At 44.9% G+C, this 143,998-nt stretch overlaps 6 protein-coding genes across 13 annotated transcripts; 4 read left to right on the top strand and 2 right to left on the bottom strand.

Moving 5' to 3' along the window:
* Positions 1-5,059: 5,059 nt before the first annotated feature.
* Positions 5,060-14,003, bottom strand: sp4 (sp4 transcription factor). 2 transcript variants are annotated; one of them, XM_048993225.1, is made up of 6 exons: positions 13,466-14,003; positions 13,040-13,125; positions 11,032-12,469; positions 8,645-8,849; positions 7,562-7,758; positions 5,060-7,441 (listed from the first exon to the last, which is right to left on the bottom strand). In XM_048993225.1, the coding sequence occupies exons 1-6, from the start codon at positions 13,470-13,472 to the stop codon at positions 7,194-7,196; spliced, it is 2,181 nt and encodes a 726-aa protein (XP_048849182.1). In that variant the 5' UTR covers positions 13,473-14,003; the 3' UTR covers positions 5,060-7,193. The 2 variants fall into 2 exon arrangements, with proteins under 2 accessions (XP_048849182.1, XP_048849183.1); XM_048993226.1 differs by lacking the exon at positions 13,466-14,003 and adding an exon at positions 13,243-13,432.
* A 57,003-nt stretch (positions 14,004-71,006) lies between these two features.
* On the top strand, positions 71,007-74,294 carry sp8a (sp8 transcription factor a). 3 transcript variants are annotated; one of them, XM_048994399.1, is made up of 3 exons: positions 71,055-71,137; positions 71,439-71,518; positions 71,655-74,294. In XM_048994399.1, the coding sequence occupies exon 3, from the start codon at positions 71,688-71,690 to the stop codon at positions 73,017-73,019; it is 1,332 nt and encodes a 443-aa protein (XP_048850356.1). In that variant the 5' UTR covers positions 71,055-71,137; positions 71,439-71,518; positions 71,655-71,687; the 3' UTR covers positions 73,020-74,294. The 3 variants fall into 3 exon arrangements, with proteins under 3 accessions (XP_048850355.1, XP_048850356.1, XP_048850358.1); XM_048994398.1 differs by lacking the exon at positions 71,439-71,518 and having other exon boundaries at positions 71,007-71,137; XM_048994401.1 differs by lacking the exons at positions 71,055-71,137; positions 71,439-71,518 and adding an exon at positions 71,244-71,438.
* Positions 74,295-79,436: 5,142 nt separating this feature from the next.
* On the bottom strand, positions 79,437-100,455 carry itgb8 (integrin, beta 8). Its single transcript, XM_048993799.1, is given in 17 exon segments — positions 79,437-79,835; positions 80,022-80,176; positions 81,909-82,025; positions 82,138-82,241; positions 82,621-82,843; positions 84,353-84,710; positions 85,897-86,040; positions 86,635-86,661; positions 86,663-86,725; positions 86,828-86,923; positions 87,317-87,475; positions 89,778-89,876; positions 89,878-89,948; positions 91,524-91,766; positions 92,584-92,755; positions 93,458-93,543; positions 94,111-100,455. Coding segments are annotated over 17 exon segments (2,340 nt in total). The 5' UTR covers positions 94,205-100,455; the 3' UTR covers positions 79,437-79,706.
* Positions 93,538-111,852, top strand: LOC125719221 (metastasis-associated in colon cancer protein 1-like). The gene is made up of 5 exons (XM_048993798.1): positions 93,538-93,684; positions 105,805-105,909; positions 106,910-108,963; positions 109,094-109,282; positions 111,226-111,852. The coding sequence occupies exons 1-5, from the start codon at positions 93,657-93,659 to the stop codon at positions 111,436-111,438; spliced, it is 2,589 nt and encodes an 862-aa protein (XP_048849755.1). The 5' UTR covers positions 93,538-93,656; the 3' UTR covers positions 111,439-111,852.
* A 15,707-nt stretch (positions 111,853-127,559) lies between these two features.
* Positions 127,560-135,294, top strand: LOC125719562 (transmembrane protein 196). 4 transcript variants are annotated; one of them, XM_048994461.1, is made up of 6 exons: positions 127,560-127,698; positions 128,384-128,533; positions 131,779-131,835; positions 132,017-132,103; positions 133,358-133,612; positions 134,507-135,288. In XM_048994461.1, exons 1-6 carry the CDS (start codon positions 127,660-127,662, stop codon positions 134,573-134,575), a joined length of 657 nt encoding a protein of 218 aa, XP_048850418.1. In that variant the 5' UTR covers positions 127,560-127,659; the 3' UTR covers positions 134,576-135,288. The 4 variants fall into 4 exon arrangements, with proteins under 4 accessions (XP_048850418.1, XP_048850420.1, XP_048850419.1 ...); XM_048994463.1 differs by lacking the exon at positions 132,017-132,103 and having other exon boundaries at positions 134,507-135,287; XM_048994462.1 differs by lacking the exons at positions 127,560-127,698; positions 128,384-128,533 and adding an exon at positions 128,540-130,523 and having other exon boundaries at positions 134,507-135,294.
* A 3,132-nt stretch (positions 135,295-138,426) lies between these two features.
* On the top strand, positions 138,427-143,453 carry polr1f (RNA polymerase I subunit F). 2 transcript variants are annotated; one of them, XM_048994366.1, is made up of 5 exons: positions 138,427-138,621; positions 139,578-139,862; positions 140,185-140,326; positions 141,069-141,277; positions 142,562-143,453. In XM_048994366.1, the coding sequence occupies exons 1-5, from the start codon at positions 138,566-138,568 to the stop codon at positions 143,031-143,033; spliced, it is 1,164 nt and encodes a 387-aa protein (XP_048850323.1). In that variant the 5' UTR covers positions 138,427-138,565; the 3' UTR covers positions 143,034-143,453. The 2 variants fall into 2 exon arrangements, with proteins under 2 accessions (XP_048850323.1, XP_048850324.1); XM_048994367.1 differs by lacking the exon at positions 138,427-138,621 and having other exon boundaries at positions 139,542-139,862.
* The last annotated feature ends 545 nt before the right edge of the window (positions 143,454-143,998 follow it).

The raw sequence follows: 143,998 nt of genomic DNA, 5'->3' as shown, positions 1-143,998 counted from the left end.
CACGCTGACATTTAACAGCTTTAACTGAGGCTTTTAACTAAAGTGACCTTCAACTCGCATTCATTCGTACAGCCAGATGATATATACGGTCAGGTCCATGAATATTGGGACATCGGCACAATTCTAATCTTTTTGGCTCTATACACCACCACAATGGATTTGAAATGAAATGAACAAGATGTGCTTTAACTGCAGACCTTCAGCTTTAATTTGAGGCTATTTACATCCAAATCAGGTGAACGGTGTAGGAATTACAGCAGTTTGTATATGTGCCACCCACTATCAGCAATTCATGTTTGATGATTTTCTCCAAAGTGCTTGAACCAGAGTCTTCTGGGTCTCTCCTGGGACTCAACCTTCTCTTTAACTACACCTTCTGTACCTCACGGTTGCTTTTTCCTCGATTGCGTTCCCCGGCTCTCCATCAGAGAACACCTACGGAGTTTCTACACCGTTCTTTGGCTAGTTCTTCAGTCCACCGCTGACCTACTGCAAACATTTACTTAGAGTCTGAGGCCAGTCGTCGCTTCCTCTTCACTATCGGTCGGAGAATCCCTTCCAGATGCTTGGTGATGTTTTGTAATTTCAGTCCAGTGATTGAAGACGTCTTGGCCAGGGATACGTAAGCGTTTGACCGTGCCGTGGAGGGTCTGGTAGGTCCCGACACCTGTTTTTCCGATCCTGGCTTTACAGCGGCTCGAACCAGCAACACCAAGCCGCACAGAGGTTGGTGATGGATTCCCCGACGGTAAAAAAAATCATTTCACCCTAATGAGTTATAGATTGCCCATAACACAGCACAGTCAGAAGGGACCTTTTACTTCTCATTTCCAGCGGATGTTCTGAGCTTCAGTGTAAGTCAACTGACTGATTAGCCAAAATGACGTTACTTCCAGGTCATTGGAAGCAAGACATAATCATTTGTCTTTGTTTCGTTAAAGGGCTTTCGTTCCATTTCCAGTCATATTTATTTTGTGGTGTAATAAGCTTAACATTCGAAAATGAAAATAAATGAAGACACACCTGTGATTTTGTCTATATTTTTCACATCCCAAGAGAATGAAAATAGAATAAATCAATGAAAAGGATTATTTTGTCTTTCAGTCCATTAAAAAAAAACTCATTCTATTCAAAGGAGGAAACGTTGGTACATTAAACAAACCATGAAGGAAATCATGCATTATACTGTCAGGTAAATATGAACCAAAAACCCAAATGAGACCCCATAATTCTATTACATAATTATTATTACATAATATTATTAGTGTGGTAATCCATCCATCCATCTTGTAGCCGCTTATCCTGAGCTGGGGTGGGGGGCCGGCTGGGGTTTTAGTGTGAAAACGCAGCTAAAAATATTTGTGAAACTGATGGGCGTTTGAAGCCTCAGTGCAGCTGTACATTCTATTTGCTGTGACTTTTAATAAATATTAGATTTGTGTCACGTGTTTTGCAGTCATAGGGACAACTGCCATGTTCTCATAAGGTGACAGAGCTGTTACCCCCTAAAAGATCAGTATCCCAATGACAACACAGACTGGACCAAAGCAGGTCCTTTATTCAACCATCACTCCTGGATTTGTGGTTATATTGGAACCTTAGGGTTGCCGGTCCAAATTTAATAAATCTCAGGCCCAGCTGTTGTACTCTTGAACGAGGACTTTAATGGGAAATCCACACACACACACACACACACACACACATACACGTCCATCCTCTGTACTGCTTATCCATCGTTATACTTCATCTGAAATGCTCCTAATCACAGGTGCAGCATGCCAGTGATCCCATGCAGATGTGACAGGATTTTATTTGACACTATAAGAGGTTTCAAACATGACAATCTGAATCTTGGAAATTGAAAATTTAAGAATACCTGGAAAAAAACCCCACAACAACATGGGACGAACGTGCAAACTCCACACACATGGAGCCATGGCGGAGACTCGAACCCATGTCCTACCGGCACAAGGGAATAGTGCTAACCACTGTGCCACACCCTGGATATCAACAACTTGAGCTAATTATATTTGAAATCTTCCCAACAAGTGCTGCAATTTCCTTCAAAATTAATTAAGTATATGTGTATCAGCCCATCTACTCCAAATTCTTCTACTTCTTCTGTGACCTGTACCACAAAGCTGGGTTACTAGCTTATCGGGGTAACTTGTCGGATTTAAGGTACCACATTTTAAATGGACTTCGTATTCGTTCACTTATAGTTTGCCCGGACTACCTTAAATCGGACAAGTTACCCCGATAAGCCAGTAACCCCGCTTGGTAGTACAGGCCCCAGGTCGTACAGCAAATTCATGTATTCAGACTTACATGGTGACCGCTGGACTGGTGATGTGACACCCCCGGCTCGGAGCTCGCTCGATCGCTCACATTATGCCAAACGTCCTCCAACTCCCTCACCTCTGCAGCATAAGGCACCATATTCGTCACGGTTATTTATAACACAGTCACGCAGAAACCAGTTTAATTAACGGCAGTATGTTCGGGGCAGACGCTTAATGCAAATGAGCTGTGATGCCCGTCAAAGTAATTAGCAAATACAGGAATATCTGTCACAAACACGGCCACACTGTCGATGAACATTATTAGATGTTTAGCAATAAAGACCTTAAATAATGGCACAGGATGCAGTGCTTGTAAGGTGGTCAAACCTCAGACGTAGTTTTCTATCCAACGCCCTTAGCACCATACAGGCAAGTTTCCCATAAGCCAAAGCTCTGATTGGGTTCTGCTTGGGTCACCAGCTGTCCCAGCCACACGCACCGCTAACTACTACCCCCCATGTCATGTGCCTCCCCTCTGTGCCTGTTCCTGTCCCCACGGGAGCACTTTTACATGCCCTTTGCCCCCCCCCAGCTAGAAGAGGAGTCATCCTGTCGTACGATCGACCAACCTATTTCATCAGCTAAATCACCACGGCCAGTGACACCCACACTGCCAGTGACACTAGCACTGCCAGTGACACCCGCACTGCAGCATGATTGTTGAGCAGCTAGATTCACACAGCTAATTATGAAGAGCCGCTCGATGGTTCTTCTCTTCCAGCTTCAGGATGTCCATTCGAGGTGTAATTAAGGACAAAGGGCAAAAGTGAGGCCTCCAGAGTTTACATGATCAATAGGCAACGGCAAACGCTTAAAGCCCATCCATTTTCAACAATCATTGACTCATTGAAAGTGGTTGTGGTCCGTTTTCGGTCCCAGGGGGGAACAAGGTGCAAAGCAGGTGTCACCCTGACTGCCGCAAGGAAATGACACATTTGGTTGCTAAGGGTAATACATCAGTACAAAGACGCCGTTTGTTCAGACTGTAGGAAAGGGGGGGGGGCTTCAAAACCACAGAGGCACCGGCATGACAATCAATAATTCATTTCACAATATTATAACAAATCTTTGGGGCGGCATGGTGGTGCAGTGGTTAGCACTGTTGCCTCACACCTCTGGGACCCGGGTTCGAGTCTCTGCTTGGGTCACATGTGTATGGAGTTTGCATGTTCTCCCCATGTCGTCGTGGGGTTTCCTCGGGGTACTCTGGTTTCCCCCCACATTCCAAAGACATGCTGAGGCTAATTAGAGTTGCTAAATTGCCCGTAGGAATGTATGTGTGAGTGAATGGTGTGTGAGTGTGCCCTGCAGTGGGCTGGCCCCCCATCCTGGGTTGTTCCTTGCCTCGTGCCCATTGCTTCCGGGATAGGCTCCGGAGCCCCCGCAACCCAGTAGGATAAGCGATTTGGAAAATGGATGGATGGATAAGAAATCTTGAATTTTGAAGGAGAGAAAATGTGTTTTTAAAGGACAAAAAAAGTGATGTTATTTCATAGTTACTTAATTTTCATATTTTGATCTCAAAAACAGAAGAGACACTACCAACTGTACCTCAACGAATCAGCCTCCTGTGATGATACAATACCACTCACAGCCCTGAAATACATGTACAAATATCTCCAGATGCCTGTTAACTGAGTGTAAAATAATGGCTGAAACACAGGGACAAAAGACCAAAAGCTGCCCAAAGCCACTGAATTTGGCTTGTCTTCATTCCATTTACTGCACTGAAACATCAATATTGTTGAATTGGCGGCTTTAGCCGTTAGCCTCTTTTAGCTACACTAAAACTCCTTTTAAACATTAGTTGCAAACGGGCAGAGTTGGGTAATTCAGGCCTAGAGAGTAAAAGTCCAGACCGAGATTTTGTTTCAACCAACTAGCTGAGGACTGTATGACTGACTCTTCATGCTCAACTGGTTGGTTGGAACAAAATCCCGGTCTGGACTTTTACTCTCTAAACCTGAATTACCCAAATCTGCAAACAGGTATCGCTTTCATTGTGCTTTGTTTGCCGACTTGTTCGTTTCCCAGACCTTTTGTTCTATTATGGTGAATGTGAATGAGATAGTAATCATTATATATTACTTTGTGCAGCAGTTGTGGAGTCCGATCCTCTTGGTGGTACATTGAGGAACCCTTGGGGAAGCCCAAGGTGCAAAATCTTACGTGGTTCTCATGTTGCCATGTCTATCTTCAGAACATCCTATAGGTGCTACAGCTGCAATCAATTGGATTGCAAAATGACCTTTGCAGGCAAATACTAATTTCGTAAGACTGATTATCCGAAGAACAATCCTCCATAGTCCACTACATTTTGCTGTTAGCAGTTTGGCTTTTTAATAATCACAAAGGTAAAGACCTTCCAGATTTCATCAGGCTATCTGCCGTAAAGAGACTTCAAAGTGGAACATTCATCAAAAGCTTTCGGGTTTAAACATAAGGTGAACTTCTGCCCTAAAAATGGCCTTTTCAAACCTGCAATTTTCAGTCTACATTTAAAGGCGTCTGGGGGCCTCTGCAAAGAATAAATTATGGATGATATCGATCTTCAAAACTTTTAAGACAAATGAAGAGCACATTGCAGCTCCCTGTGGACCAAGCTTGTACAAGCTAGGATGCAACTCCTTGCCAGTAACACGATATTTACGTTCCCTTTAAAAGATATAAAGTTCTGTCAGATTTATTCACTTACTTGCGAGTGTTATTGAGGCAAATTTTTTTTTTATTTATTTTGTTCATAAATCATCTTTGTACAAACCTCCTGCTTTAAAAATATTGAGAAACTGAAGTTTTTGAGGGTAACCTGGCAAACAAAATCATTATCAAACATCATGGTGACAAATATTTTAGAAAAAGATTTACAAAGGAAATGTCCCTAGAAAATGTAAAAATAATAATAATAATTAATAGTCCCACAAAATATTACGAAAAAACATCTAAATCGTTTGGTATCAGTTATGTTGCTTTAAACAATATTTAATTTTTTTTTTAACAGGAAAAGCTTGTTAAATAAACTGTTATGTTTCCACATATAAAAGCACAATACAGTTATAATTCAGCAATTACTATAAGCAGAAATAAAACATGCTGTACATAATCTCAGAATTTGATTATAATACACTTTTTCAAGCAATATGCAATGGAGAATGGTAAAACCACCGAAAATAAATTAGCCAAATGCAGTTACTAATATACAGTGACAGGACAAATGAGGCTTGGTGGGTGGGATTATTGTAGGCTGTCAATCACCTGCTTAGCCATTTCCCATTGGTTAATTTGTTTGTTGCTGTGGGGCTCAACCCAGCTGTAATTGACAGCTCGCGATAATCTCACCGTGGCTTTCACAGCCGCATTTCTCCTGTCAGCGGTAATAAATGCGCGAAACTGAGGAGAACGGGACTGATTGCGAAATATCTAGAACACCTTGAGAAACACGTCTCATACACCAACACTGCCAAACAGGTGAAATTCTTGGGGAAACCATGACATACGGCACGAGGACGACAACGTGGACACATAATGGGACACGCAAGAAGAAAAACAAAAGACAAATAAAGATTAACTTCAACACAGTTCCACATGGGGGGGCCTGGGATTATTGCACATCAGGGCCTAGTTTCGGCGTGTAATTATACACGTCCTTCTGAGCACCAGCTAAGTGTTCGAGGGGGCCGGTATACAATAACCACCTGTTCAAACCCTGCTCACTGAACCAGGGTTTTAGTCATATTACTTTCTGTGATTTATACCAATGGGTCCAGATCGTCTCCATGGAAACCCCCGGACATTCCATACAGCTCAGATCCGTCCACCGCCAACTAACCGAACTAATTAACTAGCGGTGGAATGGAACAAATATCCAGAAGGGGGGGGGGGGGGGGGGGGGGGGGGTTGCAAGGAAAAGTTCCAGACTCCCGGTTTATGCTAAGGCAAAGTAGCATGATCATACGACGTATAACATTTCAGGTTAATAAACATCAAGAAAATTTTCTGCTTTTTCATTATATATATATATAACAATATGATTTGTAATTTACATTAATGTAAACATGGTCTCAAAAAGATTGTCTCAATTGTATCACTCACCAAATGTATCGAGAAGAAAGCTTGATTGTTTTCCTGTAGAAACGGGGGGTTCATTCTCACAGCGGTTTGAAAGGTAGCTATCACTCGCTTATTCACGTGTGCTTCTGTACATAAAAAGGTATTCGTTTGTTTCTTCCTTAAACAAAAGGAAATTAAGCTTGCAGCCAACTCTTCAATAAAAGAGAACCATTTAAATGGAGTCTGCGTGCCTCGTCACCGAGAAGTACGCTGGATCAGAACTTTTTCAAAAAGCTTCCGAACCAAAGAAACCAGAACAGCACACGGTGTCCTGAATGTCAATCAAACGGACGCCGATGACTTAAAATAAAGAGCAATCCTCCCGTGCCTACCCACCGAGATCCACCGCACGCTCCCATCGCCGTTTTCGAGCTCACAAAGTTAAACCGGCTCGAAACTTCGGTTCTGTACTACATGAAAATGTACCACTCCACGTGTATAAAAATCCACCTGCTCAAATACCGCAATTTGCACTGTAATGACTGTGAACCCCAAGCAGAAACGGGTATTTTGTGCATAGAAGCGAATATTGTATTTTTATGCAAGATATTTTACAGCGACCTGGGGCCCTGTCTACCCATATTTGTGCTTAATTCAGTCATATAGAAATATTCTTTTTGCAATAGCTCTTTCTAAAATGTCTACTTCACTGAACATTCGTTTAGAAAACCCCAACAGCCTCGAACATCGTTTTACGCAGACCTGAAACAAAAAAAAAGGACCTCGTTAAGTTCGGAGGCGGAGCTAAAACTCCTCTTCCATGCTGCTGGACGCAGTAGGCGTGGCTGGGTTGGAGTCCTGTGATAGGGATGCCACGGTGACGATCCTGGGCGAAGCCAGCACGTCGTCGACGGTGTCCTCCATGTCCTCCGTGGTGACGATAGCTAGCGCTGCTCCACCCTTCTTGTTCTGGTGGGTCTTTATGTGCTTAGATAAGTGGTCGCTCCGCATGAACCGCTTGGAGCACTCGGGACACTCGAACCGCTTCTCTCCTGCCGGGGTACAGATGCAGGGGTATTTACGAGTGTCAGCACCCACGCAGCTCCGTGCAGCTTCAGGTGTCTGCGCATATGTGTGCATGGGCGTCCCTGTGGTCGCATACGCCCACTCACCCGTGTGCGTCCGCCGGTGACGCTGCAGCTCGTCGCTCCTGGTGAACCTCTTCCCGCAGAAGATCCAGTTGCAGACGAAGGGCCGCTCGCCCGTGTGCCAGCGCAGATGCGCCCGCAGGTGCGACGTCTTGCCGTACACCTTCCCGCAGCCTTCCATGTGGCACACGTGCTGCTTCTTCTTCCCCGGATCGCTGTTCCTGGGAGACGGTCACCGGCTGAGTGAGTGGGCCGTGTCCGTGGGCTGAAGGGCGGTGTTAAGCAGTAGCCACGGTGACCTCTGTCGCCGCCCCACATCAATAAATCTGGCCGACTGATCCACCGGCACCGTTACCCCCGCATTGTTTTATTACCACCCTAAACCCCCCAGCTGGAAGGTTTCACCCCTGGCTACACCAACAAACATAGCTGCCCGCTGAAGGACACCCAATCAAATTCTTCTGCAAGCACTGTAAGTGAGGTCTCAGTCCGAAAAAATACCAAACTCTTGTGCCCTGAAGCACATCTAACGGAGACGTCTCAGTTCTGGATTTATCATGATAATTAACATTCAAACTGATATATAAATATTAATTACATTGCCGGTATGCAATATAATTCTTTAATTACACACAAGTTAGCAATTTATGCCACTATTAGCTACTTAAACACACTAGCTGTTTGAGTTAAAACTGTGTTTGCAGTTTTAATTAAAAAAAATATATAATTTAATTCAAAACAAATTCTGTTTCCCTGCTATACCAAACTCTGAACCTATAAGCAAGAATTTTATGTTCTGCTGCAATCTCAGATTTTCTACACTGTGTGAAGTTTTTGATTACAACTCTGACTTTAAAAATACCTCCTGATGTTCTTTAATTCAAGTATTTGCATTTTTGGCTCAATAATTGCGCAGTAGATTGTTTTGTCACATGATTAATCAATTATCAAAATATCCCTTTTTTGCAACCCTAGTTCAATCGTACCACGACAGCATTTTTAACCTCAGCCTAACCCAATTTCACGAGTTCCCCATATGATAGCATTAGCTTAGCATTAGCTTAGCATTTCCCCCGCCTGCCCTGAGGTCCAGCGAGCCACGCTTGCCTGCTCTCGCCATCACGGCAGTTGGGACAGGAACACGCCACCCGCCGCAGCCGCTTGGTGGGCTGCCCCTCTTCAGCTGGACTCTGGACGCGCGAGGTCTGGTCAGGGCTAACGGCGCTCAGGGCTGCCGCACTGGCGATGCTGCCGACGGTAACTGTCACTGGAGTTGGCTGTACCTTCACCCCACCCTGACCCTGCTGCTGCCCTGCAGGGAGGAGGAATAGATTTACCAGCCGGAACAGTCGTTCGCAGACTCGTCATTTTCGTCACGCGTTTAACTTGAATCCCTGAATGTTATCCTCAGACCTCAAGTTTATTGTCAGCTTTTAGTGACTCTGGCTCCTCAATTTGCGCATCCTGGTTAAGGAAGTTGGTAAGAAAGTTCCTACGAAATTGTGCATTTTTAAGCCTGTAACAATCTGCTAAAAAAGAAGCTCAAAGAGAATCTACTTGGAGAATCACTCAAAATGAAGGTTTTCCACAATTAAGCTCTTTAACAGACAGCTGTCTGTGGTGGGAAAAAAGACAAAAACTAAATGGACTCCAACATTCTAGAAGGTTCTTGTTGGCACTGCATAGTAGGAGAAGGCCTGAAGCTGAACTTAAGCCCCCAACAACTAAACCCATGAATGGGCTGCTGCGGTTCCCGGCTGCTGTGGTTCCCGGTGGCACAGACACACCGCCATCCCCGGGGGGGAGAACTTGATGCTAAGTGTCGAAGTGTAACAGAGTTTCAGTTCTTACAACAGTGTCAACCAACGTTTTGATGTCGCCTGACTTTGACATAATTAATAAAAAGAGCGAAAGAGAAGATTTTCTGTATGAGATCAACCCTGTCAGCATGATTAAGTAAAAAAAAAATAAAAAATAAAGAAATGAATACATCAATAGCGAAAGTAAAATGCCTGAAAAGTCATGTGAGATCATAAACAGACATCACAACATTTCCAGTTTTGCAGGAAACATGTTACTGGTAATTTTGCTTCTCTTACTCTGTGGGGTGTGTGTGTGTGTGAGACAGAGAGAGAGAGAGAGAGAGAGAGAGAGAGAGAGAGAGAGAGAGAGAGAGAGAGAGAGAGGAAACAAAAGGAAGATGCATGATCACACTCACTAACTTAATGTGTGGTCTAGACAACTCTATCCGCATAAATTAGACAAACTGCACTATTAGAAAAAATTGTAACATCCACGGCCATTTCTGCTCTGTCCACCTTCTGTAACTTTCTGTAGGACACATTTATTTCCCTGGCTGCATTCGCGGTGTATCACCCATCCAGATTCTACCAAAAGGCCGCCAAGACTGTCCCGATGCTAGCAGACCAGACAGCCAATGCGTGTGCAGAAGACTGCGGTAGACAGAGGGGTCCATGGAATCCATGTGACGAGAAGTCCCACATCCCTGAAGATACCACAGCGTGCCAGCCTGTCATGCGAGCATATGGGGTAAATTCACCATCAACCATGGAAATTTGTTTGGCAGAGTGAAGACATGATGTTGTGTGTGACCATCACCATGAAGAAAGATGCAACCTTAATAACTGCAGAAAACACCGACAAATACACAAGGTAAAATAAGCCTGCATTTTGCTTACACTTTACTAGAGACACTAAACTACAATAAAGTTTCTGCAAACTAATTTCACCAGAGGCCCGATAAACCACAAAATTGTCAAAAACATTGTATTATAGAGGAACTTCACCAAATTATCTTTCATAAGCCAAGGCATGTATACAAACACTCATCCCTATTAGAAGTTTAATTTAAAAACGTCTCAGTCTGACCATAAAGGGATCAATTGCTAGAGCCCCTGCAGAACTTGGATACCAGAGGGAGCCCCCTAATCACCCAGCCAGCTGGAAGACTCCTCCTCCACCGGCAGAACCCTGGTCATGCTCACCAACCACGTGTCCTCATGGATACACAAAAGACCCAAAGAGAATTTCACAACAAGCATTTCAGGCCACAGACTGCCCCAGCTGGAAATGTAACATCCAATTCTGTGCACTTTACCTTTGTTATTGGCTGTCTAGGTCAGGACTCTTTTACAAAATACATCTTAAATCTCACTGGGATTTACCAGGTTAAGCGCCAGTCAATGAATGGACGTCAATAATAATTAAATCCTATGACTTACAGCTTAGTTGTTGTATATACTGTTAAAAGGCCATGAATAAAGTAGGTCTAATGGTGTAGCGAATATAACGCATATAATGCAATGAATGCAAAAAATGTCACTTATAATTATGAACTATACATTTTCCTTAAAGTAAAATCGCACAAAATACCTGAAAAATGAAGTGCAAATTAAATTAAGCAGGTATCTATCTATTCATCACTTGAATGATAGGCTACCCAATGAGGTTATTTAGTGAGAATAGCACCTTACCCTGCACCCCCGTGATGGCGACGGGCACCCCTTGCATTTGCACCCCTGCTCCAAGGCTGGCAATGTTCAGGGTCTGGATGTTGGGTCCGGGGCTGAGCTGCGCCGCGTTCAGTGTGATCGGCGTCCCGCTCAAGGTGATGGGGGCGATCTGCGCAAAGGCGGCCCCGCCGGCGTTTGAGGTGACCGGGGCCAGCGCCAGCTGCTGGGGGACCCCGGCGCCCTGCACCTGCACGTTCGGTATGTTCTGGACCTGCACCGTCTGCCAACTTAGCTGCCCGGAAGGGGTTAAGGTCGGGGCTCGAATGAGCACCTGCGCCGGGCTCTGCAGAGCCTGCAGCTGCGGGAGTGTTTGTATGGTCTGGCCCGGCTGCAACTGGATCGCTTGTGGCTGCAGACCCTGGACGAGCTGCTGCTGGGGCGGGTGGACCTGGATCTGCTGCAGCACGGGCTGCCCCACGATCTGGACCTGCTGGATTTGAGCCGGCTGGTCTTGCGCCGCCTGGATCCCGTTCGTCTGAATTTGACCCGGACCATCCGCGTCGGCGGGGTGGCCTTTCTGCACCACAGCGCCCGAACCAGAAAGGGCTGTATTGAAATCCGACGTATCGCTGCTGGGAGTCCCGGCACAGGTGGTCGTAGTAGATTCTGCCGCCGTGCTACCAGCGCCCGAGATGGGCGTGGACACCAGCTGAATACCGTTGGAAACCCCGCCGTCTGTAGGCTGAGCCAACTGGACGGACCCTCCCCCTGCCGCCACCGCGTTGATCACGGGCAGTGCCAGCGTGACTCCGCCTATGTTGATAGGCAGCGTGGTCACCATCTGAGGCTGAGCGCCCTGAATCGCCTGCAGCTGCAGAGGGAAAGACACCCCCGGCCGAATCTGAAGGGGAACAGCCGCGTTAGCCGCATTTTGAGCGACGATGTTAGTGGCCGTGGCGCCCCGGTTCGGAGCTGCGAGGATCACTTGGTTATTTCCCGCGGGGATGAGCTGAATCTGATCGGGCTGCACGTTCACCGCAGCTGCGTTTGCCGTGTTTATCTGGATCTGCTGGCCATCTGCGGTCTGAATGTGCGGTATTACTTGATACTGAATACTGCCTGTGGGACTGGACATGTTCTGAACTTGGAAGATTTGGTACTGCTGTTGTCCTCCCGGCGCATTGCTCAAGCCGGCCGCTTTAACTCTCTTGCCCGGGGTCCCGTCGCTGCCGCTCTGTGCAGCGTTATCCTTAGACCCGGAGGGCGGCGTGGCCACTATCTGCCAACCGCTGCCCGCAAGCTGCGCGGAGACGAGTTCGAGCTGCTGCGGGTGGTTCTGGAGCTGGACGAGCCCCTGGTTCGGGTCGATGATGAACTGCTGCTGCCCCGCAAGCTGCCCCTCGCCGCCGATCTTGCTGCATGTGGCAGCGAGCAGCGCAAGGGGAGACGGCTGTGCATCCTATCGACACGGAAAAATAAAACAGAAAAGAAAGAAACACACACACAGCAAAATGTGGGCGGGCTCACAGGAAGAGAGTGGGTGTGTGAATTACATGTTCTGCAAAGAATAAAAAAGCTTTGACTTAAAATAATGTAGCTGGCAGATATCTAGCAAGCTGTTAAATCCGTAAGAATGCATTTGTATCTCGCAACAGATTCCACCCAGCACAGATTCTCTAACTGGGTTATATTGAACAGAAATAAGATTGTTTAGGTAATCGTTATTTGTTGTTGCAACATGTCCACAAACGCCTCCCTGCTTCATCTCAACTCTCCGATTGCTGTATTTCCATTGTTACAACAATAAGCGGGGGGGCTGTTTGCGCTCGCATTCTGCTCTAAACTTCACTGTGGAGCAACGCACGAATTCAGCCAGCAAATCGGGCGATAGTTAAAACTACCTGCAAATTTAGTTCGAAGGCTGACACGTCGCGTTATTTCGTGCATTTAAAAACGGGGGGGTCTTGATGGCGAAAGGGGGTGGGGGGCGATCGACGTCAAGTTAGCAGCGATGACAGTCTGGGTTTACCTGTGAACCTGAAGTTTTGCCTTTATTGCCATAATCACCGCCAGTCGCCTTCCCCTCATCTGTCGCCATCGCTTCCTTCTTTTTATCTGAAATGAAAAATAAAAGTTTCAAAACGACATTAATGAATATTATGCAGCCTTCGGGAAGAACTATAGACTGGGAAGTGAATATCAGTCATTTTGTCGCTTGACATTGTAACCTACATAACAAAACATATGAAAACGCGTGGTTGCAAAGCCGATCCAATGGATACGAAGTAAAGGTTAACACCCCAAAAGAGGCTGTCTCTTTCACATATTGCCCAAATACCAGATCAAATAAAAAATAGTAAAGAAATGGAAATAGTATTTAAAAAAATCTTTCGAGGGGTTAGCTAAGTGGCAGAAAGAAGGAGGGGTGGAGACGGATGGGAGGGGGGTAACGTACCACTCATCCTGCATTAATAAGATCGGAGAGGAGTTGTTTAAGAAAAAAGGCCGGACGGTATGGAATCAGAGGCTGGCTGAAGCCCGAAGAAGGACGGCCTATTTTTTTCCACGAATGGCTACTGCTAGGCTGTGGCGTAGCTCCTCCGACCGCTAAGGTTTCTCTCCCTGACTAGGGGATCCTCCCGTCAGGAAGGGCGGTGCCAAATCCGAGCGCGATCAACCCCCTAGAATAACGGTGCAAAGAAGACATATCCGGCCTCTTCAGCCTCGGAGTGCGCTGCTGCTATAGTTCCGTTCATCGTATTTTGTTCCTGTATGCGAACATTGCTAATTTGTATCCAATCGAAGTTACAAAAAAACTGTCCCCGTCTGAAGACCAACCCATTCATATTTAAACATCTGACGAAAATCAACGCCTATTCACGCCCCCTTTGGAAACCTTGCAGCCACACGGCACCTTAACCTGCTATTTGTTGCAATTCTCTCTCTAGTACCGCGTTGATATTTTTTCTTATATATAAAGCTGACTGTAAAATCATTCAAACCCGATGAATTGATCATATTTTTATTTTGTAGGCGGGTTTACCTCCCTTTGCTTTTGCACGGGGTAGAAGAGCCCTCTATATCGAGGGTTGATATGGGAATTGTATTTGGTGAGCGGTCCTTTTCAAAAACCCATTAAATCGCCAAGGACTACAGTTCCCAGATTACAGGGCGGCAGATACGCTCGGCCTGGTAGTCATGCTTGGTTGCGGAGAAAAGCAAAGGGCGGTAACTCGTTTCATGTGGGGGCAGGGCGAGTGGAAACAGGAGTGGGCAGTGTGATGAGCAGCTCCCCCCCCGTAAACTCGCGGTTTTGGTGAATTTTCCGCGGAATGAAATACAGGGCAATTAATTTTCCGATAAAGATTAGGACACGTCCGCTGATTCTGTGCAGAATTACGAGGTTTGAGGCGCTGTTTTGTTACCTTAGTCTAGACTCTTCTTGAAGTGAATCGGTTGGTTGACCCTAAAATTAATGCATGATATATCTTAAGCAAATTTTATGTATGCATTTAAATGCCAAAATATTTGTGAGCACTCATAAGACGTGCAACATAAAAACAGTTGAAAATATATAGTTACATCAAGTGTTTTAGTAACACAGGAAGTCATGGGTATGAGAATCAAGCGATCGAAGATGAACGGGGTTACTGACAGCCGGTGTCATATAGGTAATCTATAAATGAGGTCTGAACGTAGCTAGGGGTGATACCGGGGTTACCTACTGCTGTTACGAAGGTGCAGCATCTTACAAACCTTGTAAATCATGTCATTAATGTTGACATGATATATATATATATATATATATATATATATATATATATATATATATATATATATATATATATATATATATATATATATGTGTGTGTGTGTGTGTGTGTGTGTGTGTGTGTGTGTGTGTGTGTGTGTCAAATGGTTAAAAATGCATGGTTAATCAGGCGCCATGGCAACACTGAACCGTACCCGGTGAATGCAATTTGTTGCCAAAATGGGAGTCCACCTATGTGATAACCATTTGCTAAGAAACTCTGATTTAAAGTTTTCGCTCTGTGGGGTGGCACCCTCGCCTTTCATTTAGAAAGTACGGGGGTTTGTCTCTATGAGGAACGAGTCCTAATTTTGGGAGCGGTTTATGCGAAGCCCTTTGATGAAGAGGGCTGGACAAATGAAACATTTGTGGTTTATAAAAGAAGTCCAAATTAATATTAACGAACCAGGTGCTGTAGGGAGGTTTTTTTTTTTTTTTTTTAATTGCCCCTTTCAAATGTCTATCGATATGAAAATACATCACAGTGGTGGCTTCTTAGATTACAGAGGACTCAAAATTACGGGAAATCGGTGAAAAGTAGTCTTGGCACTAACTAGGTTCCTATCCTAATTGTTTGTTATTGTAGCAAACAAACAAAACTGACAGCACCGTCAAATTGGTGATGAAATTTCAGAATGTGTGTCTGTTGTCTTTTTAAGCTACTTTTCCCACTATTTGCTACCATCCGTACATTTAATGTAACCCTCCTTCAATATTTAGCAAAGGACACCCTGTTTAGTCTATTTTTTTGTCAGTATGCATTGTGAAATCCAAAACCAAAGCCGAATTATCTCATGTATTGACTGGAGTTTACACTTGTTTATTTAACAAATGCTTTTATCCAAAGGTAAGCCTGGGGTCAGAGTGCACAGTAGGCCAGCATCCAGTGCTTCTGAAGTAGTAGGGGTTCAGAACCTGCATATTCGCATGATTACTCTGCTAGACAAGGGATTGGAGCCTAACAGCTTCTGGAAATAGGTTTGGATCCCTAACCAGCAGCAAATCGTGATATGTGTGTTATTTTATCCACTTAGTATGTAATATCTATTAAATGTTGAAATGTAATCATCAATTGTGCTTAAATAGGCCTACATTAATGTTGCCAAACCCTGGGATGATACCTAATCCAGTGCGTGAATTTTTAGTACCAGTAACAAATCAGTTGGATTTCAATGTTCTGTCCAACACCCGCGACTTTGTTGCAGTCTGAGACACGACGGTTAAACGACTCAAGTGTCACGTGAGTGGAAGTTTTAATTATGCGGTTTCAGAAGACGAACTAGTGGGAAGCGCGGCCAAGTAAAAAGAGAAGCTGGAAAAAATAGCTCAAGAAAGAAAGGAAAGGGGGTAAACGCAAATTAAATTAGTAATAAAATCTCCCAGCAGGATCCATTGATTCATCAAATTTAAAAATATATGAACGGAAGCGTCTTGTGCTGTAATTTTGTATAGATACAACAATGTACATGCGACATGTTTCGAACCGCCTTCGAAAGACAATTACATGATGAAATACTATGGCTCCGGCACTATCGCCCAAGAAATAAAACCTTACGAAAGCCCTGCTCCCATACGAACCTGTAGGACTGGACTGGAGAGCAATGTGCGCATCCATATAATTAGAAACTACTACCCGCCCCCCCCCGGTCTCTGATCAGAGGTTGTTGCTAAGCAACAAAGAAGAACTGCGGTTACACTCGGAGTTAGACTCTCGATCTAGTGGAATGAAAAGTTTAAGCAAATAAATAATTGAGTCGGATTGATTAGTTAGCAATAGCTTACGCTGCCCTACCCTGTTTATGGACACACCGATGCAATCTGAGCTTCAACAGAATTATTTTTTTTTTACCGATTTGTTTTATATCATAATTAAAAAACATTAAGAGGAGATTCCCACACACAAATAATAATAATAAAATGAAGAATGATGGAATAAGGAAATAAACGTAGCAAAAAATAGCATTTCTTATCGCGTTATTCTTAATTAATAAACTGCAAATAACCAGGTATAGATGGACAAAAAATAATACGGACTTATAGTTTATTAGAAACTGATTTATAAATTAACCAAAGGAATGGACAACAGATACTGGGGGGGGGGGGGGGAGACTATCGCTCATAAAGGGCGTTTATGAGTAAAATTTACGAGTAAATTATTTTCACTACAAATCTTTATACGCTCCACAACAACGCCCCCATGCGGCCAGAAAAAGACGAGCATGTTACTTGGTGATTAGTACGATACAGACACCTAGTTAAATGAGTCGGCCTACATCTGCTGCAAGACCGAATTTAATCGCCGTTACAATTAACACTGTTTGGCATTGGATAGTTATTGTGTTTAAACGCGGCAAATTATTAAAATGTATTGTACAGTGATCACATATTGGGATAGACTTTAAGGAAACGATTTCTGTTTGAATTAACATGTTTAGGATAAGTAACAGGAATACGCAGATCTTATAATGTTTATGGAACGAGTCTTCCAATCATTCTTTGATACTGCCTTCCGTTGCATTCATAGTCAACTATGCAGAGTCTGACTGAAGTGAAACACCGTCAGAAAAGTTACAACCGACAAATACATTCATGTATTTCAATGCTACGTTTCTTGGATTTGTAGATAATACAATATATTGATGAATTATTTAATACGATTTGAGATTAAGGCTTTAAAATGTATTGCAGTGTTTCTAAAATTAGTAGGCATAATACCTTTGACCACCTGAGGAGGGCGCTCCGCTGTCTCTTTAATTGAGTGAAAATAGCTCACTCGCTCAAGACAGGCTATTTAACTGCAATTTAAATACAATCTAAGGACACGTGGAGCCGTTCATTGATATGTCGTAATGGTCAGGTTTTCCGATATAGTAATACAAAGTGTCTAAATGTTCTGAATATCTGGCAGACAGTTTAAGTGTAAATATGCACGTTAATAGCTATCAAAATTGTCTGAAGTTCAAAATCGTGAAAATGCAGACCAATTTCAACTAGTTTAAATGCAAAATCTATGATTATGATGGTTCGTATTGGAAGTTAACGGCACGCAGGGATCCTGTTTAAAAATATCTAAAACTGAGGGTAAGTGATTTTCCGTTAGTCACCCGCATAATATACATATTGAAATCTGCACCTGTTGTGTCCTTGCAGATGTTTAAAGCTTATGGGCATCATTATGAAGTAAAAGTACACAAAATAATAAAATGCTTGTGTAAAAAAATATATAAATACAAATAAAGCCGCTAACTGCGTGGTTTTTGCTCGCACCTCTGACCCGAGTTTTGCTTGATGTACGAGGTAATTTTCGCAAGGGGGTCTGATCGTTTCCAAATAAATGAAATGTCTACAACTACAAGAAACTTGCGCTATATAGAGGTGAGGTGACGTGTGACCGCGTAACGGCAAAGGAAGGAAACAAATCGATACATTCATGATAAGTAATGTATCTGAAAGATTCTAGCTATTGGCCTACTTTTTATCCAAGGTGTTAATGGATTCTTGTACAACAGATAAAAAACTGCTTTTCTGTGATTTGGCAGTTGATATCGACGTGGAATTCTGATTATGGTGCAGTAAACATTCAGGTGAAGAGACTTAACTTGTGCAGCCCCTTTTTTGTAAGCGTGAAGATCTTGTACAATACATGAGTTTTTCTTGAGATAATAGGTTAAAATATAAACGCTGACTCAGAGGAACGACGTGGGCCTAGATAAATCCGTATAACGAAAACATTTTTAAAAGGCTAATTTGTCACGTCATGCATTTTATTGTTAAAAAGATTGTCAGTAGGTGGCCGTTGGATTAAATTCCCAGGCGTGTTGCGACTGGAACAGATATGCAGCTGAAGAATATATCGTGTAACACGTAACGGACGCTAATTAAAATGTTTGAATGAAAAAGACACCTGGAAATCGAAATAGGCCTATGTCTCGATGAATTTAATGGGCATTTGTGTTAAAATAGCGAACGCCTGCTTAGAGTACGAAGGGTGACGCGACAATCACACTATATGGCAGAATGCACCGTCCGCGTGCTCAGGGGACCGTCCGCGTGCTCATGTTGATATTCTGCATCTCTGTAACCTATCAGACAGTAAACCTACGGTACCGGAAATATTTTCATTTTTTTGGGGGTGGGTGGGTATGTGGGAAACCGAAGAATCAGAAACACTGAGATGACTGTTTGTGCACTTTTGGTGGTGGTGGGGGGGGGGGGGGGGGTGAAGCCCTCAGGACTCCAAAGGAAGCCCTCTGGGTTGGCTGGCCACTTGTGTCTGAAGAGCAGTTTAATCCCACTTATTAACCCTCAGCTGCGACTGGTAGTGCCCTTGTGGCCATAACACCGTGGTAAAATGATAGTTTAAGGAATAGTTTCTTAAGCATTTTGTAATTCCGTTACCTGGACAATTTCAAAATAGTTTTTTTAAATTCCGCGGATGGAATCCCACCAACGCAACAAAAAACTGTCGCACCTCTTTGTTTTATATTATTATTCCGTACTTCCAAGAGCCATTAGAATGACACAGACCAAACACAGCACCGAGTGTGAAACAAACATTACACAGCACTATATGTGGGTCTGTTAGTCTGCCTACTCTTTCTCATCATTTTAGCGTCAGCTTTAAGGTTGACCTGCGTGAGTTGCCATTCGACCTCGGCTGACAGTTGTTAGCCAGTCACCGTTTTAAAGCACACCACATTACGCAAGTACGATCAAAGTTTCTTTGATAATTTTGTGGTGACATGTAGCCCATACTAATATTGTCCGTCACCTGAATTATAAACTAATCAGTGTCAGGTTTCTGAATTCTAAACTAAATACCGCTTCGGGACTGAAACAGATTATAGTATTGGTTTTAGAAATTGTAGAGAAAGAGTATGCATGACTACTATATACGGAAATTTTCCATTTCGGCACCAGCTTAATTATACGATTTTCCAGAATACCAGTACAGTTCTTAAAAACGAATAAACTTTTGATGCACTAGCCGAAGCTATGTGCTAATATAAAACTGTAGACACTGTGCTATTTCATCGCAGAACACACACTCATATACATTAAGAGCAATTCAAAGTCACCAGTTCAGCTAACTGACCAACAGGTCTTCGTGCTGTGGCAGAAAAACGGTGAACCTGGTGTCATCCCACGCAAACGCTGGTGGTGTAAGGCTACCGCTTAGCCAACGATATGTGCTCGAGAAAAATGACAATTTTATTTATTGTAAAAACGAAGTAAAGGTAATTTCTTTATGGTTATTTACGTCGCGTGTGTCTTCGTAGGTTGAATTAAAACGCAGAAACAAAGTGCGCTAAAAGAAAGACCAAATCATGCTGGGAATGACTGCAGTCAGCGGGGAACGCAAAAGTGACTCCTAAAACTGATGAATCAGTGTTTATTTTACATGGAAACGTGACATTGTACTTATGGCAAATGCCCATCTGAGCCAAGAAATGTAACCATAACAGTGTCTGAATTACTTTGTTTGCATTATAGCTTCTAGGTGAAATAAGCACTTTACTACGTTTCTTCATTGTAAAATAAAACGCACAGCCTCTGCCTCTTCTGGGTTGAATGATTAAAAAAGAACGTCCGTAATTGCGGATGAGTAACTTGGCAGAGCGCACCGTTACTGAGAAGTGTATGTCGACAGGAAGACACGGGCATTGTGCTTTATTAATCTAGGAGGGGGGGTATGTTATTCACGTATGGCGGATTAAACCGTGATCGAAATTATGCACTTAAGATTTGTGTCTTTGCGTTGAAGTTTCGGGTTTCTGATGTAAGTGCTGTTGCGGTTGCGCTGACCTCAGACGTACCGTTGGGTATTAAAATGAGCGCTGTGACTTGGCCAGTGGCCACGATTATGATGCCGGGAGGGTTCATCCCAGCTTCTTGCCTTTTGTCAAAGTCTGGCTTATCTTTTTAAATGCTAAAACAGGAGCGCTGCCTGGGTGTGACCTTTTGGCTGCAGTGAAGGCTGTTATGTAACAGGCGTCAGCCTCCCTTCCAGTGTCTCGCCGAGCACCATCTAGAGCTAGATTAGAACTTTCTCTGTACGATTTTATTTATTTATATTTATCTGGCAACGTTTTACATTAACTGTATTTTAATGAAGCCTTTATAAACATTCGTAGGAAACTCGTACGCAGCCTGGCTGTACACCCAAATATCCTAACATACAATAACAGCCTTAATATGCATTAATAACGAACATTATACTATTATATTGTTTGTTATTGTCGTATAGCCTAACGTTTGTTATTAATGTAGACCTATATTAGAGCTGTAAAGTATGCTATGTTAGGATTTTAGGGTATACTTACATACTGCTTAAGAATGTTCTATGCATGCCTTATGAAGGTGCACTGAATGTTCTATGAATGCACTATAATGACTAGGCCTACATTATGTAGATGCAATTAATGCAAAGCGCTACCATTTATTTCATTAGTTATTTGATTAGTCATTTTATCATTTTACATTTGTGGAAATGTCGCGGTTGTGGAGAGGTGCATTGATTAAGGTCTGCTATAGCCGTGCTTTATTGAGAAGAACAGCGCCGCGTCACGCGGTTATTTAGTGTCGAATAATTCGGGAAATTTCGAGTGACAGGATCTGAATGTGCGCATTTTTTTAGAAGAACTTGTACATTAAGCGGCCCTGTCATTTTTGGAGATGCGCAGGATAGGCCGTGATGATCCAGTTTGTTTTAACAGAAATCGTCTAATTTCTAAATGAAAACAGGAAAAACTGTAGGATACCTGGCGTTGTGTTTATGGGAGAGGCGAGCGCGCCGAGAGTCATACGTAAGATTTATGGGAACTTCAAGTACTCCAGAGTCAGTGCGCGCTACTGTATAAACAGCCTAAGTTTATTCTTACTGGTCTTAAAATACTGGCCGTTACACACGGCTCATGACTATAGGTAGAGATAGGGATATAAATTACACGGTAAACCATGATACACGTTATAGGCTGCGTAACACATTTTTGAAGGGTCTAAACAAATAGGCTCTGAAATACCTAGAATAATAATTAGGCTATATGACCACGGGCTGTTTTTGACGTTCCAATACGCTTAATAACCAGGAACCACTAGAAGTATTTAAAGCATCACAGGTGTGTCGCTGTTATAGCGCGCCGACAGTAGATAAGATCAGACCCAGTGCAGGGACGATTTTTTTATTTATTTTTTTGCTGGGGCGACAGTGAGCGTTGCGTCTGGCTGACGTAAAGCGCTGGAAATGTCTGCAGCTTTGTTGCTCGCCGGCATGTTTCCATTCCTGAATAAGAGTCACTGTCGGACATGGTTGAAGGTTAAATTACAGCGCTTTCATTTTCCCATTATGTCACGAGTGCTGTCTTAAACAGGGGAGCCGAATCGGGACAACATCGCCGTAATTGCAATTACGTTGCGCTCTTAATTCAATTTGCCTAGTGAAAATTAAATGAGTACTAAACTTCCCCATTAAACTTAATTGCTATCCATTCATTTCCATAAGCCTGGGTGCCACCAGGGGGAATGCCTGATCATAAATTTGGCTCAGTTAATAGGAGATCCAGTCAAGGTGCGAGTCGGTGCCGTTCATTAAAGGGACGCGCTGTGGATGGACATGCTGATGGAGAAGTTGCCGCGTGTCTATGATCTCTCTGAGAACTAAAAGAAAGAAATTAGGTCTATTAAAAGAAAGTAAAAGAAACGCCTATCTGAGTCTGCTAGGACCTACGTACATCGTCTATATGGCGACAGTTATGGAAAATGGAGAAATAGACTCAGGTCTCGAAATGGTAAGTGACGGCATAGAGCGCATTATACGTTAGATCTCACTCGATCAACATTTTTAACTAAAAATGTCCCCCAGATAGTAGTTTGTTGGCAGTTTTCTGCAGGTCGAAGTGGACACAGATTATCCTTAGATGAATATTTCAAATGATTAAACCAAGCAATATGAGGATGTGGTAGAATAAAGGCTGGGGGAGGGGATTTCACAGAGATTTAAAGGAAACCTCAGCCTTCAGAGTCACAAAGCACCGTGTAAAGAAACCAAGTCGGACTTCGCAGTCTTATCGCGCTGCCCCAATTACTCCCGCGGTGAGATCATTAAGTCAATTAGTTTAAGATCAAACGGCCTCAGGCCACAATGAATCCCTGTGTAGAGGAAAGGCTTCAAAAGCAAACCCTGCCCCCCCACTTCAGGTCCCACTTCTCCCCCCAAAATAATAGCTCAACGGGGCAGCTCAGGTGGGGGTTTGTCCATTAGACACCTTTTAGCTGCAGGCTAAGGTAAGGTTAGCTAATTGTGGCTGGGAACAAAACTCACCCACGGTCAGGATCAGACTTGCTCGAGGACTTAAGACGCTGTGAGTTTAAATGTAGCGCCGAGGTACAGGAGAAGTGGTTTTGAAAAACACATAAAAGGAAATTCATGGGAATACGAGGACGGACGCAAGGCTAAGACTCGGCAAGGGAGATTAAAAACGGTTTGGCAGGTGGTCCGCAGAGTCACTCGCCCGGCGCTGGGCTCATGGGCACAGCAGCAGCTTCCTGACTGCTGGTAAGTTTCCTTAAAAGGTCCAGTTGGTAACTTTCATGGTTAAAACCATTCAGGGGCCTGGTTCCCACTATGTGAGTCGCTAATGTTGTTAACAAGTTATCTTTTGGCAAATGTGCCCCAGCTTGTGAATTTGGAGCTTCTCAGTTACAACTGGAAAATAAACCCAGTTCTCCCAGTCAAATGAGTTTAAGGCAGATGTTGGGATATCCACAAAACCCTGTTTGAGAATAAATACATTAAGGATAAAGGCGGCGGGGGGACAAGTGGGACTGAGTAACAGGTCTAAAAAAATTTGGAACATAATTGGATTGGTCTGGGTTGGGGGCCCAGGATTATATACCTTCATGGGGCCCAGAAAATCTAGCAGCCCCCTGGATAAAGACATTCCTCTCCTGTGACCCTACATGAAGTGGAGAGGGGGTGTCTGCAAGGTGAGGAATGAATTCTAGCCATTGTCAGCATCATGGGAGGCTTTCAGGGTACATACCTCTCAAAACGAGACATTGTGGCCCCCCCCGACCCCCAAAATAGCACCCACCAAGTTCACCATATTTTTTTATTTACATTTTTTAAATAAAGGTGTTCATCCTAACACAAATAAACATCTTGAATATGTAATGTTAAGGATTAAAGTTTTTCAATACCGCGCCCACCCCCCCCAGCGCTCAGCATTTAATGCCACTACCTGCCAGTCCCATTTAATACGAGACCATCCCACATAGCCGACCCCCCCCCCCATAACCCCCTCTTCTTTGAAGAGCCCCAGTGTCACATGGTTTTAGCGTGTCCGTCCATTGAAGGTTTAGATAAACAAGTGCTGTTTTCAAAGATTCCTAGCAAATACCACAACCTCCCCCACCCCACCTGACATCTGCTTTCGGGGGACATCTTCAAAGTATCGGTAAGGTCAGTAGGACCTCTGTTCTCCCAGGATGACAGCCTCTCCGACCAATCAGAAGACACATCTTCGCAGCGGTGAACTTAGGTGCCTTTTCATACCTTTAATCACTGAGTTAAAACATTAAGAATTAACTGCAGTTAGCAAGAATGATCAAACAATGAAATATTACTGCCTGAATAACAGCGTTTAGGTAACGCAATTCACAAAGAACATCAAAACACTACACAATCCTCAGTATCCACCACTAATAACAAAGGACACATTAAATCCTGACGCTAATCAATCAGTGGACCGATGTACAAATAAACTTTCAAAATAATAAAAGTGAATATAAAAGTATGGGTCCTATATTGGTGACATAGAAGCAAATTTGAAACCTTTGGACATCCAAATAATCATCCTGAAAGATAAGACAGAAAGCATGATAGTTTAGAAATAAATCTCTGTATGCTGTATTCCATGCTAAGCTGTCAATGAAGGTATTCAGCTTTTAGCTTGGCTGAAAATATTACATATTAATAGTTACTAAGTGTATGGCTGCATAAACACGCTTTAAGCTAAAATCCCAATATAATCACCGATGTTGTGCCTCTGAATGTGTTCTCCCAGCTACACAAACACCCAGATACCAGATTGCCAAAAACCTTCGCGGCAGATTAAAGCGTTTTCTTTTACCAAAGTTTATTTCATTCCCATCCAATTCCTTTACCAAGCAGAGTAGAAGCAAAACAGCGATGGATCCAGCAGGTGAGCAGGACGTCCTGCAGGGATGGCTTTCAACCTTCTGCCACATTCTCAGAGCCTCCTGGAAACCCATCGAAATAACAATGAGAGAAGCGATGCACAGCAAAGCAGAGCCCCCACCCCCCCCAAACCTGCTCCAATTAGCACCTGATTTCCTCTTCAATGAGAGACTTAACTGATGTGAGGAGTTTGGGATCTGAGCAGCAGGAGAAAACAATGAGGCCTTTCAAAGTTAAGTGCCTATTCAGATGTAAAAAAAATAAAAAAGGCATAATTATATAGCATTCACACGACACTTAAAGGTCTTTCATCTGAATCACCGAAATGCAAAATAAATAAATAAATAGCTAACGTAAAACCAGCCTTATCTCTTATTTGTTTCTCAGTGGTCAACTGGGTCCGGCACACAATCAATCGTGAGGCAGTAGGATAGATGAAAACCTCATCCTCATTCAGTGTCCGCTACTGGGGGAAGAGGTGGCGACCTCTGTTTCCATCCGTCGGCAAACAGGAGACGGATGCATTTCGGGGCATGGTCTGTCAGCCGGGCCGCCATGGCGACGTCGCACTCGTGAGGGTGGGAGTTCCGCTTTGGCCTTTAGCCCCCCCGTAACAATATGCACACAGGTGCTGCTGTGTAATACAAACAGATGTTGCATTTCAACCACAAGAAACCTCTGGAAGCGATGGCGTAAGAGATTACTTGATATCGTAGGGATACTTAATAATTTAAATGTGAAGTTCTTTTTATTTCGTGAGAGATGAATGAAAAAAAATAAAATTTAGGGTATCTTAATAAAGCCATGTCCGCATGAAACATGCTTAACGGGGTTTCTCCTTACAGAGGCCCAGTCAAACAGCATCGTCAGCCATCCTGTTTGCCCATCCTTCTTTCAAAAGGATCACAGTGCTACTATGATCAAAAGAATTATATAGAGACTCTTTTAAATTGCAATAGCGTCATAACTTTGTAACTTTGTAAGTCCAGAAAAGTGCAGAAATGGTAGGCGTTCCGCAGCAAACCTGTCAGGAAAAAAAGTACATTAGGCTTTAATATTTCAAAATAGCTGTACAGACAGACCCCAAGACTCCTAAAGGAATCCCATGGGAATTTCATCAGTGCAAAAACTGATATAGCTAGATTGTTAAAAATGTCAACGAAACTAAACAGGAACCAAAATCCCTTCCTGACAAATCTGAGACAAAAGGGCGTGTGCAAATTTTGAATCATTTTTTCCAGAAAGCTCCACCCACCAGACCCCGCCCCTTCCATTTCTCTCCTCCTTAAACTCCACCCACAATCACCAGAGATAGTAATCAGGTCAGGTATCACGGTAAACCAGGCAAGGGGGCAGCCTAATGAAATATTGCAGGTCAGGAAAACTTTGGATGCTCTCAAACAAAATCTCACAACTTAATTTTAACCACAGTCAATGTTGTTTGTAACCCACTCGCAACACCGGGAAACTTAACAATTATTAATTATAATTAATTGTAAGTCTAGATACAAACTCAGGTCAGAGGTTCCTCAGTTCCTCAAGGCAGACTAATTGCATGCAATATGTTAACATTGCAAACATGATTCATATGTAACTGAATGTATTATTGCCAAAAACAAAGAGCTCTAGACCGGGGGTCTCCAACTCCGGGTCATTTGGATAAACTCTTCATACCAGGGGTCTCCAACTCCGTCCAGTAAATACCAGGAACAGGTGTGACTCATCAGAACCCAGGTAGGACAGAAAACCTACTGGATAGTAGCTCTGCAAGACCGGAGTCGGAGACCCCTGATCTAGAGCAACAAAAAAAAATGGAAGCATATTAAAGAGATTTGGTTGTTGCATAACTGATATCATTTTGATTGTCGACAGTGGAATATGTGCAGATAAATCTATGTCTTTGGCCTAGTTTGGTCTGTCATTCGTGTACATTTTTTAAGCGGACATTTTACATGGTGACAGTGAGGTCAGGAATGGGATTTTCTGGAATGTGAGTACAAAGGAGAAAAAAAAATGGTTCGGTCTAAATGTTCTGAACTCAGAACACTTCAAAGTGAATGACAAGGGTGCAATCTCCGAGAATCCCGTTGCCTATAAGTCATGTCACCGCCCGGTCCGCCATCTTTACTAGCCAATGTCGGCTTCCTTAATCAATCAGGCAGCGTTTTTTTTTTTTTTTTTTTTTAATCTGAATGTTTGACCTTGGTTCCTCGTCTGTGCATGTGTGGTCCTCATCTCAGGATGGGCACAGGACATCTGGCAGGGAAGAAGATCTAGCAGCAGCAGCAGAGAAGGAATAATCATCATTATACTAAATTTGTATTTTTGTGGGCAGTCAACAAGCTGAGATGTGTGGAACATGTGATATCCTGGCCTTGCAGTACAATTTACACCCGCCCTTCAGCGATGGACAGTGTAAGGTTAGCATTAGCAGCATTAGCGTCAGGTGCACCCAATGTTACCCGTAGCTTCTTTTTACAGCCACCCCCACCCCCACCCCCGGCCCCATACCCCACCCCACTTGTCTGACAGGCAGAAGATAAAGACCAAAAGCAGCAGTGATGTAGCCTCGCGGCCAGAGGTGCATTACCTGAGTGTGCCTTATTGATAATTATCACATGTAATTTGTCTCTCAAAGGCTTCCAAACAGACGTCCACCTTTGGAGTTTCCTTCAGATCAGATAAGAGTGTTTGAAGGGGAGGTCAGGCACAGTTCAGGACTGGGGGGAATCTGCCGGCCTGCTTGCGGAAAGTGTCTCACACAACCTCTGTGTGTCCTGGACACAGCATGTTCATACCTGTGAATGAACGACCAAATGCAAAATCAGGAGGTTTCTGTTTCATATTTGTGTCATTCCCTGCATCATACTCCAAGTGATCAGTGATTATGGTGATACATTAAATTACACAGTGAACTGCCTTATCACTGGATACATAATTAGTCTGCATATTATTGCACAAATATTCTGTGTTTGCAGAATGTTTGATGTTTATTGTTAACTGTGTTTTCCTCATGAGATTATGTTTCCAGATGTTTCCCAATTTGTTGACCAAACTCTGAATCTGGCACGTTTTTAAAAAAAACTGTGTAACACAACGCAATTGTTGTGTTAAAAATGCAGATTGACAAATGAAATTAATTACAAAAGCCAGTGCTGCTGTGCCAAATGAGCATCAAACATGCAGCGTTAAGCACTAACCAGTAAATAACTGGCAGTAGGGAAAGTGTGGCAGGTACCCGACACTGCGGTAGGGACAGTGTGGCAGGTACCCGACACTGCAGTAGGGACAGTGTGGTAGGTACCCGACATTGTAGTAGGGAAAGTGTGGCAGGTACCCGACACTGCGGTAGGGACAGTGTGGCAGGTACCCGACATTGCGGTAGGGACAGTGTGGCAGGTACCCGACATTGCGGTAGGAACAGTGTGGTAGGTACCCGACATTGCAGTAGGAATAGTGTGGCAGGTACCTGACATTGCAGTAGGGAAAATGTGGCAGGTACCCGACACTGCAGTAGGGACAGTGTGGTAGGTACCCGACATTGCAGTAGGGAAAGTGTGGCAGGTACCAGACATTGCGGTAGGGACAGTGTGGCAGGTACCCGACACTGCGGTAGGGACAGTGTGGCAAGTACCTGACATTGCGGTAGGGACAGTGTGGTAGGTACCCGACACTGCAGTAGGAACAGTGTGGCAGGTACCCGACATTGCGGTAGGGACAGTGTGGTAGGTACCCGACATTGTAGTAGGGACAGTGTGGCAGGTACCCGACATTGCGGTAGGGACAGTGTGGCAGGTACCCGACATTGCAGGTGTCCATCACTTCTTCCATTCCCCCAGGGAAAAGCTCATCACGGCTGGAGTTTGAGGATCTCTGTCAAAGGTTAAAGTTACCAAGCCCAGGAAGGGCTTCTCATCACACCAAGCGACTGCTTGCTTACACTTAGCATTGCAGCTGGTTATTTCACTGGATTGATGAACTTTGCTTAATGGAACTAAAGCAGGCCCCACCCTCTCTGGGACTTGAACCTGCAACCTGAAGGTCGAAGCTATGCAGGCTTGACCTCTGCACCACCTGCTTCCTTAGGTTGTGTGCAAATAAAATCACGAATGGCCGTAAATCACACGTGGATTGTTTTCAGTTTTGGGAGACACTCAAATCACTTGTTAGCCTTAGAAAACAGTGTCAGGCTCCTGTCTTCTCGCCATAATCACTTTCTTCCATTATACACTATTTTCCCTCTAACTGTGCTGAGGACATATGTGCCAATCATTGGAGGAAGATTATGTGGGACAGCCTCTGATTGGCTTCAATCAACAGAGCAGCCCTGGTTTCAGGTCTCCTCTAAACCACTGCTGATTGGTCTGATTGATTGGACAACGTGCCATACTAAATATTGACAAAGAGTCCTGTCAAAGTGAGAGCTGACCACTGAGGAGCTCACAGGAAAGCCTACTTCAGAGACATTTAGGGTGTTTGATTCTTGGAGACCGAGGTAACAAGTTTCATAAAATTCAGTTAATGTTCAAATAGATTTTTATAAATCATTGAATCCATTTGATTTCAATGAGCCAGTAAACCTTGAATGATCTTGAATTATCAGCATCTTAAATACAGGTTATCAAGTTGGCTGGTTGGTTAATTCTGCAAAATGAAAGAAGCCTCTTTAATATTGTAATCACAAAAAAAATCTCAAGTATTGTTACAAACTGCTTTCATTATTCTAAAATGTGCTCGCGTTTATATCCACACATGCAATTTGAAAAAGCTAGTCGACGAGACACACTTTCCCGACCATTATGTCTGAGACTTCGACCGCCCCCCCCCCCCCCCCCCCCCAACCATAATGAAAAGGCACCAGAGGGACATGAAACCAGGAAATAAACAGGGGCCTTAATGTGCCGGTTTGTCTAACCGGGGCTTTGAAGACGGTGCTGACGGGGGGAGACTCACGTAGTTCCCAGAAACACAGGAAGGTCGATTTACAAGGCCCTAAGTGGTAGGTAGCTTACATCATAAACATCACCAGAGATGAAAAAAAAAGATGAAAAGATGAAGAGGAACCTGTTGCTAAGTGGCCCACAAGACTTGACTTGCCCTGTAGGGCTTAGAAAAGAACATTTCTGACGCCAGTTCCTCCTCTGTCTGTCTGCATGCAAACTCATACTTTAGTCTCTAGCCAAGGGCTAGTGGTGCTTAATCGTGCGCTGAGGCTTTTCACATCTGATGGTAAGGCGTACAAAATGATTGGTGACGAGCTGCTTTCCCATTCCACGCGGCACGCTCACGCAACGTGCCGCTTCTCGGGGCCTTACAGACAAAGTGCAAAGTGCATTACAGTCTGTGCATTTGGCTTCGTGAGACGCATCGTCCAGATCGGTGAGGGATGAACACCTGTTCCGGTTCCGGGGCCCCCTTGATGGCTTGACTCATCGCCGTTGACATGCCCGGCCGTTATGGGGCTTCGCACGATAGCCCACAGCAAGCTGCTCTTCCCAGGGAGTTCCAATTTGAAGAGTTAATTTCAACTCTGATAAAAAAAAAAAAAAAAAAAACATACAGTGATATTATAACACGGAGGTGCGTTAATTAATTGCTCCCACAGGGGGAAAAAAAAAGCTAATTATTGAAGCGCTATTACAGCAAAAGTTCTGGCTTATTATACACAGCTAATTTATGTACAAAATTATTAATGTAGTAAAGTTAATTACAGGAGGAGAAAGATCCTTTCATCACTGAGAATGGAAGCAATGAATACGGTAAGATTAAAATTAACAATGAATAAATGTGAGCATTCTAACAATACTAATTAAAAAAAAAAAACATGCATACTTTTAAAATTCCCTTATTGGACACAGGGATGCTCTCTGAAACTGTGCATGACTCAGCGTGACCTTTTGCAGGCAAATTTCGAAATCCAGTAGCGTCAGATAGTCGCCTTGACTGACTGAAATGAGCAACATGGAAGCATATTCATGGAGACTAGATAACCGGTAGGACAAGTAGACAGCGTTTGGCTCTGGACTGAGAACGGGACAGAGAACAGGAGCAGATTTGGTAACCCCCCTTCAAACAGAAACATTTTGCATTTCCAAGCTTGATTTCCACATAAGATTAATGTATAATGATCTCAATCATTTATAACTTAAGAAAATTGTAAAAATAAACCACTGGCTTCTTTATGGAGGGAAAAACCAGGAGGTTGGTGTCACTCAGGGGTTTTGGGGAGACCCCCTCAGTCAGGGGGGTCTCTGACGGCCAACACCAGGCAGACGCTCCCTGCAGCTGCTCAGGGGCCTGTCTGCAGACAGATGATCATAGGAAAAGGCGGCTGAGTGAATTAGCGCCCACCCCCCCCCCACCCCAAATGCCTCATTCCACACTTCAAATGCGGGTCGCACAGTAAATCAGGTGGCTTTTATGGCAGAGGTCTGACCTCTTCTTTCCCACCCGCTCCTTGGTCTGTGCAGGTTCACCCACTTTGTGTGTGTGTGTGTGTGTGTGTGTGTGTGTGTGTGGGCTTGCGCACGTCTCCACATTTGCAATTTTGTAATTGCTACATTGTGGGGACCGGATGTCCTCACAATGTAATAAAAACCTGTAACTTTTTACCTTGTGGGGACATTTTTTTTCCATCCCCACAAGGATAACCTCAATTTTATAAAATAAAATAAAATAAAAATAAATTAATCTGTGACTGCAATTGAAAAACTAAAAATGCCAAAATACTTGTGTTTTGTTTGGTTTCTAATGGTTCAGGTTAGGGCTGGTGGGGGGGGGGTAAGGCTGTCATTGTTGGGATTGGGGTTTTTCCCATGGGAATTAATGAACAAACCCCAGAAAGACACAAATACATGCTTGTGTGTGCGTGCAGTGGAGGTTTACCCAGGTACAGCCCAGCTTACTTGGCCTGTCAAAGCACTTGACCTGCGCATTCAAAATGACCAAAGGGGGCCAACATTATCAGCAGGAGATGAAACACAGGGACATCTGCATGGGCTTAAAAGGACACTGTCAGCGCGTTAGATTCACCCATTTATGTCTGGCAATACCAGCTATAACTATACTGCAGAACGTCAGCAGTGCAACATTCGGTCTATTCACATGTGCTGCGTGTGTTTCACAATTTTTTTTGGCTGTGTGGCGAACTCACCTGTCCCTATATGGGTCCCGTCCGGTACCCATCACTGATCATTCGGAGTTCTCAGTTTTGGGCTCGATGCCAGCTGGCAGGTTGGAGTTACTCAAACTATACCAATGGGAGATGTTCCTGGAATCAATTAGGTGGTATTAAAGCAGAAGAAAAATAAATACGATAAAGTTAATATTCCTCTAAGACGTTCGTTTTGACAGGAAAGATCCTGTCAAATACATTTTACATATTGCTTTCGCTAAACGGGTGTGCCTGCGAGATACACAGGGATCAATTAACGCAGTCGTCATTAACGCCACCGTGCCGTGCAGATCCTGATTAGCACAGTGTCGCGTGAAAATACCTTGCTTAAGTCTTTGATTGAATCAATTGAAAATGTAAAGATCTTCACGTCGTTTTTATATGAAATTAGACACAAGAATCGACCGAGTGAATCTCCACTAATTGCCGGTAACAACCAGACTCGGTGCAGCTTATGCGCCCGATTCCGCTGCATGCTCTAAAGGCGCAAATCAATGGGGCATACTTTTACAACAATTAAAAAAAGGTTTCGCACCTATGACACCGCTGTGGGCTGCCCCCCAGTCCTGGGTTGTTCCCTGCCTCGTGCCCATTGCTTCCGGGATAGGCTCCGGACCCCCCGCGACCCAGTAGGACAAGCGGTTTGGAAAATTGATGGATGGATGGACACCGCCGTGCATCTTTCCCAGGAAGGAGACTTTATACACATAGGCCTATTATAAGGCGAACAAACGTAAAATTGATAGGGACATCTTATACTTCAAGCAAATAGTTAAGTAAGAGAGTCCGCAAACTGTGATGCGACAGTTTGCGTTTGTGGAGCGCAGCGTAAACGCTGGGGTGATTTCCTTTTTTTTTTTTAAACCCAACTCTGGCGTGTAACACAAATTAAAAACACCTCCAGTCGGTAAAAGAGCCATTCATAAAGGTGGAGGAATGGGGGAAACGGTGATGACAGGTCGCGCCAGTGAAAAATCAGCGTTGACCCGGCGGCCCTCTCACTCATCCATCTCCAGCCACTGGCCACCGATGACTCGGCGCTCCCCTGATTTATGGCAGGAAAAATGTCACAGTGGAATGGGCTTTTGATGAAATTGTTCAGGGGATCCTGTGTAATAAATCCTGATCTTTATATCCAGGTCGCGGGCTACTTTATATTCTCGCGCCATCAATAAGATGCGGGGATCACGACAACAATCCATTCGCTTTACAATTTTACAATGTTGCCGGCGGTTTGAGGCCAAGCGCTAACGTTTTTATTTAACGGGGGGAGACAGAGTGGGCTTTTCATCGGGTCAGATGCATGCCTAAAATCACTCGACTCTAACCCGGCAGGAAAATAAGTCACTTGGCATTTATACCTTGGCATCTACCAGGCTCAACACGAATTGGCAGGGAAATATTTCTCTGTGGGACTTCCCCGGAGAGGGTTTCCACCCGGACGGCGGCCGTCCAGCTGAGTGCCCAGCTCGATTTCGCTGGGAAACAGCACCTCCTTCCTTCTTTCTGATTGCGTGCAAAATAATTCACATAAATTAAAACATATTCGGGACGACAATTTAAAATAAACATTAGTATACTTTTAAATGGGGGGCCAACACAATACTACAGTTAAGAAGAAATAATATCGCCCTATCCCCAAACAGAATATGCCTAAGTCTTTATTATTATCAAGTTTTAAATCTAGTTCTCTAGAGACGTTTGGTCCAAATACCCTACTATTATTAAATCCTGGTACAATTACATTTTATTATTAAAGTCTGCTTTCTAAATGTTATTATTAAAGTCATGCTTTCTGTCTTGGTGCCTGAGAATAGAATAACAAAACAGAACGATGATGACATTCGTTTGTTTGATATTATGCACATGGACCCGTTGGGTGCTGTGCCCCCCGTGCTATTAGAACGTGGATTAAATTATAGCAGCGACGATGATTAACATCTGGATCCTCCAGTCTGACGTGTCACATGACCGACGTGTCTGGTATAAGAGGCAGGCGGTTGTCAGCAGAGTTGCTGGCGCCACGGTGCTGAGTGATTCAGGAAGCCTTTTCTCTCCGACTTCCCAAAAAAAAAACTTTACGAGTTCCACAGAACAAAAAACCTGCACAGGTGTTTTTTTTCCCCCTTCATAAAGGGTTGGACTTGTAAAAACAGGTATATTTCCACACAGGCGGAGAGCTTTGCACATGAGTTTTCAGAAACCACCAGAAACCTGGCGAGCTCTTCAGCACTGTGAAACGCCGGTGGTGACAGAGATCCCCCCCTCCCACCGCGCCCCGCAGAAAGTGGGGGGCCTGGAAAATCATACACGAAAGCCAGAGCGGCAAATCACTGACAGCACAGAGGAGCGTTTGTCACCAAAAATCGGAGACGCGGCAGAACTAAAAAAAAAAAAACTGTTTATGTTCAACCCAAACGAGGCAGCGACAGACGAAGCCGCTTTCATCTCTTAAAAAAGTGATTTCAAAGAACTTTCCAAAAACTGAATCCCATACAAGTCGATGCCCATAAAATACAAAACATGACTCCAACAAAGAAAATATTAAACCTACCATATGCCACGTAAGAAAAGCAACCAAATATCAGGGAACGTAACTACGGGACAGATTTCAAGAGAAAAGAAGCATAAAGAGTCAGGAATGGCTCACTGCTCCCTGGCAACTACTTCAGATCCATTCTCACTGCGAGCTGATTTCTTTCTTTTGCAAAGTAAATATGAGATTAAACAAACATATTCATTGCTGTGCAATGCCTCTGGTAAAGAGGTGGGAAATCCCCAGGGTGGGGATGGGATATTTTGGGCCATCTTTCTCAGGCCTGGCAGCTTTTTAAACCTATATTCCCACACCCTGAACGTTTTCTTTGCCATTTTACACTAATTGTTCAGCCAGTGTTTTCTATTCAAAGTTACTTACGATTGCTACCCATTTTAGATTCGGATATTGTACTCATTGCCTCATCCCGGGTTATTCCCTGCCTTGCGCCCATAACTTCCAGGATAATGTAAGGCCCCACGCGACCCTGCATAGGAAAAGCAGGTATAGAAAATGGATGTAAGGATATTTTAATTATTATTAAAATAATATGTTGGCTAAAGAAGCACATCCTATCCTGCGACTGAAACAGCAATTTGTGGGCTAAAGAGTTCACGTCAACAAACATCTCGTTACCTGTAATCAGAATGCAAAGCACTTTCCTTTTTGTTATTAATACTCAAAATATATTAAATCTGTTACAAGGCAGCAAGTAGGCTAAAGTCATGACTGTGAGAGCTGGGAGGGAGTTTGGGCAGGCCTGCCATCCATCCCAGTCGCGTGAGTCAGTTGACCGTCTTTGTTTACATTGATACGTCCCACCTATTCTTCATTCCTTGTGTGTGTACATGCTGTACATTGGTGTGATTTGTTCCTGGTTTTAAACACAAACCCGAGGATTGCTTCAGGTATGGATGTCCAAGCCAGGAAGCGCTTGCGGGGGCGCAGTGTTGGTTATTCATTCCCTCATTCCTTCCGGTCAGAATTAGCCTTCGCCTTTAGCATTGCGCACGCCGCTAACGTGTGGATAGATGTACCACAGGACGCCTCGTCCACTAATTTAATCTTCTTTGGCCGGACAGCGAGCGCTAAGCAGCAGCGTGAAAACGGCTGTCTTCATCTGTGTAATCACGGTGGGGGCCGCGCTGGGGGGCAGGGGCCATGCATCCTGGAGTTTCGTCTCACGGCTAATCTTTCATTCCAATCCAATCGGCCCCCTTATCAAAACCCGCGGCGGTGGAGCCATCTGCGAGCGGGGATTTGTAACGGGGAAAATCAGGTGTCAGAGTCCATTAAAGATTACAGCCTGCCGCTATCATAATCAGCGGTCTAATGGCTTCAGCTCCTGGGATTTGTGCCCCTGTTCCAGTGTTTGGGTGGTGGTGGGGGGGGGTTCCCAGCCTCCTCCCCCTGTCATGACATTTTTGCAAAAAAGTTGCTTGCGGACCAGTGACTCACAGGTGTCACCAGCCTCGCAGAAAATCTGTCAGACAGACAGGCAGCATCTTTCGAAGGCTGCTTGTGCTATTTACTCTCATTGCTATTGGTCTTCAGTCTAGGTCTCTCATAATTAACACCCCCCCCCACAAGAATGCTGGGACTCAACCACACCAATATCACATGACATCAGCCTTAGCTGGATAGACTTGGGAAAAAAAAATAGCACTGAAAGGGAGGGATTTTAATATTTATGTTACTAATCTATGCAAAGCACAGAATTACAGAAGACTTATAATAACACTGCATTGCCTACGAGGACATCACTTGTCTATTATTTCACTTTGGTTTCTTGTCATCACATCATTATAACTTTTCAATCATATATTTGGAGACACACCCGCTAAACACACCTATAAATGACGGCCTGTCGCGGCTCCCCCAACACCCAGGTGCTGCAGTTCGGCATGTGAGCAGAATCTCGCATTTTTTCCCCTGCATCAGCCGAGGTAGAACCCCAGCTGCAGTCGCGCACCTCAGAATGGCGTCCCCCTTTCCCATGTCCCCACAGGCCAATGGTTCCCAGGAACCCTTTCCTTTCAGGGTGTTAGCAAACGATCCTGTTGCCTGACCATTATACATAGGTGGATAGTTCAGGTCCGGAAAGTCAAAAAATCCAGACCTAGATTTTGTTCCAGCCACCCAGTTGAGTATGAAGAGTCACAGTCACAGATACTCAACTGGCTGGTTGAAACAAAATCTTGGTCTGGATTTTTTTTACTCTCTGGACCTGAATTATCCACCTCCGCCTTTATATATGGGTGGTAAACGACACCTCATGCTAATTCTTTTGTTTTGTGCAGCTTTGTCTCTTCTTGCCAGTCCTGGGGCAGAGTGCTGGGTTCTTGCCCCCCCCCCCCCTCACACACACACACACACACACTACTCCCAGACCAATCCCTACTCCCCATGTGGGTGACCCCAGCTCTATTTTACGCATCCCTCACACCCCAGAGGGTGACAGTGACCTGCCTTCTTCTCAGGAGAAAGGGGGTCCGGCAGGGAGGTTCAGTAGCCATTAACCCCAACCAGCTGTTCCAACGGGGGGCTTTCTCTGCTTCAATGCTCACCCCCAAGGGAGCCCTCACATCCACTAATCTAGCCTTTGTGGGCCTGGAATGCTGACAGAATAAAGGAGATTTTCCTTCTACCCATGCAAGCGTGTGTATCCATGTGTGAGAGCAGAGAAACGCCAGGCTAATTTCTATAGTCAGCCCGCAGAAGCGGGGGACCGTGGCAAATTCTCCGTTTAGTGGCTTGACAAAATTCTTTTGCTTGGAAAATGCGCGTCAATTGTCGGGCCAAGACTGGGTCTTCCCCCCCCCCCCATGCTTTCTGAACTTTTGAATCAGTCGCTCCTGCGCTAGATTTCATTTAATTCTTGTAGCATAACAGCTATTGCAGAGTTCACTGTGCTAAATTTAGCAGATAATTAGATGATACATTTACAGAGGGGTCCACAGCACCAGGCGCATCTGGGCCACTTTCAGTACCTTTGGAAAGCTGAGATCTTCTGAATATCACAATCCCAGAAGCTTTCAACAGGTGAAAGTTAATCAAATTAAGCACAACTGAACTCCTTTACATGCTCTTAAAAGAGGGACTTAAATACATGGGATGTTATGTTGTTTTCATCAAACTACACAAAACAGGTCTTAAAATTCATTTTTAAAAATGAAAAGTGAGGGAAAATTCAACTCATTAAAAACGACTTCCTAATTTTATTTTGGAACTTTGCTTTCTCGAATATATTAACAATTTGTCCATTTAGATTAACATAGAAATTAAAACAGCATTTTCCAGTCAATTTAACAGAGACAGCGAGTCGGCCATTAGCATGAATGCAATCCTGCATGGATAGTGCTTATATATAGGGTACTGTCCATAAAAAGACTGGGTTACTTGAAAGAAAACACACAATTTAGTTTCAGACAGTTTTCATTACATCCAGCACATATAAGGTGTAAATTCTATTTAAGCTTTGCTGTATGGTGCGACATTATGTATGAATAATTTCGAGGATTAAAGTGGTATTTTATTTCGCTATGACAGGCGGTCAGACGTGCCACACCCATAAACAACTTTCAAAAGCTCCTGGGTTTGACTTTTTGGGTGTTTCTTTTATTTTCAGATTTAGTTTATAACATGTTTGTCCGGTACGCATAACACAATTAGTTTAGACGCAACGGGACTTTACGCGAGCGGGGCTCACGAGATCCGGCTAAACTCGCGCTCGCACGTGCTGGCGCGCGGTTGTGTAACCGGTAGCGTGCGAGACGAAACACTGCAGGGCGAACTTGTCAACCGGCAGGAGACACTTTCAGAGGGACGAATAAAAGCGCATATATCTAAAGTCTGTCACAAGACGCGTAACCGAGGTCCTCTATGAGTTACAAATCGAGGCCCGGGAGTCCATGAAAGAGCACCTCGCAGTGACTAAAAAATCCGATATCCGTCCGTTAATTCAATTAGCTAGACTCCGTATTGGCACCTCTCACTCTCTCTCGCTGTCTTTTTATTCCATTGAATGAGGGCTGGATAGTAGTAACAGTGTTAATAAGCACAGAAAAGGAAGATAGACTGAAGAATCCTCAGGCAGAGTGAAACAGCGCACATTGCTGCTTTGGAAGGCACAAGAGAGGCTATTCTCAGAAGCAGACCACCACCTCAAAGGACTCTGGCGGCCAAACGGTGGAGCGTGCGACATGAGGGACAGGGATGATGGGGGGGGGGGGGGGGGGGGGGGTGTGCGTGTGTGTGGATATCCGTGCCAGTCATTTATCTCCCAGGGTAGACTCTTGTCCTAATAAGCTCCAGCATTGGCTAACCCCCACCCTAACCCCCACCCTACCCCAGCCGTCACTCCACCCGATGCACGGAGAAAAAAAGCTCGTTTTCACTTCTTGCAGAACTAATTCAGGAGCACAAAAGTGGAAGGGCCACAGCAGCAGCCCCTTTTACAATGCATCCCCCCCCCGCCCCCCGCCATGCCCAATGCCCAACGCCAGTGCGGGCGACCCAGGCCCCGGCTGCTCCGGCCCCACCCCAAGGCCTGCCATTAACACACATATCCATATGAAAAACTGGGGCGAGTCGTCAGTGCCTGTCCAGAATAGCGCATTGGGAACCCCCCCCCCCCTGAACGCAGACAGAAGCCTTTGGCCTCTTTTGGCAGTGATATACCTAACCATTTACCCAGCTTTTCAGAGCCCGCCAGCCTGACAGCGCCATAATGCCACATTCAAAAGGGTGCCGTTGGCCCTTGGTGCTTGCTACAGTTTCTTGCTGCATTCAGCCAAGTCAACGGACGGATCCGGGCTGCATACAATGTGAATTCTAACCATCTTTTCAAGGAAGAAAGGCATGAATAATAATTTCAAGCTATTGATCGCCTATCTTTGAAACGCTATTTATTTTAAATGCTTTCTTCATTGGTTAGGATGTCTTGTGAATATTGATTGTCTGAGGAGAACCTGTGGTCTGGGATGTGGGGGGGGGGGGGGGGGGGGGGCGCTGGTGACGGTGTTTGTTTGTAGGTTGGTTAATGCTGGCACACAGGATATTTTTGTATAAACTCTTTCTCCCGTTCTTAAAAAAGAAATATCAGATGCCATTTAAAATGCCATTATAAAAGATCTGGAGTGATTTCTTCAGAGGCTCAAACAGGTGAAGAGTCTCATTCACTGAACTGATCCTTCTTCCTGGATACACATCTAGGCTAAAGATGTTCTTGTTCATTCAACTCTTAATCGTAGCTTCATCATACCAGTTCTGCTAAGCGTGACATTTGCGTAGCACGACCAGAGGTGACATCACTGCTTGTATGCCGATAACCACAAATCCATTACGCCGAAATCATGGAAAATAGCACAATGTACACAAAGAAAATTAAACTGAGAGGCAGCAGTTTCCTTGCCTTAAATTGATCCTTGCAGTCTTATTTTGTGAATTTTAAACTGTTAAGTGGAAAACATATTTCATGTGATGCAAGCTCCCTCTTTGAATGTGTTGCTCCCCATCCACACCCCCCATCATTTCAGACCCTCCTCCTTAGAGAAGGAAGCTGAGGAGAAAGCTGGCCCCAGATCTAATAAATAAGAAAAGCCCTTAGTCAAAAGGAGCCTGGTTTGTATCTTGGTGGGTTGCTTTTAATTCCGCTTTAGAAATGGGAGGGTCTGATTGATAAACCCTTCCCCGCCCCAAGCTCCCCCCCCCAACCACCTCTCCACAGCCCCCCCCCTTGCCCCCCCACTTGGGGTCCGTGACCCCCAAGTCATAGCTCACAAAGCGGTGCTCCTCAACTTTCTAAATCTCTGCATGAAAAACAGGACGACAGAATTTGTGTCCTTTATGGGGTCTTTCAACGCACTTTTACCAGGGTTATTATAGTGAGCCAAAAGCCCAGTGGGTTACCAGCCTCTGACGGCTGTAAGTTTTTATTCCTCAATTGACACCCCCCCCATCTCCCCCAACCCCACTCATGCATCAACGGCTCATGGAGAATCCAAAACTTCTCCCTAATCCTACTTGTTGCTTCCTCTCCCAACCCGCTCAGTGCCGCGAGGCAACGGAAGCACCTTTCCACACATCGGTAACCCATGTCTTTCTACTTTCTCTCTCCTCCCTCTCTTTTCTCAGAAGAAGAGGCACCTTATTTGTTATGCAGCCCTGTTTGTTGTCTGTACAGTGTTCCAGCTTTCATTAAAAGAGGAAAAGGGGGAGAGATGGCAGGGTTCGGGGGATGACTTCTTAAACACATTTTCTCCACTTTTCGTGCAATTAAACAAAGTGGAGCTTCGATTAGCGCTCCGAGGGGGCGACGGCAAGGCAGAATCGGAACTGGGGGAGGACCTGGCCGGGTGCCTTTGTGCTGCCATGCTGTGGGGTTTTACAACTGCGGCTGTTTCTTCCCCCAGCGCTGCAAACCATGGGAACTCCAGTCAGGTGGAACGTTCCTCTACCCAAGTGCCTCCTCCGGGGTCTGCTTCACTCACTCCCTCGCCTGCTCTTTTCCTCTCTCTCGCCTTCTAGCAGGACAAAAGCCTCGAAATCACCTCACGCCGCCCGCCCCCCCTCGGCGTCCTTGTGTAACTGAGACGTTTAAGATGAAAAACTCTGAGCAGATTTTGTCCCCCCCATCTCTGCACGTGCTTACACTTGTTCGGCATTGTTAGAATACAGTCAGCGATGAGCTTCCTGTGGCTGACAGCGAGCCCTTCTGTCATGTCGCTTCGCTTCAGGCATAGAAACTGCTGCCTCTCGGGCCCCTGGGGGCCTTCAGGGGCTGCCGCTTAGCCCCATACGCACCACACATAATGAAAACAATTTTATGCTACGCAGGGATGTATTGGGCAATTACGGATGTGACAACCACCTGCAGAAATCACCCACTCTGCCTCCTTGACTCATTCCCTCGCTCCCCCAGGCGGTTTCATGAATATTCGCTGGTAGGATGTGGTGGGATTGGGTGTGTGGTGGTGGGGGGGGGGGGTGTGGGTTAAGAGTGATGTTGCACAAGCACCCAGCCACTCCTGTGGTGGACTTTATAGCCACCCCGCCATGGGGCGCTGACCCCGCAGGTCGTGCCTAGACAGATGGATCCTTCCTCGGACCTCCTGTTAGATCATTTTACCCATGACACCTACACTGAAAGCCAGGGCAGTTGGCCAGTAAGGACCAAGGAATAATTCAATAACCCGGCCCACAATGGGAATTCTATAACCGATCCTCTCAAAGGGACTTCAGTAACTTTGGCTTTCAATGGCAATTAAATGAATGTTTTGTTTACAAATTTGACAAATGTCCCCCTCCCCCCACCCAGGTCCCTTCAAAAGACTCACTTCTGAACAGCTGACTGTCCCTAATTCAGAGTTTGACATGTGAATTCATTAATCCTATTAGGGTCACACGTGTTTCATACTAACAGCCGTAGAAATCAATCACTTTCACTTTTAGAAATGGATATCAATGGGATGACAGGTAATTCCAGGCCCTTATAACCTTGGCTTTGGTCAAACATACTGTATTTCGTATTTTTAGAATTTTCATAATAGTATTTTCAAAAGGCAGAAAACAAAAAAAAAATCACTTATACATAAGCTGTGGTAGACAAAAAAACCTGATAGTCTCATTCATTTTACTATAGTGTAATGTGTGAGAAAATGACATGATCAGCACCTTCGGAGGGGGGAGTAACGCCTTAGTGTAAATAGCATGGTCTTCTTTTCGATGAGGGTGCATGTCGATCAGTATTTTATAATTAAACTTTTACATTGATTCAAATGAAGAGAAATTGAACATAAATAGATTGCAGATTTGTTGGAAGGCAAGAGATACAAGCCACTGTGGAACAGCATCTTGGGAAATCGCGTGAAACTAAGAAGTGAGTCGCAGGGCATTCTGGGTATTGGAATTAAGTAGCATGGTGGTGAAGCATGTGATCCAGAATGTTGCCCAATGAGATACCAGGCAACACCCTGCTATTGTACTTTTGAGATGTTTGTGTAACCTGAATTGCCCCATGATATAATTGCTCCACAATTAATGAAATAATTTAAATTCTTTTATTTTTCTTGGTTATCATCTTTTTTTATGGTATGGATTGTATTATGTAGCCCTGTAACACGCAAACAATTTCACTGTTACTTGGACTGTTTATTTGTTCTTTAAAGAATCAAAATAAAGCAGCGAATTGATGGAACAGCAAATGCACCACAGGGTTATATGACCAGACATGCAACACTACTGTGGTTAAACTAAACAAGGGAACCGAAGACCAATAGCAGCTCGCTGACCCCCCCCCGTTTGTCGAAATCATTCTCAGGCAAGAGCAGACAGCCCTGTGAAGATTAAAAAAAAAAAAAACCCAGCTTGTGCTGTTGTCCACTGCCAGCTTTGTTGTGAGGTAAATAACTCTTCATCTCCTTTCTTGGTGAGATGCTCAATCAGTCACCTTCAGGGGATTCAGCAGCAGAAATATGGGGATTCGCTCACAGATCAAAAAAAACAACAACTTTAAAAACAGTAACCCCATATTTAGGAAAAGAGGACGGTTCTTATCTGGTTCTCCTTTGGGTTTCAGTTTCCCATGAACCCACGGGACATGAGAAGGTAACACGTACCCTGATGAATACTTATATTGTACAAAACGATCCGCATGCTCATTTTTGCCTGGGATTGGCTCTGGAATAAGGAGGCCCACTGCAAAGACGTGTTTATTTAAAGTGGATTTTGGGTTAATCCTCTTTGGTGGTTGCCAGGTTGTAAAATGAAAACAGGGCGATTAATAATTTCAGAATTACTATAACACCTAAAGGTAGTTTTCGATACAGCCCAAAGCTTTTCAATGGCAATTTATCTTAAGGTATGAGAAGTTGTTTTTCCCCAATCAAACGGCTGTCCGGGACACGGTCCTGACGGGGATGTCAGACCACAAGGTCTCAGCCGCCTCTGCTTTATTCGGGAAGCTCTCTTTGGCCATTCCTACCTCCGTGTGTGCGGCTGTAGGTCGTCATAACCTCAGCGTGATGCTATAGCTGACAGCTTGAATGAACATCTGGTGTGAAAGGTGCAAGTAGTGAAGGCAGGGCCTGCAAAGTCAAAGACAAACGATAGATACCTGAAGAGAAAAGGACAGAGAGTCATACATACCTGTGTGTGTCTGCGCACGTGTGTGTGCGCGTGCGTGAGTGCGCGCACATACCATATTTGAATGCATACATGCCTGCGGATTGTGGCACTACTGTAACACAAATCGAGTCAAACCCAGAAGGACAGATCATGAAAAATCGCGTTCACCGAGTCAAGATTATGCCGCAGTCTTGCTGCCGATCAATCCGACTTGGCCAGGGGGACTGAGTCCGCCAGCACCCAGGAGAGCGCCCATATAATAGATGAGAAGATGAAGGTTAAACAAGAGCGGATAAGTGAAAACAGCACGTCGGTATGTGAACGATATCAAAAGAGACGCGGCAGGCTGAAAACAGAGGAGGTGCGAGATGAAAAAGTGTAAATTAATCTTCCCACAATGCACCGCTGAAAGGAAGAAGGCTCGCCGCTCTTTATCTCTTGTAACAACTCAAGACAAATGAGCAGAGTTGGTGTATTAGGTCTGATGAAGAACATGTACGGAAGGCAACGACTTTCAGTTTCCCAGTTAATCAACCCGCCGACGTGTACTGCTGAAAATAATAAAAGGGATTAATCAGCCATCGGCTTACGGTGGGGGGAAGCGGGGGGCGCGCACACCTGTCATAGGTGCAGATGATGTACGCCCTGCCTAATGAAGGTCTCGCGGGGATGGCCGAGGCGGCTGTGGATGGACCGCCCCTGCAGACACCCCCTCCACCATGTTCGAATCTTCATCCATTCCCTGTCACCAGCTCGTCCGTTACATAGACGAAGCCACGCACGAATTAGGAGCACACTGTGTTTGACTGCCCCCCCCCCCCAATGAGATGGTAATCCCCTGACTTGGTAAAGGAGCATCAGGGGCCTTCAATTTCATATCTCTTTAGTGACAGGGACCCTGAGGTGTGGCATCGATGGCGGAGGGACGGGGCGGATGGTTAGCCCTCCACTGGATTAACGATGCATCCCATGAACCTTCAGTCAGCACCACCCGTTTTGGCCAGTCTGCAGCTTTAAGGTTACCGAGGGGACCAAAAAGAACAGGGAAGTGACCCTACTCCACCCGCCCCCACTTAATATGGAAACGCCATTTGCACTGTTACAGGACTGTCAGTCAGTATGCAGCCCCTCTGGCCATCCAATCAAAAGCCAGGAAGCGTGTAACAGATCATTATGAAAGCTGCCCCCCATAAATTGCAACAAACCATAAATTCTGCTCGAAAACACGTGGCCCCCATCCAAATAAAGCACTACGAAGATCAATAATGAGTTTATCTGTCAAAAAAGCCAACATTTAAAAGGCAATTAATTCAGACATTGTAGTTCGATGGCATGCGTCTGTTCCCATTTATCTGGGAAAAAGGCAGCGCTGATTAATAGCTGTAAATAGCCTCCTTCCGTACGGCTGCTTCTGCAAACGGAGAGGTTTGGAACAGAGGATCCTGAGAAAGTGCCTGTGGTGGCTGGGAGTCGGTTCAGCCTGAGTGTTCCTCTGCTCCGCCCCGGGCTTCGCGTGGTCCATCAGGGCCCAGAGAGCACCAGACACACTGGTAGAGCGAGCCGCTGCCCCTTGGCCCTGCCTTCGATTCTGATTACACGCTCATTCTGTGGGCCCAATTGTGATTCAAGACCTATTTTGCCACTGATTGTAGTCCGGTTTATGCCATTCTGTATAGAATGGGGGCTTTGTTTCGTGTCTTTGTTTCGTAGCACCAGCTGAAGCCTAAGAAGGGGGGGTAGGGTGAGGACAAGTCCTCTTGCTTCTATTCCAGCAATACTTTCAAATCGCTGCGCATTGCAGGGTATGACACAATGTTCTAATCTTCGTGAAATTCATATATCCCTGGATGGGATGCAAGTGCAGTGCAGGGCATGCGCTCACACTGATGCATACTAGGGAAAAGTACTCGATGCTAGTTTTCCTCACTGCTGGCCTTTGCACTGTGGGAAGAAACCGGAATAAACCCGTGTGACTATGAGAGGCTGGGGAATTCCTGCAAACGTAAAGCCAAGGAGAGTGACATTAGTGCCGTGAGGCCAAAGGGATACCGAAGGAGCCACCACTTTATGAATGAATATTAAAGAAACCAAACTGGCTGTTCCAGCCGCGATGCACTGAGTGAGAATGAAACCCTCGTGGAGAACGGGAGGTATGTGCAGCAGTGTGTCATTTTCATGATTATTGGCCTCTCCTGAGTGCAAGTTAGCACTTTGCTGCCGTCACCTTTTGAACCTGACATTTGTATGCCCTTCCTTTTGCATGACAAGACGTGCAGCAGCTTCTCAGACTTGCCGCACGCACGCATGTGAAGCGCCGTGCTTTACACTTTTGCCGTGTCTTTTTCCCACCTTGCTGTTCGCACATGCTGCGGCCAGCTCACGCTGCACGTCTTGTGCCTTCGTAGGTTCTCGTCCATGTGTGCGTCTCAGGGGTCTGCCTCTGCCCGATGGAACCCCATTGTGATCCACCCCTTGTATTTTTTGTCCTGTTACATGTCCCAAAAAGGGGGGGGGGGCAGGATAGAGGGATGATCTTACAAAAGGAAGAATGGATTTAAAAATTTTAACTGTGATGGAGCAGAGAGACGGCAGCACGCAGTGGGTGCTCATTGGATAGGCCTCTCCCCGCCAATAATAATATGTACCTTTACAGGAGGACAAAGGAGTGATTAATAGACCGAGTGACATTAAGATTAATTACAAGTGGTAAAGTGCCTCAAAGCATGTCAAATGGTCAGTTTCAAAGGAGGCCCCAAAACAAGTGAGGAACCTTCCAGAACAGACAGCTCTCTAATTATATTATATTAGAATTTAAACCGGGAATGCCACAAAAAAAGGTTGGAAAACGTGACATCAAGCCACATGACAGGGGACAGGACCTACCCTTTCAACCGAGGACTAAAGAGTCTTCTTTTTCTGATTGGCCGATTAAGCCTAATGAGTCTCACTGTGACAGTCTGTGTGGGACAGAAACTCCGGTAACAGGTAGGCACTAACAAATATGCCTCACGCAAGCGCTCGGAATACCACAGGATAAAAAAGAGGCGGGTCTTTTGGGAGCTTTTATCCATGGCCAGTCAGACGGAGCTGGAGGCAGCGATGCCTTGAACCGCTGCAAGAGGCTGCTGCGTTTTCAGCTCGGAAACAGTAAAAACAGGAAAGACTTTTGAATCGTGTCAAGTTTAGAGACTCGCACGACTCAAATAAACATCTGTACGGTTTGTAAATCCAAGTTTAGTTTTTAATGCAGTGTATTTTAGCATAAAATGTATATTCGGTACTGTGATATGATAGTATAACCACACCTGTGGTAGGGTGTAACGTCCGTTTCTAATTTAGATGATTCTGGGTTCAAAAGCGATGCAGAATTCTTCCTTGTGTCTCTTTGTGTTTTTATTGGGTTCAGGGGAGGACTGGCAACAAAAAGCAGCCCAGGAATTTGTCGTCAAGCAGCCCCAACTTGATATCGGGCAGCATCCCCCTCATATTTCGCCCTATCGCGATCATATAGGTATGTTATGCCAGCGTTAGGGAAGGCAGACCAGCCTTCACAAGACGGGCCCACTGGGAAAATTCCAGAGCTTCTCGATGGCCAGTCCACGCCTGAATGGGTTCCCTTGTTCCTGTTCTCTTGGTCACATGATTCATTTGAATCTGTAACAGTAACCTGCTCCAAGTGTAACGTGTGTAAGTAGTGTGTTAGTAGTGTGTTAGTAGTGTGTCAGCAGTGTGTTAGTAGTGTGTCAGCAGTGTGTCAGTAGTGTGTCAGTAGTGCAGTGTGTTAGTAGTGTGTCAGCAGTGTGTCAGTAGTGTGTCAGTAGTGTGTCAGCAGTGTGTTAGTAGTGTGTCAGCAGTGTGTCAGTAGTGTGTCAGCAGTGTGTTAGTAGTGTGTTGGCAGTGTGTCAGTGACTTGGAATGGACAGTTTTTTTATGGGATCAGTCATATCCTATTTAAATAACTGGTTTCAGACGTAGGGAACAAAACACTATAGTGTTCAAACTTCGCTCTGTTTCTTGGGATTCAGGAAGACTGAGCATAACTAAAACGTGGTGAATATGAAAATACTGACAGTCTAATTCAGTGCAATTATTAACACACACTTCGTGCCACTTGCGCTTGATGCGCTGACAAAATGTTTCCCGTCCGATGTGTAATAAGTCCCTAACATTAGCAAAGACACATTACGCTGATGATGATGACAGTCACAGGCAGGTAGTGACCCCAGTTGCCCTAAAAAAAAACAACATCGCACCACAAAATGACACTTTTTTATCTAATAATTCTGAAAAAAAGGCAATTGGGAGCATAAAGTTCATTTACAAAGAACTAGCAGCGGAAATCGTAGCAATAATGTAGTGGCAAAGAGAAAAAGGGTAATTGGTCTGGTAAAGATCGCTTCCCCCCACATTATGAAGTACCACACAATAGAAAGGTCGCCAATTAAGCAGTCATGAATACCAAGTGTTGAAGCTGATGAAAATAGGCCAATGGTTTAAACAAATTTGCAAGCAATTTACCTTTTCACAATGTTGGCAATCTGATGCAATTTGCTCGCAATTTCGCCGGCTTTCAGTAGCACTCCGAGCTGACATTACACAGACCAAATGGCAAAGAGGAGAGAGCAGGAAATGTAAAAGTATTTTGGCTGCTTTGAGGTACCAGGATGGTGCTTCATCTGAGAAAATTACAACAATTAGCATAAGTGCTGAAAAAAAAAAAAATCAACACTTTAAATGTCAGCAGTGGCGGTCTGGCCATGGGGGGAAGGAGGGAAGCATGCGAGGGGCTCGCAGTGGGGCGAGCCGGCGCCACTGGAGGGGCTGCTGATCGGCCACCGTCCGCGGCCACCGAGGGCTCTGCAATCGCAGTGACATTCTCTAAGTGCCACAGAGGCCTGTCACTCCACCATCAGATTCTGCACTATCACCACGACAACTGGAAATCTTCCGTGGACCCATCACCTTCCCCCCCGCCCCCCCCCCCCCCCCCCCAATGCCACGCCTGACTCTACAGTTGTATTGTCAGAGATGCAATTTTGTGTTTCTTTGAATGTGACCTAGTCCCGCATAAGGCTTTTTTTTTTTGGGGGGGGCGGGCATGCTTAAAGAACATGCAACAGGTAACCCCCCCCCTCCCCAAGTATCCCTAAATATAGTCTCCAGATAATAATGCTGAAGAGGAAAATATTACACTGGAGAAATGAGATAAAATCACTGGCAAGTGAGGCGGAATGTTAACATTAAAGACAAATCCGCAAAAACGTTTTGGATTAGGATTGTCAAGAAACAAAAACCTATGACATGTAGGAATATCTAGTTAAGCACATGCCTTAGCAGTTACAGCCTCTGTCATCTCTCCACGGCTCTTTAAAATGGAGCCTAAAGAATCGCATCTTATTTGCACCCTTAGGGCAGCCATTTGAGAACAAAATAGAATAACGAAAAAGGAAGATTGAAATCCTTTGTCTTCTGGCGGCGTGACAACTGAGCATACAGTCAATCTAGCAAATTATAAATCTATAACCCGAGTAATAAACAGAAAACAAACAAAGTAACCGATACATTAATTAATTAAAAGCTTCCCCCCAGCATCTCTTCACGATGGACCCCCTGAGGAGCCCCATATTTCACCGACCCTCACCAACAGTCAATAAAAGATAACACCACGACCTGATAGGTCTCCTCAGCTGATAGGCTTGCTTAACATTTACTGGGGATAGAACCTTATTAAAGGCAGACGATTCGCCCAGGGCCCCTGGAGGCTGTGTCCTGTCCCAGGGGGCGGCTGACAGGGTGGGAGGGGAGGTGAGAGAGTCCAAATGATTCCGTTTTGGAGACCAAGGTGCAGCTGGGGTGGGCGGTGAACCGGGCAAAGGTTGTAGCCGTCTTTACCCCGAACGACAGTGACGTTGACGAGCATCCGCGCGTAAGGATGACAGGCTGATGCAAGCCAGTGGCCCCGAGATTCTGCCCGTTCCTTGATTACAGCTGATAATTTGGGGGTGTGGGGAAACAGGTGAGGGGACAGAGAGAGGAACCTACGGCGTGCCGTCGAACTACCAGTGCGTACATCTGCCTGACAGCTAATTAGAAAAGATACAGATTTGTCCCGATGGAACAGATGTTGCCTAATCAGGCCAGCTTTGAGAAGCCTCACGCCAGCAACATTTCATGCGCAATTTAACTATCTAAAAGGAATAAAACACTTAATGCATTGTAAGGCCCACACAGCTGTTTCTCTCTTCAGAAGACTCGCTGTCAAAAATGTTATTTTGTTCTCTCTTTAAAATGACATGCTTTATGTAACTCAAGCAGGGTGGCTATAATACATTAATTGATGTAAAAAAAAAGCTGTCACGTAGCTGCCAAAATTGCCGTTATGTTTATGCTGATGGCACAGAAGATTGACCACGTACTCGATTATTTCCAGCTCGGATCGCTTCCCCTGTCCCAAGTTACAGCTCAAGTACTGCCTGACAGGATTTCACACAAAATTGTGCTGGAAGGCATGGACAATAATGTAATTCAGACAAGTTTGTTGAGAAAGTACCTGGGCGATGGCTCCTCGCTTTACTTTCGAAAAGTGAAAATGCTAAACAATACAAAGCAGAAATGTCTTTCAGACTAGGGATATAGAACAATTAAATGCACTCATAGATAACATAACGAAGATGAAAGCATTTCCAAAAAATGGTTGTATAATATTTATTTAAGTATTATGGGTGTTAAATGATCCTTCACACAAAATGTCTGCTAAAGGGTGGGTTTACATAGAGCTGTTTTCAGGAAAGTCTGGTCAACACGGTCTCCTCTATCCCTACCTGCATGCCAAGCCTTCCAGTCCAGCCCCCCCCCCACCACACCCCCAGCACCAGTAAATAGCAGATAATGACAGTTCATCTACCATTTCCATTTTTTTTGCATCGCATTTGAAAAGTTTTGAGCCCTCTGTGGCACCATGACAACAGCCCACGTCATTCCATCACCTTCTCAACAATCTCTGCTGCTATGACAACCAGACAACATTCAGCTGTCAATTTTTAAAGTGACACAGACGTGGACAAAAAACCTAGTGGATTCTTATTCATTAAAAATGTTTTTTATATGTGACGAATATTTAATTACACTTACACACAAATCATTCGAATACGAGTCACACGTTAAGATTGAATTTGTTCTTTTTCCTAAACACAAGTTCTGACTTTCTATAAGTTAAAACTATACTATGCCTCAGCTTTTCGAAATGCCAAAGTTAATAAGCATATGGGTGGGACTCAGAACAGCAATCATTTGCTAAATTTCCAAATGACTGTTGAACGTACATTTTCCATATACAAAAAAAAATGGTATTTCTACTTTAGTCACAAGGGAAGTTTAGAAAGAAAAATAATCATTCCATCTTATAATTCACACAATTATCCATCCATTTTCCACTACTTATTCCGTGTAAGATTGTGAGGACCCTGCTGTCCATCCCAGAATGCAAAGGTCACTAGGCGAGTAACCTTCCCGGATAGGGTGTTAAGAGAATTATAGGGAGCAAATTCCAGAAGAGAAGAGTGATACTTTATTATTCCCCGTGGAGAAATTTTAGGGACACCGATCCAGATAAACTGCATGTCTTCGGACTCTTTCAGGAAAGCAAAGAACCTGGAAGCGCCCCCCATACATACAGAGAAAGCATGCAAACTCAGAGACTCAGAACTCAGGTGGGAGTGAAGCCCAGTGCCCTGGTGGCACAAAGCCATTCTGCAGTCCACTGGCACACCTAGGCATGAAAAGCAATAACGTCTCAGCTAATAGGAGGGTCACTTAAAGGTGAGGACGGCATTTTGAATCTGCTAATCCTGGTGTCGATTGACTGAGGAACACATTTACTTTCATGTCTAATGGAAATTTGTAGAAAGAATTATAACTTGTAAGGAATTGCTTTGGTTTGTATTGTTGATCAAAGGATTAACCGCAGAAGCTGGTCTTGGAATGTAGAAGATAAATATTAACAAAAACCAGCGTAATTGTGAAGGTAGGATCCTCAAGTGTAGCAACCTCCTGGTCTCATTTATCATCAGCACAAGTAACTGTGCTTCTGTTTCACTTGTGCTCTGCTCTGACTCCCCCTCTCGGGCCCGCGGCCCTGGCAGTGCCCCCAGCAACCAAGGCGATTTCTTCCGATCCGCCCTTTGACAAGTAATCTAGCTGAAAGCTTCAGAATTTGTGCACTCGCAGGGGGAGATAGAAAGCGAGAGAGTGAGCGAGAGAGAGAGAGAGAGAGCAGCAGCTGATGAAATCTGAGCAGTTATCATGCTAACCATTACCTGTCAGGTCCCCACGCTTCAATTTAAGGGTGCATCAATTTTCTGAAGAGGAAATCAAGGGCGAGGGAGAAGAGGCGCGCGGATAAACATTGACAAAAGCCTCCTTTCTCCTCCCTTTATTTATAACGGGCTGCTGCATTGCCTGGCCGCTGAGGGCTCTATCAAAAGGTTGGGCACACTGCTGACGTTTGAAGTGCCTTCCGTTACCTGGCAAGACGGCTGCTCTCCCATTTCTGTTTAAGGCCCCCAGCCAGGCCTTCCCTCTCCCAGCCATGTGTGTGTGTGAGTGTGTTTACAGGGCAAACAGGACTGGTTAAGACAGGAAGACAGAACATTCCTCACCGGGAAATGTGTGCCAGGCCAATCAGGGTGGCACACCAGCGACTGGCAGCTGCTTCCGGGATTATTTCAAGAGTCTCCACGCCTTCACCCCTTCCTTCCTCAAACCTGTCATCCGCCCACCTCAGCCTCTCTGGGCTGGAAGCCCACTCCCCACGCCAGGTGTGCAACCCTGCAGCCACACACCTGTCACAGAGAAGCTGAGGTTCTACGGTCTGTCATTGGAACCCCCTTAAACCAGCACCCTGTGTTAATTACAAACCCTCAAATACGGGGGTGTTAACGACCTCGGCCTGGGTCAAGCCGAAGATGCGTCTGCCAAAGAGCGAACTCTTCGTCGGGTCGCTTAGCCGGGTCATCATCAGCGATTAGATGCGAGGTTAGATTCGGCTCTGCGGCCGGAGACCGGATCACAGCGTCAGTATTCCTCAGTATTCCCAGTGTTTACTGAAGCAAAAAGCTATTTGCAGCTTAGGTGAAGATAATTACTAGCTGTCCTGTGGTATAGCTTTGCAGATTGAGGCCTGTCATACGTGCAAATGAATTGTGTAACGTGAGCGGACGCTACGAAGAGTTTTACTACGACATAGATTTCTTTCGATGGTTAATGCTTCTCTGAGCGTTTTAAAGAGAATCTAGGTCGACACAGAAAGATGCGTGAGCTACACATGGAGTGTAAAATCATAAAATGCTACTGTACATGAACAAATATAGACTGGTTTTCACAGTAACTTGTCTTTCCCTCGTTCAAGGAATTTAGATTCCACCATACTATGATTAAAATAGTCAATCACTGTTTGTTTTCCATTTTCACGCAATCAAGACAATTATGCCCACACAGAACAAGTTACGACGCCATTACCAGCTTTCATTCCAAGCCAGTTGTTATTGACAATAGTCTGGCATTTTAATTGGTCAGTTACTGCTGTTGTCATCTGATATCCTTATTCACCGTGTTTTTTTGTAGCTGCCGTTCTGTTCACTAGAACATGGCTGTTTCCACACCAGGAAACACAAAACACAAAACATACAGTCTCACGGGCAAAGAAATCATCTATTCGTCTTGTTAAAACAAATTGGTACGTACATCAGGGACAAAGCTTATAAAAATTCGATCCATCTTCAAACCGCTTACCCTGTTCAGGCAACACAGGGCAGGCCCTGGTTGAGATGCTAGTCCATTACTGGGTACACACACTCACAATTATACCATATGGGCAATTTAGGGATGTTAATTAGCCTAACTGCACATCTTTGGATGATGGGAGGAAGCTGGAGTGCCCAGAGGAATCAATCCCACGCAATACAGACAGAAACTCCACATACACAAAGTAGAGGCAGGATCCAAACCCCAAGCCACTGGGAGACCCACTGATCAATAATTACCGATCCTTTAGTAAATATATTTGAAGCTGTTCACATGCAATAATCAAATTAATTCATTCAGTTGAAAAAGTCGTACGATGAAATGTATCACTTGTGATAAATTTGACAAAATGCCTGTGACAACAGCACGCGTTGAGCGATTTCACCTGCCATTCTGTCAAACACACAAACGTATTACTATGAGTTGATAAGGAAACGTAATTATTGGTAATTATTTTGTTCCACATTGCGATGTTTGCCTCCACCAAAACAAAATAAGAATAACATCTTATTTCACGAAGTAACCTGTCAGATAGTCAGACTTGGTACATGGCTATATGTGTACGTCTAGCTGCCATCAGACGCCCACAGGCTGCTGGAGGTCCATGTAATGGGATGTGACCTGCAACTTAACCCTTTTAACCTCTACTACAGGCCCCGCTGGGAGCCTCTTAAACACCAGCCACAGGTCCCACTGAGAATCCTGCTTAACACAAGCCAAGTGCTTAGTGGGGGTCCGACTTAGCACAGATACAGGTCTCAATAGGAGCCTCTGCACCGCTACGTTTAATGTTTGAATCCCACCTGACTCACGTGGATGGGAACTTTGGATAACTGGCTGTGACAGATTCCATAGCCCCGAAGCCCCACGAGGTTAGCCAATGTCTGCCTCTCTCCGGCTAATAAACACCGCAATTTCCTTTCTGGACGTCTCCCCCTGTTGGGAGAGCCTAGCGATTTTACGCCCCTCTCCCAGAGCGGCAGTCCGTTAACAAGCTGAGTTAGGGCAGCCTCTCGCCGGGGTCTCTGTGCAGGACTGCCCTACACGTGTTCCTGGGCCGGCCGAAAGGAAGCGTCCTGCCGAGCGTGTGAAAGGCGCAGAGCGACACAATGGCCCGGCCCGGATTCCTCGATGCCTCGGCCCGGCTCTCGGCAGCCGGCCCGCGCATGACAAAGGGGGCGGGAAGGCATGAAGTTCCTGCCTATGCAGGATATTATGTAGGGGCCCTGCGACAGGGCACGGTGGGGGTGACCAGCCCCACAAAGAAGCTGGGGGGGGCAGGCGGACAAAGGGGGATAATGCAGGGGATTCCTGGGGTCAGCAATGCATTACAGCAGCCTGGCCTGCGCCGGCGTATCTATACGGAGGGACACGGAGCAAAGGGCGGGCGGAGGCAGAGATGGAGCAACCTTAGCATGGATCGGGTGGACCCAGAACCAGACACTCTCCGAAGTGCTCACCTCTGCAAGCAGGTCCATTTGTAAGGGGTAGTATTCTACAAGTCATCTAGGCAGCTAGTTAACAGCAAGTCTTGGTTATAATCCATTCGTGGAGTTAAAACTGCTGCTACATCCTGACGTAAAAGCCACTTTTATCCTCCGGTGATGAATGTAAGGGCACTGGACTCCGGCAGGTAAGAACGAGAAGGAAGAAAAAAAACTGATAAGCTGTAGCTGCCGTTTGCGGCCTGTTGACATTGTTGTCATTGACAAAAGCCTTCAGCTGAGAGAGACATGCCAAAATGCTGCTCTGCGGCCAGTACACACTGATCCCTGTCAGAACACAGGGAAGGGATTAGCAACAATGGGAACTAATTGCCGGGTATCGAGTGGCACATGTTCGTGCCTTAGAGTGAGGAGTGGTCACATGAGCAGTGGCGGTTGCCAGATTTCGCTGCCTCCCACCGGATTGGTGTTTTCTGCACCCCCATGCTTAAGCCATTCACACGTCTTTGTTCTCAAGGTTTTTATTTAATGAAAACATTTTTCAGGTTTTTACTGATGAAAGAAAAAAGTGGAAAATCTGCAATAACTGTACAAATTTAAATCTATGAGAACAACAATTTGGTTGCAACTACACACACACACACATAACAGCTCCGCTTTTATTAGTTCCAACTTTTTAAAAATATACATATTTTTTGATCGGAGGCTTTCTAAAATCACTACTGCTTTAAAAAGCCAGTTAACTGCTTCCCAGTTAGTCTCCAAACAGATTTTTACCCTAGTACAATGTTTTCCAACCCGGCTCATGAGGACCCACAGACGGTCCACGTTTTTGCTCCCTCCCAGCTCCCTGCAAGGCAGCCCACATTTTTGCTAGGGAGCAAAAACGTGGACGGTCTGCAGGTTCCCGAGGACCGGACTGGGAAACACTGTCCTAATACACACAAGGGGGCACCCAGGAAATCAGCATCACAGCAAGCGATTGAAAAGTCACCCATCTGGAACAGAAAACGAGAGCTGACAGCTTTCAGTAGTAGACCCCTCCCACCCCCCAGGGCAGGAGGAAAACCCTTCAGGCATGGGCCGACTGTACCTGGCCACAGAGGGCGCCATGCCCCGTTCATGTCAGAGGCTTGGGACTAGTCTGGATGTAGAAGCAGTTTTGGGGTTTGTCTTTGCGTATCTGCCTCAGTTCATTACTCTATAGCTGAGAACAGACACAGCCTTCAACTTGATAAGGTCCCTTTCCAACTCACAAACAAGAGGTCACATGTCAGCACCTTCCATGGATACAGGAAGACACCGGCAAAAATTCACAACACCTCCGAATGCTCCGTACTTGGGGTCATATCTGTGGTGCTTGTGTGTTGACAGCTCGCACAATGCAAAGTGTAGCCACTGTGCCTCCGTTTCATGAGATTACTTACAATTAACACACACCACTTTAAGGCCCGGAAGCACTTCTGCATGGCATCTCACTCTCTGCTCTCCGGCAATCACACCGTCCGCCCAAGCTGACCCTATCAAGCGGGTCAAAGTAATTTCCTTCAATATGTAGATGGGAAGGGGTGGTCTCCACCCAATAGTGCCCGCAAATGGTGGGAAAGCTCACAGCACAAGGTAATGAAAGTTTGCATCAAAGTGACAAAAATGGGCCTGAACTATTGCTGCTTCCAATCAATGGGGACTGGAGTAAATAAATAAAAAAAAGAATGGCCGTGTGTAGAAGATTCACAGGCATTGATCGCGGCCCAACACGAGCGGCAGGACCGTCTGCAGCCCCACTTTGCTAATGCTAGTCCCCCGCGAAGATCAATGAAACTCATCCTTTCAGTGGCATCCAATTACCAGCAGCGGGTAAAGGAGCCTCCGCGTGATAAATCAGCAGAGTCCGTCCAAAAATGGGCGCAGCCTAGATAAAAGTTTATCGAAACACAAATACCGCTTGAAGCAGCAGTGGCCGGTCGCTGAGGAAAATGTTATTCAAGTAACATCTGACTGTACTGTCAGCGGTGGGAGTGATCGCTTCTGTTATGGCATTTGTGCCATGAAACAAGAAAGACATCATTCATTTACTGCTTTAACGTCGCTACGTATTTTCATTTGCGTTTGGGTTTTGAATGAAACGAGGTGGGAGGAAGCTTATGGTTGATAATTAAAATGGTGAGTCCACCACATTTGCTGATATGTTGAATACTAAATGCTGAATGAGGTTGCACCGGATGTTTCCCTGGTTTGGTGGGTTCAGTTTGTCCTATTGATTCATTTCCAATCCCGCAATGAGGGGAATTACCTTCACCAAATGGATATTCTTCAGAGAATTTTTAGTGCTATTAAATTTTTTCTCCATATTAAGAAAGTAATGAGTCAGCGATGAGTAAAAGCACAGAAAAATGGCACTGCGGTCAGCGAAGTGAAGATGGATAGAATTACCCAGGAATCAGCTGCACTAAATGTTCTCTCAAACTGCACCAACTCCATTCATTTTCCAAACTGCTTATCCTATTGGGTCACAGGGGGTCTGGAGCCTATCCCGAAAGCAATGGGCACAAGGCAGCAAACAACCCAGGACAGGGGGCCAGCCCATCGCAGGGCACACTCACACACCAGAAACGCACACATACGGGCAATTTAACAACTCCAATTAGCCTCAGCATGTTTTTGGACTGTGGGGGGAAACCGGAGTACCTGGAGGAAACCCCACGACGATATGGGGAGAACATGCAAACTCCACACACATGTGACCCAGGCAGAGATTCGAACCCAGGTCCCAGAGGTGTGAGGCAACAGTGCTAACCACTGCACCACCATGCCACCTCAACTGTGCCAACTCTTTCCAGCAAAATCACGTATTAATGGCGTATGTCTTATTAATTGCGAAACCTTCCATAAGAAAACACCGCTATAGTTATTTTTAACTGCCGACAAAACAAGCAAATTCGTGCTCGATTCACCAATGGCACTCGGTCTGTTGATTATCTTGCTTGAAAATTCAACACCGAGCATGAAATACACATAGAATTCTAACACAAGATATTATCTTTAATTATCCCTCCATCAATCAAACAGAATGGTGTGAAATATGGGGCAAGAATTATGCCATTCAAAGCTGATATTTTTTCCACACTGAAATTTTTCAGTAAGTTGCAGTTATTCATAATGCAATTTTTTTCAGATCCATATTGACTTTTAAATGGATTCCTAATGCATCCATTATTCCAAGGCTTCTCCCACAGATGTGTCCGGTATGGGCTTGATAAATAGGTCTATCAAGAGCACTCTGAAGCAACACCGCTTCTTTTAAGGAGCCACGCAGCATTTCGCATCGGTATAAAATATAGATACTTTTACAGGGAGCAACGTGTCGCTTCGATTTGGTGGCGCGTCCTGATGTTGCCAGAGGTTTACACTCAGGTGGGTGGATGTAGGTCTTAAACCCACGACCTTCCTGCCGCAAACCAAGACCTCTGTGGGCCCCAGAGCTACCATGCTTGCGGTGTCTTTAGGCTTCAATCAGGTCCGCTGGATTCCAGTTCTGGCAAAATCCAGTTTTTTTTTAAAAAGTCACTCCAAGACTCCCCCTCCCTTTTTTCCTTCCAGTGAGTTTTTCCTCACCACTGTCACCTCTGACTTGCTCACTGGGGGCTTTGGGTGGGGATGCTGTAAAGCGCTTTGAGACAGTGTAATGCTATGAAAATGTGCTATACTAATAAAACTGAATTGAACTGAAAAATAGCATGGGTCTGGAGGGTGGAACGGGAGTTTTCAATGCAAATAAAATAGACTTTGGGCCTGAGGATGGCCAGCAATAAGCTCTGGATGTGTGGAGTAAGGTTAAAAGTCGAAACAGAAATCCGTTTTTAAAGATCAGTCATGAGGCACCGGTGAATCGATGGGGCAGAACGTCCATTTCGCTTCATTATACAATTTGGTGCAATGAGGTTATGACACTCGAGCAACACATTACAGCAAAACAACCCGCCGGAGTAACAGAATCTTTAACTCAGCAATGAAAACCCTTCTCAGGGTTTTCCAACACGTTGTGGGAAAACATAACTGCCTTTGTTGCATAAAATAGCTGGAAAACTGCGAGGATCAAGTGGGTAAACAGGGAGAGTGGACAGGAAGAGGAGATACACCACAGTAAGGTGCCGCCAGCGTTTACTTATTCTCCTGCAGTCATTAATTACTGGTGTTGCTGGTGTTAATTTAAACACTGATGTGTTTAATTGTCATTAAGGGTGTTGATAAAAGAGGTGTGTGCCTGTGTGAGCGAATGGTGTGTGAGTGTGCCCTGCGATAGGTTGATGCCCAATCCTGGGTTGTTCCCTGCCTTGTGCCTGTAGCCTCTGAGATGCCATGTGACCCTGAATAGAACGAGCGGTGTCAGATAATGGATGGATGGATAAAGGATTTAATTTTTGGTGTTGCAACGTGCAGTGTAGCAGAGTTCTGTGTCCAGTTAATGTGTAGAAATACTTCTGCCTAATTTGTAACCTACTGTAACCTACCCAGCAAGCAGTGCACCTTCAGCTGCTGTCCTGGGTTTATTTCTGAAAGAGATCTAAATATACATATTCGGGTGTGTGTGTACGTGTGTGTATTGATCATCGTTTGTGTACTTTGACACAAATCCCGGGGTAAATCAAGCCAACCGTTGCACCCCATCAGTTAAAATTCTTCTCTCAGGGGGGCGGGAGGGCATTACCGTGTTAATTTATGGGGTGCACCCAGGGACCGATAAATCAGCAGCCTTAAAGAAGCCGGGGCTGCCTGCAGCCAGGACGAGACGGGCGAGCGCAGGTGAAGCAGACAGAGGGGCGTGGGTGGCGCTGAGAGGAGATTCATTGAGGTTTTGCAATAGGAGTTATTTTCATATTTCTTGTCAGAAGCATCTGGGAGAGCACCAGATTACCAAAGTCATTACTGTAGGCCAGCTTTGCAATAGAAAACAGATGATTATTATTGTTTTTATGATTTTAATAACTCCACGAAACCTTACCTGGATAAATGGTTAGAAACTGGATGATTTCAGTAATGTTTGAAATATAATATTTTGAGCTATAATACTGCGATTTTGTGGTTAGTCTGTCCAGTACAGATATATAAATATATATCCAGCGTTTTCCGCATGAATGTCTGATTTCACTTCCTCACTTAAGTACAAATACGTCATGTGACCTGTGGCCTTGTTTCTACGGTGACTAACAGCTTGCCTGTCAGTTTCCCAGTGTCCTTTGCTCCACTCTGTCACTGTCTGGTCACAGATGGCCGAGGGGCAGTACTGTCTGCCACGATGTATACTGATGGAGCACAAGTGGGCAAAGTCCAAAGGGTGTGTTCCAAAATTGCAAGACCCCCCCCCCTCCCCCAACCCCATCTTGCTTTGTTGTCATTCACAAGTACATTGTGATGTGTCGTATGTGTGTGAATGTGTCAGAGCATGCGAGTGTGTGTGTGTGTCGGGGCGGGGGGGGGGGGGGGTCATCAGATTAAACAATTAGTGTCAATTAGCCTGGGCAAAATCATTCTGCAAACAATTGGTCTCCAGTGCCCCGTTTAATTATGGGAGCCTCTAGGAGCCTCTCAGCGCGTGACCGGCGGCCTGTGATTCATGTCCAGCTCATACTCTGTCCCTCAGGCTCCATTAATTATCCGACAGTAAACAAATCCGTGATAATAAATGGTGCTCCAGTGCCGGGCCCCATTAACATGCCTTATATTATGCAGGTCTGCTGCGGGGAAAAAAAAACTATCCGGCATCAACGAACCTGTATGATTAAAGGCGCTGGGTGGGGAAAGCAGAAAGGATGGTGGGGGGGGGGGCAAAAATCAATTAGGGATGCCCAGAGCAAGGTTAAAACATGGGAAGCCATTTTCAGACAGGCAGACACACAGGGCACCCTAATCTCCTCCACTCCACTAGATCCCAGTTAAGTTAACAGGTGGGAGAAAAGAGTGCCCAGCTCCATCAGGGACGCCGGGCGTGAATGTGTGAGCGCACACATGCCTGCGAATGCCACACCTCCTGCCTTGTACTTGGAACATTACAGGACATCAAATTAAGATAGAATAATTTGCCTTATTAATGCAATGGTACATAGCAGAAATTAAACGCAGAAAAATGAGCACATGGTCAAGAAAGAGACAGGGTGGAGGTGTGAGAAAGCGGTCCTGACCCTAAAGACGACGCCCTGAACTTCTGAGCTACCGCGGGACGTGTTTACGGGACGCAGTTCTCTCTTCACACACCATATTTCGGATTTAGATCTGCGCCTGCTGTGGAGAAGGACTGCATAGCACACACACACACACACACGCAGAAAGAGATGCAGGTGAGGCGCGTTCAGCGTGCCGGGGCTGCGAGGCGGGAGGCTGCGAGGCTGCGAGGCGGCAGGCACGGTGACATGGTAAATTACCCCCGTGATGTATGGCTTAATGAACCTCTGGTGTTGATGGCGGCCTGCATGCATCAGCGATTGAGGGCAGATCCCTCCGCTTTTCTCACTGCCTCCCTGATAAACTGCAATTTCATTTAACCTTGGACGGCCACTTTAATAGCCTCCACAGGACAACTGTCAATACTTTCTGGGATGTGCGGTGATTAAATTGCACTGAGGCTGGAAAGAAATCCTCGTCTTCCCGCGCCCAGTCCCCAAGGCCCCCCTGCCACCCCCCACCCCGACCCTGGAGTCATACCCCAAAGACCCCCTAACCCATTTTTGGAGTATTAATGAGACTACCGACTTTGCATTCCAAACAGAGAGGGTGACCCCCACCGCCCCCACGTCGGCGCCAGTTACACCCTCGTGTGCGCCTGATGAACGCGGCTCTCGTGAGTCAGCACCTTTTTCTCCCCTTAAATCATGTTTTTCTCTGCCTTTGAAACCCGACTGACACTCTGAGGAATGCGGACTTCAGAGATGCGGCTCCACTTTCACAGCGCATTCCGCCGGCCGGGTTGCCGTTTGCAGTAACCCCAGGCCCTTCCTGACGTGCGCAGGAGAAGGAACGCATCGCGTGGTCACGGAATTCGAGGCCTGACGACAGTGCCCGCCCCCCCAAGCAACCTATGTCACACTGCAGTGGTATCCCGGGATGCCCACCGACTCTCCCTGTCAGGTAAACACGAATTATCACAGGAGAGAAGAATCATATTAGAATGAAACCGATCATCAGACAAGATTGATCTGCTTAATCTATAACAAAACTAATCCTTTTGGGAAAGGGAGGCTTGAGTTCAAATTAAGCTGTTGTGTTTTAGATGTGGGACCCAATGACGAGAGACGAGCCGGAGAAGCAGTCCGGTGTTTTGGTTTGAGTTGCGAAGAGATGCTCCTGTTCGTTCCGCGGCGTGAGAATGGGCCTGGACCTTCTCTACAAAAGTGACAGAACCGGATCCTTTGCTGTCAAACAGGCGATGACATATTAACACCGCATGAACGAGGATGCCTCGAATTCTGACGTGCCAGAGTGATCGTGCTGGTTATTAGCGGGTGGAACAACAGGGTAAGCAGCAGTTGTTTTATTCAGAGGTTTTTAAAGACATTTCCCTTAAAAGTATAAATATAAATCTTTCTGAGATGCCCTGCATACATGCATGAGATATATACAAAATATTTTTTCATTCGCAGATTTTTTTTTTATTATTATATGGTGGCATAGTCGTCACAGATAAACAGGAACTCGAAGATCATCCTTTACAGTAGACAGTATGCATGCATCATGCCTTCGATTTGGCAGAACCAGAAACCTGTTCCTGTAGAACTAATTTCTAGACTCTAGATCTCTTCAGAAATTAGTCGCAGTTAGACGTCCAACTGAGGAACAGATGTGCGCAGGCTCCGGGAGCAGAGACAGGAGGGAGGGACTCCCTTGTGCCCACGTGCAGACCGCATGACGAGGCAGAGCAGGCACCATCGCTCACGCGCCTCCGTCACGCTCTCCCCGCCCACACTTGAGTTCTGAGAGACAGACACAAACTTCCGCCTTTATCCCCCAGGCCCTGAAAGGATAATTATAGGAAGTCCGGGCGGCAGGGCTAGCGCCGAGTACTTCACATTGTGCGTCGGCTTGACTTGTTTGTCTCTGAGGCTGCCAGCTTTGCTGACAGAGGGCATATCTTTGTTCTGAGGGAGCATCAATAAAAAACGGATGCAATGCCTGGGCGGGGGAGGGGTGTGAAAGAGAGGCAAAGGGAGATGTTTGCTTTGAGAATTAACTTTCTCCGTTCTCTTGCCAGGCTGGGGGGGGGGGACTCCTCTGATCACTGAGCAGACGGAACGTGGCTCCGCTGGTGTCCAGGAGCCCGGAGCATCCCAGGAAAAATCAACAGCAGCAAAGAGTGACTTACAGGCCCATTTTTGTGGAGTGAATCACCGTGTTGACTGGTGTTTCGTACGGTACCGGATATATTTTTTCATTGCCTTACAGGGGGGTGAATCAGTTTAAAAGCTGTTTCACTAAACTACCAAGAGCTCTGTAATTGTTTCTTCCTGTATTAAAGAGTAATTCATAACTATTTCTAATTGCCATAAGTAGCTGGAGACAGGAGACTGACACGTTCTGATTTAACGAGTGCAGTATGATCAGGACATACGGTGACTGAGTTTTGACTTTCAGTTGGGTAGAAACACAGTGACAGGACCCAACTATTCAAGTTCGAGTACAGTAATGGCCAAAATGCAGATCAAGGTCTCCACGAGTATTAGAAAGGGAGAGTCATTTGGAGCTTCCAGCGATTTTCCTGCCAGTGGTCCTGAAGGACTCTGATGGTGCCAGATCGTTGTGGTGGCAGCTGGCCGGTCACGCCACAGCGGTAGCCCGGTGGTTGGGCGGTGAAAGGGGCCTTAGCTGGCGGTTTCAGCCGCCACATTTACGTCGTTCTTTACGCCCCGGCGCTCCTGCTCAATGCGGGTCGCGCACAGCACCTGTGCCTGGCTTATCTGGGCGAGTGGCGACGGAAGTGTAAACAGCCGAGCGCTCCGATAGCGTTCGCCCCCCCACCACCCGCCACGCACCCCCATTGCTCTTTGCATCACACGTACTCGGCACTGACAAGGCGGTCAAGGCGGTAAGTGGCGTCTGTGGTTTTTTAACACCTATGAAACACGCCCCATTAGGCCAGCTAAAGGTACCGCTAAACAAACAGGCGCCGTACAGCAGACGCTGAAAGCCGAGGCACTCAAGTGTGTGTGAGACCTGCGACTGCGGCAGAATCCTCTCCTGCTGCCCTGAAGCTGTCCTCCCCGGCTGATACCAAGGCCAGTCGCGTTACTGCACATATCAGGAATGCCATAAACTTTAAAATCAATATTTACAAATGCTTTTCATATGAGGAAACTGGCCCAGCATGTGGCGATGTCACTAAGGAAGGTGGGGATCACTGACCAACTCAACTGCCTTCACAGCTGACTGGCACCTAAAGAGCGGCACGGGCGGATTCAGGGGCTACATACGGCCCCCGCGTATACAGCGTCATCAGAAAGAGGGACGGGGGAATTCAGCCCTGACCTCATTATTCTCCCCCCCCCCATGTCTCCTGCCAGAAATCTGCTATGACAGGCAGCTTGGTCATTACACCAGACACATCAGCTGTCTTTCCCTGACCCCCAGCCACACACACACGTGCGCGCTCACACTCACACACGCACACCATTTAACTAGGCTGGAAGGACGCCCACATAAGTGTTTGGCATTTCGTAATGAAAGGGTTAAGCTCAGCTTCCCCAGCGATGTCAGCACTGTGCTTGTTTTCGCCTGTTGCTGCAGCCAGCTCCGTCTGGTTGTGAAACATACACACTGTCAAGAATTTACTGGCTCTCGCTGCCACGGCGCGCGAACCGTACTCGCCCTACGACCTTCAGCCGTCCAGAAGGTTTCCAGAATGAAAAGCGTCACCAGCCAAACCCAGGGAAGTCAGGCCTTTCTGAACATGTACGCAAGCGGAAAGCGCCTGCTGGCCTTCAGGAGCTAACGTGAAAAGAATGCGGGCCTGGTAAATTTCAGAGATGATATAAGGTAAACACCATGGACGCAGCAGAGCATCACTACGGCCACTGCTAAACAGATACACAACAATTAAGGATCATTCTCCAGCCAATCAGCATTTATTCATATGTAACAGAACAAAGCCACTGCATACACAAGTATCAGAGTTATTAGAACAAGGTGTGGGGCCGAGTAACGCGTAAACAATTCATATAAAACAGTGACACTGTAATACGCAACACGCACATGTCCCAAGTGTCAGAAAACACCTATAATTACACAGGCCTGCCTTCATAAAGAGCAATGTGATACATTTTTATTTTATTTTTTTTACAGAAGAGTACAGCCTCAGTCTGCACAGCGTTATGCAGGACAGGTACGATAGTGGCTGGATTGAGACAAGGTGATTTATAACTTTCACACTTCAGACGTAAAAATTCCTCGCATTTGATAACATTTCAATAAACAAGACATATGCCAATGTAAATAACATTGGAGCACCTGCATGTTTTTTTTTTTTATTATTAACATATAAAACCATGGCAAGAGTTCGCGTTGAGCCCATACACTTTAAAACCTTGAGTTACCCGGAGACAGGTGTATACACAGAAACGGCACCAAGCCACCCGGGTCATGCGATACGTGCGCGCTGTCTGAGCGCTGTCTCAGCGCGCTACTTCAGCGCCCTTCCTGGGTATTTAATTTCATTCCCTCCCGAGTGTTACTCGGCATCCTTGCGGGGAATTAACAACGAGAAAATACTATAGGACAATTACTATGTGCAGGCTGACCAGAAAGCCGCTGCCCCTGGGCGGCACGTGACATCTGTTACCTAGTAATGGTACACGATGCTTTAAAAAGTCTCAAGGAAATGACGGCCGTTTAAAACAACTTGCAAATGCGGCGAAGTATTAGCAATAGTAATTGTCTGCATAAACGTTTTACGGTAACTTCGATAAATTTATTTGGACAATATTCGTTTTGTTGAAGAAACAAAATCAAAGCCTAAGACTATAGTTTAATTGAATTACAGCGACTGGCCAGGCAGTTTTTTGATACAAAATTAGCCTTTAGTCAATACTCACCGTAACTTATACGGGTGACGACATGACCTCGATTGGCCTGTCAACAGAGGCGATGAAAGGCTGCAAAGTATAAAAAAAATGAATGGCAACGTTCACAACCTTAACCTGTGATTTCTATAGAACTCGGTAAATTCATAAACGGTCTTTCAAATATAAAGTCGTGCGTCAGCACATAAAACGTCTGTTCCCGTTAACTGACACGTATCATTTTTATCTTAAAGCATTATTTTCTATTCTGCGTGAATTATTACACTTCCATTCGCGAAAATCAATACAGATGAACATATGGAAGACAATTAGTGGACATGAACAGGCAAACAAGTTTAATATTAACCTATGAAAAACAATAGCTTATAAAACTTATAAAACTAAATAGGCTACATAACGACTGTTATACTTCATTTAAAACGTTTTGTCATAATGAAGCTGGCTCAGATAATTATGTTAATAACGGGATTCTGACTCATAAATTGCGCTAATAGCGATAAAGATACAGGCTGCAATATAAACTGCTTCGACACGAGCGGAAATCGCTGTTACACAGTAATTATTCAAGATGAGTTGCAATGCACATCCAAACAATTCGTCGGTGGATGCACGACATTTAATATTGCATTAAAATGTAGAAAAACTAGTGGTTTCTAATATAGCATTCCTTCTGTATATAACGGCGCGTGCATTCGTGTCTATGATAGATAGATAGCTTGCGGTTTTGATACTAAGACATTTAACAATATAACGGCGTTAGCGGGACATACATATATATATATATATATATATATATATATATATATATATATATATATATATATATATATATATATGTGTGTGTATGTGTGTGTGTGTGTGTGTGTGTGTGTGTGCGGATAAAATCAGGGAAATAGATTATTTTTTAGTCTGTAACTGACTGTGCACTGTGGTAAGGACTTTAGGCGTCTAAATAAAGTTTTATCACAAATGTGTAGTTATTCAAGATAATCACTAGAAAGCACAACAGCTCAAAATCAAATCCCTGTCGCTTGTTTTTCCTTTCAACGATTGTGGCCACCTTGGGCTTCGGTTCCGATAATTAACCTAAACTTTCCCCCTTGCTCAAAAGAAGTGTTGTTTATTCGTGGGGAGAAAAAGAGAGGTCTTGCTTTTCATTCTCCTTACAAAATTATTCGCATTACCTTATGCTACACTGCACGATCTAATTTCTCCATGATCGCTAATTGCGGTGGCAGGTAATTGCAGCAGTTTACGTTGCAGAGGGCAGTATACGTGTCCCTCAGATTATTGAGTTGCTTTGTGAATTACCATACTGAAAAAATCTCGCCATTTTCCGGTGTTAGAGCCCAGTTGCTTTTCTTTTCTCTGTCCAGAATCGTTGGAAAGCACGCGATATTAAACACGTTTTGTTCGTGTCCACTGGTCCATGCTAACGCGGTCATTATAGCGGCGAATGGAACAGGTTTTAAGATGGATTTCATGACGGCAATATACACCGTACATGTGGGAAAAGAATGCTTTAAATAGGGACATCTGTTCTGTTTTGGCTTGTGCTGGGCTTACAGTTAGGTCAGATGCATGGATAAAAGAAACCTTTGCGCCGCCCTTTGAACTGGCAAAAAATTCGAGCTTCGAATTTTGATTGAATGATTGTGGAGGTCGAATCCGTGTTGGAAAAAAAGAAACGATGGAAAAACGCCGTTTTGTGATTCATATGTTGATTTTACAAAAGTAGTTCTGAATGATAAAACGAATTAATACACCAGCGACATTATAAACAACTGTAACATAGCCATTTATGTGTTTATTCACACAGAACTGGATTTTTAAAACGAGAATTAATCCTTCTACAAGTTACTTTATTACCTTAATTTCATAGGAGAGCGATCATACAATTAAATCCTTATTAACTCCAAAACAAATCCACCGACCCCGTGCTCACTTAATGCTGCCCAAACGCTCTCTTGTAGAAATACAGAAACACATGTTTAGGTTACAGTGCAGTAGCAGAGCCGCTCCATGCTTTTTGGTAATTAAACTGAACTCCGCGACTAACTAACGCTCACCTTGCAGGAGCCGCTTTTGCAGACGTAACCTTGTGGAGGAGATGCTGTTCAGTCGATGCATCGCCTTGCGTTATGGCTCGCCACGGCGGAGCCCCATCCAAAATGCTGGGAAACATGGTATGTATCATCATTGACATTAGTGCAGAATAGCTGCATACAAGACGGTTTAAAATTAATCTGTTAAAAATTGTACAGAATTGCTACATTTCGACACACGTTCAAGATAACTCCTGCGTGTGAATATCTGCGTTTTTTTTTATTACTTACCTTTATCTTTGGCTACATTTTCAGTGGTACGTTATGACATAAACTTAGGCCTAATATGTATCCTTGCGCTTATAATTCGCATTTTGTTTATATATTTAATTTAATTTAATTCGCCTAACGCTAGATAGGCGGTCATTGTAAAAGATGACAGCGTACTGCAGTCATAACTAAATATTGTACAATTCACTGTCCTGTGAAACATTTTTAAACCATACTTTTACTTTAACAATATATGATATTACGATTTCCACACGGGTAGAAAAACTAATACCGGTTGCTCTTATTCTATAGCTTTACACACTTTCAGTTACATATATAGGCCTACACAGAAACATCACAATTATACATTTGTTTGTAGATCAGGGAAAGTAAACAATTAAAAACGAGTGGAAATAGGCAACGCAGTTCCGAACTATTCCTGAAGATAGGTTGTAATTTATATGTAAGAAAAGCGTATTTTACTGTACAACACTAGGCTTTAAATATATGCATCTCTGTCTCTAATATAGGATGACTTTGGTCTTACTTGGTCCTCTATGTGCAAGCTTTATATGGTTTCCGTACTTAATACTTAATACGGTGTAAATTACAATTAAAGGAAAGAAGGAAAACAGTTGTCCAACACGCAAAAACAGTGAAATTAATCTGGTTGCTCATCCATCATCGCGCATAATAAAGCAGGAGACACGTATGTAGCAGGTGACGTGGTGCGGAATTCGGAGGCGTTTTAATTAACTTTTGTCCCCTCCGCTGTCCTGTAATGATCGAGCTGGTCAACAGGCCCGGTCAATAAGCATGTTAATATCAAACAAATAAAACGGCGCCTGATTAAAACCTCCACGTTTTATTAAATTTGAAATTCAAATGAAATGCATGTTGTCAGCACACACTGCATGCTAATGCAGTCTGTCGAAGGAACAGATGCTCCATCTTACACATACATACACAACTTTTACACATACACCACAGATTACAAGCATGTTGGCATCACTGAAAACAGATCGAAATAATCAGATGTTCAATATCAGTATGCTTTTTGGCCAAGCTTAATAAAGATTGCTTTAAACTTTTGAACATTATCGAATACTCTTAAACTTTGCATTGTGTTATAGAGACAAGCTTATTTCAGAAGGTATGCAAGAAATTAAATTGTCAGAATTATCACTGAAAATCCGTAAGGACTGAGTGACACCTGGGCGGTGTGTGTCACTCAAGAGATATTTTACTTCAATAAACAGACAATATTAGACGCAATCATAAGTGACTTTACGGACATCTTAAAATCAAGCTCTCGCAAGAAAATGCCGTCATGAACACGGGGCTCCAATTTTTCAGCAGCTTATACGCCGCATTAAACAAACATTTACGTTCGCTGTGAATGAAAATAAACTAGAGGGACACAAGCAAAGAAGTTAATTTCTTTTTATCTGTTAAGAACCTCTTCCTCCTCGTCCCCACCCCCTCCTCCTACAGGGCGGACGGTCACGCCTTCCCAACATTCCCAACGGCGCGCGCGAATAAACACTACATTCATTTACCGAAACGCAAGCATCATATTGACAGCAAGTCAGTCATTGGCCTAACGCTCAGCGCAAGCTAGGAAGAGAAGTATCTTCGGACAGAAAATTTGCGTGTTGCATGTAGTTTGGCAGACTTTCACGCACACAGCTTTTTGAACTAAATAAATCTTCTGTGACAGTAATTAATTTCGTCTTCCGAAACCAACTATATTGTAAGAAATAAAGAAAAATAGAATATGCTCTGTCGTTAATGAAAGCCACAAGGAACTTAATTGAATAAAATTACTGTAAAATGCGCTTAACACAGGCTAATACGAGCTTAGTTCTTAGAACAATACACTCCATTGTGTGCCGTCTAATTGTTGTTTTATGAACTCCTTAAAGAAAAAAGTAGCCATTTAATGTTGAAGATGAAAAAAAGCATACTGTAGAGGAAAAATGTTCGCAATATTTGAGTCGACAGCACCTTAGGGGTAGCATCGAAACTAGTGCACTATGACCCATCAATTACAAACTAGGCCGCGCTTCCCTGTTAACCGATGACATGTATTTTGATTAATTAAATAAGTCAAACAGTGTGGTCGGTCGATAAATTTAATAACATATTTATGTGTCAATAAAACTGAAACAGAACAATGACATTTTGCTAAGTTAAATACGACTTTGTAGTTTTTTTTACATTTACTTAAAATTTGCGTGTCATGGGCGTATAGTTTTTTAAAAGACTGATTCCAGCGCTACTGCCGATGATCATCTAAATAAAGAGCAAGACATATCATCGCTATAAACTTTGTTGTTGTTTTTCGCTTAAAAATGTTCTAAGTTTACCTTCTCCCCTTTCTCCGAGGAAGGGACCAGTGGAGGGGGAGGGAAGCTTGTCTGAAGCGGTCTATTGATGACCTCACGCTAGAATGTGTCATATAGTAGAGATGCTGACATTCTGATTGGTCGCCCGTGTCCCAGCGGTACTTCAAAGCTGAAGAGGACCTACAATTGTGGCGGAATGGGCGGAACAGATCATTGTATAGCAGACCTCTAAAAAAGAGTGCTCCCATTTATAAATATAAAAAGATCTTCAAAAGAGGGCACTTTTGTGATGGCAACTTCACTTCTAGGGGTGAGTCTAAGGCTTTTCTTGCTAGTTTAATTAGTTCTTTTATTGTTCGCGCGGAGGGGATTAAAATGCCTTCACCCAGAGCAGGGAAGTCAGTTTGTTGATAATGTTTAAGCAAGTTGGTCAAATAGAACGAGTCTAAGTTTGCAACTTTTAAGGTGAAGGAACGGGAGTGATTTTTTCCCTTCCTCTGTACACCAGTCTGCCCTAGTCCGTCGATATGCTTAATGTTAGGTTTTTTTTAGGATTTTAAGTATTCGTCTTGTTTTTATGCTCGTGATTTCCTGCTCATCTCGATCTACAGGTATGTTACCTATATGACTGTTGCAAAGCGAGACGACTGCATTTACTTACGAAACAAAACGACGAAGCACGACGACTCACGTAAATCTGCGCTTAGTTACACTTAGACATTGGCATATGTATGACACTGTTGTTTAACCGTAACCATTAAACGCTTATAAATGAAGCCTTCTTATCTGTTTATTCAGTTCTTCTGTTTCGTTTTACTTCCGTCTAGGAAGAGCCAAGGTTGGGATCGACCCCTTTAGCCATGTTAGCTGCTACCTGTAACAAGATTGGGAGTCCAAGCCCTTCGCCTACTTCGATTTCGGACAGTTCCGCGTCTTTTGGGAAAGGTTTTCATCCGTGGAAAAGAGCAGCGTCCAGCAGCTGTAATCTTGGATCCAGCCTCTCAACTTTTGGCGTGTCTGGGACTTCCAGGAACGGAGCCGGGCTGGGAGACTCGTTCAGTGGGAACAGCTCGACTGGATCCAGTGCATTTTCGCTGACCTCCAGTAACTCTTCAAATTCGCCCTTTGGGAACGAATATTCAGTTTTTCCAGCGTCTGTCTCAAACACCTCTCAAGAACCGAGTCACCAGCCGGTGTTTATCTCGAAGGTGCACACATCTGTCGACAGTCTGCAGGGTATCTATCCAAGGATGAGCGTTGCGCATCCGTACGAGTCGTGGTTTAAGTCGCCACATCCAGGCATTGCTGCCGGGGATGTCGGCACCAGCGGCGCCTCGGCGTGGTGGGACATGGGTGCCGGGTGGATTGACGTTCAAAATCCCAACGGAGCTGCGCTACAGACGTCTTTGCACTCTGGAGGACTTCAGACGTCCTTGCATTCCCCGTTGGGAGGCTACAGCTCTGACTATTCCGGGTTAAGTCATTCTGCCTTTAGTACTAGCGCTTCGCCCCATTTGTTGACCACCAGTCAGCACCTGATGGATGGATTCAAGCCGGTGCTGCCCGCTTCTTACCCGGACCCCAGTCCATCTCCTTTAACGGGGGCTGGAGGGGCCATGTTGACCGCGGGTCCCAGCGCTCCCCTTGCAGGATCTCCCAGGTCCTCCGCACGGCGATACTCGGGTAGAGCTACCTGCGACTGTCCCAACTGCCAGGAAGCGGAGAGACTCGGACCGGCGGGAGCGAGCCTGCGGAGGAAAGGGCTGCACAGCTGTCACATTCCAGGGTGTGGGAAAGTTTACGGAAAAACATCACACTTAAAGGCGCATTTGCGGTGGCACACTGGAGAGAGACCATTCGTGTGCAACTGGTTGTTCTGTGGGAAAAGATTCACCAGGTCCGACGAGCTTCAGCGACACCTGCGCACTCATACCGGCGAAAAGAGGTTTGCTTGTCCGGTGTGTAATAAGCGCTTCATGCGCAGCGACCACCTCAGTAAACACGTTAAAACTCACACCGCTGGAGGCTCTGCGGAATCGGGTTCTGGGGGCAGCGGAGGGAAAAAGGGCAGCGACACCGACAGCGAGCACAGCGCCCCTGCCAGCCCTTCGTGTCATTCGCCTGACATGATGCATCCTGCAGAGTCTGTTCAAAACGGCGGACTGGGCTGCCCGAGTAATTCTATAGAATGAGAAGTGAAAGAAGACTATAAACTTGTAAAAACAAACGTGTACGTGTGTTTCGTAAAGTAATTATATTTACGTTCAACGTGCTTGGCGAAATTACACGATTTTGTGGGGCAGCTTTTTGAACTGATCAAAACGGCTGGAAAACGTCCATTCTTTTGAATGCTTTAATTCACTGCAAAATGTGAAATCACTATGATGTGTTTTCAGAATTAAACCTGTGGTTTTCACATGGTTTGAAAACCAAGAATATCGTCAACTGGGGCCAACTTCCCATATAGGCCTATGCAAACTTGCCAACACTTACGTCCCAAAAATGTCAATAATGAATATGATACTGGCGTTAATGGCGATTAGGAAACTTCTGGTTGTAACAACAATCACTAGTGTTCTTAATCTGCTGGTTCTTTGCAATTTAGTTTACTTTTAAAAGTACGGTTTCGAGAATTGTAGGCGTGTGTGAGATGAGCGTTTTAAACGGTTAAGTCCGGTACGTCAAAACAGATAGTAAAACACTGTATTTATGATTAATTAGCGTGTTTCTCGGCAGTTCAATTATTTTCACATTTTCCATTTGGTGTCTACCTTTGAAAACCAAACTCTGGCACTTTATTCTCCAGCTCCGCTGTAGGGTAACATTATCGGACTTTGCCTGTGGCGAATTAATCTGAATTTTAAATGAGGTAATCGTTTCAGTTTCTGTAAAGTCTTGGTGTTGCCGCTTAGGCCTAATTTGTAGAATATATGTGCTACGTGTTTTGCTTTTTATAGAGGCAGATATCATATCAACGGGAGGGCGTCTTCTTTTAACAGAACCACCCTAAGACATGTCGTATTTATTATCAGATCATTCCGGCATAATGCACGATGTTGCTGAAGATTTGATAACTGGAAGATATTATTATTATCATTATTATTAAACGTCAATATGTTTAATATGGGTTTGCCCGGGAGACTAATTTTGTACAGTATTTCAGTGTGAATTGATTTTAATATCTGGAAATATATGGGCGAAGTCTACGTCTTACTTTCTTCTTCTGTTGAGAACAAAATGAAATTGTATATTGCTGTCGGAGTTCTATTTATCCACGAGTTGGACTTGTATCTTAAAGTCTATCAGAGTCGCACTTTGAATTTATATTTAAAGATTTTAGATTGGGATTCTTTTAAGTGTTAAATCACGGATTAATTTAATTACGCATGTACGTGTTTCGGATATACCGTTTAGCGAAGAAACTGACTTTCAGATGGAAACCTGGCAATAAAGTCAGAATGAATTGACTCGAACTGTTTTGTTTTTCAAGGTGACACGCGATACTTCTTAAGTAACACTTTTGCCAATTGAGAAACCAGTGAAATCGCGAACGAAATAAACGGTTTATTTATTATTATTGTGAGTAATATTTGAATTGAAACAAAATATCAGATGTAGTAATGTAGTGTGTATCGTCATTATCATAATATTTATTATTTCTGTAGATTATAATAACATATTCAAGCATTCAAATTGTATGTGACGCAAACCTATGATTGTATTGTAGCTGATAATATCAAATATTAAATATTAAATAATAAAGTTTATTTTCACAGACAGCTGGAACGTTAAAGAGTTTTAAAAGAGTAGGGCGATACTCTTAGACTTTTAAAGACGCAAAAATACGTGCTTATGAAGTCAATTCGGCGATGTGCAGTTAATTAAAGTTAAGTGAGCCCATCAAATATGTTAAGAAAAACAAAGTTAAATACATAAACAAAACGTTACCAGCGGGAAAACATTTCTAAAACACTTTTATTTTATTCGGAATAATTTTCCAGCTAAACGGCACATTTTCAGACTACAGTGCAAATTAATCTAATTAGACACCGTGAGACAAAAATCCAAAGCAAAACGAAATTAATCTGTAAAAAGACTGTATATCGGACCCGTTATAGAGAACGATTTAATTGTGAATAAGGCTAAAAGCAAACGCAACCGGCGATTATTTACGTACTACATAAACCTATTATAAAGTATTAATAAATAACATTTGTTATATAGCGCACATTTGTGCACTGTGTGACTACACTATGCGTCTTCATCAAAATACGTGGTAACTAAGTTATAATCAAATTTATACATATTGATAAATCATCACTGCCAACTGAGAAAATGTATTATATGTAGTAATTAAATATTGCTTATATTGCAATTATATACAGTCACTCAAAGAGACGGTCGTGAAATAAGTAAGTCGCATTGATAACTGGCAGTTTTTCTGTTTTGTGGTTATAAACAGGCTGTTTTATATATGGCCGCAGCGTCGAGTTTATTTTATTGGATCAATAATTTAATAACTTTTCTATGGAAATGTAATATCAAGGCCGATAAGTTTGTTGTAATTTTACCCTATAAAGCCGACATTAAATCATATTTTAAACATGTTTTCTGGAAGAAACTAATATAACGGCATGATACAGAATACGAAAAACAGAAAGAACATACGACGAAAAATAGTATTTAATTAAGTCTGGTTTACAGTAAGCCTGTATTAAGTATTAAGTAGGCGGTAATATTCGGAGATTGTCAGGAAACACAGACATAAACCAAAAACACACAAGTCTCAATAAATAAAATGTTACAAGGTAGGCCTATTAAAAACAAAAAAAAGTCAACAGAACATTATTAATTTAGGCATTAAAACGTTACGACTAACAAGGCAACTGCGACATATGTATTCCTGTCTCGTCTGAAATCAGCTTTCATTCTTGCTCAGAATTGCACAATTCCACTTCTTTTAACTAAGAAGTGTCATGCAAACAACCCGGTAAGAGGTATTTTTATTTCTTAATTACTTCACGTAAAATTTCACCAGTTCGACGTAAGTAGGAACAACTCTCGACAGTTTCATTTTCTCAAAGCGATACGTTTAGTTCAGCTCACCCTCACCGGTACCTTTCATTATTGTTAAGGGTGCCGATGCATTTCTCGAACGCCACTCTAACTGCTGTGGTCATTTTCAAATCTCATTTTTGTTCGTGGGTAAAACAACTGTCAGTATCTCGAGAACACCGTCATGACGGTGAGAGCAGAAACTGCAAAACAGCAGGGATCATTGCTGCAAGGCTTTGACGGCTCATCCATGTCTGTGACACACGGCTGTTGGGTCATTGGCCTGTGAACATGTTACGTTGGTAGATTGCGCCCTCTAGTCCCCTAGCAGAGAACGGTCCCATAAAGAATATTCAATAAATCCAAAAACAATGTAATTAAAGCAGCAATTAATACACATATTTAAAACACGGCTCAACTTAATGAATGTAGGCTTCAGCAGTATGATTAATAGGTTAATACACGCTTGACTGCAATTTTCATTAATTGATAATCGATGAGGCCACTGGCTGTATATTCTGGCCAGTTTCCATAATGCAGAAAGATTCAGGGTTGGGCACTCGGCAAGGAAGGTTTCGGCTCCTTCTTATTTGACTTGACGAAATTTAAACTTGGTTACTTGGCTCCCCAAGGCATATTTCAGGATTGGCCTACATGACCGGAGCTCATCTCAGATGTGGGACGAAACCAAAAACGTTTATCTCTGTCAGCATATCGCAGGTTTTTTCCCGTGATGGAAGCGCTAAAATGGATCGACAGGTTTAAAGTAATTTATCCACCATTCAGTTCTAAAGTTTTGAAACACTTCGCTTAGCCGTCGCCTGGGACCTGATCACGAAACCGGATTTCTTGCTTAGCTGAATTGCTTGTTGGATTTAAGTTAGCCTGGAAAGTGAAAGAGGATGAGGTACATTTGAACTGGGGTACCTTAAACATAAAAGCAAGTCCTTCAGCTTCCAGAGAAAAATTGGGGGTTGGTGGCAGGATTGGCACTCTAGCCAACGGGAGAAACTGCACACTGTTCCACTGGACTCAGAATAGGGTGGTGCTTTCGGGTTCGCATCCCTGAGGCGGTTAGTGGTGTGGTGGATGTGTTCTATCAGCGCGCGCTCCTTATCTTACTTCTTACCTTACCTCAAATCCGGCAAGTTATCCAGCTAAGCAAGACATCTGGCCTCGTAATACAGGGCCCTGTTCCCTTGATCCTATAGTGAGTAGCACTGGGGGAGTGTTCCACGAAGCGGATTTCTCGGTTAGCTGGGTAAACTTAAGATAGACGTCATGATAATCCAATAGAAATGCTCCTTACCTAAACTCTTGGCGTCTATCTTAAATTAACCCAGCTAACTGAAAAATCCTGCTTCGTGGATGACCCCGTTTTGCAGCAATGTAAGTTATTTTTAGATATTTCATTTTTGGGCACGGTCGGATCACGGACCAGCATTCCCACAAGCATGACTGAACGTCAGGTGCGTCATGCTGAACAGAGAAGCCCCCGTCCGGTGACTGTGTAGCTCTGTGATTGATTGTTTGATCTTACTTTCTGATACAATCTAAATTTCTTTCAGGGAATTCCAAAAAAGGACAATAACAGGATTGGTCGGGACGCCTCTGGATGTACGTGTTTACTCAATATGGAGATAATACAAATTGAGAGTGCCGTTACTGGTTACTAGTAACTCACTTTGCACGTAGTCGACGGAAAATAACGTTTGCTGGGCGTTTTTTTCGCACGACTGATCGGCCGTGGAGCTGAGCAAAGCTCATGAATATGTCACTGCAAACAAGCGTTAACACGTAAGGAAGACACGAGGACTCGCTCTCAAGACGTCTTTTAAATTCCACGTGAAGAACCGCAATGAGATTCATGGGTACACATAGGCATCCATCAACAATTAAATGAGACAAAAGATATTTCAGCAGAAGCAATACACAAGCACAAAAAACAGGTGAATTTTTGTTTCAATTTTATTCTTGAATGGGTAGGCTTTCTTGTTTAAATTATCCCAAGGATCAAAATCGGATTACTCGCGTGGAAAATTAATAAATTCCACTATAATCTTATAAGCATGTAAAATATAAAGAATAAAACAAGTAGCACAAATGTAAATAAATAAAGCGCAGCTTCACAAAAAGTTGTCACATAATCGCGAAGTCGTAAAAGAAGGAACGTATTATTTCTTAATGTTCGTAATAATACATCTTAAAGTAATTAGAAGCACACAGTGATCGTGATTACTTTCACATAATTCGTATGATACAAATGCCCTGAAGTTTACTCGCAGAAATGCTATTCATAGTGCCTTTCTATTGCATTATGCTTTGAAATTGATTAAGTATGCATTTTGTGTGAATCAATATAACAGTACCATGGAAAGCATACATTAGTATAATTCATTTACAGCTAATAACATTATACCACACAAAAAACAACCAAAAACTAATGAATCAGTAAGAACATTGTTTTAGTACCTACATTTTAAATTATTTTACATATACGATGAGTGAAAATAAATTAAAATATTAGTGTTAAAACGTACAGAGCAGCAACTAGTGTAAACAATTGCTAAAATAAACACAGGAGGCACGGAGTTAACAGGGTGGAGTGACCAGAAAGATCAGTCCATTAAGGTCACCTGGTTCCGTAGCTGATAACCATTTAACAGAGCTGGCAGAAGTATCCAGCGCCAACATTTAATGCCTCCTTCTGGTGAGTCAGGGAATTACACCTCGACGAAACGAACCCTTAAATCAGAGGATGAAACTCATAAACTGTGGTAAGCTAAGTTTACAAATGAATGCCCTAACTTCCTTCTAAGTAGGTAGACACACAAACACACACACACACACACACACACACACACACACACACACATTATTTGACAAGTAATGCCTTGGAATTTGGTTGAATTAACGCCTCCCACACAGATGATGAGTTTGAGGGCCAAGCATTAACTTCTACTCAGTCCAGCTGCGCTCGTTTCATACAGTAGTATCACACATCGTAGCGATGCAAGTGCAAGTTTCCGTTTAAAAAAAATGTGAACAGCCGTACCCATTATTTCCGCTACCATGAAATCGGCATCCTCTCAGTACAAAGCACGTTTGGCCACCGAACTTCAGCTCTGTCTAAATCACTCAACGGATATTCTGTGATCTTTCACAATTTCTGTTTCTCAGGCCATATATATAGATATATATCGAAAGTGAGGTTAGAATTGTATCCAGTTACATTTCACTAGTGATTTGCAGGGAACATTTCGGGACTAGTCACAGTAGATTATTGCTGCTTCATAACCTTTTTGTTCATAGAAATCATGCCCTTGGTGGCCACTAGATGGCAGAAAAGCTCAAAGATAGTCTGTGAAGTTTCACCACCGAAACCTTCTTCTTTTACATCCCCACAAAGCAGCAAGGCTGAAGCTGAACACATCGGTCGCTTCAGCTGTTGTAGTGTTGAGGCCGTTTGATAAAGCATATGTGTTCGAGGACTCAAATCCACACAAGAAAACCATATGGCTGATTATTATCATTCATTCACACATTATCATTATTCACTAATCCACAGTACAAATATTCTGATAAAAGTCTTGTAGAGGAATAGATGCCGTTTGCCAGTTCATAAACCAACTATATTAAGACCGATTCAAAGCTCAGTGAAATTTTCCCTGCAGTCCATTTAGAAACTAGCAGTCGTCTCTTATGATCTCGCCCTGAGTGACTGCTGGAAAGGTTAGTGAATGAGTGGGCTTTTTTGGGGGAGTGTGGGGGGTGGATGTGGGCCACATCTTCATTCACTGTCCTCCTGTTAGGTCAAAGCAACATCAAGCCTTACTGCCAGAGTGCCAGACTTCATGCAAAGGTATCTTCTGAACCTCTGTGGGCATCTCCGCTGGCTCGCCTCGCCTGTAGATTATCGTCTTCTGGGTGGCGGTGGGCATGAAATTCGATTCCTGCACGGGGAAAATCACGTCCGTCACGGTCATAAAGTCGCACTTCCGGGACCCCATCAGCGTACACAAGCATGTCTCTCAGGACTCAAACAAGGTGCCCTTCACACATGCTTTCTTACTCTCCAGCCTGGAAGACTGCACTGCTTAACGACAACAACGAACGCGCAATCAAAGGTCAGTCGTCACCTTTGCTGTGTTGCCGTAAACCGGCACGTCGCCAACACTCGGAATGCTTCGCATCAGTAGGAACTTCACCATGAGGAGAAGGACCAGTCCAAGAAGAACCGTGAGGAGGAAGACGCAGATGAAGGTGGGGTAGTACCTCTGGCTCGCGAGACATTCTAGAACAACAGACAGCAGCGGGACGACTCCGTTACTCCTGAGTTCAGAAATGAGCATTTAGAATTGAGGCTGGCAAGGGAGAGTGGGATGAGAAAGTGGTACAGGGTGGTACTTCTGATGAAATGACTGCAGATCACAAGACACACACACACACACACACACACAGACACACACACACACACACACACACACACACACGTGCGCAAACTTCAGCAGTTCCAGCTCCATCACTGTCTTCGCTTGGTGCAGGTACCTGTAAGTGTCTCTGTAATCAGATTTGCATTCAGTCGATTCTCTTTGGAACGCAGCACCCTTTCAGGGTCTGCGTGTTACCACGCGCAGTCTGGTGGGATTTCCGGTGGAACGGAGAAGGCAGAAGAAGGGGAACCCTATCTGCCAATTTGGGCAACACTGGACCAAATGAAAAATTCCGGGTCCTAAGAATAATTCAGTAAGTGACCAGGCAAGACAAAAAGACTGAATCACAAAAACAGTCAGTAGTTATGGCGGACGGGACGAGTCTTGCTGACACACCGTGGCACTGATAATTCTGTCCTCTGGCCCACAGTCACTCTGCCGCCACCTGGCACTCCGTCAGCCTGGGATTCTATGAAAATCCCGATGAGGCCATCCGGCTCTCCCTACGCAAACCCTACGCATCGGACTGCTAGCAGGAACCGGAGCCGAGGGGCCTGGCTCCGCACCCCCCCAAAAAAACACAAAAAAACAAAGAAACCAAAGTACTGTATTGACATTCTTTGCGGTTGCTATGGAAACCTGGCAGCAAGGCATGGGATGTGCCGTTTTCGAGAGGACAGGCCAGTTGGGGTTGTTTTCAAGAGACACTGTGCTGGGAAGTCAGGGGTGGGGGGGCATTACATATAATGGCTTATGGCATTTTTGAGGACGTGGGTGTTACAAGTGTATTCAGCCAAAGCCTTTACTTGTCGACGATCAAGTAAACATACAGTCAAATGCACACACAAGACATGCTGGTGCAACTGTTAATGTAATCAGTGAGCCTTAAGTGCGAAGGACCGCGACTGAAAAACAGACGGAGAGAGATGAAGAGATTTGGAACCGTTAGGGTTGAAGTTAACCCAAAAAGAGGTGGACGATGCGCCGCGGTCACAACATCCCTGGGTTCCGGTGGCGCGTCAGATGGAACCGATGTTGTGGAACGTGATGCAACAGAACCTTTAGTGTTTCGGTCAGAGCATGGTGGGGACGCCGCGAGTCGCGTAAGAGCAGCGGCTGAGTCACGGCGGTCCGGGACAGGACTGTAATTAAAAAGTGCTGTCTGAACTTGGGGGGGGGGGGGGAACCACATCATGGGAGGTTTAAGCTGCAGGGAGATTTCTGTGGGTGACTTACCAGAGCATTAGCTCAGGCTGCGACTAACGGATGCTGCATGTGTGCGCAATTGGGGTGTGTGTGTGTGTGTGGGGGGGGGTGGTGCAAACAAGGATATCACACATACTGGCACGTCCTGTGTAACCGGTGTACCTACATCTGCACCGGGGAAACAAACAGATGTGTAGTGGTTGAGGTCACACTGTTGGGAACAGGTCTGCCACGGAGTGGGAGGGGGAACGTTCAATGGATCCCCCCCCCCCCCCCATTCAGGAGAATGCACCGAAGGGGCCTAGCATTCTTTGCTACCCCCCTGGTCGGGAGCTGAAATATGTTGCAGTTCAAGATCGGCAAAGGGCTGGAAACTCCGGCCAATACCTGGATATCTGCTGATGTGAATCTGAGGGATCCCCGGCACAGAGTCCATCTGGAACCTGTAGTGGCAGGACTCGCTGCTGGGGTACAGACAGTGCTTCACGGCTTTGCTCATCAGGTCTGCAGAGAGGGGTAGGCAGATACAGCACTCTCACGTCACTCTCAGGTCACTCTCAGGTCACGGGCTTACGGAATAACTGTCCATACAGGTCAGGGCTTGCTGCAGGCCTACCTGGGAATGCATGAACGTAGTCCACCACGGGCGAGCAGGTCCGGTTGCAGTCCTCGGCGTTCCCTTCCAGCAGGCCCTTTGATAGGTGGCAGTCCACGCACTTCCTGGTATGGGAAATGAAAGTGTCGCATGTCAACGAAATGCGATATCGCCATCAAGTCCTGCTATTTCAGGTTGCGCCAGGAGATTCATTCAAAAACATCATATTTATTTACTTTAATCCAAAGCAGCACATGTACTTTTCTTGAGAATACAGGGTCACGCAGCCCCTGGAGCAACTGGGGGTTAGGGTCTCGCTCAAGAGCCCAGCAGTGAAATCGCTCTGCTGACCCTGGGATTTAAACCAGTAACCTTCCGATCACAGGCAGTTTCCCAGCCCACTGAGCTGCACACAGTCACTGATAAAATATGCAACATGCATCTCAAATGATCCAAGCCTCCTTAAGTACCTTAAATGTAATTGAGTAATTGTGCGTAAATTACCAGTGTGACTGACAAGAACTGTCGCATGTGGGGCACGTCTCGCAGAACCTTCCGGAGCTCCATGGGTCGTCGCACTCGCACCGTCCGCAGACGCAGCGTCCCCTGCCGCTGCACAGCTGCCCGTCGGGCGAGAGGCAGGGCTCTGTGGATGTGGGGCACTGACAGCTCTCCCCCGTCCAGCTGCTGTCGCAGTGGCAGGAGGCCGAGACACAGTCACCACGTCCTGCCAGGGACCCACAGGAGCAGCGATATATAAGCAGGGATCATCAACCTGTCTGTACACCGACAAACACGCCTGTGACAAGACCCAAGGTGAAACAAATACCATGCAGGATATGATTTTAAACACGATGTCATTGGTAAATGATTTTTATAAAGATGTCTGTCAGAGTTTACTATGCTGCTGATCACTGTATGTGAGTAATACCCATCCATACTAACTGGGGCGCCAACCTGCAGACAGTTTGATAAGTCCAGTTCAACATAGCTTGTTTTTGGACTGGGGGGGTAAGCTGGAGAAGCTGGGGGGTTAATCACTGCACCAAGGTGCCCCTCATCATGCCAGTAATAAGATGTATAGTAAATAAAATGCTGAAGGTTCAAACAGTTAAGTATGACAAAGCAAATGAAGGTCTTCTTTTGAAAAAGTATGGAACCAGTAGGAAATTGTGTTATATCTGATAATACTGATCATCTGTGTGTGTGTGTGTGTGTGTGACACTGTATGCCTGTGTTTGCATGCGTGCATGAGTCTGTGTGTGTGTCTGTGTGTGTGTGCGAGTGAGTGTGTGTGTGTGTCCGTGTGCGTATAAGTGAGTGTGTGTGTGTGAGTCCGTGTGCGTATAAGTGAGTGTGTGTGTGTCCGTGTGCGTATAAGTGAGCGTGTGTGTGTGTCCGTGTGCGTATAAGTGAGTGTGTGTGTGTCCATGTGTGCATGAGTCTGTGTGTGTATGTGCGAATGAGTGTGTGTTTGTGCGAATGAGTGTGTGTTTGTGCGAATGAGTGTGTGTTTGTGCGAATGAGTGAGTGAGCGTGTGTGTGTGTCCGTGTGCGTATAAGTGAGTGTGTGTGTGTGTCCGTGTGCGTATAAGTGAGTGTGTGTGTGTGTCCGTGTGCGTATAAGTGAGTGTGTGTGTGTCCGTGTGCGTATAAGTGAGTGTGTGTGTGTCCGTGTGCGTATAAGTGAGTGTGTGTGTGTGTCCGTGTGCGTATAAGTGAGCGTGTGTGTGTGTGTCCGTGTGCGTATAAGTGAGTGTGTGTGTGTCCGTGTGCGTATAAGTGAGTGTGTGTGTGTCCGTGTGCGTATAAGTGAGCGTGTGTGTGTGTCCGTGTGCGTATAAGTGAGTGTGTGTGTGTCCGTGTGCGTATAAGTGAGTGTGTGTGTGTGTCCGTGTGCGTATAAGTGAGTGTGTGTGTGTCCGTGTGCGTATAAGTGAGCGTGTGTGTGAGTCCGTGTGCGTATAAGTGAGTGTGTGTGTGAGTCCGTGTGCGTATAAATGAGCGTGTGTGTGTGTCCGTGTGCGTATAAGTGAGCGTGTGTGTGTGTCCGTGTGCGTATAAGTGAGTGTGTGTGTGTCCGTGTGCGTATAAGTGAGCGTGTGTGTGTGTCCGTGTGCGTATAAGTGAGTGTGTGTGTGTGTCCGTGTGCGTATAAGTGAGTGTGTGTGTGTGTCCGTGTGCGTATAAGTGAGTGTGTGTGCCTGTGTGTAGGTGTCCGCCGTGCCACACACACCCCCGCAGATCTGCCCCTGCCAGTACGGGCAGGAGAAGTCATCCAGCTCACAGTGTTTCCCATAGATGGTCCCCAGTCTGGACGCCTCGCAGACGCAGCGCCCGCACACACACTCCCCCCGGCCGCTGCACATGGGGCCCGTCCCATCCAGCCTGCAGCCCGCATCCGAGCTCCCCTCGCTGCACTCTGGCCCCTCCAGCTCATCCTGGCAGCCAGGCTGCCCCCCGCAGCTGCAGCGGCAGGTGGGCTGCACCCGGACCATGCTGGACTCGTTGAAGCCCACCGGTCTGATGAAGATAAGGACATCCTCTGGCGCAGGGGGGTAGTCTTTCATGCCGATGGTGATGTTAAAAAACACCTGGGAAAAGAAACAAAACAGATCTCAGCTCTCTCAGATTGTATCCATCCATCCATCCACCCATCCATCCATCCACCTATCCATCCATCTTCCGTAATCATTTACTCGGTGTTGGATCACAGCGAGCTTGGTGTCCATCTCAGGACAGGATGGGAAAACAAGTAAATTGAGGATGCCGTATGCTATGAATGCTGAGTCAGAATGTCATAGGTTCAAATCCCAGTGTTAGCAGAACAAGTCCAACTTTCCCAAAAAAAAAGTCCATCCCAGGCATAAAAGAATCACCTGAATAAAAATAAACATTACAAATGGATACCAACGTAAATCAGTGCAAGACAGTAAAGGACAAAGAGCAGCAGTCGAATTCTCCTACGCTAACGAGCCTTTCGTTATGAGTGAGTGTTACAAGAACAAAACATGTTTGTACCCCCCCAGTTTCCTGTAAATGATGCGAGCTCACAGCCCCCTCGTATCTCAGGCACGTCACGCGCCCAAGGTCGTCTCACAAAAGCACGACGGCGGGCTTGTCCTAGAGCCAGCTCCCCCCCAGCAATCAGGAACAGTCAGGGGCTCAGAGAAATGGACCCAAGTGAGATCCACACCTTCCTGCTCCCTTCTGCCCTTAGTAGTAGTTTCCCGCCAACCCCCCTACACCCGGCGGGCTGGTACCCAAACACCGCCCTCCCCCCCTTGGTATTTCACATACAAACAAACGCAGAAGGACACTCCCTCTGAGTAATCATTGCAATGTAAATGCTGATGGCACACAGCCTGTGTCATGGATGTCGTCCTGCTTTGAGTAACAGGATTATAAACAACAAAACCAGAAGAAATGCGGAAAAATAAATATCGAATGAGCAAAGCTAACATTTTACCAAGGCAAAACTAAATATGGATGGAATAAACAGAGCGATTCCGGATCCTTACTAAGCAGAAAGTCTGTTTACGGAAATTGGAGGGGATCTGGACAGTAAGGACTTGCTGAAGCTGGTTTTGTTTGACCTTAATTCCGTGTGCTTGCAGGGATCGAATCTCACGGCAACGGAAGGAGCACGATCAAGCCTCACGTTGGGGCGCTAATTAGCGGGTGTTAAGGAGATTTACACAGCTTGAGAAAGCTGCTATGGTGAAAAGTGGGAAAAGGGAAAGAAGTCAAACAAGCAAAATGGGGAGGGGGAGGGCGTACCGTCTGATTGGGCTGCACACCGGAGCACTTATGGAGCCCAGAAGGTTTGGAGCCTCTCGGACAAACGGCGGTGACGTTGACCCAGAACTTATGAGCGTGCTGGTCCTGAACCCCAACCTCCACCTCTACGTCCGAGAGAAGCTTCTAGAAGAGTGATAGAGAGAGAGAGATAGAGAGAGAGTGTGAGAGAGGGAGCGAGAGAGAGAGAGAGAGAGAGAGAGAGCCAGGTGGTTGTCACATAGTGTCAAAATGGATGTATTGTGTCCCGGCATAATCGTTTATGTTAAACTGTGGTCTTTCCGGGGAAAACAGGCAACTAAAAATAGTGTCTTTGTGCAGCCCGGACCGCGGCCAAGGCAGTGGGGCCGCCTCGGTAATAATGCATGTCTCTGTTCGGCACTGTAGGTTTTGCAAATTCACATGAGACCACAATGCATTTCTGTGCTTCTGACGAGATTATGCCCCCAGCACATGCCCACATGCCCCCCCACCCCCCCACACTGCTATTTCGGGACAAACGGGTACTTTCCGCCCTCTTGTCCCGCACAGTGCGCTAATGTAAGTAAGACCTTTTCAATCGATTAAAACTTTTGCTCTGGAAGATATTAACCCCTGTTTGCATATTCATGAGGCCCATGGGTGACCTGAGTGACCCCCCCCCCTCCCCATCTGAGGCGAGTTTTGCTTGACCTGAGTGACCCCCCCCCCCTCCCCATCTGAGGCGAGTTTTGCTGCTACCTTATAGGCCTCCAGCACCAGGTCTTTTTAGGTTCGAGGCCTTTGCTTGCAGCTTGCCCACATAGGCACCCGGCAGGAAGGGGGTCAGATCCTGTGAGAGGCGAGAAGGGAATTTGGGGGTCTTTCCACAGGGCCCCCCCCCCACCGAAGTTCTCTTCATGAGTGTCACTGGCGTGTGGGTGATAGATTTTACCTCATACCACCTATACTGCCCATGCTCCACTGCAAATATGGAGTGGATGCTGTTTTCCAGAAGCTTCTCTGCCAGCTGACCAATGGTGGGGTACTCCTGAGGAGAAAGAGCGACAGTGTCAGTCCCCAGACCAGTAGAAAACCCGCTTTGTGCCAGTAGGCAACTGGGATGCCAGAGCTTCTGGAACCAAGGAACAGAGGGGCTGCTATGGTGAGGTGTGACTCTCAACTATGTCCACAGTGTTGGGAGTGTTGGGCTCCGAATGTGGATGAGATACTGCTGACCCTGTTTTGCTGAAGCATCTGGTATTAAAATAACGAGAAACACATCAATAACCCCGAAGAAGCAGTCATTCACTGTCTCGGATTGTTCGTTTCACCCTCAGGCAAACCAATTTCTGCTGTTCTTTCCCAAACATTCCCCTCGGAGCCTGTGTCCTGCGGCCATGTTCTGATCCCCGGGGGGGGGGGGGGGGGGGGGGGCGCTCACCATGTCTGTGCTGCGGGTGTAGCCGCTGGAGTCCAGGTGGCAGTTCCCGTCGTGGGGCACCACGATTCCCGCCAGCTTGCTGTCCAGCGCGAGGTGAGAGGGCTGGTCTGTCATGACCAGCAGGAGGTGCTTGGCCTCAGGCCGCCAGCCGATGTCCCTCTGCCAAGGGGAACGTGGATTTTCACTCATCTCCTTCACAGCAGTCATGCAGAAAAACAAACACGTACAGCTGGCCCCCCGTCAGGAGTGCTGGGGACACTGCACATCCGCCGCCCCCGAGGAGGTGAAAATTATTCCGGAGCACGCTGGCAGACCTTGAACTCGCTTACGGAAAACAGAAACTTCCCACCCGGGATTTCCATTGCCAGTCCCTTGGGGGGGTGTCGCACGACCAGATGACGAACGGCTTTGCATAGGGGAGGTGTGTGTGGCTCTGGAAAAAGCGGTCGCCGGAGGGGAACCTTCCAGAAAAACAGGGACTAAAGGTGAACCACCTAGCGAAAAGTGCACCAGGAAACAGAACTCGAATGTGACATTCATTTCCATGCCCACCCTACCTGCCTCTGGGCCGACTCTCCCCACAAACACCACACGTCTATCACACACGGGACCTTCCCCAGCTCCCCCATGTCACTGCTATCAGTTACGGAACTTCTGTTGAACCCTAACGTCAAATCTCCCTGTCATCCCAGCACTGAGTCTAAACCTTTCCACTTGAGCACTCTTCTGTATCTCAAAATGTCATAACCTTTTTTTCCCCAGACTCACTGGTGATCCTGTTCTGGTCAAACTAAGTTTATAACACTCTAAAGGGTGAGAAGTGCCCTATACATGCAGACTAGCCAACGTACACTATGCCCATTCTTTGCAGAATTTACTAAACATGGTATTCCTGGATTTCATTCCTTCTCACGTTGTGTTATTTCCCCTTTTCTCCTGGCTGTTCAGTGACACTGCTCAGGATGCTCCTTTCCTAGTCCCTTTGATCACCTCTGAGGTGAATCATGGATGAATAACGTAAACGTGGCCCAGAGAGCGGACCGGAATTAAACACAGCGCCATTAAAATCACAGGACCTTTCAGCCTGACTTTTCACGCGTGATTTACGACCAGAAATGCGGTGCCTCAATCAATCCCCAAACCATTTCATTTCTCCAGCCAGGCCCCATGGGAGATGTTAAACTCTCAAAATTCAAAACCGATCCCACATTCTTCTGTTAAAATATGCGTCATTTTTAATTATGTAGGCAGGAGGTTCAGGGGCAGAACAGCGAAAAGGCCCTCGCATACATCTACGGGGCAAAAACGGGACATTTCATCCTACTCTCCTGTCGACTCCCACATTCTCACCCTGAGACATCAGTATGGCCTTGGATGCGAAAATCAAACAAAGTGCAAGGAATTCAGCTTCATTCATAGAAATCTGTTACCTAACAAGATCTGTTTTTCTGCTTTCGGTTCACAGTTTTACCACCCCCCCAGAATCCCTTCACACCTGGGCCTCTGACCCCCCCCTCCCCCCCACCCCCCTGTTCTCCAGGCTTCTTCTTTGGACTCTGATTTATACTGTCAGTCCCCATAGTGATTATTTTCATACTCCAACGCAATTCTGAGTCATAGCGCTTAAATTAATGCATTGGGGGTGGGGGGGTGGATTCCAGAAAATCATTTAAAATTATGACTTGGGATGCAGCAGAGATTCATAAATCTGCCCCATAAAACAACTTGCTAAATTGTCGTATATCGTGGGACAATTAAGCGTACATAAAGATTAATTAGCTAGCTTGAAAGCATGAGTTGTACCAAAAGTATTGAGTAGTGTCCGGTGGGCCCCAAAGGGAGTATTGTCAATGTAATTAAAATTTATCTTATTTTACTTTAATTAGAATATCTAACCTTTAATGCTTACAAGATGAAGCAGATGACCGGCAGGAAGGTGGATGGACTCAAACGTTACAACAATGAACAAGCCATTAGGAAACCTGCAGGCCTGGACGGGAGACGGAACATTCTAACAAAAATTCAGTCTATATAGACGGCAAGAATAGACTTCAGCGATAATCTTCAACTTTACAACTGAAACTTCAGCGACACTAATAATGTTAAAACCTGGTTTAATCCATGCTTCTGAATCCGAGTATCCTATAAAGAGGTAACGATTTCTTGGCTTTATGTAGAAAACAGCATATGGTATATGTGCACAGATATAAATAAATGCTTGTCTACTCAAAAAATATACTTGAACACCTGCCATTTCAAAACCACATTTTCAAAGCGAACATTCTCTTTATTATTGATGTCAGTGCAATTAGCACGTCATTTATAGATGCTGCCCTAGATCAGCTTTCATTAAAGGTCTGGGATGGGTTAATGCAACCTATTAGGCTTTTTTCGTCCCTTTTCAGCTGGCAATCAAAGTAATTTTTCGGAAGCGGATGGCAGCCACACGTACGGGACCCACCTGGCATACGGCGGCCTGCAGCATGGCATCGAAGCCGCCCTCCGGCGTGTCCATGTTTCCTGAGATGTTCTGCTGGTGGGTGATGCGTGTGAACTCCGTTGGTGTTATCCGTCATGGCGAGCATGTGCATGAATCCGTGCGTGGGTCGGCACTGCAGCTTGAAGTCGCTGCGGAGGCAAGGGAGCGGCCATCCGGATTAGTGGGGTCAATCTCGGCCCCAGACATTTACTTCAAATAAAAGTTTAAACAGACACATCAGCTATGTGGCAGAAGCATCACCCGTCTCCACAAACGCTACATGGTTAGGACTCGTGATCAGAAGCTCGTCAGTTCAAATCCCAGCGCATGCAGACTGAGGCTACCACTGGGCCTCTGATCAAGGCCCTTCACCTCCAGTTCCAGGGGAGCTACATTCCGGCTGACCCTGTGCGGTGACCCCCCCCCCCAAGCTTGCTCTCACCTGCAAACAGCTCTGGAAAAAATTAAGAGACCACAGCAAAATTTTCTGTTTCACTTATTTTTCAATTTATGGGTGCGCATCTGTGTAAAATATAAGTTTTTTTGCAAACTGCAGCTTGGCTCTTTCCTGCTTCTCACTGATGACGAGCTTCTTCCTCGCTTTATGGGCCTTCAGTCCTGCTTCTCGAGCCCATTACGAACTGCCCTATCAGTGCACTTCACACCGCTTAATGCTTCCCATTCCTTTTGAAGGTCACTGCCGGATAAGTAGACGGTCATCTGGCATTAGAATGTTGCTTCTGCCCTTCTACGTTTGGCTATTGCCAGCGACTTGCTTAACCTTGATCTTGTTCACTGCTGTCTTAGAAACTCTGAGCCTGGACTGAGCCTGTCGCCATGTGCCACTTCCTGCCAGCAAAACCAGGATTAAAGCTGCATTTAAAAACTGTACAGTGGTCTCTTAATATTTTCCAGAGCTGCATGTGTCTGTGTGTCTCATGGAGATCAAGATGGGATAGATGATTAGGGAAACTCTCCAGAAGGGATGGTAAGTATCACTATTCAGTCCTGTCCATTCTCCATATTTGCTTATCTTGCACAGGGTCACCGTGAGCCCAAAGCCTGTCTTAGGCGGCACAGCAGGGACAGCCTGGGTAAATTACACACACAGCGGGCAATTCACATCAACCAAATAGCTAAGAGCAAGGGGAAATGCAAGCGAAGATCCGAGTGCAAGATCTGGGGATGAAAGCAGTCCACTTCACAGCCATTGGACCACATTTTAAGCCACTGAGCCACTCTGGTCTGCTATCCTCCAAATAGTGAATAGAAAGTGTTCAAAACAAATAGTGAATAAACGTTTATTATGGGCAGCATGGTGGTGCACCGGCTGGGCACCTCACACCTCCAGGACCTGGGTTTAAGTCTCAACCACGGCTCCATGGGTGGAGCTTGCATGCTCTACTTCTGTCATCGTGGGGTTTCCTTTGGGTACTCCCATCTCGACCCCCCCAGGTCCAAAAACAGTAATGGAGCTGCCAAATAATTGTGCATGCGTGAGTGTGTCCTGCAATGGGTTGGTGCCCCACCCTGGGATGCCCCTTCTTCTGTGCCCATAGGCTGTGGACCCCCTGTGACCCTGCGTAGGACATGTGGTTTCAGAAGATGGATGGATGGATGTTTGTTATTTATTAGTGAACCTATTAACAGGCGGCTCTCGCTTTCAGAAAGCCACTTGTGATGTTGAGATGAATGACATCAGATGCACGGATGGAGGACCTACATGCAAGGGTTGCTGAACTTTCGAGGGGTGAACGTTGATGTAGGGCGAGACGGGCTTGTCCACGAAGGAGCCAAAGCCCACCCTGAAGTCGCTGGAATGGTCCCTCATCCTGTGGAACAGCGCGGTGCCCACCGTCTCCAGACTGGCCAGGTTCGCCTGCATGGACGCAGAGACGTCCACCAGGTAGTACATGTCCACAGGGTACAGCTCCAGCTGCTTCACCTCCACCGTGACGCTGACCTCGGCACCTGCGGGGACACGCACGACCCCGGCTCCCATCATGCACCAACACACACTCAGGGGGGTTATGACTAACTACTTCTACGGAAGAAGCAAAAGCAGACTAATGTTAAAAATGCAGCCTAGCTAAAAATGTGGTGCTATAATTACATATAATGTTTGACATTTGTGACCCATCACCACAAAATGAGTGTTATGGGTGTAATTCCACCAGTGAGACTTAAGACTCATTTTGTGGGTGATCGGTCACATTTTTGTATAGTTTGTCTTCAGTAACCAAGTCCATAGGTGACTGTAGACCATAATCTGGGGGGGGGGGGGGTGTCAATCTGCCTGAAAAATTATTTGCAGGAATCCATCTAGTGTCTTTCTCCCATATTCACGTATACATTTCGTGTAATTTTTTTAGTGGAACACCCCACCCCCTCCGCATTCAGCTAATTTAAACATCAAGAAACCTGGGAAATTAATCATGGTGGACCCCAGTACTGGTCCTACCAATGTGGCAGCCTAGACCAGCATCACTGCCGGTGCCCCCTGTCTGACGCAAAGTGAAATTGGCTGGCAAGTCGGTGCCCCTTCAGAAGTTGGCACCCTGGGCTTATGTTACCAAGCGGACTGAGCAGCCCAGGCGAACCACCTTAGGGCCAAATCCTAGAATCGTTCCTTTCAAAGTCCATGCATGTCTTCTGCTGCCAATAGACGTGGTTTTGCTTTCAGCCCTAAAAGATTCCTGTACGTTCCTCAAGGGCACGGAGGTGGTAAGCAAGCAAGACACAACACCAGGCCACTCCCAGGGTCCCAGAAGGTGACAGGCAGGCATACCTGGCCGCAGCTGGACAGTGACATCTCGCGGTGCCACCTGGCTGCCGGGAGGCGTGGCGTTCACCTTGAGCGTGACAGCGGCCTGCTCCACAAACTCGACAGCGCAGCCTTTCTTCTGCAAGTTTAGAAGCGTGTTGCATCGCTGTGCCCTGGGCAGGCCGTCTAAAAAACCCTGAGAGACAGACCCATTTGAGTCTCGAGCCAGATGCTGCTTTTTAAAGAATGTGAAATTAGTTCAGTACCGAACTGAAAACTGCTATATATATATATAAAAAACCCTAAACACTGGCCCAGAGTTTTGGCTGAAGGGATTTTCTGAGAGGGGAACAGACAACCACTTAACAACCACAACAACTTTATAAATAGGGCGCTTCAATTATTTCACATGTGTGTGCATTTGGTATTAATTGCCCTACTCCAGAACGGACCTGTATATGTCACAATCTGGGAAAGTACCTATTCTGGGTTTTCATTTAGATGATTTCTCTGCTTGCTATTCTTGACATACAATGTAGCAACATGTCATTAGCAGAGAGCCCCCAGAAACCGCTTGAGCAAACGGTGTTTTCGTCTCGCTGTCGTCCCCACAGCCGCTAATTTAATACCCCTTTCAGAAAGCCCCCTAATTAGACGCGAAGTCCTGCACTTCAGCGTAATTCACTTTTTTTTGCAAGCCTTTCAGAATGTGTCCGCGTGCAAGTCCGATTAAAGCGACAGAGGGCAAATAGGACATAAAACTAAATTAGGCCCTACATAAAAGATATCGGTAAAACTAAAGGACATAAATTTCCCCATAGTGGAAATGGACTTTCATTACAGCGAGCCCAGTAATCATAATAACGATCCACGTGATAATATCACTGCAGAAACGTACCTGCTGGAAGCACCAAGCGCACTGAGGTCCACGGCTCAGGCACTCATTACAGGATAATACCCCAGGCAAAGAACAAATGTTTTCATCTGGGAAACAGAGCAGGACATGTTATTAATCAGGGCAGCAGGGAGTCTTTCCGCAAGCGAAGGATGATGAAAAGTCAACAGAAAGGGGAATCCTTGGAAATAACACTGGAATAATGTACCAAACACGGACAGGATTCGCCGGTAAATATCGCCGGGAATTTATAGCCTAATACTTAACATCGTTACACAGAACTGCGAATGTGCAGGATAACAAAACCCAAAACACCGGCGATGCACTGTAATAAGGACGGAGACGAAATTTATTTATAAAGTTAGGCTTTCGTGATACATTTTTTACCCTAATTGAAGATGCAAATTGCACATCACTCGTGTGTCATTTCTAACCCAAAAATGGCACGCAGGATGTTCGGGACGTATGGATTATAATAATAGGTCACATCAGTGTGTATGATATAATCAAACGGCAAGTAAATGTTCGCAGCTGCAGTGGATCGCGCAGTACGAGGCGGGCAGCCGACAATAAAATGTTGCGCTGTTAGACATATTACGGAAAGCGGCCGAGAGGATTAAAAACATCGCAGGCTGAAATGACACGGCGTAACTCACCCGAATGCGAGGTTTGTATCGCGACACAGGCTAACACAGCGAGCAGCAGCCGATGCAGAATGAGGTTACAGTATCTGCGCAGCCAGGAAGTCATAGCAGCATCAGGGACGGGAGAAACTCATGCCAGGGAGTTTCGGATGTCACTGCGGGATCTCCGCGGCAAAGAGGGCGACCTGGCCGGCCACTCTCCCACGAAAGGCAGGCGCGACCGCACGGCACCGCATCGTGACCCGTTTCTGCATTTACCTAAAGGGAAAAAAGAAAGAAAGAAGGAAAAAACCTAATCCTGTCCCGCTTTCACAATCCCCAAATCAGATTAACACGGCAATCCGACGAGGTTCGCCTGTTTTCTTTTTTTCCTTTTGTCCAAACATAATAACAGTTCGCGTAGAAAAGTGGAAACTAGAAGCGCCACCGTCTCTCTCCCTCCGCGCCCCGCATTTACGCCAAGCCTGCAGGTGTAGTCCGTCATTGTGCGCCGATCGCAGCACGGATATACATCTACGAGACAGACATCGGAGCCCCAATCCCGCATTGAACAAATGTGCATGTACACATTGTACCTGGTGTTAGTGATTATTTCTGAGACCGGCTTTTGAATTTGAAAGCGGATTCACGCCCGCTTTTATCCCGTACTACTGAATGAGTCAGCGCCATGGCAACGATGCTGCCCACAGGACTGAGTAGGCGGGAAAAAAATTCAGATTATATTAGTTTGCTACTATTTGGTAATCAGAGCCCTTTTTATTCTTGACTCTGTAATTGGGTGACCCCCCATATGTCTACAGCAAACCGGGGGAGGTATTTTACACTTAATGTCACAGCAAAGTGTCAGTAGTTACCTCATTCTTTGGGAATTCCAGTACATTATGGGTATTCTGTCTGGTTCACAGTCACTTTGCAAGGACAGCGTTCATATCTATCACATCTATGTTTCTAACCTTTCCAATAGCAACTGATTTACTTCTGAAACCTGGTGGTATTATGCTGCTTCCTAATACATTTACTAAATGATGTAACGTCTAGGGAGTTCTGACCACTTCCTAATGTGTGACTTTACCCAGTTTCAAGTCAGTATTAATGCATTTAACTTGGAATAGTGTGTGTGATTTGCATGCCGGTATTCCTAGAAAGAGGAATCAGTGTGCCTTAAGAAAACGCACTCCCCTCTAAGAATATGACTCATCTTTCTGATTGGCCGCTTTAAGCCCCACCTACTTCGAAATGCACATGCACTGTGGCTTTCTCAGACTGGGTTTGGTCATCAGTTTGGGAGGTGAGCAGAGTCTTGAGGTTTGGGGGGTGTTGCTTTGCTTCTCCCAAGTCCTGACACAAAGAAATCTGAATGGGTGCCTGCACTGGTGGGGAGGGGGGCTCAAAATGTGCCTCATAGTCCCTTCGGATGCCTTTGCAGACCTGTGGGACATACAATGGACTAAAAGAACGTAAGGCACTGCGACCCGGGTCATGGGGCCCTTTGACGGCCTGTGTTCACTCCCAAGAATACAGTCAATCAAAGCCAGGCGATGTGGGAATTCCCTACAAAGCTTAACCCTAGCAAAGAATGGGCTGATGTGGAACACAAAGGGAGCATTTTGAAGCCCTGAATCATATAAGCATAGTACAATAGAATCAGAATGTTTCAAAAGTAGAGGACAACAGTTTTGGAATCCAATTGTTTTTAACAGTGCAGTTTAATGCAGGCAAAGATCAGTGAACTAAAAGCAACATTTGTTTTAAACTCATTGAAATAAATACACAGCTGTTCATTAGCTGAACAGCTGCAGAACTTGGCAGTGCATTTATGGTCATGAAAGCTAGATGCATAAATTCAGGAGACTGAGAACTGGAATTTCATATTGTTTTTGAATACTGCTTATTTAGATGCAGAGTTTCTGTTGTGCAACATGTGAAATGAATACACATATTGACACTTGCAATTTGGGAAGAGCAATTACCAACCAATTTAAATTCCGTATGATTTTAAAGCCAACTTATCAATTCCTGGATTCCAGAATAAGAGATATTTACCATAGCATGTGGCATTAAGAGACCACTCTACACTATCACTTAAGGTGGTACTTAAAATCTACAAAACACTTAAAGTGGCATTATATCCCGATAGCGTAGAACATAGAACGTCATAGAACATCCTTTTTTAAAATCAATTTTGTATTTCAGCCATAGCAAGCACATGAAGACATGAGTTTATGTGAAGTGCTTAGTACCTTAGCATAGGAAAATGCACTGCACTTAGTGCAAGAAAATGATTGGGCTTAATTTTTGTGATTTATGTGTTAAAATACTTAGTATACAGGCCACATTCTGAGACAGCTGGCAGGGATTCAGCTGCTCTGTGTATTTTACGGACATTCCTGTACCGTGCACTTTCTCTTGTGTGATGACCTTTGCACCCTAAGACCGATGTTCACTCTGAATGCATTCAAGCATCCGCTGCTCTTTAATAGGGGTCTGCGCCCCGACAGTGAGCCCAAGAAAAGAGGAATACAAGGTATAGCTATAAGATTTTATATTATTGAACGATTCACTGCACTATAGAACATCACTCAACAAATAGACAAAATAGTAATATCTGGAAGCTACCCGCAAGTTCAACTGCAAATTAAAATGCCGTTCTTCAGCCTTCTTACGAAATATGATATCAAAGAACCAGATTTTCCATTAGATGGAAACGAATGTCATGCATGAGGGGAAATTACTTTTTGTAACTTTTTCATTATTATTTTTTTTTTTTTAACTCAGGGCTTGCTTGAAAGGTCAGAGTCCTGTTCTTCCGGAAAGAGAAAATACTGAGTCAAAAAGAGAAAATTCAAAGAGACTGTGTGAGCTTCATGCTATGTAGATCAGACGCACTTTTAGTCATTAAATCTTTCCTACAATTCTTCCCCAGGTTTGTACCATTACTTGCATGGCTAAAATTGGCTAAGTTCCCCTTTATAAATGTCATATATTAAACTTGTGATATTGTGAAACCCCCTCAATGTGAAAATCAACAAGAAATACAATCAAAACACCTCATTGCTCACCATGTGTTCATTTGTGTCTAGTTCTAGCCACTGAAGTCTTATTTCCTTAATCGTAACATACAGCTCGGTGCTTTCTGTGTTCAATGATGGCTGGACAAACATAGTATTTTTCATTTTGCTCATGTGGAGAGTAATACATTGCAGTCGAAATTCACTGAGACACAAGGGAACTGAGCTTGTGCCGAACAGCGATGAAGCAGCCGAGGGCAGATGGGTTCGGCAGTTTAACTGGTGTTGACACATGAAATCTCAGCTTCTCGCAGAAGCCCTCCCACACCGCCTCTCTGACACAGTGATGTATTTGCCCCACCGTGTGTAAAAACACCTGGGGCTTGTATCACAAAGCACGATTCCTCACTAAGCCAGATAGCTCGTTGTATTTAAAACGCCCCCGTTTAAATGGACTTTACCTTCATTCACTTATATTTAGCTCAGACCACCTTAAATCCGACAAGTTATCCGGTTAAGTAACAAATCTGGCTTTGTGATACAGGCAGTTGAGCACACAGATTCCTCGCAAACTTCCTCTTTAAAGGGACACCCCAGCTGCAAGCGATTATTCCCACTCCTGCTGACATGCGTTAGCGTGACTAAGCTACAAAATCAGTTATCAAATCAATCAATTCCAGTTCCTCAGACAAAAGCATGCGAGACTTAAAAAAATGAAAGTAGAAAGTAAATTAGCAATCAAAATTGAAAATTAGCAATCAAAATTGCCATTACCCGTTTCCACGAAGACAAGAGCCGCAAGGTAATGCAGACATTTGCAACCAAAAAAGCTGCTCTGCCAAATCATTCATGGGTCTTGCACACATCAGTCAACAACACTGCAAATTCTGAGATTTAGATGCAATTTTGGCCTATAAAAACATGACCTACACACTTTCTTTCTCTCAGTCAAATCATTTTGCCATCAGCACGAACGTGTGCAGACAGGTTGACGGTTCCTGTTTACACACCACCATATAGAAGATATCAGATGATTTAGATTTTTCTTTTTTGATAAATTATGACTATTGCATCTGTAAGAATGTACCAGGGGTTTTTCCTAACATCTTTTCTAGGTACCTAAAAGTACCAAAGCCATGGATTTTTGAGTACGAGTCAGACAAGTGACTCTCCATATAATCATGGTTATGAATTCCTCTCCAGTCTGATCCAGTGGTAAATACCAAGCTTTGCAGGCACAAAGGAGTCTTTCACGCCGATGTTCTTCTTTCCGACACTTTGAATTTTTAATCTTATGAAGATAATTAATTGTTATCTAATAGCAGTAAAGCAGTTTTTGAAACTACCCTCCAGATCATCTGTTTAACTGCAGGACATGTGCACTGCATCCTGTCATGTCAGATATTTTTCAACCCCCCTGTCCATGTCCATGAGCCTCCTGGATGTTTATCTGACACCCCCTCTTTTCACATTTACTTTGATATTGACTCCGGTACGTACTTACGATATTTTTGTGAAGTGTTGCTGTCCTCGCCCACTCCTCACTCCCAAGTCTTACGCAAACATTGTGGTAAAAAGTTAGCATGCCTAATCTACAAAATCTGTTATTAACAGATTTCCACTGACACTAGTAAGCATAACTAACTCAATTAACTGGTCAATACCAGTTCCGCAGGTACAAGTATGCGTGGCTAATCCAGTCTAGCAACACCCAGTAATCTAAAAACCAGATAAATGTTCTCAGTTTAGCGAGCTATAACGAGAGTAACATGAAAACCACCAATGAAGTGTAGTTTACACATTAAAATGTAACCTGGTTATATATACATACACACACGTATATGTAGGTGTGTATTTGTAACACGAGTTTTCAGACTTTTATTTTGAAACTGGTGCTTTTATTTTGAATGTGGAGCATGGGGGGGGGGGGTGGAGAAAAACTGGGGACCCTTTTTAAGTTTTCATTATAGTCTTGTTTGATGTGACTTAGATGCTTAGATGTAGGTTGGATAATAAGGTTCCTGTTAAATTGGCATGTAGTCCTGTTTAATTTGGTTACTGTAGATTCGCTTCAGAAAAAGAATAATAATAGTGGATTGCAAGATGATAACACAACACCCCCCCCCCCCCATATAAAGGATTACATGTATCTTAGTGCTTATGATGTAGGCCTAGAGGAAATTTTTGTTTTTAAAAATACATACATTACAAATAGGCAGCATTACAGACTGAATTTTAAATAAACACCTGCTTCTTAAAACATACAAAAAAGGCTGTAGTTGTTTGTATTAATTAGCATTATGTAATGTCCCTTTATGCCAGAACCATCCTGGTAACGAATATACAAGACAACGACTTCCTGAATTCCTTGCGCAAAACTCTACCACACTGCATCTGCAGAGACACGGGGCTTCGCCGTCCCGAGCCAGGGCCTTCGTTTCAGGAACATTTCCAGATGCGACTTCCACTTTAATCAACTCAATCCGCAAGATAATCATGAAGCGTAACGGGGGATGACACGTCATAAGCAAAGATGGCCACAGGGTCAGGAAACGCATGAATGGACTTCCAGAAATCTGTGGGGATTTAAGTTAAAACAAATAAATGAAGAAGTTAAATGACGGTGCAAATTTACCACGGGGGAGCGTTCACATGGTAAATCCCTGTGGCAGCGTCATTCGTACAGGAGGGCGGTTAGCCGAAATGACAGCCCCGCGCAGCCGTGCTCGTTACGTCACCAGCTCTGCGCCCACAAACCAGCCCTTGTTCTTCACCCCTACATCCCTTCAAAGACAAATCTGCAGCGCTGACCGCTTCACATGTTTGCCTGCTTTGGGTGAACCGCCCTCCCCCCCTTGTGAGGTATTTGCAGCCCCACTCGCGAAAACACCCAGAACATCAACAATGATATGATACAGTTTTCAGTTTGAAGATGGTCACTGAGTAATATGACTCCTACTTAGTTTCTTGTACTTGTACAATATTGCTTTTCATTACATTGTAGTTAAACTCTATTACTTGTAATAAAATACCCCATTTATATATAAGTCATGACAAGGCGCTTTGGGTGGAATAGAAAGTTTGACTGTTGTGTAATAAATTATTTAGAAGTAAAATCTCTATCACATGAATACTTGTCGTATTCCCAAAGAATTTCCGCAATAATCCAGTAATATTCCTAAAGAATTGGGTAAATCTTTAAGCCCTCTGAACGCCCGGGTTTGGTAAACTTTTAACCAAAAACTCTTAAATAAAATAAACTGCTTTTTTTTTTTATCCAGGATCAGAATGCAGTTCATAATTTACGAACTGTTCAAAAGATACATTTGGTTTCCTCTACTGCAACAGAGAGCAGGGAGGCGCCTTACTGATTTAATGTACCTAAGAAGCAGGAAGGTTTCAGTTTCTATTACAAATGAATCCACAAGGACACAGAGAGAGGTTATTCATGCAGGTGTATCCCCTGGACCGCAAAAGCTTATCTGATTCACGTGGGGGGGTCTTTTAAGGAGTCAATGATGGCATCCATATAACCATATATGTAGAAACATGGAATTTACTTCCACTCCATGACATTTGGATGTGAAGTGGTATTTATCAACTGCCAAGCACTGCCCTCCAATGGTCAATCAAGCCCTGATCGGCAGGACATCCACAAGCCTAAGATACTCACTTGTCAAGTAATAGCACACATGCATGAGTTAAACACTTCAAAATTAAACACGTGGAAAGACCAAAAGTGTTTTCAGATTAAAACAATGTGAGAAATCAGTTATTCTAAGTGTGTTGGCTCATTGCCCTTCCAAGCCACAGCTGTCTGTGGGCGTGTGGATTTAGGACGTTCTCTTCGGGTTCCTTAATTTCTTTCCAGAAAAGGTTGTATCAACGGAAACGACTTTTATTTTATTTTTTTTGCAGAACGATCAGCTATTCTCCTGTGTGAGCAGCGAGCCTTGATGCAAGTCTCTGATGGCTCGATGTTGTATAAGCAAATTCTCTGCGCTCAGATGATTTTTTTAAAATCACATTCAAAGAACAGCGTCATGCAGTCCAGCTGTGGAGTTTTAGGGAATTTCCTCGAACAGGGAGCAGGGCTACAAAAAAAACAAAAGCTATCAGAGGACGCCATGAAACTCTCTTGAAAGTCCTCAGCCGAAACGCAAAAAAAAAGTTTAGCCCATCGATGCTGGTAACTGTTGTCCCAGCGCACTGTTACATAATATCCCAAACAATGGGAGGCCTTTATTGGTGGCCTGGTTTCCGTGACATGTTTCATTCCAAAGTCCAGTGTTTGGGAAGGTGAAAGAAAGTGTTGATGCGACATCCGACGCAAATGGATGCTGACGGAAACAGTTGTGTAGAAGCATTATTGTTACTGCGACGCTGACGGTGGTGCTAAGTGTCATTCATTTGAAATGTAACATACACAGGTGAATGAGAGGAAATTCGTACATTGACGCTGCTTCTTTAAACCGTGCGTGTTTCTCTTATACCTTAAGTTTCACTTTCACTATTAAAGCTCATCGTAAATGATTAACGAGTGATGAATGTCATTAAAGCCACTACATGTCCTAAAATTGGGTTTCATTAATGACCACGCTTCAGAGGGCATACAATTCGTATGCAGGAGTATCATTTCGGGTACGGATGAAACCATGTTTTTAAACAATTTTAAACAAAGGTCATACGTTAAAAAAATAGTTTTACAATATTAAGTACGTACAAACTCTAAACCGCTAAAATCTTCACTCATTCAGGTGAACACGTAAATATAGCACGGCATCATGGGTATTGTAGTCCTGTGCGCTGTGTTGTATTATCATTCATAACGCACATTTTCCAACGATAGAACTATTGTTCCCAGAGAGCTAGCTATACAACGTAAGCAAAGCTGGAATTAGATTATTCTTCTCTAAGGTGTATAATATATGGAACTGCTTAGTAATTATAACTAAATTAGCAGGTCTTTTATATGTCAGCAATAAGTGCTTAATTGAATGCGCTTATAAATCACGTAGTTCATAGAATTTATGTAGAATCCATATAGAATTTATTGATTACAATTTCTTGAAATCCAGTCTGAGATGGTGAGTTTGATTCCTCTTTGAAATGTTCATGTAAGAATTTGTTTACTTAAGATGTGTATTTTTCTTCATAATTTGCCGAAATGCTATATCGCCTGAGCTGATGTATCCCTCTGGGTAATGCTGTATATGTATGTGTAAAATGAAATGCTCTGTATAACTAAATAGTATAAATGTATTATGAAATTTATGAACAGTAGACTAACTTCATAAATTATAAAATGGTTTATGAAATATGATGGAGTTTACGACAACGACAAGGCATAAAACCACGTTCCTTATTTGAGTTCATTGCATTTTTTTCCACACTTGCAAAATGTCAAAAATAGATTATATGTATTCTGAAATTTAATTTCACTAATAATTTTTCCACATTAATGCGAACGCCGTTTTGTGTTCTCCACTCGCCCACTCATTCCTACGAAGCCACGTGGAGAAGTAATTTGGGTTGTACCTGAGAGCCGTTTTACCAACTTTACCAATCTTTCGCGTAATGAATATGTAGCGTCATTTTGTAATGTAAAAAAAAAAACATCCGAGTGGTATTGTTACGCGTAACTAACTATATATTACTAATGTGATATATTATAAGCGTTTTCATTGCCAGAGTTATTTCCCTCAATTTCTTGACCACAGCTTTCTTTATATAAATCAATTAATCTTTTTAGCACTGCTTGCGTATATATAACCAATACGGGCTAGTTGTTAGATTATTTACAGTATAGCGCGATTGTTATTCCATCTGTCATATATGTTACAAACGGTTTGAATTTAATCAGAGCCTTACCATCAGCAAGGGTCAGACCTCGATAATGTTTCGATGGGGCCGCTTATGCCGAGCTCGGCCTTGCTTGTAGATGTAATGGAAATAAAGGGATAGAAACCGTAATATCTTTATTTATCAAACCTGGATCATGTCACTACATATGCTGTAACTGTCTATGCTGGTTATTAATTGATCAGGCCGCTGCTTTATGAATTATGAGCCTGGCAATACTTACCTTGGCATTTCTGAAATCATTTGACCACCTGTGTAATGGTACGGTGCTAAATTATGATCGACATCATTGTCAAAAATGTATTGGTTACTTAGTAGTTCATAGTCAGCAGTTACAGGGGGTAACTAAAATTTTAAAGTTTTTTTGTGTGTTGAGGTGTCACGTCACTTGTAATGTACACACTCATCCCTGTACTAACAACTACTCTGTAACTGCTTCCTTGCAGCTGGTTGCTGCATCTAGATTATAATTTCTCAACAGTCTAAATCTAATCTCATTATTTAGGAGAAAACCAGACTGAGAAGAATAACACAAGAAGTCGTCTTATATGCTTTGTTTTCTAAATTTCAGATGTTCCTGTAAACAACAAGCTCAGGGTAAGAAAGAAGGTCACTCTTTGGTGTTTAGTCTTAGCATTTGCAATACATGCTGATCTTTCCTGACGATTAATCCCATAGTTTATAAGCCCCGTGAGCAGCTATTGCTCTCTGAAAGCTAGATTCTTACAATCAGCACAGCTGATGAACATTGATGGTAAACCAATGAAAATTTCTTTTGCACCAGTAAGTGGTCAGTGAAGGCATTACATCAGTATGGTTAACAACCTCCTTATTTTGTAAATAAAATGTATATATGGAAAAAAGAGAGAGGGTAGAGTTTTGGTTCTAGTCAGGTCATTTATCAGACCTGCTCTTTGGGGTAATACTTCGTATTCAGCAGATATATTTTATATCAGTCTGTCTGTAACACCTTACAAAAGACATTACTTTTTTCTTAGAGAACCTTTCTGTTCAGGAATGTGGCCAGAGGAAAATGTATAAATTGGTGTGTAGCGAAAATACCTTGGCCGTCCCACAATGAATCCATATAATCTCATGGGCTGTTCTTGTTCCTATTTTAAAATATTATTAATCATTGGAGTTATACCATGACAAACCTGTAACGATGCATATACACACACACACACACACACACACACACTCACACACACACACAAACACACACACACACACTCACACACACACACACACACACACACACACACACACAATCAATGTAGAGTCACCATTTCACCTGTTTTGTATCATGGGAGGGAACTTGAAAATCCATATAAACGTTTGATAAATTGGCAAAGTGGGTAAAAAAAATATCTAAAAATATCAATAACGAAAGGTTTCAATACCCCTGCCCAACCCTGACCAATATAAGCAGCTGATCAATAGACTGATGGATGAATGGATATATCAGTGTAAAGGTCAGGCTAACTCCTCTACATTTCTACAAACAAAACCTACTGACATGAATGCATGTCCAGACTGAACAACACCGCAAAGCGGAAACAAAAACACGACACAATTATGTATTTAAAAAACAAGTAACACATTTAAAAAAAAAATGCCGAGAATAAAAATAAATGTCTAAAAACATCCAGGAAGCAAATAAACAAAATCTATTAAAGTAAACGATGTAACCGGAAAGCAGGAGTGTTAGCTGAAAACACATTATTGCAAGTGCACATTTACTCACCTTGAAATGTCTTAATGTTAAAATATTGCGATTAAACGTCGCTGCTACACATGAAATGCATCGTTTGAAATGTGCCTTGTCTACTTTTACTTGCATGACTGGTACTTATTTTACACGCAGCTGTATTCAGCAGTAATGGCAGTTCAGTCCACAGGGACAGAAGCACCGTAACGAATGGTTTGTTTGTTTGCAGGAGGGCAGACCTTGTTATTTGGCTGCTCTGAGTGGAAGGGCCCTAAATATGGCACTTTCTCAGTCCTGTGGGAGGACAGCAGTACACCGATCCAATGTGGTTTCTCTTTGCAAACGACCGTTGTTCCGTGATGATTCAATCTGCATGGGGGGTCCTCTTTGCAGTACTGTACCCTGCTCTCAGATATGACTTCAAGTGCCCTTTAATTCTTTTTCATTTGACTCACCTGTAGGTTTCTGTGTGGGTGTGATTTCCACAGGCCAAGTTTACTTGCTACTTATTTCTGCCTCAATTCTTAGTAGTAGAGCATGGACTCTGACGCCGATGCGACCAAAGCTTGAAAGCCTGACGTTATCATCTGTGTAATCTGTGCGTGCGGTGGTTTGCCATTTCTGTTCTCAAGACCAGGTCGTTGTGTCTGGCACAACTGGGTAATTATTGGCAAAGGCTGCTTGGTTACATTCCCCCCTCCCACATTGTCTGTTGTGGAACGTTTTTGACTAAAGATGAAAGTAGGTTACAGAGCTTGACAGAACACAGTGGCCTATTCAGCAGACGTCTCAGCTCTTTATGTGAAGAAACATATCAAATTCTTCCTGTATAATAACATGTTTTGTAAATATTTGTATTAATGCACCATATTCTGTGGGTCATGTCATCCCATCCCATCCCTATCCTGTGTCCTGAGGCTATAGACTCAGCCCCAGCCTGTACTGCCTAAGTGGTTGTAGTAAATGAATCACAAGGTTGGAGAAAAAAGCTAGACAAGGATTTCAGCCAATATAGACATTGCTAGTTTCAACCCAGTTTGCCTGTGAAATCATAGCTGCTCTTGACTTCAGATACGTCTGATAGGCTCCTCACAGCTGTGTTTGATGCTTGACGCTTGTTTCCAGGTCTGACAGGGATGGCGACCGGAAGTCTTGCCCGGAGCAGATCCGAGGGATCCCTGATTGACGTCGAGGAGGGCAGGTCTCGGAGAAAAAGCAATATCAGCACTGGTAGTTCGATCCATCCATTTATATATTATTTAGCAGATGCTTTTGTCCAAAGGAACATACAAGTGAGGATCAGATAGTCCATGGAAGTTCAGATTCTTGCTCAAGATCCCAAAGGTGAAACCTCTCTGCCAAACACTGACACGAGACCCAAACAGCAAAGTCACACATCTGCCCACAAATAGGACTCAACCGGGATTTGATCTCAGAACCTCTCACACAAAATAAGACTTATACCAACAACATAGAGTAACAAGCCCTATCACATCAGCCAGTCTTCGTCCTTAGTCTACAACGCAGGGAATTCCCCAGACAGGATGCCAGTCCATCACAGGGCACACCCACCCAATCAAAGACGGTGGGTAACTTGGAGACATCCATCCACCAAAATGCATGTTTGTTAATTGAACAGAATAGCTTTAAGAAACCCACAGAATCAAGGAACGACTGTGCAAACCTCACATGGACCAGGATCTGAAGCCAGACCTGTTTATTAAATTTTCCCATTCGATGTATATGCAACTGATTATTTTTTTGATAGCTAAATCTAGGTATTTTTCTAACTAAATTAACTTACCAGCCTATATGTAGGGTGTCGTGCCAGTGTGTCTGTGGTCTTCAATTTAGATAAACTGTGAGATAACTGTTCTTTCCATCTCTTTGATGATTTGAAATGATACTTCCTCTGCTCACCCACGCATTGTAAAAAGGTGTATATATGAACCAGCCACAGACACGTAGACACTTTCCCTTTGCAGAATGTGGAAATCTCTCTGTTCCTAATGGGTCAGCAGAATGTGTTTTAATGGGACACTGATTTACACCTGTATCACCAGCCTATGTAATTTACAGTTCAATTAATTCATTCAATAAAGCAATTAAGATCTGAGGTTTAGAAAAATCCAGGAGATCCAGCCTGTTAGGGTCTCTTATGGTAGATTTTATTGTAGAGCTTCCTGCATTCTCTGCAATGTTGGGTAAAATATCCATTTTCATTTCACAGGGATTTACAGTCTGACTCAGGAGGCAAATCAATCTGATTGGCCAACCCTACGCAATGACATCCGGCGGACAAGCTCCCAATCAACAAACCCATTCTGGAGGGAGGTGTCTTGTTCGAACCCATTTTTGAATGATATGAGGCATGCTGGTGTACAAGGAAGCAGTCCGCCAATCATCTTGCCCACTCGGAAAGAAGACGTCTTGGCTGCATCCCGTGATCATGATGACGATATCTTCAGCACATCTTCTAATGACACCAGTCTCAGCTTTCGTTGGGGTTCCATGTTGGGGATTGCAAAGGGATGCTCACCTAGGTTGTGGAGCAAGTCTTTTCACATGCCAGGTACCTTTCCAAGGAAGGAATACCACAACGAGAAGGCAAGTTGGAGCAACTCCTATAGTCGGTTCCTTAATCCGGATTTTGAATTGTTGAAGAACGACATGGACGCCTACAAAATGGCATGGCTGAGCCACAGACAGTTGACAAGGTCATGCTTGGATCTCGGCACGATGAGGCGAAGTCCCGGCTGGGCCCAGACTCAAGCCACCGACACTCAGATCATCTGCAGGTTCAGCCACGCAGGTGGATCCGTGTATCTGCCTGAATCCGACATCAGCGCCCACATCCCGGAAAGTCATGTCAGTCCTGGCGAGCTTCAGGAGGTTGCACTGAAAGCCATTTTTGATCCACCACCAGGACTTAACGGTGACCTCTCGACCGCTGTAACTCCTCTCCTGGAGGTGAGCCTCAGTAACGTTGGTGCGAAGGGAGGCATTTCACTGGAGATGAAGGTATCTGGTGAGGTCAAGTGTGACCCCATCAGTCAGGTCATGGCGGAGTTTGTGTGCTTGGTCAGCACACACAAAGAAGGCCCTTTTCAGAAGATAAGAAGCTTCTACTTGTACAGGAACACCTTACAGGTGAAGCTTACTGAATTGAAGCCGCGACTGTATCTGATTGCAGCCATACAGGCTGCTGCGGTCCAGCCTCCAGCTACATCTGTGTGGGACTTTATTGAGAGAACCCTCACTATTGGCATTTATGGACCCAAGCACATACATCCGTCCTTCAAGATCGTCTGTGTGGTTTCCTGCCAGTGTCAAACTCCTCTGAAGCTTCCATTTTCCAACATCAAGCAGAGCAATGCAAGCATGCCACCCCTAGTGCTACAGCTCTGGGGAAAGCACCAGTTCAACCCAAAGGGTCTAAAGGATCTGCTGATCATACCGGCGGTCATGAATTCGAGGTTCGAGGTGGTATCTACAGAGAGGGTCAAGAGGGTGAACCAGACTCATTTGAGTTTGGGCCAAGTGGTTCGCTTTCCATTCTCAGTATCCAAGTCTGGCTCCGGGCAGATGGTGCCCTTCAAGGTGAGCATCTATGTGAAAGATCCGGCTGGCCTCCCATTGGCTGAATTCCATGTGACGTCGCCAAAGGTTGCTCCCCGAAAGTGGGGGAAGCACCAGGAGAGCATGAAGCCTCCCATTATCTTGGAGGAAGCCACGCCGCAGCTCTGTGCATTCCGGAATGAGCCGGTGACGCCGCCACACTACGGTGTGGCCCTCAAGTCGGTCATCAGGCAGCCACGGGTGGAGTATCTTCTAGACTACTTCAAGGGCGACACCATGGCTATCCTCTGTGGCGAGACAGTGAGGTCGGTGGGCCTGCTGAAGGTGAAGGAGTGGTACATAGGCCTCCTCCGTGGGCGGGTCGGCCTGGTACACTGCAAGAATGTCAAAATCATCACCAGGGAGCAGGTGATCGACTTTTCCGGGGCAGAGGTCACCACTCAGATGCTCCTGGACAATGTGGCTGCACCGTTCCGGAAGCTGACTTACATGTACTCAGCTGTGCAGTCACTGGTTATGGAGTGCGCACCCAGCTGGAGGGCCTTGGGCATCGCCCTGGGGTACTCAAGCCGAAGCCTGGAAGATATGGTCCAGGGGCGTGGGGCCAAATCTGAGACGGAAAGGATGACCTGCGTCCTGGACAGGCTGAAGGAGGACTGCCACGAAGAGACGATTGGGAAGAAGTTTCTTCACGAGCTGGCTGTTGTAAGGGCAGAAATGTTCTTATGTTCAGATTCTCTGTCCCAAGACGAATGGCGACAAACGAAAGCCAACAAGAGGCAAACGCTCTTCTGTGTATATCTGCAGGTCTGAAATATTCGTTTGCTTCCCCCAGGGCCTTTTGAAAGTCGGCTGCTGCGGTGTGGTGTCCCGGCTCGCCCATAACGCGGTGATACTGTCGACGGCGGTGCAGCTGGGAGGGAGATGGAGGGAGCTGGAGGTACATTTGGCCAAGCTGTCCGGCACTCAGCTCTCCGTCTACGAGACCCCCCAATGGAGCAAGAGAAGAGGAGTCGGCTGTCAGGTGTGCTTGCTCACGGCACATCTGACGTGTTGAGCTTAAACAGAGAAGCAATAAGCTTATACCACACAAAGGCTGCCTACTTGTCTGTACTGGAGGGTACAGTACAGCAGGGTTGGGCATGGCAAATGAAAACAGTGACACTATAGGCTTACGCTAAAGTGCTAACCCATACATTTTTAATGCAATTCTCTTGACAAGCCACGTTTTCTTTCCTTTCACTTACGTTAAATCATAAAGACTACATTGCGAAACATGGTATGAGAATAGTGCCGTTCTTCTTTCAGACAGTGTACAGGGATAGAAAGTGGAGCGTTGGTAGATTTTTAATTACTGCCTGCTCTGCTTCAGGCCGAGGAAGCTGGGGACAGTAACAGATATAGCTTGTGCTGGCAATGAAGACGGGCATTAAAGTGAGATCGCGCTAAGCTGCTGTGCAAGCGGATCGCTGGGCCTTTGCTGTGTCAGAGAGCCGCGGCGACGAGTATCGCTCCCTCTGCCAGGCCGCCATAAAATTTGATTTTGCACTCGGTGGAAAAAAATGCTGCGGGAATTGAACAGTATCTACAATTTTAGTGTTAAAATCTAGCAGGCCGTACTAAAAATACAGTATGTAATATAATAAGATATTCCAGAAGGTTCTAATTTGTCAGGAGCATATTTTAATCATATTTAATAGTCCATTTTTAGACATTTATTTTTAAATTTTATTTTTCATGCCCTTATCCAGGTACTTATCCCAGACAGCACAGAGCAGGAACATCCTGTACTCGGTGTCTTTTAATTAGTGTTTTTTTATTTGTAAAACTGGGATAAAATTACTAACAATATAAAGACACAGACGAGTCTCAAAATAGATATGTAATACATAGAGACTCTTTAAAATATATACATTTAAAATAAGATTCAAAGAATCCACCCCAGACATTTGAGTAGCAAGTCTAGTACTTAAACAATTTTTTAGTGTAGTAGATGTTTGTATTCAATTTTCACATAGATTTCTCCCCACACAAGGCAGGCAGATATTTACAGAAGCTATGTGATACCTTTAATGGTGGGGTATACTCTAGGAATTGAACTCTCGACCCGCCGGTTAACAAGTCAAGGCTTTATCCACAATACCACCAAACATCCTGGATCCAGGCCTCCTCCTACACATCGCCGGTTCCCCTCGACGACACAATGATTGTGTATCGTGTGCAGTTTAGCTGCTGTTGAAGGCTAGTCCACTGGTGCCAAAACCAACAGCCTTGTGCAAATTAAGAATCGACACGAGAGGCCCCCGCAGGAAGTGCTGTCCTTTTTAATTTGCGGTGTGACCGGCTGCAAGAAGCGTTAAGCGAAACAGGACTAAGGAGCATATCAGCTGCGCCGGCTGATCCCAGGTCAGCACGCGGCAGAAAGGGACCTTCCGGCGACTCTCTTGCCCGCAGCAATGCCAGTGTAATGCAAGCAGAATTTAAATGCAGTGCTCCAGTTGCATGGCAGTGGGACGCGAGGCCTGGCAGTAAGGCTTTTGTCTGGCCGCATCAAGTAGTCGGCATGTGCTTTTACAAAGTCCCGCGTGTTCCTGCTGCTTTCTTTAAGCTCTTCTCTTGGCTCATTTGTCTTTCGGCTGACGCCAGATCTATTCAGAAAGCTTTTGAAACTGAGTCGGCCCAGGATGGGTGGTCGCCAGATAGTTATATGAGCAATTGGGGTGATTTAGTTTCATTGAATCAAACAAAGGGTTTATTCAAACCGACCGAAACTGCATGGTAATTGTAGAGTCTCTATTATGGAGGAAGTATAGGTGACGTCATTGACTGGGCGTAGCGGCAGTCACTCTCGCCAGGTTCTTGTCGTTCTTATTTCGTCAACCTTCACGCTTCTGAGGTCGATGACACGTTAGCCATTGGTCACCTCCCACCTGCTTGTCTATGCTCCTCCTCTTCCTGGTAACCAAGGCGACGTGGAAGCCCGCCTACGACTTCCTGTATCCATGGGGCCGGTGCCAAGGTGACCGCCAGAGGGAGAAGATCCAGGACTTGCAGCTGGCCTTGGACAGGATGAGGAGCCCCATCACGCGCGAGTGGAGGGAGGTCACCGGCGCCCTCATCTGCATGAGCTGCGCGGGCCTGCTTCACGCCTCGGCCTTCTCCGAGACGTCCGTCCTGTAGAGCGAGCGCGGGTTCGGGTCTTCTCCCGGGGGTCTGCCCACTCCGTGCCAAAGCCGGCACAAACGGAGTACCTTCATGCGTCCGATGAGCCAAATCCGCTCCTACTAAGCACCTTATCTTAATGACATTCTATGGTAACAAATGCGTATTTTAAAAGAATAAAAATATTGTGTAGCGTAGCGCTGTGCTTGTTTTTTGCCAAGTGTGTTGAGCGACATGGTTGGTTGGATGTTCTGCTCGGTGATGATTGCAGAGTGTAAGGACGTTCAGGGTGACCTCACCCACCCCAGGAAGGATCCCAACAAATGCAAACACTGTGTTAGCCTGTATATATAGTCATATACATCATCATAATTGAAAGAGACCCTACAGAGAGTCTAACCTTTCCTCTATGGTATGTTGCTTTGGATGAAAGTTGTTGCATAAATTTAAATAAATTGAAAATGTAATCGGTTATGTAGTTGCTTGTACAATATGTGTTGCATATTAATAAATATTACAATGTCACACTCACAATTTTGTCAGTAGGCAATGAAAAACATGAACCTTCAAAAGCTCGTTATTTAAGGAGCATAAAAATCTACGCTAACTACTTTACAAAATAAGCCAAAATGTACCGCAAATCGAAACCTATCTTTACACAGCCATCTGTGTAATGTGTTAAATGGGCTTGTGTGAATTGTTGTCAGTGTCAACAAGATACAAACTAATCTGGCTTTATATTTACAATTAATAATGATGTTAACTAGCTATCTACTAACATTAAAATGTTGAAATTAGTGATATAAAGTAACCCGACCATAAGACTATCATTAATACAAATGTTAACTATTCATCTTTCCATCCATCTTTTGTCCCCACGTGTCCTATTCTTGGTTAGGGTGGGGGGAATCTAGAGACTATCCCCTAGGCAGGGAACAACCTGTACAAACGTACATAGATGACTCCATAAAACATTTTCTCATTGGCCAATTAGATGTCAAACACAGTCAGTAGACAGATGAGAATGGCCGTGTTCCGTCTATAGTAAAAAGTCACGATCGACAAAATGCGACAATCGCAGCTCTCACTGGAATGCAACGATATGCGTGTTTCCCAATGCATCAAAATGTGTTCATGCGCCCACACACTGTCATTATAAGTCATCAGGGGTTTTGTGATCCACTGACCCTAGAAAGTGAGTGACTTCTTGGAGGTCTGGAGATTTATACAAAGCACTTTGTATGAAAAATTGTTTCTTCAGCACAACCAAAAGTGTTCTGGAGGGTGTGTGATGTTTCCATTGCTCGGCGGGGTTGAGCGTGTTGATAACAAACCGTAGTGCTTTGGACTTCAGATATTCACTGTGCCTGAGGCTGTTATTCCAGGCCAAGACAGTAAGGGCTCCTATAGGAATAACAGCCATGGTTTTCTGTACAAGTGGAATTAAAGAACGTGGAAGTTCTTGTTGTTTAAATCTGACATTTCTGTGCCTTAAGCTGTTCTATAAATGCGGTACGCAGCTTTTCTGGAAAATATATCTGTGCAATTAAGAGGAAGACAATGTTGCCAGAAAACTGACCTAGTGGTTAAAGCTGCGCCGTTCAGATTCGTCATCGTTGAATGTGGCTGACCGAGCGAATGCACCCGCGGTGAATGTGGTCGCATTGTCTGCGGTGCTAAGCCCACAGCAGAGAACCTCTGTCCAGGCACGGCCGTATATTCTCACTAATAGTTGTCAGACTGATGAAAAGGAGAGCAGTGAGGTTTATCCCAGGGTTTTACATAGCGCCGAGGGTCACTGGGAAATTTATGCCAATGCTTGGCTGGCTTGCAAGAGGGAGATCTCTCAGAAAATAGTGTAACATTATTGTGTCATCATACCCCCCACCCCAGCCTTAGGGGCTCCAAAATGACTCTCCCAGCAGTCTCTGCCGCGAGGCCTGAGCGTAGCCATTCTTCTGCCCTGACTCGTGAGTTATTGCGATGAACACTGTGGTACTCACACTCAGGAACGGCAAACGGCAGCGAATTTGGAGAGATGATCTCAAATACCTTGGTGACTCCCTTTCCATCGCGAAAAGACTCGGAGGGGCCGGATTCTTGCGCAACTGTGAAGATGGCGGTTTCTGGCATTTATTAATAGTTAATGAGCCGCTTGTCAGCTTGGCAGGGGAAGGGACTGACACAGCAGATGCTATTGAAGATACTTGATAATGAGGCAGCGGTAAACAGGAGGCTAATGACCGAATGAAGACAATTACCAGGGCAGTTGTATTAATTGCTGTGGTGACTGTAACTCCACCCTCAAGGATAAGCATGCGTGATTCAAGCAGAATCTCACAAAAACATACCAGAGCTGGACAAAATAAGAGATATGCCGCATGACAATGGACAGGTAATAATGTAGCTACTAAGGTAATGTCATAATAGGTTGAATGCCAATGAGCAGAATGCGTCGTATATAAAAGAGGTCTTACAGGCTAATGGGAGTTTTGCTTACACAAAAATATTCTGAGGGCAGAATGAACAATCATTGGTTTAGATCAGTGATTCCCAACCGGGGGTACGCGTACCCCTAGTGGTACGCGAGCACATTACAGGGGGTACGTGGAAAAAAATTTTATATTTAATTTCCCTGATGATGGGTAAATATTATCAGCCATTCCATTAGCTGTGCCCTGGTATAGAAAGAAAATATAGTTATTTATTTTAGTGTTTTGCTCCTGATGTTCTAAGTTTAAATGTCTGTTTAAAGGGGACTCATTCAGCTTTTGTTATAACAAAGGGAGGTTTATTTACTTTTTTTTAAATTTAGTATTTATTTTCAGATTTATCATTCACTTTCGTGGCAACATATATATTTATGTTAAATTTAAACTGAAAAGAATAAAATGCCCAATAATTAAATGTTCAAGTTATGGAGATTTAATAAAATGTTTTAAATTTGATAATCAGTTGTACGTTCTACTTTTATTGAATCATCAACACATTTGACAAAGGGGGTACTTGTGGTATGAGAAAATCTCTCAGGGGGTACACAATTCAAAAAAGGTTGGGAAACACTGGTTTAGATAGATAACCAATCACATTGTAGAGGAGGTGGGTCCAAGCAACTATAGAAGGTGGGACTAAGACATCTAATTCGTTGGTCCCTCCTTTTGTCCTAAGGACATCTTTGTGTAAGTAAAGAACCTATGAGCGTCTGACAAAGCAATTGAATTGTCCAAGCAAGTAAGTAATTTCCAAAGAGGACAAAGAGATGGTGCCCGGAACTGCAGGTGCATCGGTCACAAAAACTGCAGAATCATTGAGTGAGATATGGGGAACTCAAACAGCCAAGCATGGAGAACCTTTGCTGGCACATTGGTCGCAAGTCAGAGCTCCCCAGAAGGGACCGAGGGACACGTAACAAGATAGTTACCGAACACCTCAAAAGTTACAGCCTCTGAGCTGAATCAGCACCTCAGTGACTCAGCGTCGAGATAAACTGCTCAACCTGAGCTTCACAATGCTGGAATTTATCGGTGGGCTACCGCTGGTGGACACTGTCTTCAAGGCCAAAGTAGAAGCATAACCTGGTGTTAAAACTGGATCGCTGAGCAATGGAAAAAACTTATTATGGATCCAGATGAGTCAACTTTCAGTGAGCTTCCTACCTGCCGATGGGTTTATGTTTAGAAATACCCCACAGTGTCTGTTGGCGTGGGTGGCCATCTCGGAGGTGTCATTAGATGCAGCACATGCTCGGTCGTATAAGGGTCAGGGAATTAGGCTGTTGTGCTGGATCTGGGGCGCCCTGTGGTACCAACACCACTACCTCATGACATTCCCAGATGGCTCGGTCCCCACATACGCCACTAAACGCATTAAAGAGTGGTTACCATAATGAAGTCAGGTACCCTATATAGTCTCCCCAGTCACCAGATCTAAACATCCATTTATGGGGATCTCTAGAGTACAAAGTCATTTTCCACCTGCTTCATAACCAGAGGATTTTTGCTTCTTGAAGAGGGGTGCGATATCTTACACAGGACTGAAGTTGTTCGGAGATGAAATGTTGGTCGCACCGCATATCTGGGCCTTGATTTTAATGACTCGGAAATTGTTTACATTTCTCTGTCAGCCCTGAATGTTCTGCCATGAAAAGGAAGGCTGTTATTGATAGGCCTAACAGGGAAACTTACTGACTGACGTAAACAGCCCAAGGGGTCGGGACGAAAGGTCACTCTGCACAAAGTGAGCGTCCGCAATTAAATCGTGAAGGCGGAGAGAATATTGGCGAGAGATCGATGGACGCCGCTCGATAAAGATGCCTGGAGTCTCCGAGACACCGGGGAGGGAGATGGCGACATTAAACAGGGGGGGGGGGGAGGGGAGGGTCAGCTGTTCTAAATTAGCAGCCACTGTTGCTAACAGGCCATTGAGGTCTTGTGGATGACATGCCAATTATTTCCATAGGCAGAATCACAGTGAGGTATGGAGGCGAAGCGGGGCAGAGCGGTGACCTCACACGTGCCCCCCAGGCTGGCGTCTGGCTGCATAATGACTCAGACCCCCCTTCCCCACCCCCCGCCATGGCTCCTGGACCTCAACCTGGGACCGGATGCTAACCAGGTCCCGTTGTTTAATTATTCAGCAGCATTTTCTGTGTCCAGACCTTCCTGGAGTGATGCTGTGGAAACCGCTGCTGAGCTACGGCCTGCCTGAGAGCCTCCATAACAAAGACCTGCCTCTGAACAAGCTAAACGAACATGACTGATACAGCCTAATAGCAGCTCCGGGAAGCATGACGTAAGCAGAATGACAAATCCGTGGTTAACCATTAATAGAACTCTAAGCCAAACTCTTCCCTGTGTCCAGCAGCTTGGTAAAAGCAGCCCGCTAATCCTTATTGTCTAACTCCCTGCTCCCCGGAGGTGAGAGTGCTCCCTGGACTGGAATGCACTCTGTGGTGATAATTAGCACCCCATTGTGCAGAAGATGAAGGACTTGTGGCTGCTGGCCTGGCGTCCCTGCTGGAATGACTGAGGAAAGGCGTGGGAGAAACAGACGAGTAGCATTGTCTCCTAGTAGGGAGAGCGCTGGCATGACTCTAAAACTGAGGACACCTGTGTGCAAAAAGCAGGACTAATCTAGTCATAATAGCATAAAAAACCAGGGAACATCGAAACAGGCTATAGCTTGTTTAGCATGTAGTGGGCATACCAAATAACGGGTTTGGCAGGCAGTCGGCTTAGCATGTAGCGGGTTTAACATGTAGTTTGGGCTTAGCAGGTAGCAGGTTTAACACATAGCAGGTTTAGCATGTAATGGGTTTAGCACAGAATAGGTTCGGCATATAGCGCGTTTAGCACACAGTGGGTTTAGCATGTAGTGGGTTTAGCATGTAGCAGGCTTAGCACATAATGGGGTTAGCATGTAGCAGGCTTAGCACATAGTGGGTTTACCATGTAGTGGGTTTGCCATGTAGCAGGTTTAGCACATAATGGGGTTAGCATGTAGCAGGCTTAGCACATAATGGGGTTAGCATGTAGCAGGTTTAGCACATAATGGGGTTAGCATGTAGCGGGTTGAATATGTAGCGGGGTTTCTAGGGCAGTGATTCAGCTGGACTCCGCAGGGCTAGAAGAGATTATTAAGCCAGCCGCAGCCGATGCTGTGGGAGCAATGTCACTCACGGGCTGATTTGTTAGTGAGCAGAAATACAAACCGTGAGCAGAAATACAGACCGGGCCCAACTCCCCGACGTTAGGCTTCATTTGTCTGCCCGTGTGGGCCTGAGTAGGAGGCGAGCTGACGGCCCCTTCACTGGTCGGAGGGTGGAGGTGGAATCTAGTGGTTCAGCGGCCAGTATCAGCCTGACACTAATAGAGGCCCCATGCCTGCCCTCCACCCCCCTGCCCCCACCTCACCCTAGTCACCCTGTCTGCAAACAGGGTCGCTGGGGAGCAACTAAGGAACCGGAGACAAATGAACCGGCCTGGCAGAGAAAAGCCACTTTTGATGCCTGCGGTTGTGGCAAGTTTACATTATACACAGGGAGAAAGGGCTCCTGTCTCTTCAGCCATATATAAGGCTTGTTTGTCTGGATATAGCAGATTCCAATAAAAAAAGGTCAAAATCCTCACAATGGGTAGGACCCAGCGGCAGACTTCCATTCAAACCCGAAAGCTCTGGTAACTTTAATAAGGATGACCAGGGACACCCCCCCCCTACCACTGTTCCCTTATAGGTCCTGTCACTGGCTGCTGAGGTCAGATCGATGGGGGGGGGGGGGGGGGGTGAGTGTGATCTAAGTTTGAAGAAAACCTGGGAAAAGCACCTGCATTGGGAGGAAGGGAGACGGGAATGATGTGACAGAGGCAGAAATAGCCTGAATGTTGACTGGGACTGCCAGGCTTGTGCGGTGAGTCACACGCCGCCCATGTCTGTCACCGGCTGGGATATTTTTTTAATGCTGCACGGGAGCTAAAGGGGACGACGGCTTTACACCCATGCCAGATGGGGGGGGGGCAGATTCATATCTGCAGGGTCACAAATCCGACGGCAGATTGAAATAATGACGTAAACACACCGCAAGGGACAACAACTGGCTGATTTGGGTTGGAAATGGGAGGGAAGTACTGAGGGGGGGGGGGGGGGGGGTGCTAGAGAAACACAATCGTGTGCAAGAACCACAGTCCAGAAACTTCGTTCTCCGAGCGTGGCACACAGGGCGCGATCAGTTTTAGCTCGGATATCGGTGTGGCAGCATGAACAGGTCATGTGACGGTTCACATCAGGCCATGGTGACTGGCCCAAGCTTCCTGCACATCCTGTTACTCCACAGGGAGAAGAAAGCATGAGAATCTCTCCCGTATCGCTAATTTAAAGGGAGGGAATGTATCAGGCAGGCACGCCAAGACCGGACGGACATGGTGGCGGGGTGTCCGGTGACCTCATCTGCAACGGAGAGCTGCAGAGGATCCAGAAGTTCGCATGAAGCTGGCCGATAAACTCTTTTAATGTGGCGCGACTCACTAGCTGACAGTAATGACATAAGCAGCCATGAAGCGATCACATCCCAGCCACGCCATAGAAGGAAAGGGGACTGTAGGAGAAAACCCGCTTAATCTGACCCGTCTCTTCATCACAAACAATGAAATGTCTGATGAGGAGGCAGCAGACTTTACATACACAGGCGACACGAGTGGGGGGGTCTTTTTTAATGGGGCCCTAGAAACAACTAACCCGTCATGCCTGTTTGCCTGCAGGGCACGGAAACAAGGCAGCTACGCGGGGATTGGCTGGCCATGACCTGTCATGGAATCGGAGAGTCGGGAGGGGGGTGCCCCCTTTTCAGATTCATGTTCTCCCCACTCCAAACCCCCCATCAGCCGACTTTTCAGCCCAAACAGCGTGTCTCACGCAGGGCAGCTTTTCTGAGATGACAACCATTATAATTCCCCATGATTACTTTTCAAAACGTTGACCTTACGTCCAAAATAAACACATTCACATGCATAGCCGTTGTTCTCTTGGTGCGATGGCAGGTGTGAGGCGTAAACTTTACCCCGTAGGAGAACTTTGTTGATGTCACTGCCGTCTGGGATGAGAAAACCTTTCATGTGAAGCACCGTCGGAGAGTCGCTTTTATCAAAAAGGGGAAACAAAAGCAGAATCCTTGGCGACGAGACTCAAAGACGAGGTCAAGACAGTTACTCACCACTAAGATCACGACAAAGAACAGAACAATCCGGATCCGCAGTTTCATATAAAACCTCGGACAACTGAGACGCTGAGATGGTATAAATTAGACGTGGATGAATATCGCGCGACTTGAAGCACGATTGTGCGACCACGTGTTGTTTTGGAATTTGATCTGAGCTGTGTGTGAGTCCGGTTTGTGAACGCCATTCACATTTCTGCCGACGGAAGATGAATTCAGAGGCAGCACGACTGACTCAGATTCCCACGTAAGATCTGCCTCGTGTTTTACGATTAAAGAGAAAACAGCTTGTGAATACGCTTGTCATTCAGTGATCTGAGCACCACCGGATGGATCCAATTACTGTATTCTTATTCTGGGCTGTGAGCCTTTCCGCATCAACAGAAACTGCGTGGCACTTAAACCCGTGGCCACAGCTTTTCTGCTAACCACAGCGTAGTTAATGACTACTCTGTCAGGGAAATTGCATTGTGGGAAATGGGTCACTGGGCCCCTAGCTAGACTGACACGTCATCTGAAATGCGTCACTGTCAGAGTTTATTGCACTTTTTTTTCCATCGTGGTCTTTTAAACTGGGTGCCAAACTTCCACTATTTGAAAACCCTCTATATTTCTCATGTGAGACTCTTTTTTCTTTTTATACATTTGATAAGACCAGGTCATAATCTTAAGAGGAGGGACAAATAGTATTTCCTACTATAATCGTATCATATTTTTTATGTTGACAACTTTTTTCTCTATACATTCAAAGCAGAATCACACCTACCAATCTCCGTGAGGCTGCCACAGTTTCACGTTTCATCAGTTCACTATTCTTGCAGTGCTGAGGTCATTTCCTGTGGCTTTTCCAGCAAAATAGCATGACATCACTTACCTGTGGTCTGCCGTGTGGTCGCTCTTCCTCATTACAGTTTTGTCCCTGGGATGTTGACCAATCATGAACTTTAACATGTAGCGGGGGAGAAATCTGACGACATAATTTAGCAAATGGTGTAATATTCTACAGCTCTCCGCTCTAAACATAGCAGGATGAATTATTCTGTCCTAAATTAAGCCTAACGATAATTCGGGTCTTAAACTGAAACCAATACAACAGGAACATTATTCAGCATCCTGCGCAAAATGACTTACGGAGGTGAAACTGCTTTCAAAAATAAATATAGGAAATGTTACATAATCAGTGTAGTATGACAAGCTGAAATGGTCTGGAACAGCCCTTCATGCTACACAGACAATCTCCCTCTGTGTCATCAAAACAGGGCAAGCAGTGGATTCCGAGATTGTTGTGAAGGCCGTTCTGTGACTCGGGCTATTAGGTAAACCTGTGGTCTCGCTCTGACTTTGATTCCTATATACAGAGTCGGCTTTTTTTTCTTGGGGTCTGCCTGGGTTTTCCTGCCGGTTTTTTTTTCCAGTAAATTTCCTATAGTATGAGTGTGTCCTGGCATGTTCTGGTACCGCATTCAGTACATTCCCAGCCGCAGCCCTGTACTTCCTGCTGTAAACTCTAGGCCCGCTATGCCTCTGACGGAGAAGCGGACGCGGAACACGGATGGGTGTCGAGAAGCATACAGGCTCCATAACATGGGGCTAATCTTTCTGATTATAATCTTTGCTCCTTTCAGTAAGTTCAGCTTCTTGGATATCAGGGCGCACTGAGTAAGCTGACCATAGTACTTTTCTCCTGCATTCGATGCGAAGCCACGAGCCGAGTTTAGTGTGAAAACCACGTGGCGGTCCTGTGAGAAGTGCTGACCAGGCGGGCGTTACGGCCGCCTTCCTGTCACATGAAATACCCCCCCTTCTCTTCCCGGACCAGTCCACCGCCCTTCGCCGCGGACATTCTGCCGCGGCCTGCGGCAGACAGGGTTGATGGTGCACTGTCAGGAGGTTTTTTCATCACCAAACTCCCCCGTGGCTTGTGCTCTGGGCTCACTTTGCTGTGACAACTGCCCTGTCACTTATCCCAACGCCTGATTCGGCACTTTGACGGGAAGGCCGACCCGCTCCTGCTTGGCTCGCGTTTTCCATGCCGGGCCATAGATCAATGAGGTATAAAACAATCTCATGCACGTCAAAATTAATTGGGCTCTAAACCGCGCTGAAAATAAAACAACAACAACCAGACCAACATCTATCACTCTAAGCCAAGGTTATCCTGAAGTGATCCCTGTCCTTGGAAAGTCACCTTAACTCATCATCATCATCATCATCATCCTATTCTGGAAGGAATATAAAGTTATAGTGAAATCTGAAGGTTCCTCTATAACGAGGAATCAATGGCCTGTATTCCTTGAATGTGGTAAATGATGGCTGCAGACCAGTGTCTTGCATTTCAGGTCCAGGAAGTAAAAATCCAGACCAATGATTTTGTTTCAAAAAACCAGTTGAGAACTCTGTGAATGTGACTCTTTACATGCAATTGATTGGTTGACACAAAATCTTGGTCTGGATTTGTGCTTTCTGAACCTGGACATTACACCTCAAATCACATCCTGAGAAGATGAGGGTCCTTGAACAAGGGCTTTGGACTTTTGTGACAGATGTAGAGCCAAAACAACTTACGGTAATCAGCAAACCCCGTCATATAGAGGGCCGGTAGAGGGTCAGGGAGACCTTGGACCCAATCCCAGGAAGCACCAGGCACCCTAGGACACACTGGATAGGATGGCAGTTAGCTGAACATACATCTCCCGCTTTTACCTTCAAGGTAGATGTTCATTAAGTGAGTCATTTAAAGAAAACACACACTGGGTCATACAGTATTATCAAAGCTGCATATTAAGGAAGAGAGAAGCCTAGAAAAGAACACAAGCAGCCATCACTTTACGGCGTAATGAATCCTTCCACATGCTGCACTTTATGCTCTTAATTTGATGCACTGGTGCCAGGCTCTCTGGATGTTACCAGTCTGAGATCCCATCGATTTTCCTGCAGGTTCCTCTCGGCAGAGATCATACATAAGGACCTCAACATCGATCCATCATACTCTGCTGCCATCACTGCATACAGTGAGACACCTGCGACTGTATGACTCTCCGAGCCAAAAAGGGGGTGGGGCAGGTGGGAGGGGAGTAAAATCTGATCATACCTCCTCTGGTTTCCACGTCGACATTGAGGCCGAGCTTGAGTGACGCCATTCGAGAGATGAATGCATGATGGTCTTGCCACGGGCCAAGAAGGGTTAAGAGCGATTGGTTGTTACAGTCCTTGCACAAGGACCCAATGGTGAGATCACTCTGCCTACCCCGAAATCTGAACCAGTGATTGTTGGGGAAAGCGCCCGGCGTTTCCACCCCAACTCCACACTACACTTTGAATTACGAGACAACACACTTTAAAGTTTTACTTGCGCAAGGGTACCCACACTCTCAGCAGAATGTGCTACAAAGGGTGGTTCCCCTTGGCTCCTTTATTTATAGTCAGTGGGAGGCGCAAGAGTCACGCAGAATAGGGAGGTGAGAGAAAGTTCTGGTTTTGCTAAGGTGGGAATGCTATTATTAATATAATCTAAAGTATGAGGCTAGGGGAAAACAAAATAATGTATATACATATTTACATTCATTGCTGATCATACAGGAGTGATAACAAAATGATTAATAACAGTTTCTTCAACCTAATAGTGATCTTCCCATTGGCAGCACAGGGTCCTAATCTGCTGAGGTATAGGAGGAATACATGATATAAGGGTCATTACCAAGTTTCTGTTAAGTCCGGCTCAAATCTGACAAAATGCAGTCTAGAAGCATGTGACATCTTGTTGGTTAAAACCTGGAAGGTGTTGATCTTTAGCCAGCTGAGCACCGTAACATATAGATATTGCCCATACATTTAGCTTTTTTTTTGTCCTTCTTCCGGCATGCTTACACAGGCAGGAGACTCCAGTCCCGTGGGATCACTGCCACACTCCCATAATCTGAACAATGGGCCATTGATTAGGGCAAACTGTCTCTACTGGTCGACTCAGCTGGATGAGAGTGCTGATCCAATTAACTCTTACAACAGCAGAACTTCTCGCTGGTTTGTTCTTAGAGAACAGGATTGGAAGAATATGGTGTCGTTCGATGTCACGGATTTGACTGGAAAATTGTCCGGGAACAGTAGCAATTAGCAGTATCCATGTGTTAAAGGAAAAAGGGGGTCTTCATTCTGCTGGTGGGGATTATGTTTGTTCCCATGATTGCCGGCTCGCGGATCAGTGCTGCCATTTAGAAATCCACTTAATGAAATATTCATTCGTCTGATAATTCTTGGTAAATGGAAGCGAGTTTGTTTTTTTACGCTCAGCCTTTGGTCCCGGAGTACAAAGTCGAATGTAATACAGCTACTCTAGCTACTGTAGTTATGCTAATCCATGGAATGACGCCGATTAGCTTTGCTGCTTTGTGTAGGATGAATTTGACTGAACAGGATCCAAAGGTCTGACTAACAGCCAGCCAGCGTCCTAACATTAGACTGCCACTTCGACTTTCCCATGTCAGACAGGCTACCCATGGACTTTTATTGCCGAGGAAACATTCAGCATTGATACTCGTTACAGAAACCGCCTCCGTTATAGTCCTGCCTTAACTCGCCTGCCACTTTCAAATGCTTATTAAGCACATTCTCTGCATCCCGGTACTTCGTCATCCATTAATCTAGCTAAGCCGGAAAGTCATGAATCGTAGAAAAGTCAGATATCGCCCATTGACCTTTTGTCTCCCACTTCCTTCCCATGTTACACTGCAGCAATGACTCACCAGCTACTGGCAAATGAAAGCTTAAACTTGCAGTGATCAAAGGTTATCCCCGTGTTCAACTTGTATAACTTCCACCTAAAAGAGGTTAATGGATCCAGAATTACGCGGGAGCTGGTGAGGCACTGGCAGGACTTGGGTGATTTTCATACTCTGCGTTTAGCAGATGCTTATGTGCGACAATTTTTTTTCTCATGGAAGACTCAGCTGCATGCTGGGAAGGAAGCTCATTTCAGCCACGCTGCCTGCCAGCGCCCATTCTCACATCCAAGGCGTGCGTTTGCAGATGGTCACAGTCGCATGAGGACACAAACAGAGGAAAAAAAGACTTATGAAAAGGCCCTGCCGATGTATTCAGTTCATTCTGACCGAATGCAAAATCACTGACTTCGCAAGCAGGGATAAAGTGGGCATGGTGGATACAGCCATCCCAGCAGCCGCTCCTGAACATGCGTGGGCATTTACCGTGTGACACAGCAGCCAAAAACAAACACGGGCCCTCGCTTAGAACATTGTGGCCCAAAGTCCAGCTCCACACTTCAGTAGCAAGATGGAGCTCAGCGCAGAGTGGCCACATCTGTGGAACACAAAAAGCCAGAACTGATGTTGTTAACATCAGCATTAATTTAACAAGAACAGAAGGCTGCAGGCAGGTGGCACAGTGGGGCAGTGGTTAGCAATGTTGACTCATGCCTCTAGGACTTGGGTTCAAGTCTGTGCCATGGTTCCATGTGTGTGGAGTTTGCATGGTCGCCCGATGTTGTTCTGAGGTTTTTTTCTAGCTATTTCGGTTTCCCTTCCCAGTCCAAAAAACATGCTGAGGTTAATTGGAGTTGTCTGTAGGTGTGCATGTGTGAGTGAATGGTGTGTGTTTGTGAATGTGCCTTGTGATGGGTTGGTGCCCCATCCTGGGTTTTTCCCTGCCTTGTGTCCATTGGTCCCATAACCCTGACTGGGCAAGTGGTTGCAGGTGATGGACGCATTAGGCTGTACGCCATGTTAATATTAGAATGAATGTTACAAAAACAATGCTGTACTGCATGCCCTGTACTAGATAGGCAGCAGGAAGACGGATGGATGGTAGACAGATAGATGAAGGATGATGTCCCACCTCGTCCCCTTCAGTCAGCGGCCCAACGCTGCTTAGAACTCCCTCCACTGTCTGCAGTGAGAAATGTCACTGCAGAACAGTTCCCTAGCGGTGGAATGAGCTGCAAAACAACATGCGGTCATCAAACTCCCTCTCTACCTTAAAGAAACGCCTTATCCTCTACTAACCTGCTTGTCCTTGAATAGTCTTAGGTTCTTACTTTGTTAGGACAATAGATACATGTGTTGTGTAGCTCCTGCTTCAGTCCTGCTTACACTCGTACCTGGACATGCACAGGAAGCTCAGCCTAGCTGCACTAATGCCTGGTTCATGCTTGATAGCATATGTGTTTGTAATATGCTATTTGCTTCGCTTGTACTGTACGTCACATCGGACGAAAGCATCTATTAAATATGAAAACGTAAATATAATGATGGATAGATAGATGGATGGGGTTCCATATGAAAACAATCCGGGTTCCTGTTCAGATCAGAGACAAAGTTGCCTGAGGTTTGGTAATAAGCTTGCAGTTACATAAGCGTATTTAAGTAAGTCTGGATTAAATTCCATCAGCGGGAGGACAGCACAGCGGTATAGTGGTGTGTGTCATAAAGCTACCTGCTAAGTTTGGGAGTTAAAATGCAGCCCGAGCCTCGCTGTGCATGAGTTTCCATCTATTTGTTTTTGTTGCTCTGACCCAAAGCTGTTATTTCTGCGTGTCGCTTAGGACGATGCATCAGCAAAAAAAAATAGATGTAAATTTGCCGTCCAAGGTGCCCCTTGCCCCATGTCCTGTGACAGTCTCTGTGTTTCTCCCTGTGGTAGATTATTCATTATAGAGCAAAGGACGCTCTCAATGGTCCCATTTGTCTAGCATGGCTTCCTAGTGCTCCACAGATCTAGGAAAGATCCCTCCAGGAACTTACTGCGATGTATGTAGCACGCAGCATAACCGAACTGCTTAGCAAAGGACGGAGACACCCTTACCACCCTCGCCCTGAGTGGCAACCTGACTGCGCCTGGGCTATTTACATGCAGATTCCCTCCGTGGTCCCCCTTTCGACTGCACCCATATCTGTGATTTTTTTGAAGGATAAAAATGAGTAAACACACACAAATGTATATTTTGTTATTTAGGGAATCTGACAGCGGCTGGAATCTCAAGGCTCAGGGAGACCTGCAGAGGTTTATCGTTTCTCAGTCTGATCATCCGGCAGTACGCGCCTGTCTTACCTGGATTATGCAAAGCCTGTACGGGCTTATAATAGTACGGGAGGATATATTTGATTCTTCTACGCCATGTTCTCCCTCCCAGCGTATTTGTAGTCCTCGTCTGAGTGTGTCTCCCTGTGTGGCCCCACAGAGTCACAGACTCAGCAGTCGACTGCCGACAGGTTCAGCGGAGAAGCCCCCCCCCCCCATGGAAGATGGATTGCTTGAAGGATGAGTGCCTTCAAATATCAGTTAAGGTCACAACATCCTCTTTTATTGTTTTCCCAGCCAAAGGTAAACCTTCATTGTTAATGTCTGCTACACCGGGTGAGGCACTGACCCCTGGGATTTTCTGCAGCAGCCAAATTTGGAGACTCCGACTTTCACTTGTCATGGGAGACAGGCGACTGTGAGTCACTTCCAGTTTGGGCTACACACAACTGCGATCTAGGATGTGTGTGATTTGTCACCGGTGTGGGGTCGCCACAAGCCACTGGAGCCTGTCTGAGAGCACAGGGCACAAAGAAGGAGAAGCTGCCTACATAATACCCTTCAGTCACAGGGCAAGCAGACATAGACAATCGTGAGAAGCCATATTTTCTGAGGTTCTCCTTCTAATCGTGTTATTTTTAAAGGCGGATCTAAGGATCTTCTTAGACGAAAACAATCAATTGATGCATAAGAGTTATTTTAAACACCGAATGCATAAAAACATGACGTTTATGGGAGAAGTGTCCTAAACATCACATATTTGACCTGGCTGCCTCTGCGGTATACAGACGTAGAGGTCCAATACAACTCATGACACACATTCAATTCCTAAACATTTTCTGAGATAAATAAAACATAACTCTAGACTGGTGTGGAGTCGGAATAGTTTGAGTGTGTAACAGGGAGACATGTCGTCCACGCCATGCAATTCACTTCAGAGACTCAGAGAGCATCTTTGCCATCTGCATGTAACAAACAGATCACCTTTAAATCATTTATGAGGAAACAATTGTGAGTTATTAAGGATTTATGGATGTGGCAGGGGTCCGGTGGAGGGGAGCCTCCCAACTGGAATGTACGTGGCTGAATGGCAGCGATTCCTGACTCGACTGTGTTGCCCCCCTCCCCCAGAGATGTTTGTGAGGGGAAAAAAAGAAAATACAACGCAGTCGTCCAAACATACCTTTTGTAACTGTCTGGATTACGTATCTTTTGCCCTTTGCTGTGAGCTTAATATACGTTAATACCGTTTGCTGACTGTAATCAAAGAAGCAAACAAACACGGACAGATGAAGCCACAGCCTGGTGTCTATCCTGGTCAAACGTTTTCCCAAACCATAGAGGTAAATCCGGAGGGTTGCGTTTTACCACCACCCAGCATGCAGCTTTCAGAAAAGATCCGGAACTCTCTTACGCCCTGCTCTGCAGGGTGAGAGCAAATGCCCCTTTAGCTTCTCCGGTTACGTAACATTGAATGACATGGGTTATAAATAGCAAGCCTGATGCTATTTCAGACTAAGATCATCTCAGCGTCTCAAACGGTAAGAACAAATCAGCAGTTTTATTTTTAACCGCAAACGCGGCGCACAGAAGAATAGATTAAACGTAGCAACCGGGTTCGAGCAGTTGATAAATACGCATGTCTAACAGACTGGACGTCTAAAATCTCAGAGGACCTATGCATAATCAATGGTCCATTTATATTACCCCAGGGATTTGTGCTAGAACCCGAAAATAAGCTTTCGGAAACCTGACAGGTCGTTTCCGTGTGAAATTTGATTTTGCGCTACATCCATAACAAATTAATACTTTCCATCTGTTTTGATGGTCTTATCATTAATATACATCTACTATGTAAATTAAATATGTTAAACTTAATGCAGAATGCACAAGGCCTGGCAATAAAATCTTTGTATATTGATGCACAGTGCACAACGCATGACAACGTAATCTTAATATAAGCATATTTAATTCCTTGACTATAGTCAATATATCCTATAGGCTACTCGTTTTACGAGTACGCGGACTGTGTATTCTGCAGTACGCTGTGCAGGTATCTGCAATGCTGGTAATTCCCTAACAGTTCTGCAAATGTTGCCATAAAAATTCAAGTAACCTGCAGGGTGTGATATATGGCCAACGCTTGATTACTGTGACAGCAAAGATGACGGCAAATCTTTCACAATTCGTTAATGTGAATCTTTCTTGGGATGCATTGTCTTTCAGATATCAGTGCTATATCTGGACAGTCCAAATCACCTACGGGAGTCTACACACCTGCAGTTCTGCATTTGCTTACTCAGACAAAATGCAAAAATCGTTTTTCATACCCAGCAAGCAGGTTGCGGGGTTGCGTCACGTCGCGACAGCCTCACGGTAAGTGTATGTCGCGGCGAGACATATTTGTAAATTTCAACATCCTTATGTAGAGAACTGCTGCTACACAGGGTATACGATTTAATTTGTAACAACGACGCTGCTAACTCCAGTGCATATTTCATTATTCATATTTTGCGTACTCAGTTAATAGAGGTATATTTTTTGTTTGCAAGTAAAACTACAGGGGCCGAACAAAGCAGATAAATAATTCATCGTTTATCTAGAGTGGCGGTATGTTTAGGGCTCCAGTCCAAATACAGTAGTACTGTCAAGTTATTAAAGAAAGAGGTTAGGGCTGTGAAATTGCTCTGCAACGTTAGCTGCATTAAATAATAGAAGCACTGTTTTGAATTACGTCATGGAAATGTAGGTTATTGTGCTTTACTGTAAAACTAGTCCATGACAAATCACGCAGCTAAAGAATACGACACACCGCGAGGACAATCCACAACTGATCATTATGGTATTATGGGATGACGCATATTCATTTAAACACTTCAGAAGACTATACACCCAAACTGCGGACGTTATCCGAGCAGGCTTAAAGGCAAGCACTTTGCAATGTGAGCCTAACAAACGGTCTCTTGTGCCCTAATTACACACAATAATAATAATTCCATTTAAGACATAGGCCCATGTCTCCTCTGACCCCGGGGTTTGATGGCACCCGAGGGAGTGTTTTTAAATATTCATATTTTAAAAACCACAATAGTTTCAATTTAGATGACCGCATCATATATCCTTAGTCATATCACCTTTATGATTTATTTTGACAAAAACGTGACCAAGTCCCGTTATGGCTGACTTGAGAAACCTCCGCTGTGCATGACTGCATGCCTCTAAAACCAGCGCATATTGAATTTATATGGCTCTATCTTGTAAAGGTGTTCATAAAAACGATTAAAAATAAAACACCCGCGAGAAATTCATACAGACACAATGTACCGAACTATTAAAGTACAAACACGGCACTTATTCCATTTGAAACTCCCAAGGCATTGAGTCGTAAAGACTCGATCACGACCTTCGGGAACACATCAGTGATCTTACACCTTTAGAGAAGAGATGGGCGTGAAAAAAAGAAATGGTGAACAAAGTGATCCAACCAAACGTGCCTCATTGAGAATAAAATGTAAAATATATATCTTCCTTCTTTCGCAATGCACCTCTGTCGCCTTGGTACAATAGCAACCTATAGACGCCCAAGTAAAACAGCGTCTTTTAACAGCGTCGGACACCAATCAAACCTACTATGATTTAATATACTGATGAGAATTTTAATGGTTTTTAATTACATAAAACCGTTTATTCCGGACTTGTATCGTGGAGGAATTAGTGATCGTAACAATTGCGCGCTCATAATGCGGCATCAGCTGTTGGGTAACTAAGATCCTCCTGGTGCGCGTAGCCCGCAGGTGAGTCACATGGGCACCAGACCACCAGCTTCACAAAGCAGAAAGTAAAGAGTGAAGTGCTTCGTTTATCAGAGGCACTCCGCTTATGTGTCCGTTAGAGGATTGCGGGTCACAGGGAGCGAAGACTAAAGAGATTTAAGCACTTCGGACAGCGCCACGTCGCCGCCAAACTGATCACCGATAACTCCGGGCGAAACGCAATTCGCCACCAAGAGTTTCCTAAGGACAGTTGGCTCCCCAACTTCCATATAGCGATATTAGCACAGATTTATATAGGGATATACGGGACACGTTTCGGGATCGATGTGGCGAGAGCGCAGGGGCGGATACGTGCTGCTTTCCGATCGGTGAGCCAGCCGCTCCGTTCTCCCTCTCGCTCCACACCGAGGAAGGATGCCGGAGAGAGGATGTGTACCAGCCGGAAGATCATTTGGAGTCTGCTGGTGCTCTCCGTGGTGGAGATAGGGCTCGGCGTGGGCAGCATCGCGCTAGGGGCGGTGGGCATCAGCCAGGTGAAAGCGGAGCACAAGGCGCAGCAAGGAGACGCGTCCCCGGTGTGGAGCGGGGTGTGTGTACGTTACACATTCATCCTTTATCCAGCCTCTGTGGTTTTGCATCTGCATGTACTTATGCATGTTTATGACAGGGTCTACAATTTTGATCTATGGATCAAACTACCTTTGTTCCTTTTGCGGGGTATATGTTCGTCATCAAAAGTTCAAGGGGTTCTGGAATTAGTTAGGAGAAACCAAGTTGGTGGTTTAATTGATAGTAATTTATCCAAAGTGATTGTTCTAATTTAGGCTGCCAGTGTCCAGTCCTTAAAATGAATTTACGTATCGAATTCTTTAGTCAATGAATTTTAAATCCAAATTAGCAAAATGAATAGAAGATAACAACGTAACCTTTGCTGCATAACACCAAAATTGGCATTATTGGATATAATAATGCCCATTGAGTTGCATTTCTTTTTTCAAGGAAAATTAAACATTTCATGCGACGCACATGGATAGTTTCTTGTGGTATTCCGGTGCATTGTGGAGACGCGTTTCTAGTAGCGCTTCTTTTTAGATCGTGAAGTTGAGGTTACACATTTTTCCGTACTTCGCGTGCTTTATGGACTTCACAGTTCCCTGACAAACGCTCAGTTCTAGTGTCCGTGCCGATGAGAAAGGTGTAGTGCCCAAATTTAAGTTATCAGATTCATGCCCCAAACCGACCACAAAACAGCAGAACCTGTCAGACCGAATGAAGATCCAGGTGCAGTAAGATTCGGGATCAGAAAGGGCTGCGATCAACAAGCAGGACCTGTGGCTCAGTATGTTAATATATCCATTGTCTAACTGCTTATCCTATTCAAGTTCATGGGTGAGTGGGTGGAGCCTATTCTAGGCTCACAGGGCACGTGGCTGGGGCTCCAGTATTTTTGGGTCCAAATCTAAAACCTCAGACAGAACTATTTTTGTAAGCAAGGTGAATTAAATAAAGTTTATATTAAATAGGCCATCACACGTTGCCCCGGATACAAACGCATTGTGCACCTTCCCAAAGACTGATTGCACTGGAAAAGAAAAAAAAAACAAATTCTGGCCTCGTGACTCACCTTCCTACTCTAGCATAAACAGCCAGAGCCGCTACGGGCGCATTCCTATCCGCTCGTTATTTTCTACCAAACTTAGTATCGGGCTTGTGGGGTCAAAAGAATGAAGAATGTGCACTGAAAAGGCCAAAATGCGATCGTGCTCAGTCTGTGTTCTTGGTGTCCTGACTAATATTCTTTTCTCTCCTTCTGTATTTCTTTCTTTATTTATTCGTTTTTTTTTTAAGTTTCTCATCTGCGGACTCTGCGGGGTACATTGCGCCAAGAAAAGAACGGGACTCGTCGTAAGTACACCCGCTTCAGCAGCGCCGTGAAGTGCTTTCCCGGGGCTTGTGGGGAGCGAACAGGTCACTCTCTGCACCAAAACTGCGCCAAACCTCGCCAAGAGACTCACAGCAAAGTTGCAACCACATTTATTTATTCTATTGATTATTCTATTTAATTATTCTACTTTTTTCCACTCAGCATCTACTCGAAAACTCCACATTAGCTGAAACCGAGGCTGCGATTTGCGAAATCCAAGTGTGGACAGTGTGTATTTTAACACTTAGGGTAAGAGGGGAGATTCAATTAACCAGGTACAGGAGGGGAAGGAGGTAAATTCACTGGGGAGAGACTTAATGATAAATCGATACAGGAGTGAAACCCATCCTGAGATAGCCTCAGCAAACAACCCTTCTCCTTTTCCAACTGCATCCCTCTCTTTCACTCATTCATTTCACTCATTTTCCCTCTTACGGTTGGCGTTGCTCACAGGAGATTTACTGGCACAAAAATGTTCTGAGGGCAAAAACAAAAAATATTGCTTCAGAGAGGTAACCAATCAGATTATAGTGGAGGCGGGTCCAAGCAACTAGAGGAGGCAGGACCAACAAATCAGATGTCTTGGTCCCACCTCCTCTAGTTTCTCGGACCCACCTCTTCGACAGTCTGATTGGTTATGTATTTTAACCAATCATTTTTCTTTCTGCCCTCAGAACATTTTCGTGTAAATGTGCCCTGCTAGCGTTTACTTTGCATCCCAGATTTTCTCTTCGCTGAAAAAGTGAGTGTCTCCTGTCTGCTGTCACTCCCAGTTACTGTGCAGACTTTTCTGGAAGTTTACCTTCCGTCGGCCACAAAACCAACCACCCAGCTGTGGCCAAATTTCTCCCTTGTATATACATTCATCTGCTAAATTTATTTTCAGTTTTTTTTAATAAATCATATTTATCTTCAGGTTTTTGGTGCACAACGAAGGGGCAGCATGATATTAGCGGTTAGCACTGTAACCTCGTGCCAGTCTCTGAGACCAGGGTTTCACTCGGCCAGGGTTCTACATGTATGGTGTTTGAACCTTCTCACTGCGTCGTCATGGCGTTTCCTCTGGGTTCTCCAGTTTCCCACCACTGTCCAAAAACATGCTAAAGTGAACTGGAGTTGCCAGATGCCATGTAGGTGTGAATGTGCGATGGTTGGCCCCCTTGTCCTGGGTTGTTCCCTGCTTTGTTCCCATAACTTTTGGGATAGGCTCCACCCCCTCGTCCTGGGTTGTTCCCTGCTTTGTTCCCATAACTTTTGGGATAGGCTCCACCCCCTCGTCCTGGGTTGTTCCCTGCTTTGTTCCCATAACTTTTGGGATAGGCTCCACCCCCCCCCCCCCCCCCCCCGTGACTCTGTAAAGGATAGCAGATATAGATGGATGGACAGTATATAATGACATTTTAAAATTGTGCTTTAAACTGAGCTAATTTAAAGCTGATTTAGGTCCCTGTGATTTGTGATTTTGAACTGATTCTTTGTTTTTGTCTCTGTTCCGGCTGACAGATGATATTATTTTCAGCCTGCTGCATCTGTGGGCTGATTGGGGGGATCCTGAATTTCCAGTTTGTGCGGGCGCTGGTCAAGCGGCCCGACACGCTGCGGCCACTGCACCTGGCCGCCCTGAGTCTAGCCTGCTTAGGGATCAGCACCTGCACGCTGTCCACATGGCTGACCTGCCGCCTGGCCAGCAGTGAGCAGCAGAGGATGTTCCTGGAGCGCGAGCACTCGCTGCACCACTCCCACGAGATGACTGACAAGGTAGCCTCTCACCTGATTGGACAACATGCCAAGTAGGGTCTGCCCTTCATGGAATGCATGCTGACCAATCACATGTGTTTAAGAGGCAAACATGGAAGCCACGTTTTAGGAGTCCTGGATAACTCTGAATCGACTTCCTGCATCGGTTACATCGTTTACTTCAGCAAAGTTCTGTTCCACTTTGTTTTTTTCTGTTTAATTTTTCACTTATGTTTAGTAGAGGTTGCCGCTTGTTGTTATATTTTACATATTGCTATTGGCTTTACTTGTACATAACTTTTGACGAGGGATGAATAAAACAGTGTTCACCAAGAGTCTTGGGACACTTGCTGAATTCTATAACAGTGTTGCAAATTTATTGGTTTTATAACGAAAGTCCATTGACAAGCATTGTTTAAGCTGCAGATATACCTGCACAAATCTTCCGCACAGACATTTTCTTTTTATTAAGTGTCATAATTGTTTTCACTGACTCATTCACTTCTGTTCTTGCTATTAATCGCAATTGCAATCACTGGCTCCCAAAGGGACACTAAACACTAATGTTCGGCACTTTATGTTATTCCAAAGATGTTACTAATTAAAAAGCACCCAATGAGTCTGTCCGCAAATAAACCTTTTAACTCAGAACAGCTCTTAGGACTAGAATTTGGGTTTCAATTTATTACTATTTGAACTGAATGTTTTACTTCAAACTACAGGTTGTTTCTAATGTAAACATTCTTGTAAACAAATGAAAAAACAATGATTTTTGTTTTAAAACCAATAAACTCGCGACATTTTTACTGAATTGTGGAAGCGTCCTGAGATTTTCTATGTTCATTGTGTATCCAGAATCAATGACTTTTGCTCTCACTTCTTACTTACCCACAAACTGTACCCCCTCCGTCACAGGAGATACTGGACAACTCCAGCAATGGGATCCCCCAGATTTCTTACAACGGGAGGACGTCACCTCCGTGATCTGGATATCCATCAAGCCGCCTCCTACTTTTGGCGAAGACGGAGAGAAACGACGCGAACATGCGGTCGTTGAGTCAAAGCAGGCAGGTGACAGACAGCTGCTTTGGAGCGGGCGGGGCTGACCGGCCGCACTGGAGAGATTTGACAGCCAGGAAGCCACTGAGTAGAAGCTAGACCAGGCTTCTGAGTCCATCACCCTGCCTCTCAGACTCTGGCGGGAACACTATCGATCTCCTCGCAGTCTGGCTAAGCGGATGGGAAGTCCAGCCTCAAACGTTTATACCGCTAAGCACGAAACAAGCATGCATGTCCTTCAGCTCATTGCCGGTGGCCCCTGTTTTATTTTCCTCCAGTATCTCATTCTCTCGTTCTGAGATTCTTCTGCCTGAGATGGTGATTCTGATTTCGCCACCCTCGCATCATGGCTCATTCCGGAATGCTTCAACTACAATGCACAGTAATGTAATGCCTGAATTACTCATGCTTGTACATATGGGGTATATCGTTTATGAATTTACATTATTTTTGTATGAAGGCTTCTTACGGAAATAAAGACCGAAAAGGCCATAAGTCGAACCCTTTAAAAAAACTGATGTTAAATTGCATTTCTAGAAGAATCCAAGAAAAACCGGCGAAACTGACCACTGTGGCTACATCTAAAGGAAGCTCCCTTGCAGCCCGTCTTCCACTCCACCCCCAAGAATTTCCTGACGTACCGTCTCTGGGGGAGAAAAACCCAGAAATGTCACATTGTGTTTTGTGGTAGAAAATTAAAAACTGATGGTCCAGTCATAAGGCAAGACTCAGCGCACGGTCGAATGGGGTCATAAACACACACACACACACACACACACACACACACACACACACACCACCCTGTCCGCTCCCTTTTTCATGGAATGTTTAAAACACAACAGGAACCCGACAAGGCACAGAAAAAAACTCTATAATGCATTTTTAGCGTTTTTATTTTTTTTCCTTAAGAAAGAGGTAGAAATGGTTGTTATAAGTGAAGCACCGCATGGGGACCCTTCCTGCTGACACGCACAAGCGCAGGTGAAGCACTGTTTCAGAAAACACACGCACATGCATGTGACACGGACTCCGGCCTTGCATTCTCCCACACCCTTCCTTTCAGAACGATCTGTACAGGACTCCTACTCTGCTTCTCTGTGTTGCGTCTAAGTCTAGAGAGCACAGTCAGATAAGGTAGGCAAGATACCTCCAACCAGTCTCCACCCTTCAAGGCAGTTCAGCACTGCAATTTGGAAATACAGTGGTATATCAGAGCCAGGGGCAAATCCAGGAATAGGCTGGCATTGTGTCCTAGGGCCCAATCAACACAAGGGGGCCCAACCAGTCATGAAAAATAATGTATTATATATTTATATATAGCTCTGGGAAAAATTAAGAGATTACTTTATATTTTTTTATCTGTTTTTTTTTTTTAAATTCTGGTTTAATCCTGGTTCTGCTGGCAGAAGGCCGCACTAAGCAGCAGGCTGTTTCCAGGCTCAACATTTTCTAAGACAGCAGTACACAAGAATAAGGTGAAGCAGGAGGCACTAGACCAGAAACGACCAGAAACCATCCAGGTAGAGGGCAGAAGCGACTTTCTGATGCCCGAGATGAGCGTTAACTTTTACAAATGATTCTCATGAATGGTAGGATGACATCAGGTGACCTTCAATGGGTAATATTAAGTGCAGTTGTGAAGTGCACTGATAGGGCAGTTCATATCAGGCCCCTAGAAGCAGGACAAAAGCAAAGCAAAGTTGAAGCCCTTCATTAATGATAAACAGAAGAACCAGGCTGCAGTTTGCAACAAAATATATATAATTCGCAGACTCACACCCATAAATTGAGAAATAAGTGAAACAAAAAATTATGCTGTGGTCCCTTAATTTTTCTGGTCTCTTAATTAGTGTTTATATGCCGGCAGAAACACTGACGCCTCTAGCTATAAGCAGAAAAGGCAGCTACCGTGTGCCTCCGAGTTACCAGCGTTGCGGAAGAAGTGGTAGAGGTGCCTCCCAAATAAAGCGAGATCCCGTCCTGATCAGAGCTGCGCTGTCCTTATGGTGTCAAAGGAAGAGGTCGTTGGACTTTATCATGACTTTAAGTTCCTGTTTGAACATGGATGAGGATTTCTTGCGAGTAAATTAAACATATGCACACATTACGCAGTCCATTCTGCTTGGACAGATAACCAGATATCAGAATGTGAGAGTCACAAGCCGTAAGTATGAATCCAGCGGGGATGAAGGGTGTCCCTTGTGCTCTGCGTATGTACTGTGTGGGATGACAGTTGTGCTAGGACATGCACATCTGGTTGAGTGAATCGGTATTATTAGTTCCAAAGTACACTCTGTACATTGATGAATTAAAACAGGCTATCTATTCATGCAATCAAATCCACATAGTATATGAACCACCGAACATACAGTCCTATACCGAGACAGCTCCGATGTCCCACGAACACGCATACGGCAACGCGGATGCCAAACCTCACACACGCCGCTCGATATCACATTACTCCATCTGCTTACATCAGGCGAAAAGGTGTCTGATTTGCCAGGACAGGGACTGTAGGAAAGTGCTAAGCTCGCTAGCCTTGCTAGCTGAGTCAGGCAGAATCTGGGACGGTCCTGGGGGGCAATGCCCCCGTGACAACATGCGTGCCTGCCCCCCCTTAAATATTAGGGGTGTAACTTACAGTTTTCTACAGTTTGGTATGTGTCACGGTTTTTGGACGGGTTCGGTATCTTTAAGGAGACAATAAAAACACATCACTTTTATTAAACAATGAACTCTATATTCCAATATAACAATTCCCCATTCAGAAAAATGGCAGCATGACTAACTATGCCGTGATGTCTCCCCTAACCTTGATAACCTTGATAGCATGTATGTGGTTTGTCGATACTATTTGAAATGACCTGCACAAGCAACATTAACTTTAAAAATAATAAAGTGTAACGTCAACTGGGCTACCTGTCTAAGCATTTTGTGTTTGCAACCTGTCTAAGCTTTAATAGCAATGAAGTGATTAGCCTTCTCTATTTTATATAAACAGGGTACATACGTGTATAGGTAACATTAAATGTAAAAACAACAGGAAGTGCAAAATCAAGTTGGTACCCTAATGAGATGCCTATTTATTATGGTGAGGTTCTTATGCAAAAAGATAAGCATGTTAACACTCTCTGAAGCAAGGCGGCTGCTACCAAATCTTATCTTTATCAGACGATAGGAACATAGACGATGTTAAGCATATCAATGTTGAAAATAACCACAGGCAATTGCAGCAAAGTGCAGATAGATAATCAGTATTACATACCCATAACCCAAGAGAGCGCAGAATGTTTTTGATGCAGAAGACCCACATAAAAAGGGCAAAAACGTATTTTGGTGAGTCATTTTAATAAAGAAGATAGACAATTCATTTGAAATGTAATACTCTCTTTATCAACAGGCACTATCGGTTTAATACTAGCAGCGACATAGACAAGAAAATCAACAGTTTACATTCCAGGGCAAACGTTACACGGCTACGATATTTACAATTAACAAAAATATACGAATACACATATAAATTATCGCCATTTAATGATAAGCGCGGTGCGATAAAAGCATGCCGGCTGCTGACCAACACAGCCCAGGCGTCACTTTATGTCAGCCAATTGTCGACAGAGGGTGGGATTATGTCAGCCAATTGTCGGCAGCTGGTAGGATCACTGTCCATACAGTGTCGTATTGCTGAAACAACGTCGATTTCGTTTGAACTCTGCGGTGACCTTCAGCCGGGATAATTTACGCCCTCTGCTGTTGTGTAATGATATTTAAATTCTAGCCCTCGAAAATGACCACTCCAGTTTTTTCAGGTGTCTTTTTGGGAAAAAAACGTATTTTATTCGCGTCAGTACGTATAGGAAAATGACATGCATGTAATACCGCGGTTCACGTGTGCATATCGTACCGAACGGTTCCATGTGTTGTATATATGTGGACGAAAATTTTGTGCCTTGGGAACAGCCGAACCAAACGTAAGTGAAATGGCCTAGAACAGCCACTGGAAGGAATGTCACTAAATTATCATCAGAAATGGCTACAAAATACACCGCCCTGGTGCTGCTATGTTATACTAAAATCAGACTGCTCTAACTAATAAGGAGGTTCAACAACCTGGTTGTTAGTTTAATACTTTCATTTATACAACATCATATTACCAATAATTTGACTAATGTTATTTTCCAAAAGAATATTTACTAGTGCAAAAAATGTAATGCAATTAAATGTAATTTTGAGCCACGCATTCAAGGGTTTAACCTTAGAAGTAGCTGTTGGTAACATATGCACGTTTCCCTGCACCTCTGAACTTTCCCCAGTACTACACCTGTTCACTGATTTGGCTTCAGCGTAGTGGTTCAAGATACAGCCTTGCAGCAGGAAGACTGCTGGCTCAAATCACAGGGGAGGGCTGTAATTGTATTCCGCAAAAACAAAAGGGCTGCATACACCGAAGTAGTTCTTGCTTGTTCATTGGCGTGGGAAAAGGCAGTTCTAGTGTTATTAGGCGGTACTCAGCGTTACCTGCAAGATCGCTATTTTTCTGTTTTCATTATTACTTTATTTAACTTGACACACCACCTCTTTAAATTCTCATCCTTGCATTAGAATATAGACCAGTTAATATTGATGGTATTTCATACTGCGTCATATGTTTTAAAATGACTACACACTGAATATTGAACTGAAGCTTGTCATAAAAAAATTAAATCGCAAATCAAATCGTAATCGCAATGTCTGTCAGAAAAATCGCGATTAGACATTTTCCCCAAATCGTGCAGCCTATGTATACGGCTAAGTGACAAGGTAGCGACTAAATCGATTGTAATGGTTTGAAACCTCCTTTACGCACGGGGGCGCCATCGCCAAGTCGCTGAATCTTCGAGCGTTGCGTCCTTACTTCCTCTGTCGTTGTTCCCAAACTTCCGGGCAGCATGGCGAAGCTGCAGCAGGTGGAGACGGAGGTGAAGAAAGGCGGCCCGTCCGCAGAAGCCGAGGCTCTGGCATCTGGGACGGTCGGGACGTCGGGGAGCGCGGGTGCGACGCCGTGTTTGCCGCCTAGCTTCGCGGATGCGTGCCAGTTCGTGAGCGCGCCGTACTCGTGCCTGGTGCTGGACACGAGCCGGCGGCACGTCGCGCTCTCGCCAATGTTCCTGAAGAAGAAGAAGACGGGCATCCAGGAGCAGCTGAACTGCGAGCTGCTCAAGTACTCCGAGAGGTGCGTGTCATTTCCCCAGGCGGCGGTTCATTTAAGATTAAACGATCTGTAATGTCTTTTCAACCACATGGGAAAAATATCGAGTTCCAGCCAGTATTAAATATCTGGAGAGTCATGTTAGTTTAGTTATTGGTAGGTGATGAGAAGGTTTCCCCAGCGTGTTCCACATAATATAGGCAGAAGGACGTGGAAAGGCGCTATACTTGGAGAGGGGGGGGACACGAGGTAGTGGACTAACGATGGCTGGATTGTCCAAAAAATTACAACGTTGCTTTTCAGTGAAACAGTTTTTAAAATGAGATCTCTTTGTTCTTTTCCCCAGTATGAACGGGGTGCCCCTAGCCTACGACAACATTAAAGTCTTGGGACGACATGGGGACATATACGACGACCAAGGGTTCATCCACCTCAACATAGAGGCGACGTTTGCGATCTTTCGGCCCAGAAAAGGACAGAGGCTTTTGGTATGCCTCCTGTTTGTAAAAAAAAAAGAGAAAAAAAGTGGTATCACTTTACTTAATGGGGCACAAATACTTAGCAATAACTAGTACAAATCGTGAACAAGAATAGTTCCTACTTGAGATAATGGACGCGTCATGATTCATTAATGATGAACAAACATGAGATCTGTATTTCAATTGTGTTATTCGTGATTTGTTACTTCAATAGTTCCTTTAGTAGTTCATAAATATTTACAGAATTAACAGACATAGCAGCTATAGCAATAGTTACTGCTTGGGATAAAAGATGTGTAACAGTTCGTTGATGATGAACGAACATGAGATCAGTATGTAACTAAGACTCAGTTTATGGTTAATTAATACATAGGAAGTAGTATGATGATATAATACAAGGCTATTCAGATCATGGACCTAAAGGTCTGAGCCCTGCTGATTTTGCAGCCTTCCTTTGCCTGTGAGCCAGGTGTGAAGCCCCATGCATATCAGAATCAGTAATTAAGTACATGGGAGTGAAAGCAAGGGCTGCATTTGGAGTCGAGGTCCAGGTTTGAAGAGCCCTGATGTATTGTTAGTGTTACCCTGTTTTCCGTTATAATTCATTGTGAGATGTGGACCGTAATTTCTTGCAGAGCAATGGGCGGATGTTTTAAATAGCTTAAATATGAGGCAGTGTTGGGCAATTTTTTTGTGGTTGATTGGGACTCTTCTTAATCTGGGGTTTTAAACGCACTTGTCCATTTTTCAGGGTGTCATAAACAAAGTGGGAGTGAGTCATGTGGGGTGTCTGGTGCACGGCTCGTTCAACGCCTCCATCCCTAAGCCGTACCAGGTCAGTGCGGAGGCTTGGAGGGAGGCCGGCTTCACTGTGGGCGACACCTTGGAGTTCGAAGTCTTCCAGCTGGACGCGGACGCCGCCGGCGTCCTCCTCATCAGAGGAAGGCTGGAGAAAAAGAGGTGCAGTACTGGGCTCTTCTCTGCCTCTCCGTTAAGCGCGTGCCCGCTGTAAGATTATTAAGTTTCGTTCCGTGGTGGTCTGCAGCTCCTGTGTAGAGCTGTGACGATTGCGCGATTAAACTCGATCATTAAAAAGCATTAATGAAAAATTTCCTTCGCGATTACTTGAGAATATGGTGGATGGAAGATCGAAAACTGAGCGAAAGTATGAGTTCTGTGGAAGCACTTAACATTAAAAGTGAATGAAAATGCAGTCGTCTGTCAGTATCGCAAAGCAGAACTTGAAAGTCACCACAGAACGACTGCAATGCAGATGCATCTTATAAGACATTCAGCTGGTCTGATGACCTTCTCCCAATGCGTGTCACTGACCTTGGCTGTATTTATCATCATTTTGGCCTAAATTATTTTGCTTAATTTAGTTTCTGTGAACCAAATTGCCCATAGGCGTGCATATGTGCGTTAATGCTGTGTGTTTGTGCGCGCGCGCCCACGGTCTATGGTTATTCCTCAGGCAAAAGCAGCCGCGGTAAAAGGCGGGTGGCGGTAAAAGGCGGGTGGCGGTAAAAGGCGGGTGGCGGTAAAAGCCGGTGGCACTGTTCCTGCACACTGCTGTTTGGTGTCCGTGGAGTTTGCATGTTCAGGCTTTTCAGCTGATCCTCCAGTGTCCTTCCTCTGTCCAGAAACATGCAGCTTACGAGAACTGAACTGCCTAAAGTGACCATATGTGTGACTGAATGTGCACCCTGCAGTGGTTGGTTGGTTACTGCCTCGCATTAATTGCAGTGCATATACAGCCTCTCCCCAGGTTACGATGAGCTTGCATCTCCTATCGTGAAGTGAAAATGGATTTTAGTGCAGTACATCTCACCTAACAAACATCATAGCCTAGCCTACTGTAAAAACATGCTTAGAACGCTGTTCAATATCACATGTAATTTATTGAATAATGTATTGAAAGCGAAAGAAATGTATCCATTGGCAAGTCAAAATATCGTAACTCAGACCATCATAACCCGGGGAGTGTCTGTGTGTTATGTATAAACGATTATTCAGTGAATTGTCAGATTAATCGGTAGATTATTTGATTATTCATATAAGTCATAGTGACAGCTCTACTTTCATGTTCACACAGATTCTGTAAAATACGGAGCGTTTGTCATTTACAAACAATTGTGTGTTAATAGCGAAGTTTGTTTTTGCAGAGCAGAGCTGTGAATCGGGCCAGATAGGGTGTGACTTTGTTACTGCCTTTCTTAAGACAAACCGTCTAATTCCCTTCAGGGTTGAAGAACTGGTGGCCCTCAGTGAACAAGGAGATGATGTGGCTGTGGAGGACAGTGTCAGGTCCGAAGAGGGGAGCCTCGAACCCATGGCTGAGGACTCGACTGACAGCATGAGAACCAAGAAGAAGGAGAAGAAGAAGGAGAAGGAGAAGAAGGAGAAGAAGAAGGACAAATCCTGGGACACCGAGGCCCCAACAGATTGGCAGGTCACAGCGGAAACGCCTGCTGACACCACCGGAATCGCGGAAGTCCAGGTGAACGGGGATGTCGATGGAAAAAGAAAGAAACACAAAAGGAGAAAAGGCAGGACGGAGGCTGAGGAAGAGCAAATGGACGAGGTGCCTGCTGTCCTCTCTGACGAAGTCCGCAGCAACAAAAAGCCCAAGAAAAGGAAGCGGGAGAAGGACGGTGGTGCCAATCTGGACGCGGATTCTGAACCCCCCCGAGCCAAGAAGAAAAAGAAGGTGTAGGATTTTTACCCAAAATGACTCAGAAGCACAGTGAAGCACAATGAAGTATCTTCACGGGACTCATCACGCCGATGTCGTGTTTGTGTAAATACTGCCACTTGCCAGCAGGGGGGAGTATTACAGTGTCTTCTTGGTTTTTAGAGAAATGTTTGTTGTAAGACCTAATAATGCCCGTACAGAATTAAACAATGCTGTATAATATGCATTTATACCAAGTGCCTTTGACCATGAAAGATGGGATGCTTGGCTTTTGAATGTGAAAATGTAAAGTAAAAATGTATTTTCTTTTAAATGCGCCTGCATCCCGTAATTCATCACTGTTTTTTTTTCTTTGTAGTTGAGGATGCGTCGTTCTGAGATTTTGTTCAGTCTACATAAGATTTTTGTAATCGAGCACACAGTAAATATGCAATACGGCGGCGTCAGTCTATTTCATTAATTGTACTGATTTTCAAAGCTGGTCGGGCCACGTTTGCAATAATAGAAATGGTAAAGTTGGCTGCTTCGTTGCATCAGTTACGTTAAGTTGTCGTATTGGCTTGGGGAATCTGAAATGTGACACGATCTTAATGACACCACCCCATGCTCTATTTGTATTGCTTTCATTCACCGCGGGCGTGCGCTAAACCGGCGGATCAGGGTTTTCCCCGGTTCGTCGTCGTCTCCCGGCCTGCCTTCCACATTTCTGCTTATTAAAGGTCACTGGTGTACCGTTACTATTTTTACACCGACAGGATGTGAATGCTTTAAATCCCCGAAGCGGCGTTTCTCCGAAGCAGGAGTAGAAATTCGTAAATGGGGAGGTTTAAAAAAAGACATTTTGGCAGGTAATAAAATGAGCTGTTTGCCGCTGCGGTTTGTTCTGAGTTTGGGCCTCAGTATTATTTAAAAATTGACATTAATGATTTTGCTGTAACGCATAGTGTCTAGTTCAACTTGGAGAGCTTTTGTTAATAGACAGATTT

The sequence above is a fragment of the Brienomyrus brachyistius genome, chromosome 23, assembly GCF_023856365.1.
Source record: "Brienomyrus brachyistius isolate T26 chromosome 23, BBRACH_0.4, whole genome shotgun sequence".
NCBI lineage: Eukaryota > Metazoa > Chordata > Actinopteri > Osteoglossiformes > Mormyridae > Brienomyrus > Brienomyrus brachyistius.
The sequence above is the reverse complement of the archived record's forward strand: the minus strand, read 5'-3'. Positions and strand labels throughout refer to the sequence as shown.

Coding starts and splice junctions, on each gene's coding strand:
- sp4 (XM_048993225.1), bottom strand. Junction 8,850..11,031: donor CGCCATCACGGGGGTGCAGG/GTAAGGTGCTAT, acceptor TCCTCCCTGCAG/GGCAGCAGCAGGGTCAGGGT. Junction 7,442..7,561: donor TCACCGGCGGACGCACACGG/GTGAGTGGGCGT, acceptor GTACCCCGGCAG/GAGAGAAGCGGTTCGAGTGT.
- sp8a (XM_048994398.1), top strand. CDS start 71,117: ATGGCAACTTCACTTCTAGGG. Junction 71,138..71,654: donor TGGCAACTTCACTTCTAGGG/GTGAGTCTAAGG, acceptor ACTTCCGTCTAG/GAAGAGCCAAGGTTGGGATC.
- LOC125719221 (XM_048993798.1), top strand. CDS start 93,657: ATGTACCAAACACGGACAGGATTCGCCG. Junction 105,910..106,909: donor AAAAAGCAATATCAGCACTG/GTAGTTCGATCC, acceptor TTCATTTCACAG/GGATTTACAGTCTGACTCAG. Junction 108,964..109,093: donor TTCTTCACGAGCTGGCTGTT/GTAAGGGCAGAA, acceptor TGCTTCCCCCAG/GGCCTTTTGAAAGTCGGCTG.
- LOC125719562 (XM_048994461.1), top strand. CDS start 127,660: ATGCTATTTCAGACTAAGATCATCTCAGCGTCTCAAACG. Junction 128,534..131,778: donor CACGTCGCGACAGCCTCACG/GTAAGTGTATGT, acceptor TTTTTTTTTAAG/TTTCTCATCTGCGGACTCTG. Junction 133,613..134,506: donor CCCACGAGATGACTGACAAG/GTAGCCTCTCAC, acceptor CCTCCGTCACAG/GAGATACTGGACAACTCCAG.
- polr1f (XM_048994366.1), top strand. CDS start 138,566: ATGTGTTGTATATATGTGGACGAAAATTTTGTGCCTTGGGAACAGCCG. Junction 138,622..139,577: donor TGGGAACAGCCGAACCAAAC/GTAAGTGAAATG, acceptor ACTTCCGGGCAG/CATGGCGAAGCTGCAGCAGG. Junction 140,327..141,068: donor GAAAAGGACAGAGGCTTTTG/GTATGCCTCCTG, acceptor TCCATTTTTCAG/GGTGTCATAAACAAAGTGGG.